The sequence below is a fragment of the Schistocerca gregaria genome, chromosome X (genome assembly GCF_023897955.1).
Source record: "Schistocerca gregaria isolate iqSchGreg1 chromosome X, iqSchGreg1.2, whole genome shotgun sequence".
NCBI classification, from domain to species: Eukaryota; Metazoa; Arthropoda; class Insecta; order Orthoptera; family Acrididae; genus Schistocerca; species Schistocerca gregaria.
The window spans coordinates 735,719,952-735,859,732 of NC_064931.1; the positions used below are offsets into that span (position 1 = coordinate 735,719,952).

A 139,781-nucleotide genomic window follows, 5' to 3' on the forward strand; every position below is an offset into this window, starting at 1 on the left:
TCAATACAGGATGGTAAAAACCAACTGCGTTCAACAAAAATGTGAACGAATATTCCCTGGGTGGGTTTCCAAGTTCTACAATGGATCGAAGGATGACATATGCCATATCACATGTATAATCTAGGTTTAAATTAAGTTTCACAAAAGAGAAAACTATCAAAATGGTCTACAGTGACCCTCAATTATCTTTAATTACTTACCTAACTTATCGTAAATTACAGTGGCTGATGTGGCTTCTCAATAATTATATAACAGAGAAATCATCGCGTTTCAGATATTTACTTCCAGTGGCAAATGTGAACACCATGAGCTTTAATTTACGATCGACACTAGTATTACGGAAAAATAAAGGGGGGGGGGGGGTAACAGATGAGACTTCTGCAGTTCTGAGTGAAGCTTTATGCGCTGTTATGCCGCATCGCGTGCGTTCATTACCTTGTCGTTGGTTAGGCAGCTTCAGGGAGGCAGCGGCCGGCGCAGCAGGCATCCAGCTCGCCGTCTCTGAACTAACTACTCCTCCTAACTTCTCCTTACTACCATTTACCGAAGTTGGTTTAAAAAAACTATCTGGCTGTGTTTTCATCTGACCAATAAGGGTCTCCGCCTACAAAATTTCTGTCTATCCAATGAGAAACGTTATACTTTTCGTGGTGGGGCAATGTTTTTAAAGTTTTCAAGGTAACAGAGAAGCTAAAAAGTATCACCTAAAACTTGCAGCTGGTGTGGTCCTTTTAGCGTTACCGTAAGATCTATACTGTTCTTCTGGAAGGCTCTATTTTTTAACGTGGGCTAGGGGGTGGTCCTAATGTAACAGAGACGCGTAAAAGTCTCATGCTAAAACTTGTGGGTGATGTGGCCCTTTTTGTGTTATAGTAAGATCTATACTGTTTTTCTGGAGGGCTCTAGCTTTTAACATGGTCTGGGGGTTGGTTCTTGACGTAACAGACACGCCAGAAAGTCTCACGCTAAAACATTCAGCTGGCGTTGTCCTACTGACTAGCTGGTGACGTGGTTGTCCAGTCCGTCCCTTATCGTAGGGCCTTCTAGCTTAACACGGTTCTGCTCTCGGCTTCTGTTCTCGTTTCTCCCCTCGGAACTGCGTCTGTCTCACGGTGGGAAGGTATGACATGCATTTAGGCATTCTTGTGTTAGTCTGTGGTATTCCATTTGCTCACTCGTTACTCGTATTACTTTGGTTAATTTAATGCCACGATTTATTCGGAGCTATGTGACATAGTACTGGATTTGCTTATCATGACAGATTTTTCATGGAAGGTGTTGGATTTGCCTGACACCTTACATGCTTTCATGGTGTATTTACGTCTTCAAGAGTCTGCCGTTTCAGTTTATTCAGCATCTCTTGACAAGCTACCACGGGTCAACCAAACCAGTGACCAATCGTGCTGCCCTTCTCTGTATACATTCCATGTCCCCTACGAGCCCTATTTGATACGGGTCTCACACACTTGAGCAGTATTCTAAGATGTGTCACACGAGTGATACGTTAGCAATTTCCTTTGTAGATTGATTTCATTTCCCCAGTATTCTACCAATAAAGTGAAGTGTGCCACCTGCTTTAGCAACTACTGAACCTATGGACCATTCCAATTCATATCCCTAAGTAGTGTCACATCCAGGTATTTGTACGAGTTGACGAATTCCATCTGTGACTCATCGATATTATAGTCATAGCATACTGCATTTCTGAACATTTAAAGCAAGTTAGCAAACTTTACACTACACTGAAATTTTGAAATTTTATCTATATCTGAATGAAGATTTAGGAAGCTTGCTTCACAAAGAACTTCATTGTTCATAACAGCATCATCTTCGAAAAGTCTGAGGTTACTATTAATACATTACATACTTTGCTATTACCTTCATGTCATCGATCTTTATGCTTTATTTACTGCGTGCAGTGATTCCATTTTTAAAGTTCAGTATGTTGGAAACTGACTGCATTGGTGATTTCACATAATATCCTGCTTTCAAGTAAGTTTGTATCTCACATTTGAAATACGGAACATTGATCTGTTTTCAGTAATCAAAATAGTCTCCATCAAAATAACAGACACTGTAGGCTCACACAAAATACGAACACAAAAGTCTAAACTCTTAATAACAGCCAAGGTTTTGGATCCGTCAGGGGTATTTAACTTCTGTTTCGAAGCAATATATATTGCTCTTAAGCGGTTGAAATTAAAAAGGAAAGGGACATGAAAATTAAAAACCTTTCCATACTTCCCACTAAGTTCTAAATATAAGCAGATGTTGCCTATTTATTATTGATTATTTGAGCCATAACCATAAACTCGTTCCCAGTATTAATTGAAAATCTGCTGTTTACGACACAGCGGCGTAGATTTACTACAGTCCGACTTTGTATTCACCGCTGGAAATACTGCGCATTGTACAAGTTTTAATTTGGTTGGTAATATTCGCTTAGACTAGTGTACTGCAGTTTACTTGCTGCGCCAATAACGGATCACTAACGATCTGCAATAAAATGTTCTTATTAAAGGGACATCCGTTTTACATAAAACAAATTTGCACCATAAATCCCTCCGACAACTGTAATCATTTATTTCCTGAGTTCCGAAAACAGCTGTTTCGTTAATGTTATTCCTGGAAACTCTCTCACATTCCTATAAATGCTTTTATTTATCATGATATTTTGACTTATTCGAAGTGACCCACACAATCCATTCAAAGAATTATAAAGCGTTGCGACAGGGATAGCGTCACAATGCCCTTCCCGAGTGCAATTTTCGTAACAAATATGACGTGAAATAACATTTCTTCTGATACCATAAATTCAAAGATTGTCTCTCGCTAATGGATTGTCCTAATCTGCGCTATAAACTGAAAATAGAGTATCACACTTTGATTGTGACTATTATTGATGACTGATTATCCAGTTACTAGTACTGAAAGTTTTCCATCCTTTCGTTGTGTATTCGTAGCTGTCTGTCTATTGCATCAAAGTCGAAAATAGAGTTGAAGACGAGGTAAAAAGTGTCCTTAATTGAGCCCTATTTGAATATCCACAATAGTGGCAGAGGTTTCTTTCACTGGTACCTACTTCACTCCATTATCGGTAACGAAAGGTCATTACCTACACATGACAATAAAATGTCTGTTAGTGACGTATTTTTTTCCTTCTTTTACACAAAAGTGGGGATCGAGAACGTCATGATGAGCAGCACTCGTGCATGCCTGATGGAATAGTTGGTTCCGAAGTTACGAAATGAATAATGAAAATACACAATTCGAAACGAAAGTTTGTGTGTTACTGCAACATACTTTTTTTTTTTGAGCTGGCTGTCGACACGACGTCTGTTTGAGGCTCGGAACAGGGGAGCTGAAATATTTATTGCTCGCTGATGCCCTGCAGGGAGAAATGAGATTAACGGGTAGTGAGGGTTGCACATTCGATATCAATACATTCAAATATTCCACCAACAGTCAAATAAAAATAAGAACAATTACGTAGTACTGGTATGACATGTGTAAAATTTATGTGTGTTTAAATGAATTTGCGCTTCGCATGTCAAGTAAAATGTATTGTAACAGACAAGATTTGTTCTGTACCAACTAGCGTGTGGAACGAATCCATTTTTTTTTCAGTAAGTAAGCTGTATTATCAGTTAACTCAGAGACATTATTTACAAAGTACTAGCATGAAGGCTATGTAAACATATACCTAGATAATTCAGACAAAAATCTAGTATTGATGAGTATAACCACTTGGAAATACATGAAACATTTCTTGGGCTAATATGCAGTTGTAGGCGCTCAAATAGGTCTCTTATACATTCTGAATCAATATGTTCACATCAAATATTTGCGGAGTCTTTTTAGAAATCCTAATTCTGTTTCCGCACAGATTAATTATAAGAAACTCCTCACTGAAAGTCAAAATTCATACGCATAGCTATTTAACTGTATGCAGCTGCGACGAAGTGCGAGATATCGCGTTATGATGTGGATTTGTGTTCAGTAATCGAGACTGTCCAGCCTGACACAGAGGAGAGAGTCTAATTAAAAATTTGGAATAGTCGCACAGACACACCATCTGTATGGCAAAGTACGAGCCACCTTAGTCATCCACCAATTACCAACCGTTACTGTCCTATTCTTGTATTTGCCAGAGCCTTGAAGTAAATATCAATTTTGAGGCACAAAGTTGCACTTAAAACTGCAATAGTAATCTAAATATTACAAAATAAGATGCTTCCTCAAAATTGCATTCGTCGGAACAAATGTTCGAACCATCTACTGCAGTACTCATTTACAGTTACTGGTCAAGGACGTATGGACAGATTGAAGAGATAGTCAGACATAGTGCCTGAACTGTATCGTTGACCTCATCCCAGAGGGAAATGTCAAATGGCGTCGACTTGCAGTACAACAGATAATGCCACTGCTTCGTATCCACTGTGGAGAAGCCGGTGACACTTGGGTAGGATATTGTGAATGGATGTTCCCCGTTACCATTTCCACAGTGAAAAAAGGATTAATTACGTATTTTACAATAATCCTAAGCAAACTGTTCACACTCATTGCCTCTAATTTTCGACCTATCAGATTCTGAGAACCCCAACAGTGCATTTTGTTGCACGACTTGCTTAAATTGTTACTGTGGTAAAGAGAGTTCCTTCAAGAACAAACTTATTATTTAGAAATCTCAGCAGATCTGAGTAACAATTCCTAGTGTCTTCTAGAATGAGATTTTCAGTCTGCAGCGGAGTGTGCGCTGATATGAAACTTCCATGGTACAGCACTTGCCCGCGAAACGCAAGTGGTAGAGCACTTTCCCGCGAAAGGAAAAGGTCCCGAGTTCGAGTCTCGGTCGGGCACACAGTTTTAATCTGCCAGGAAGTTTCATATCAGCGCAAACTCCGCTGCAGAGTGAAAATTTCATTCTGGAAACATCCCCTAGGCTGTGGCTAAGCCATGTCTCCGCTATATCCTTTCTTTCAGGAGTGAAAGTTCTGCAAGGTTCGCAGGAGAGCTTCTGTAGAGTTTGGAAGGTAGGAGACGAGATACTGGCAGAAGTAAAGCTGTGAGTACCGGGCGTGAGTCGTGCTTCGGTAGCTCAGATGGTAGAGCACTTGCCAGCGAAAGGCAAAGGTCCCGACTTCGAGTCTCGGTCGGGCACACAGTTTTAATCTACCAGGAAGTTTTCTAGTGTCTTCTGCGCCTCGACGTTTCATATGTTGGCCTAATGAGAGCCAGCCACGGCAAAACTCTTCCGTCTGATGTGCAAGATGTACGAGATGGGTAAAATACACTCAGACTTCAAGAAGAATGTAGTAATTCTAATTCTGAAGAAAGCAGTTGACAGGTGTGAAAACTACCCAACAGTTTAATAAGTCACGGTTGCAAAATATTAACACGAATTCCTTAAAGAAGAATGGAAAAACTGTCAGAAGCCGACCTCGGGAAGAGCAGTTTGGATTTCTGGGAAAAGAAGGAACACGTGATACAATACCAACGGCACGACTTTTCTTAGAAGATAGGTTAAGAAAAGGCAAACCTCCATGTATTGCATTTGTGGACTCAAAGAAAGCTTTTGATAATGTTGACTGGAACACTGTTTGAAATTCTGAAGGTAGCAGAGGTAAAATACAAGGACCGCAATGCTATTTACGACTAGTACAGAATCCAGACGGCAGTCATAAAAGTCGAGGGGCATAAAAGGGAAACAGTGGTTGAGATGAATGTGAGACACGGTTACAGCGTATCCCGATGTATGTACACTGAACAACTAGTAAAGGAAACCAAAGAAAAATATGCAGAAGGAATTAAATTTCAGGGTGAAGAAATAAAAACTGTGGTTATCCGACGATGTTGTAATTCTGTCAGAGACAACGAAGGACTTGCAAGAGCAGTTGAACGGAACATATACTATCTTGAAACGAGGATATAAGATGAACACCAAAAGCTAAACAACAATAACGGAGTCTAGTCTAATTAAATCAGGTGATGCTAAGGAAACCAGATTAGGAAACAAGACACTTAAAGTAGTAAATGAGTTTTGCTGTTAGGGCAGCAAAATAACTGATGTTAAAATATGTGTGAATTTCTAAGAGGTCCGCAGCTCGTGGTCGTGCTGTAGCGTTCTCGCTTCCCACGTCCGGGTTCCCGGGTTCGATTCCCGGCGGGGTCAGGGATTTTCTCTGCCTCGTGATGACTGGGTGTTGTGTGACGTCCTTAGGTTAGTTGGGTTTAAGTAGTTCTACGTTCTAGGGGACTGATGACCATAGATGTTAAGTCCCATACTGCTCAGAGCCATTTGAACTATTTCTAAGGGAACAAATTGCTTAGGTCATCGGTCCCTAGGCTTACACACTACTTTAACTCAAACTAACTTAAGCTAAGAACAACACACACACACCAATGACTGAGAGAGGACTCGAACCTCCGGCGGCAGGGGTTGCTCAGTCCGTGACATGACGCCTCAAACCACGCGGCCACTCCGCTCGGCAAAAAAATACCTGATGATAGCTGAATTAGAGAGGATATAAAATGTAGACTGGCAGTGGCAAGAAAGAATTTTCTGATAAAGAGAAATTTGTTTACATCGAGTAGAGATTTAAGTTTCAGGAAGACTTAAAGTATTTGTATGGAGCGTAGCAATATACTGTAGTGAAACATGGATAATAAACAGTTTGGTAAAACAGAGTAGTATCTTTCGAAGTGTGGTACCACCGAAGAATGCTGATGATTAGATGGGTCGATCACATAAGTAACGAGGCGGTGCTGAACAGACTTGGGGAGAGAACGAATTTCTGGCAGAACTTGACCAAAAAAGGTTTCGGTTGATTAGACACATTCTGAGACAGCAAGGGATAAGTAACGAGGCGGTGCTGAACAGACTTGGGGAGAGAACGAATTTCTGGCAGAACTTGACCAAAAAAGGTTTCGGTTGATTAGACACATTCTGAGACAGCAAGGGATCGTCCATTTATTACTGGAGGGAAGTTTGGGTGGTAATAATCCTAGGGGAAAACCAAGAGATGAATACAGTAAGCAGATTTAGAAAGATATAGGTTGCAGTAATTATTCGGAGATGAAAAGGCTCCCACAAGATAGAGTAGCATTGAGAGCTGCATTAAACCAGTCTTCGGACTGAAGACTAGAACAACGAATAGAAGCTGGTTGAGGGTGAATTGTGAACAACTCTGGAATTGAAACTTCCTGGCAGATTAAAACTGTGTGCCGGACCGAGACTCGAACTCGGCACCTGTTGGAAGGTAGGAGACGAGGTACTGGCAGAAGTAAAGCTGTGAGGACGGGGCGTGAGTCGTTCTTGGGTAGCTCAGTTGGTAGAGCACTTGCCCGCAAAAGACACAGGTCCCGAGTTCGGGCTCTCGGTCCGGCACTCAGTTTTAATCTGCCAGGAAGTTTCATATCAGCGTACACTCCGCTGCAGGGTGAAAATCTCATTCTGGGACTCTGGACTTACATATTTCAGAGGAACCACTATTTGTTGTGTAGCTGCCACAAGGATGATGAGTAACAGCTACAGGCTTGCTCTTTACTTTTTACGTGTCAATTCAGCTCCCTTTCAGTAAAAAAAAATTTAGCCCTTTCTCTTAACCGTCATTTTTTTGAAGTATCGGTTCTCAGGATATGTTTGTGCTTACATCTCAAATATTCTCTTTGCGTTTCTTGTGCATTTTTGAAATGGAAGTACTTTAATTTTAGAAATACACTTCTTTTACAGTAATTATAAATTGGATACACGAGAACTAGACTGCCTTTGTGTTGGTACCGTACTCCATTTCGTCCTTATTCGATTTAACGTATTCTCGTATTTCTGTACGATATCACGAACTCCGTCATACGATCGCTTTTGATTCGATGTTCAAAACGGATTAATCCTACGTTAGAAATATTGCAATTTCTCCTAAACAACGTACTGGAATTCGAGGACAAACGTGGTAGAACTTCCGATTTTGACCTCTAAGATACTATGCGTAAAATTTACTATACCGCCATGCAGAAAACGAAATTCTGCCCGACATCTCTGTAACTAATGTAGCTTCAACAAGACACTAATCCTCATTTAGTGGGGACTATCTTTGAATACATCTGAACGAAGGCCGGCCGGAGGGGCCGAGCGGTCCTATGCGCTTCAGTCTGGAACCGCGAGGACGCTACGGCCGCAGGTTCGAATTCTGCCTCGGGCATGGATGTGTGTAACGTCCTTAGGTTAGTCAGGTTTAAGTAGTTCTAAGTTCTAGGGGACTGACGACCTCAGCTGTTGAGTCCCATAGTGCTCAGAGCCAACCATCTGAACGAAGACTAAATTAACGATTCCTGGAAGATCTCCTGAAATATGTATTTGAGGTGAACAGCTAGACCTAATCAACATACATAGTCATCAAACCACCGCACAATATTGACGAAGAGTACGTAGTATTAATTTTATCATATTTATGTTTCACTGCATTCACAGACTGAGTTGTTCAAATGTGTGTGAAATATTATGGGAATTAACTTCTAAGGTCATCAGTTCCTAAGCTTACACACTACTTAACCTAAATCCTAAATTATCCTAAGGACAAACATACACACACCACACACACACACACACACACACACACACACACACACACACACACACACACACACACATGCCCGAAGGAGGACTCGAACCTCCGCCGGGACCAGCCGCACAGTCCATGACTGAGTTGTTTAATTGCAAATATATATATATATATATATATATATATATATATATATATATATATATATATATATATAGGGTGAGTCACCTAACATTACCGCTGGATATATTTCGTAAACTCGTAAACCACATCAAATACTGACGAATCGATTCCACAGACCGAACATGAGGAGAGGGGCTAGTGTAACTGTTTAATACAAACCATACAAAAATGCACGGAAGTATGTTTTTTGACACACACCTACGTTTTTTTAAATGGAACCCCGTTAGTCTTGTTAGCACATCTGAACATATAAACAAATACGTAATCTGTGCCGTTTGGTGCATTGTAAAATGTTATTTACATTCGGTGATATTTTAACCTAAAGTTGACGCTTGAGTACCACTCCTCCGATGTTCGATCGTGTGTATCGGAGAGCACCGAATTACGTAGGGATCCAAAGGGAACGGTGATAGACCTTAGGTACAGAAGAGACTGGAACAGCACATTACGTCCACATGCTAAAACCTTTTTGTTGGCGTTTTTCACTGACGCACATGTACATTACCATGAGGGGTGAGGTACACGTACACACATGGTTTCCGTTTACAATTACGGAGTGGAATAGAGTATGTCCCGACATGGCAGGCCAATAGGTGTTCAATGTGGTGGCCATCATTTGCTGCACACAATTGCAATCTCTGGCGTAATGAATGTCGTACACACCGCAGTATATCTGGCGTAATGTCGCCGCAGGCTGCCACAATACGTTGTTTCATATCCTCTGGGGTTGTAGGCACATTCCGGTACACATTCTCCTTTAACGCACCCGCTTCTCCTGTGACGGGCCCGTTACGGACCCGTTTACGCGCTACGACCATACCTTTTGCATACAGTTGGCGGTAGATGTTTTGCAATGTGCGGCCCGTTGGATGCTCTCTGTCCGGGTAGCTTTCTGCATACACCCTGCAGGCTTCAGCTGCATTTCGTCGACACTCGCCATAGATGAGTATCATCTCCGCTTTTTCAGAGTTCGAATACACCATGCTCACAGTTCCTACAACACTACACTATCACAGACGTCTGGTAACACGGTGTACTACGGTTGGTCTGCGTGCGGAGACGAACGCAGAATAACAATAGCAGCAAGCACTACATGGGGACACTGTGACAGCTAAGCCAAACCACAACAGTGTACTACAGCTACACTCGTAAACACGGTCGTCATCGTAAACATGTCCCTGCAGATGCTGCTCGCCGACCGTGGACCGTGTTTGTTACAACACGCAACTGAACGTCGGAGGTTTCAAGCGTCAACTTTAGGTTACAGTATCTCCGGATGTAATTAACGTTTTACAATGCACCAAACGGCACTGATTACGTATTTGTTTATATGTTCAGATGTGCTAACAAAACTAACGGGGTTCCGTTTAAAAAAACGTAGGTTTGTGTTAAAAAACATACTTCCGTTCATTTTTGTATGGTTTGTATTAAACAATTACACTAGCCCCTCTCCTCATGTTAGGTCTGTGGAATCGATTCGTCAGTATTTCATGTGGTTTACGACATATATTCAGCGGTAACGTTAGGTGACTCATGCAAATTTTTGCATATGAGAATCAAACAGTTATGTAAATAAAACAACAACCTAATTATAAGTAAACCACGACATATATATGTCATCAGAAACAGCTTTGGAAATAAACTAACAAAAGAACAAATTCTTAATAAAAAGCAAATAATACCACTAACTAACTGTATTAAAAATATTAATTCTAAATAATTAATTAATTTTCATGTCCCTGTTATTATTTCCAAATCTTTTCGCTATAGATATGTTGTTAATAATAATTCGTCTGTATCAAGCCTCAACGTCTCTCCAAGATGCACAGACCTTGAATGAAGAAGTCCACACAATTGAACTAGTTATAAACGATGAGGTGCGGTGCGCTGACCACATGTCCGTCCGTATCTGCATTTGGTGACGCCTAAGTTGAGGATTACTTGGCGGCCGGTCGGTACCGTTGGGCCTTCAACGCCCTCTTGGACGGTGTCTGTTTTTTATAAAGGACGAGGAGGGGGAGGGGGCGCTTGGATCCTACTGGTCCAGGAGGTGGGAAGTGGTGTCCTACCAGTTTATTGTGCTCCTATTGGCTGACAAAAGGGAAGGGGTTTCCGCCATTTTTATATGACACAAGACCACATGACCGGTATTGAGTTGTTTCATTACCTTTAACATAAAAAGTACAGTTGCGTAAGGTAAACAAGTAGGAGGGGAAGTGGAGGGTATGGAGATTCCTGTGGATGACCACGAATGTACCACATAGTCATGGGAGAGAGACGGGAGGGGATGGAGGTTCCCATAGATGACCGTCGATGAACCACATTAATGTGCTAGTAACTCCCAAAGGGGAGGGGATGATGGGAAGTGCAGGAATGACCTCGAATGTAACTAGCCCAAGTGCGTAACATCAAAACGGAAGTGTAGCCTGATACCCCGTTATCTTATCATACAAGCTCGTTATCTTGGATGAACGTGCATTGGATAACTACTACTTCTCAGTTTCAGCCTTATCTTATCACTGACCCTCTTGAGTACTGTTGGAGTGTTTTGTGATGCAGAACCCCTCCTTGACAACTACTTCAGTAAGGAGATGAAAGCCCATGTATACTGAAATTTTTAATCCTGACTGAACTGCAACTGCTGTGAGCATGGATGTGTGGCCTAATACAGAATGTACCTCATGTGTTACTTCAAGTTTAAAGACCGATTATCAAACCGACGTCCGAAGGGGCTTCAAAATGTAAGTTATACATGTTAGGACAAGTAAATTTTATTGAAAGTTGCAGAACACGTAAAAGTGACGCATGTACAAGACACTATTTTTCACCATGATCGTCAATTCTCTGTAAAGAAAATTCTACCAGTCATTAAATTCCTCCACGATAAAAACCAGCTTCTTGCCGATGGAGCCATTCGAAAGCTGCTGTGTTCGTTTTGTTGGAAAACCTATTTCCCCCAGACGTTCTTTTAGCTTTCCGAAAAGATGGAAGACGCATGGTGCAGGATCTGGACTTCACGATCACCATCATCCACGTCTGAGAGATCTTGGTCATTTTTTGCCCCATTTCACTACTGCTGGACGTGATGCTGCATTTGGTCAATATAGAGCCAGAACTTGGCGGTGAGACGGTGTGAAATTTAGAAGTTTAAGCAACACTTTTCTGTGTGCCTCAACTCTGGAGCCCGTTCCAGTAGTTGAGCTATTTTAATTTCAGACTGTTATGCACCTGTTACCCTTACCACGGTGTAACTGCGTCTGCAGGAAGCAGATAACATTTACTCAATTGTGACTTTATACCACTCTTGCTGCGCAATGGTCTGAGCGTGGGACGAAACGTAGGACTTTCTTTCTGCAGTCTTTACGAATACGAGCTGTACAAGAAACACTTTATTATTTCCACACATGAAACATAAGTCTAAAGACGGAAAGACTGGAAGCGAGACAAGACAATAGAAAAATAACTCGTATAGACACTGTAATTCCCGAAAACTGTGTGAACACGCGCTCGCTTTATCCGATACATCACAAATATCTCGGGCGCTGTTTACTGGAAACATTTCAGTGTGTGTATTTTTAGTGGAAACAGAGCATTGCTTCCATGACTCAGAGAATTAAGTCGTTAGTGAAAATATTTTGGGCGTTAGCAAGTGTCCGCAGCTCGTAGTCGTGCGGTAGCGTTCTCGCTTCCCGTGCCCGGGTTCCCGGGTTCTGTTCCCTCGGGGTCAGGGATTTTCTCTGCCTCGTGATGACTGGGTGTTGTGTGATGTCCTTAGGTTATTTAGGTTTAAGTAGTTCTAAGTTCTAGGGGACTGATGCCCATAGATGTTAAGTCCCATAGTGCTCAGAGCGATTTTGTTAGCAAGTAAGACAAGTGACAGTCTCTGTTTTGTTGGTGACATCTCTGGCTGTATTTTATGATATGGAAGCCATGGTAAATAAAGGAACCAAAGAATCAGGAAACGTTTCCGAAAAATGTAATCTATGGAATGGAGAATGTAGAGATGACATATATTCCATTCCATTCTTACGCTAATGAGTCATTGAAATATGAACACCAAATTAATAATGTAATGGTCATTCTTTTTCATGCAGACAGAACTCAAACGACACATGTAACGCTTTGAAACCACTTTAATCTATGACCACTCAATTGTGAATCAGAACTCCTAGAAATTAGTCGTAGCTCATTCCAAACCACAAACATCTCGGTCGATGGCACCCCAGATGTACTCAGGAGACATGGGATCATGTGACATGTAACCTGTGGTGTGAATTAGTGTGAATGTGAAGTGCTCCTCAATCCCTTCTCACACGATCTGCGAGCGATATGGTGTTGCGTTTGCTTACACTTTGTACAGGTAGCCAGCGGGATATTGTGGGCAAACAAGTGGAAGCACATGCAGATATTAGGTTGCTGTATGAATGATGAGATTCACTGATGACATTGCTTACTTCAGTGAAAGTGAAAAAGAATTACAGGATCTGCTGGATGAACTGAGCAGTCTAATGAGTAAGACAGATATCTAAATACACTCAACAAATAATTGAGGACGTAGGGTGCAAATTCTGCTGTGAGATGAAGATGTTAGCACAGTAGAGGAATTCGTTGCGGGTGGCATCAAACCAGTCAGAAGAGTGATGACAAAAAGACGGATGTTTCGCTGGTGCGAGAAGAAGATAGAGCCGGCCGCGGTGGCCGTGCGGTTCTAGGCGCTTCAGTCCGGAACCGGGTGACTGCTACGGTCGCAGGTTCGAATCCTGCCTCGGGCGTGGATGTGTGTGATGTCCTTAGGTTGGTTAGGTTTAAGTAGTTCTAAGTTCTAGGGGACTGATGACCGCAGATGTTGAGTCCCATCCTGCTCAGAGCCATTTTTGAAGAAGGTAGACGTGTTAAGAGTCCTTATTTCATCTCATGTAATTACTCCCAACACGAGAATACCTCTACATCCTACTGGAAAGGTACCCTATAGCCAAACGGTATGCATACCAACGGGGCACCCACATTTACCACGACCCATCAGCCATGAGACCTTCTCCCAACCTTCGAGTGTCCCTACGTCAAGGTTAATACCTGCGCTCCGTAACATGTGATGGAGGTGAGAAGCGGTAACTTTCATACTCCTAAGCGAGAAGGTGATTCTGGATTCCGAGGCTGCTCAGCGGTTGCTGTAGTTCAAGATGCAATTTGGTGTGCGATTTGTTGCACTGTGGTTTGGGTAATCGCTGTTACAGTCAACCATTGTCGACGATGTGTCCCATCGTTAACAAGTTGGTGACCACAGAATATGAGTAGCGGCGCTGCTTTTCTCCCTTAGAAGTTCTCAAGGTACATCCTCGCCACGCGCCCAGTACAACGCGTTACGATCAGTTCCTTGTGTTGAATACTGAAGTCTGCACGAAATCTAATACGCTGTTACCTCCCGTCTTCCCCATCCCACTTTTTGTTACTGTACAGATCTGTCTCCCTTCTTTGTGGTACTAAACTGGACACTATTAAACCTAGTCGGTCATATGAGATCACAATAGCCCACGGATGGCAGCCCTCCTTCAAATGTTGGGCCTCCGAATCTCTTTTGGCTATGGGGGCTCCGTTACTGACGTCCGAACCGGATAGCACCGTAAATTAAACGTAGCATGTTTAGCGTACTGCAGAGCGCTGCAGGTGGAGTGGAGCACGTCCATCATTAAGACTGCCCCCCACTGCGGAGCTCACGAGCTCTTCTGCAGACTGGCTCCGCTGGTGCGTCTGCTACAAGAGCTCGCCTCCTGGGTACTTAAACAAACACGTGTCGCGTTAAGCTGTAATGCTGCGCGGAAGGGCCCGCACTCACTCCCACGCTTCCTGCGCTGCCAGGGCATTTTTAGAAGACAGCAGACATTCACCTTCTGTAATGCCCAGGAAGGGTCCGCCATCGCGTTAGGACTTTATGCCAGTACAATCGTGGTACGGCTAGGCTGTTGTCTGTGTTTGAGTAAAACTGTTGATTAGTGTCTATAAGTTACGAATACCTGGTTATATACCGGGTGATCAAAAAGTGAGTATAAATTTGAAAACTGAATAAATCACGGAATAATGTAGATAGAGAGGTACAAATTGACACACATGGTTGGAGTGACATGGGGTTTTATCAGAACCCAAAAAATACAAATATTCAAAAAATGTCTGACAGATGGTGCTTTATCTGATCAGAATAGCTATAATTAGCATAACAAAGTAAGACAAAGCAAAAATGGTGTTCTTTACAGGAAATGCTCAATATGTCCACCATCATTCCTCAACAATAACTGTAGTCGAGGAATAATGCTGTGGACAGCACTGTAAAGCATGTCCAGAGTTATGGGGAGGCACTGGCGTCAGAAGTTGTCTTTCAGCATCCGTAGAGATGTCGGTCGATCACGATACACTTGCTACTTCAAGTAACCCCAAAGCCAATAATCGCACGGACTGAAGTCTGGGGACCTGGGAGGCCAAGCATGACGAAAGTGGCGGCTGAGCCCACGAGCACCACCAAACGGAGGAGCTCAAGAGATCTTTCACGCGTCTAGCTATATGGGGTGGAGCGCCATCCTGGGTAAACATCGTACGTTCCATCAGGTGTTTATCAGCCACACTGGGGATGATGCGATTCTGTAACATATCAGCGTACCTCTCACCCGTCAAGGTAGCAGTTTTGATGTCCAACGCCATCCGTCGGACATTTTGTGAACTTTGTTTTTTTTTTTTGTTCTAATAAAACCCCATGTCATTCCAAGCATGTGTGTCAATTTTTACCTCTCTATCTATATTATTCCGCGGTTTATTAAGTTTTCAAATTTATATTGACTTTTTGATCACCCTGTATATTAAATCAGTCGGTGATACTGGAGCTCTTTCGCCAATGTGAAGGCGATTAGCTAGACATAAAAGCTGGAAACCATAAAATAGGAACCATATAGATGTTGTTGTACTACCTAACATTGTACTACCTTACTTTCAAGTGATTGTTTTTCATTCATTGAACCCGTAGAAATAGTCACTAACTTGCCAACATGACGAATTTACCCGCAAGTTGTTTGTATGTACTGCAAAAATGAGAAAAGATACCAAAAGTAGTTCACGGCTGAAACACGGAATGAGATGACAAAATCATTAGGAAAACCGGAAGTAAAGTTAGCGGTTGACGTCTCTGTGTATGATCAAGAGCTGGTCATCTATAAAAAATTACAAAGAATGTCGGATTGTGAGGCTCTAATGATAGTGAATGGTTTCAGAGTAGACAGAATTCGTCGGTAGTGGTGACAGATGCCCACCTATTTCTGTACTGTGGAAAACTCTAGTGACCAATACACAAAACACGGCCCTGACAATAGTGGAATATTTCACCAAGGTCACTTACACAACAAGACAGGATTTGGCTTACCGGGCTCGTAGAATTATAGCTGAGAGTAGTTGTTCAGACTTTTGTTCCACCAGCAACAATGCATACAACTGTTCTTTTGCCACTTGGAAGACACTGCGTGCGCCATCTGAAACATCATGTGATCACGACAAGGTCTATGGGAGTACGTCCGGTACCGATCGGCAAGAAGTAAAGAAATCCTATTTGCCCTTTATAGCTTTACTTTTTGAGAGACTAGTTCCAGACTTACGGGCGGAAGTTACACAAAAACTGCGTTTAAAACCTAGGAAGAACTGTACCTGCATTAGTAGCTGTTGGTCTGGTTCCCATAGCAGCTTCATGAGAATGACAGCGAAATATACTGTATAACATTTGAGGGAGCATAACAGTCATTTTAATAAGGAATCCAATCTGGTATCAAACAATGCATTACTTGTTACTGTCAATGGGGTAGTTTATTAACATTTTCAGCGCTCAGTTGGCACCATGTAAAATTCATAATTGTTATAACGAACCCTAGAACACTTTTGTTGATATCTAGAATTGTATGATATTATAATATTCGACTGATATTCTCACCGATAGCGAAGAAAAGAATGGTTTTACCAAGCCGCAATCACGACCATGCCTGCAGTACAAAAATTTTCAAAAGTTGTGGATTGAAAAGCAATTTAAAAATAAATAGTTGAAATATGGTTCAAATGGCTGTAAGCACTATGGGACTTAACATCTGAGGTCATCATTCACCTAGACTTAGAACTGCTTAAACCTAACTAACCTAAGGGCGTCACACGAATCCATGCCCGAGGTAGGATTCGAACCTGCGACCGTAGCAGCAGCGCGGTTCCGGACTGAAGCGCCTAGAACCGCTCTGCCATAGCGGCTGGTATATGAATAGCACTCAATATATTTTGATAATGACCACAAATGAGACCACTAAAGTCAACTTAGTCATTACAGGACATTAAAGAAACGTGGTTCAACGAAAAACATAACTTGATAATTTGCTAATTTGTTGAAAGTAACTACCTGTTTAAAATTTATATTTCATCAGAAAGTTTAGGTGACATAATACCCGGAATGTATTTTGTTTCTTGTCAAAGTTTCTGGATTCAGTTGCTGTTGAAACATGAAATATTAAAATTTTGTCGCAATTCTGAATTGCAAGTTTCAGGTCAATCCTCTGTATATTGATAACACCAATGTTGTATTAGGATTTTTACACTGCTATTTTTGGAGCAGGTTTCAAAGCAGCTTCTGTGTCATATTACCTGTACTTCTTCTTTCTTTCGTTGTGGCCTTTGTCCCGCAGTTTTTGCAGTGTCTGCAAGGCTACAATAGGATTCGCCATGGTTAATTTGATGGAGTGGCTTGATGCCCTTCCTGCCGCCACCCCATACCCGTCGGGATGGAATCAGTGTACCCCAGCTGTCTGCATCAAGTGTAAATCATGAATTACTGCTGACGTGTTACAAATGTCTGTGAGTCGAATAACTGAGGCGTGACGTCGGGACCACCCCAGTATTCACTTTGTGGGATGCCATCCAGCACATAGGCCCTCGTCGCCAATCCGCCGTGCAGACTTCATCAGCGGCCGTAGCGCCTACCCGAGTCCAGGAAGAAGCGCATTAGCTCTCTCGACTTATCTGTAGGGTCTCGTATTACCTGTACTACTAAATACAAAAACTGAAATGTTGTATTTCCATAAATAAATATCATTACCTCAATATACAATTAGTACAGGAAAATCATCGAGATCTGTTCTGCTTTTGTCATAAATATTGGTTTCTATTAATTGCCTGTGTAAGTAGTATGAAACTAAATAATTTATTTCATATTGGGAGCTGGGAGTACGTTTTCCACAAGAAACGGAAGTGGCAACATCGGCGCGCTCCGACTATATGAACAGTCGTTACTTGGATAGTGTTCGCACAGTGCAAACAGTACTAATTCGATCCGGTATTACACAAACTTACATAGCCTCTGCCAAATCGGTAAAACCTTTGCTACGCTGCGATCACCGCCATAGACGGTGGCGACTGCAGCTCTACCGCAGCACAAACTTCGCAGAACCAGACGCTGAGTCCCAGAATGGATGCTGATGTACTTCTCGCTCCCATTGTTCAACTGATTAGGGACACATTCATCCCGTCCAACAACGCATACACACACTAACACGCCCCATCTGTCGATGCGCTTACACTATGTCACCAAAAGTATCCGGACACCCCCAAAAACATACGATTTTTTATATTACGTGCATTGTGTGGCCACCTACTGCCAGGTACTCCATACCAGCGGCCTCAATAGTCATTAGACATCGTGAGTGAGAAGAATGCGGCACTCCACGAAACTCACGGATTTCGAACGTGGTCAGGTGACGGGTGCACATGTGTCGTAAGTCTGTACGTGAGATTTACACATTCCTGAACATCCCTAGGTCCACTGTTGCCGATGTGATAGTGAAGTGGAAGCGTGAAGGGACACGTACCGCACAAAAACGTACAGGCCGACCTCGTCTGTTGACTGACAGAGACCAACGACAGTTGAAGAGGGTCGTAACGTGTAATAGGCAGACATCTATCCAGACTATCACACTGGAATTCCAAACAGCATCAGGATCCACTGCAAGTACTATGACAGTTAGACAAGAGATGAGAAAACTTGGATTTCATGGTCGAGCGGCTGCTCGTAAGCCACACATCATCCCGGTAAATGCCAAACGACGCCTCGCTTGGTGTAAGTAGCGTAGACATTGGACGGTTAAGCAGTGGAAAAACGTTGTGTGGCGTGACGAATCACGGTACGCAATGTGGTAGGATGTGGGTATGGCGAATGCCCGGTGAACATCATATGCCAGTGTGTGTAGCCACAACAGAAGAATTCGGAGGCGGTGGTATTATGATGTGGTCGTGTTTTTCATGGAGAGAGCCTACACCCCATGTTGTTTTGCGTGGCACTATCACAGCACAGGCCTACATTGATGTTGTAAGCACGTTGCTTCCCACTGTTGAAGAGCGATTCGGGGATGGTGACTGCATCTTTCAACAAGATCGAGCACTTGTTCGTAATTCACGGCCTGTAGCGGAGTGGTTACACGACAATACATCCCTGTAATTGACAGGCCTGCTCAGAGTACTGATCTGAATCCTATAGAACACCTTTGGGATGTTTTTGAATGCCTACTTCGTGCCAGACCTCCCCGACCGACATCGATACCTCTCCTCAGTGTAGCTCTCTGTGAAGAATGGGCTGCCATTACCCAAGAAACCTTCCAGCACCTGATTGATCGCATGCATGTTAGAGTGGAAGCTGTCATCAAGGCTAAGGGTAGGGTAACAACATATTGAATTGCAGCATACCGATGGAGGGCGCCACGAACTTGTAATTCATCTTCAGCCAGGTGTCCGGATACTTTTGATGACATTGTGTACAACGACGGACCTGCGGTCCTCGTAGAAGCGTCAATGGGACCGCACAGAGAAGGAAGGATACGACGACCAGCGGGGCAAAATGGAGAACTTGTTAAGTGTCAATGCCACCCAAGAAGCAACCATCACCCAAAAACATGTCTCTCACACTGCTAACTTATACCCGACTCCCAGCAAAGGATCTCGTATCTTGTCTGTTGAATGTAAGGACAGGCACCACCCTATAGCATTACGCAGACTTATTAGAAAGGAATGTGAGTCTTATTTCGCGCACGTTATCCATTTTTCGGTGGCAGCGAAAAACCACGTGAAAATTGAGTCTGTGTCAGGAGTGACTTCTAGTGCACTTACGTAGAAAAATAAATTTGGAGGTCTATACTACGAAGCTCTTCACTACTAACGAAGGCACAGTAATGTTGGAAGCTCCCTTACGGAGGATGATTTGCTAACTGCATCTACGTGCTGCTACTAATTTATTGTCATCAGGTGATATACTAAAATTGCGAACATGAGTTTGGAAAGGGTAACAGAGAAGTCACCAGTCTGCGTTATGAAATTTAGATCACACCAGCTCCTACTATTTGTTTATATTAGTGGAGTCCGCTGTCCAGAGGATTTTTACGTGCCCTCCCTCTTACAGTAGTACAATTGTTTGCGATTTGGACATGGCAGAAAACAGCAAAGAAGTAACACAAGATGTTCATACTATGCAGGCCCATGCAGAAGTCACGCCTGATGGAGGACTAATCAACCAACAATTATTCATTGTACCGATGATCACAATTCCCTACCTCGAAATGCCTAATGTACCTCACATTTAAAGAAATTAACAAAATTATCTATTTCATTAAAATTACCTTGCGAGAAGCAACAGCTGTGTTCTAGAACAGGCCTTATGCCAAAGCAATTACGTCTCCCCAGAACATTATGAGACAGGCTAGGGAATTCCCGCCTGTCTCAAAAAGTCAGCTGCTAAATTCAAAATTCAGCACCGCCTCCTACGAGTTGGAACAACAAACCGATGCCATGACGACAATGCCTCAGAAGTCAGGAACGGTGGCTCCAGTGGATTCACCGCCGATAGCGCTGCTCGCTCCTCTCACGAGGGTTGTCCAGAAAGTAAGTTCCGATCGGTCGCCAAATGAAAACCACAGCAAAAATCAGAAACATTTCATTTGCAAGAGTTAGCTACACTTTCCAGATTCTTCTTTACATTGTCGCCGCTCAGACTTAGACATTTGTCGGAGCGTTATACCAAATTTCCAACACCATCGTCAAAGAATGTTGTGCTTTCCGATAATTCTCTATGCTGGTCTATAGCGCGTAGCCTGCTACCAGGTGTTGTCTTCGTATGCAGCGTTTCATGTGAACAGAAATGATACTCAGGACCAGCCAATTATGACTGTATTGTGGGTGATCGAACACTTCTCATCGAAAAGGCTGCAGGAGCATCTTCACTGCCCCTGCAGAGTGCGGCTGAGAACTGCAATGAATAACTAAGTGTGGGGCAGTTGTGTTAGGTGGGCTGCATTCATTAAGGCGAAGCCTCTCAGCGGCGGGAGACATCGTTGTTCTAGGCAACTTTACTGGTTCACAGCGCGCTCACAACTGAAAAGAGCGTCTTGATGCGATCGACGGTCATACTAGAGACACTACCCAACACATCTGGGCAAAGCCTCATCGGGTTTTCACTGTGGTGTTCATTTCATGACCGATTGGAACTTACTGTCTGGACAGCCCTCGTATATCACGTCCAACTACACCATCAGCAACGCGTAAATGCTATGGGTGATAGAGGCACCCACCAAACCATGGTTTCCTGCGACCGATTGTACCAACCTGAAATCTGCTTCCCTCTTGCTTCAGTGGGTCCCAAATCCTACCTACCAGAATATCACAGACTCAAGCATCTGTGTGACGTTGGGGACTACATCATTAACAAAATTTTAAGCGTAATTATGGCTGTAATGAATCACACCAGCAGGCTTCAATTGGGCCTGCAATAGTATTTCAAACAGATTCGATTCGAATGTCAACTTAAAATATGTTTTTCTCACTCTTTATACACCATAATAGCCAATAAAATCATCCAGTGGAACGCTACATCGTTCTAGGCAAACAAAGACAGCCTTCGATATTTTCTGCTCGAACATAACGTAGACGTTTGCGTCATCACTGAAACAAGGTTCAAACCAAACTAACCGTTCGTGCTCCGGTTTTATTCCGTCATTAGAGAAAATAGAGATGATCGCTACGGAGGTGGAGCGTTGTTGGTGAAACACGATATCCTCTTTTCTGTTCTTAATTCTAGTAATCAGCATGATACACGGCAGATGATATCCACCTGCTTGTTCAAGGATCTCCTTCTGAATTTGGTCTCAGCGTGCAAAGCATCTAACGACAAACTTCCCGAACAGTTAACAACAATAATCGACTCCATCGGGGAACACCATGTGCTACTAGATGACTTTAACGGCCACCCAATATCGTGGGGCTACATCAATGTTAACGCGATAGGAGAAATATTAGTGGATTCACTAGATTGGGAAAACCTTATAGCACTAGAGAAAACACTAATGGTTGCACTAGATTCTTGAAACTTTATAGTACTAAATGATGGGTCAACCACAAGGATAGTCAGACTAAATGAAGTTCCGGCTACAGACTCCCATCAGCTCTATAATACAATGCCGACCATGAAAATTTGTGCCGGAAAAGGACTCGAACACGGATGTCAATCGTTAAGAGAGTGATCGCCGTAGCCGGTTTGGCTATCCGTGCACGAATGACGGGCAGACTCCAACTTCCATTTGCATCACACCCAGCACTCATACACATCATGTAATTCTCGGAATCGCTGCCCAGTATCGGCGGATAAAAACGATATTGCAGTGCCTTTGTTATTAAGAACATGCAAGTATGTCCAAAGGAACACTGCACCGTGCTTCTTAAAAACACAGGTACTGCAGTATCGTATGACACCGGGTACATGAGGTTCGGATCACTTGCCAATTCAAATCGCCATATCTATTTATTTACACCTCAAGTTCCATAGGACCAAACTGAGGAGCGAATCAACAAGGTCATAGAACGTGTCAGTACATGACATTACAACATAAAAGTAATAAAAGATAAAAATAAAATGTTTATGAACACGAAAAAGCCAGCCCATAAGTTTAAGTAAACGCAGTCAACTGTACAACAAGGATCAGCTTACATTTTGAAGGAACTCTTCGTCAGAATTTAAGGAGTGGCCCGTAAGGAAATTCTTCAGTTTCGATTTGAAAGTTCGTGGATTACTGCTAAGCTTTTTGGATTTGGGTGGTAGCTTATTGAAAATGAATGCAGCAGTATACTACACACCTTTCTGCATAATAGTTAAGGGAGTCCTATCCAAATGCTAGTTGGATTTCTGCCGAGTATTAACTGAGTGAAAGCGGCTTATTCTTGGGAATAAGCTAATATTATTAACAAGAAATGAAACATCCTGAATGTGGGCTTTCCACGACAATTCACTATCGATCTGAACACCTAGAAATCTGAACTGTTCAGCTTCACTAATCATATGCCCGTTCTGTGAAATTAAAACACCCGGCTTTGTTGAAATCTGTGTTAGAAACTGTAAGAACTGAGTCATATTCTGATTTAGTGTTGATTTATTTTTTACAAGCTATGAACTTAGGTCATGAACTGCACTATTTGAAGCCGAGCCAATGTTGCACATAACATCCTATACCACCAAGCTACTATCACCAGCAAACACAAATATTTTAGAGTTATGCATAATACTAGACGGAATATCATTTATATAAAAAAGGAACAGCAGTGGCCCAAACACTGATCCCTAGGGCACCCCCCACTTCACCGAACTGCACTCAGACCCCACGTCACAGCGATTCCCAACATTGTGAACAATAACGTTTTGCTGCATCTTGTTAAAGTAAGAGGTGAACCAGTTGTGAGCTACTCCCCGTATTCCGTAGTGGTCCAACTTCCGGAGCAATATTTTGTGATCAACACAATCAAACGCCTTAGTTAAACCCAAAAATATGCCTAGCGGTCGAAACCGTTTGTTTAACCCATCCAGTGCCTCATAGAGAAAAGAGAATATAGCGTTTACAGTTGTCAAACGACTTCTAAAGCCGAACTGTACATTTGATAGCAAATCGTGTGATATAAAATGATCAATTATCCTTAGATACACAGCCTTTTCAATAACATTAGCAAACACTGGTGGCATACAAATAGGTATAACATTGTATACATTATCCATTTCTCCATTTTTATAAAGCGGCTTTATTGCTGAGTAGTTTAATCGTTCAGGAAACTGACCATTCCTAAAGAAAAAAATACAAATATGGCTAAATACAGGGCTAATACGTGAACCACAGCGCTTTAATATTCTACTAGGCACTCCATCACAACCATGAGAGTCCTTAGTCTTCATTGATTTAATTATTGCATCAATCTCCCCCTTGTTTGTATTACAGATGACTATTTCAGACATCAATCTCGAAAAGGCATTTGCCAAGAAAGTTGTATGATTCCCTGTAGAAACTAAATTTTTATTTAATTCACCAGCAATGCTAAAAAAATGATTGTTAAATGCTGTATATATATCTGATTTATCAGTAACAGAAATATTTTTACTAAGAATTGACTTTATATCGTCGACCTTGTGCTGCTGACCAGACACTTCCTTTGCAACTGACCATATGGTTTTAATTTTATCCTGTGAATTTGCTATTCTATTTGCATACCACATACTCTTTCCCTTCCTAGTAACATTTATTGGCACCTTACAATACTGTTAGTAATGCAGCTTGACTGTGAGTACTTCTAACATTCTGATATAATTCCCGGTATGTTCTACATGATATCCTTATCCCACTAGTTAGCCACCCGGGCTATTACCCAGTTTAGAACGCTCTCAACTCTCAAACAACATGAGAAATGTCTCTAGGAATGGATTATATTTATCATCGAGGTTATCGGCACTATAAACATACTGCTACTCTTGTTCCTTGACAAGGTTTATAAAACTCTCTATTGCTGTTGGATTCACTTTCCTACATAGCTTGTAAATACATGTGACATTTGTTTGAGTACAAAAGCGTTTTAGTGTTAAAATTTGTGCATCATGGTCTGAAAGGCTAACAAATACCTATCTAGTAATGAAGAATGAATAAAAGTATTGTCTGTGACTGTCCTATTGTTCCCCTGCACCCTAGTTGGAAAAAACACAATCTGCATCTGATCATACGAATTTAGGATATCTTACAACATCCTTTTTCTTGCACCATGGTACACAAAATTTATATTAACTTCGTCACATATCACTAATTTCTGGTACTTCCTACTGAGTGAATAAAGAGCCCTCTCTAACTTGAGCAGAAATGCTCCGAAGTTAGAGTTAGGGGACCTATAAACAACAACAACTAGAAGATCAGTGTCACTAAATTCAACTGCCCCTGCACAACATTCAAGTCTATGTTCAGTGCAGTGCCATGATACGTCTATGTACTCAAATGGAATACAGTTTTTTACGTACATAGCCACTCCCCCAGCCCGCAAGGAACTCTTCAAAAACAGCCAGATAATCTGTATCCCGATAAAGGAAGCCTCTGAATTGTTAAATTATTTAGGTGGTGCTCAGACATACCAAAAATTTCGGGAGTCAATTTCTATGAGCATTTCACTAACTTTATCTCTAATAATCTCGTAATAAACGCACAACCTAGAGAGACTGTCAAACGCACAATCAGCCGGAAACACAAAATCAACTTGCGGCTATACGAAACAATAATGGAAGAAAATCTGGTACTGATCATCGAAACAGATATCCTGAAAGAGGCTATGGGTTCTTTGCATCTCTTGCAGTGAAGCCGTGAAGTCTCAATACTTCACAGATAACTTCCATACGATTTACATCAGGCGAATTTGATGGCCGTGACATCAACATGAGTTCTCTATAATGCTTTTCAAACAGCTGTAGCCGTGTTCTGGCTCCGAGACACGGACAGCTACATTTCTGAAAAGTGACATCGTCGTCGTGGAAGACATGAAGCATGAAGGGATGCAGGTGGTTCGCAGCTTTCAGTGTGTCCTCGATTACTACCATAGGTCCCATGCAAGCGCAGGAGAATGTCTCCCATAGCATAATATTGCTCCTACCAGCCTGCGTCTGTGGTGCGATGCACGTATTGAGACGCCATTCACCTCGGTGACGGCGTTAGAGTAATTAAACATCGACCGAGAATAGCAATAGTGTGATTTTACCCAGAGAGCCGACACGTTTCCACTGATGATGGTCGAATCCCAATGGTCGCGAGCACAGTGCAATCGTAATTGACGATGTCGTTGGGTCAGCATGGGAGTGGTCTGCTGCGGAGGTCCTGTTCAACGTTGTACGATGAACGGTGCTCTCCTAAACACTTCTGAGTGCAGCAGCATTGTGCTCTGTCGGCATAGATACTATGGATCACCATCTATCCAGCTTTACAGAGTAGTTAAGCCTCCGAACCCATGTTCTGTGAGGAGTTGCTCACGTTCAATTATTTTGATCCCTAGCAGTAGTTTTACTGTCCTTCTATTGCTCACAACAGTAGCCCTCAGCTTCGCCGTTTTCTAGATATTCGCTCACAGGCTCTGCATGATAATAATCTACCCTTTTCCGTAGTCGCTTATGTCAGCTGATTTCCCCATTTTCGGCCTATATCTTCTCTTGGGTGACCCCCGTCAGTCTCTGCTTCGCTTACATACATTTGTTACTATGTAACTTGCCCGCAGCGTCACCAGGCAGCATCCAACGTAACGGTTTTGGCTGATGAGTCTAAATGAAAACTGCGTTCATAGACTTGATTAAACCCAACAACGTCCCCTTGTCAGTCTCCGAAAAAAAAGCAAGAAAAAAAAGCTGGAGAAACTTCAGATATCAAAATCACTTGCGCGTAACATTGTAAACGTCGTGAGCAACAGGAAAAGAATCATTTTGCGTCACGGAACTATAATGGGACCCTGAGGAATTAGCAGAGGACTCCCACAGGTATCAGTCTTGGCCCCTTATTACTTAGTCTCTGTACTGGAGACCTTCATGATCTCTTTGCCAGTAACGTCCAATATTACAATACGCGGACCACGTATTCATGTGTTCCGAAGACTGTAGTCTTCAGTCCTGTTATTTGAAAATGCACACTCGTCCACATAACTGGTGTACAGAAAGTGGCTTCGAAATCTCTGACAGGAAGTCCACTCACATGATCATTACTCATCATAGGATTTCACTTCACCAATCAATGTAAGTGTGATAACATTCTTTTTCAGTTTTTGAAACAACGCTATATCTTGGGATGATTATCAATGACAAAGTAAGATGGGCTCCTGATGGCCGACACATGATCACCAGACCTGAAAAGCCTGCAATCTCATCAGAGCACTGATCAGCGGACAGCGGTGACTTTATACCGGTCCCTGCTAAGGACACGCTTTGATTACGGGCACATGTGGTACGGATCAGCATCATGCAACACTCTCAAAGACTCGACACTAATCACCACTATGCCTTACTTATAGTTATTCTGGCTTTCATGTCAACCCCAGCCAACACATTACTGTTTGAAGGGAATGAACCATAGTTAAACTTGCGACGTATATTACTCTGCAACAGATTGGGCCTGCGGCTCTATTCCGTCGAATAAGTGCCCCTTAACGATTCGATCGGGGAATTAACATGCTACTGTGAGTGCGAAAGATTTTGTATAAATAAAGTATTTCCACCCGTCGCGCCTGAATATGTTACTATGCAGGAATTAAGGTACCAGGTATGGAAAAGTCCTCTTCTGCCGCACTGTAACTGGCCATACAAAACATCGACTCTGCCGATTATTGTCAGGACCAGTTTAACGTTTCAAAAGTTTAAACTAACACAACTGTAATGAAACTCCTGTCCTACTATCACAATGCGTGCGTGGTGTGTGCAGATGTGTCCAAGTCTATGGACGTCGTTTGGTAATGCCTGCCGGGTATCCCGAAGCAAACGACAAGGCCTCCATACAAGCTGGATCTTCACGCCACTTTTACGACAGCAGAACTGTTGGCGATTTTGGGAGCACTGCTCTTCTCACGGACGACCACAGCAGACAAAATAATGGCATCGCATTGACACAGCGAACTGTTATAAATCGGTTACCTCAAGGACAGCTTCGTGCCAGATGCCCTATAGCGTGTATTCCACTGACCCCAAACCACCGCCATTTGCGACATCAGTGGTGTCAAGAGAGGGCTCATTGGTGGACAGGGTGGAGGTCTGTTGTGTTTTCTGATAAATGGTGGTTCTGCCTCGGTGCCAGTGATGGTCGTGTGTTGTTTAGAAGGAGGCCAGTTGCTGGCCTGCAACCAACCTGTCTGCATGGTAGACACAATGGTCTCGGAATATGGTTTCGTTTGACAGTAGGAGCCCTCTCGTGGTTGTAAGACAATTTGGTAATTCGACGTGCTGTGCTGCCATTCATGAACAGTGTTCCAGAGGTGTTTTGCAACAGAATAGCGCTCGCCCACATACCGCTGTAGTAACTGCTCTACAGAGCGTCGACATGTTACCTTGGCTCCTCGATCACAAGATCTGCCTCCGTTCGAGCACATATGGGACGTCATCAGACAACAACTCCTGCGTCATCTACAAACAGCATTAAAGGGCCCAGTACTGACCAACCAAGTGCATCAGACGTGGAAATCCATCCCACAAACTGACATCCGGCACCTGTGCAACACAATGCATGCGCGTTTTCATGCGTGTTTTCAACCTTCCGCGTTTAAAACGCATCTTAATGTAGCAACATTTCACATTTATAATGACTTATCTCGCACTTACGCTAACCTGTGATCTTCAACAATGTTAATCACTTAAATATTTTACCTACACAATATCCTCGAAATTTCATTACTCTACATGAATTATTTTTGGTGTTGCAAATTTTTTTCCATCAATGTTCTGACGATTAGTCTTCGGGCTCTTCGTTATCTGTTCCCAATTAATGTCCAAATCCTGTTAGGATCCACCGATGTAGCAACGTATAAAATCCTGCTCGAGTTCGTCAACAGTGCCAGCATCCCGACGTAGCTCCCTACGTTGCTAATCTAACGTTCTTGGTAATTAGAATGCAGTGGGAACCCAAAACACAATTAACTGACTGTGTCCCCACGTGCTGCTCAGGAAGATGTGGAACACTCAGCCTGTAAATTATGTCACTATGTACCTCCTATGTGTACGTGTCTGAATACTGGTATGACACGTGGGCTCGGGGTGAAGAGGAAGGATGACACCAGCGAGTGGGAGAATCGAGTCGGCGGGCAATATACTGGGTGCGAATGTGTTCAAGGAGAAGGAGAAGTTGAGGGAAGGGGATGAGGTTGTATAGGATGTGCGTAGGGGACGGAAGGCGGATGCGGAACGTGACGCGGAGTGCATGGTGCTCGAAGATTTAGAGTGCGTTATAGAACCCGGGAGGGGCAGAAATCCAACCAATGCTGTCATAACAAAGGATGGAGCGGATCAAGGATTTCTACACCTACTTCTACATGGATACTCTGCAAATCACATTTAACTGTCTAGCAGAGGGTTCATCGAACTACCTTCACAATTCTCTATTATTCCGATCTCGTATAGAATGGACACCTATATCTTTCCGTACGAGCTCTGATTTCACTTATTTTATCGCGGTGATCGTTCCTCCCTATGTAGGTCGGTGTCAACAAAATATTTTCGCATTCGGAGCAGAAAGTTGGTGATTGGAAATATGTGAGAAGATTCCGTCGCAACGAATGGTGGGTAGGATGAGGTAGGTGTGAAGGATGGTGGAAGGATGCAGTCCGCATGTCCGGCCGGACAGGGGTTACAGGAGGCGGAGTCTGTTATGGGCTTTGTGTTGGTTGGTCGGTAGATGGGGAGTCCAAGGCAGGTGGCGATCGACGGTGAGGTCAAGGTATTTGAGGGTAGAAGTGAGGTGGATAGGATGGCCATAAATGGTTAGGTAGAAATCATGGAGACGGAAGGAGCGGGTGGTGTGGCCTGGGTACAAAACAAGTTGTCAAGCGCGGTCTTATATGCTCCACTGCGGAAGTGCTGCGCATGCGGGTGACAGATGCTAGCCAGCGGCAAAGAAATACGCTTACACACGCGCCGCCTGTGGCGAAGGCGTACAGACATTCGATTCGCTTGTTGATGTATGTTCGCGGCGGTGATACCATGACGACTTCTCTGCAGTTTAATTACCCCAAGAGCCGGACTCCACGCCTTGTCCAAATTAAAACCATTATCTATATTTATTAAACTATTTATTAAATTGTTAGCTAATCTAATCTCTATCGCTTCCTTGAAGACAGATTCCCAAAAGGAAGAGGTGGATGCTGAAATCTTCACATCACTGTAATTCGTGGAATGCCCTGTATAAATACAGTCTTCGGCCACAGCTGACTTGTCTGGCTGTGAAAAGTGCGTGTATCTTCGATGCTCCACACATCTCTCATGAATGGTGCGTGTTGTTTGATATATGTATCACTTCTCACAATTTCCACAAGGAATCTGATACACACCTGCTTTACAAGCATTAAATCGTCCTTTACAGAGCCGAGTAAAGCTGCAATCTTCGTGGGTGGCCGGAAGATCACCTTAACACAGTGTTTCTCAAGAATCTACATCTACATCCATACTCCGCGGCCCATCTTCAAGGATAGAGCACCCACATAGGGCCAAAACACACTTGATCTGAAGGAATTACTATCTTCTTCCCCATCACACACCTGCATTCTAGATTTTGCATTGAATACTCTGAGAATTTGTTGCGGAGAAAATCCATTCGCTTTAAAAATGCTCTTTAGGTATGTGATCTCTTCTTGCAAATTATCTTCATTGGATATGCAGTGCGCCCTACGCACTAATATTTTAAGGACACCTATGGTCTGTGAAGGGTGATGACAGCTATTGGCATGTTTACATAGATTTGTGTGTGTTGGTTTCCTGCTTTCTGTAGTGAACTTCCCCATTCTCTATTCATTTTTTTCCAAGAGTAGTTACACAGTAAAGGAGAGAATCTATTCCCTTGTTGAGCTCCTGTTCTAATTTCAATTGAATCCGAAATTTCGTTGTGGAATTTAACTTTTGATTTAGTTGTGTGACGTTGTTAAGTCAAACTAAGCGATGTATTTAGTAGACACTGGAGTAATTTCCTGTAGTGGAGACAACAGATTTGGTCTGCCGATTGAATCGTAATTTTTTTTCTTAATGCAGTAAGGTAATGACATCCAGCAGTGACTTGTTATTCAATTTTAACTGAATATTTATTCCACACACGATCTTCTGTAGCCGGTACTTTCTTAACGTACTCCTTTATGTTCATCACGTTGCTTTTTCCAGCCTCTTTAGTATTTCACCAGAAACTGTTTCGTAAGTTATCTGAAGAAATGAGATGCATATTAAATTATAGGCCTCTGTTTTACCTCCTTCTTGTAGTGCGGTGCATTTCCAATTTTCCGTTATTTCTTCCCTATCTCGAATCTTTAGAATTACGCTGCGTACGATCTTCCCTAGTTTTCAACCTGATATTTTCCACGTTTCTGCTACTATGACGTCTACACCTTGAGCTTTAAGCTCTTTTATTATTTCTTGTTTTTTTCCGATTGTAGGAAACTCAATAGGTGTTCAGTATTGCGCTGTTTCTCAAAGCATTCGGTTGGCAGTTCATAATTAACTGTGTTATTCAGTGCTAGTACTCCATCTCCTTTTGTGGAGGGTAAACTTGGAGACCGACATTTCTCTAACGTTTGTTTAGTGATTTGTAGAAGTCTACTGCTCTTCTGAAAGGATTCATCAGTAGATTTTAATTATTTCAGGTCGAATGTTATTCTGACATTTCTTAATATTTTGGCTGCTTGTTTCCGTTTGTTCTTCTTTTTGTGAAGTTTTAATAATGTTTCTGGGTTTCATTACTGTATCATTTTTCAGTGCCAGTATACGTTTGACAGGGCTTCATCGCAATCTGCGCTGCACTATCTGTGATTCCGAGCTCTTCTTAGAAGTACCTTACCAACTTGTGCTATTTTCCTGGAAATTTCGGTGCAGACTTTACTACTTTACTGTCAGTTTCATCTAGTTTCTTGAAAATAAGGGAGTCGTTTTGAAGTTTTGTGCTATCTATTTTCTCCACTTTTTGAATTTTGATGCGTGTGCCTACTCAGTGGACAATCCGGAGTTTTATTTTCGATACCTCATTACCTTTTTCTTATTAATTCCCTTTTTGACTGAAACATTAATACTTTCTTTCCGGTTTCGTTTCAATATTGCACACAGCCTGTTTGAGATGGTGCTGCATTTGGCGAGCTGCATGTATTTGGTTTTTTAGGAAGTTAGGAAGTTTGTACAGAAACCAGATGGCAGTTATAAGAGTTGAGGCGCATGAAAGGGAAGGAGCGGTTTGGAAGGGACTGAGACAGAGTTGTAGCCTGTGGAGGGTAAAAATCGTAGATGGATACCAAGAGATGAATACACTAAGCAGATTCAGAAGTATGTAGGGTGCAGTAAGTACTGGGAGATGAAGAAGCTTGCACAGGATAGAGTGGCATGGAGAGCTGCATCAAACCAGTCTCAGGACTGAAGACGACAACAACAACAACAGGAAGTTCTCTGTAGTGGGTCTACTTTACTTTAAGTCGACGGCCTTATGTAATTCTGTCAGTGTCAAATCGTTTGGTTTCGTCCTTCTGTGCGCAGGATAGTTACTTAAAATGTTATTCGTTACGTATCCAGAAAACTTCAAAAGAAATAAATCACGGTAATAAAATGTTAATCTAAATTTCGGCTATTTTCCATTTCTTTCCTCCGGCTATGGTGGGCTGTCACGAGCCGACGAACCGCCAGTGGTGTCATTCAGGTGCAGCGTGGAGTGGCATGCGGCACATCGCATTTCCGACCGTTATCCGCTTACCACATCCCGGAGCCGTTACTTCTCACTCAGCTAACACCTCAGTTGGCGTTACGAGGCTGAGTGCAAGCCGTACCACTCCTACCGCCAAGGAAATATCACGGGCAGCACCTTCTCTTCAAAATCACGGTATGAAGGTGACAATGATAGCAATAGTACTAATTAAGGCTAACAAATTGAGATAAGTCATTTCCGTGCCCTCTACAAGTGTACTAGGGCGTAAATTATCGTCATCGAAGCCTTTTAGTCACATGACAACAGTAAGGGTTGACGAAAGCCAAAATGACTGGTATCTGTAAAGATATGAGAAGACAGGTCATTTGAGACGATACAAAATGAATACCCACCCTGTACGAGTACTTCCGTGAATTAGCTCGAAGACGAGAACTCTAGAACAGAAGTAGTAAGTAGAAGTCTGACCAGAATCAAAGATATTTTCAGCATGTGAACCTACATCTACCCCTATGTCTACACTCCATAAGCAACTTTAGGATAGCTGAGACAGACGGAAGAATGATTGGCGCTAAGACTCTTTACGAGCTATATTTGCTGTGTTTTCCGCTTTGCGGCCATTTCAAAAGATATGTGTGGGAGAAATTAATATGCTGCCCAACTTATGTCGTAACGTGCGCTCTCGGAATTTTAACAGTAAAACTTTTCGCGACGTATAAAGCATAAGCATTTACCTTTTAGGTAGCAGCTGTGCACAGCAGAATGAAGATAATGAGAAATCTTGTCCATAAAGTCATTTTTCTCAGGATATTAATTTGATAATTTAGAGACTGTCGTTGTAAATAGTGGCATTCAGTTGTCGGATGCTCAGACGGCTGCTTTATATCTTCGAAAGTTTAATGTTCTGTCTGAAACATCATGTAAGAAAAGTCTCGTGAAATAAGACGGAAAATATCTCGTGCCTTAATGGCCATTAAGGATCTTTTTTAGTTATCATGTTTACCTGCTCCCATTTTGGACTGGACCAGAAACGTGTATTTCAACAGGGAAAAGATTGCCTGAGGTGAATGAACACACAGATAAGGCAAGTCTGTACTTTACGAGCCACGCTGCTTTCGGTATACTCTCGTCTAGGTTTCCTTCTGCACTCGTTCTTAGCAGTAAAACGAGTTCTACTACTACTGAAACATGTTCTTTGAACGGAAAGTTCAGGAGGAAGTGTTATGGAACGCATTAAGATAGGAGTTTCGAAATCTACAATTCGACGACGCAGTTTTGCCTGTAGAATGACGCTCTACTCCGAAGGAGCAGCTATTAAGGCAGGCCCCTCTTACGGTATCTGGCGAAAACAAAGTCGTTATGCTGCAAGGAAATGAGCTATGAGGTCGTTGTAGCAGCGAGAGGACAGTCCATACTAGCGTCAGGAGCAATGCAGCACGTACTCACACTTCTTGTCTTAGCAATCTCAGCGGCAACTGGCTCACCTTTGAGAACCACTGAAGGTAACTCTGAGTGACATTCATTATGCATTTCATAGTCAATTCGTGAGTAAGATCAGGTGTACTTGTGTAGCAAAGTGCTATCTTGAAAGGTATAGTAAAATATTTCCATAAAATATCTGGCCGCCTGCTACGTTTTTTATACTGTATTTTTGTATCTGGTCTCGTCACCGGAAATGATCTTTGATCAATATCGAGGTGTAAGGTACTCCTGCCCTTGCTGTCCTATTGCAATTTGGTATCCTTGTAAGTTATGGGGAAATATTAGACGGAAATGCAGCAACCACTTTATCACTATTTAATACGCTACCTGTTCTGATAAGAAAACTTGTCCATTAAGTCTACGATGACTTACCCAAATCGTGGACAATGTGTTATCAATATACACAAACCAAAGAGGAAGGTATCAGTTATATTGTGACGGAAATGTATACAGCAGTTATAATCATTTAAAAAGTCCTTTACCGCATGTCAAATACAACTCCTTATAGGTGTCTCAAATGTTTTAAGTGCAATTCTAAAACGAAAGAATGTGATAAGAGGCTACCAGTGTAATCCAAGGTAAAAACAACATCTTCTTCACAAAGTGTCTTGACAATGGATTAACGGTCGATTTATTTTATATTCTTACAAAAAAAGTACTTTTGGCAATTTTTATTTTCTGCTTATAATAAGAACGGTTTCATGGCGCAAAGCTGTAGAAACTCTCTCTTCGTCTACGTTGATGACAACATTCCGCAATTCTTCTGTTTCTGCAGGAGGATACATAATTTCCCGACTTCCCTGTTCCATCCGGAAATAGCGGTCAAGCTACACCACTGTCGAATTTTCCTGATTTTTACATAAAAGTTTTTTGGATGTTATGACGCATCATGTTGCAAAAACTGTCACTGAGCAAAACGGACGTTTCGGCCAGTAGGTCCAGAGGAAGGCTACTGAATACGTCTCCAAAACGTTGGTTTTACTAAGTGGTAATTATTTTACGTGACGCTGCATGATACGTAGAAAAATTTTATGTAAACCAGCTTTGGTCACATAAACTTTTGCACTTCTGTGGTAATTCTGTCGTAGATGTAACTTGTAGCTTCACCCTTCATGAATTATATATTAACGAAATTTTAACAGTTAGCCTTTTCGTGTAGCACAACAATGACTTTGTGACATTGGCCACAGGATAAGCGGATACGGCTAAGTCTCTCGGTTAAGTCTTTGCCGTTAGTAAATAAACTCTACACTCTTCCTTGGGTTTTTTCTCACTATTAACTCTTAACTCATGCTGTCTTGCGGTATTCTAAGTAAATAACGTTCTAATACTGCACATGTATACTGTTTGATACGTGTTAGCTATCGTCAAAGAGAGAAAAGATAGTCGTATCGCTTACGCTGTAGCACATCATAGAGCTACTGTGATATCACTTACATAAATATCTTCAACATTTCGCGGCCCTGTCAGCAACAGTATAAATATTAATTTTAATAATCAACAGCCTCAGTAGCACCGTGTTGTACTGGACTTCCAGTACAACACTTGTGGCTTACTCAGCGCGGTGGCGAAGTGGGGCCGTGGCACTTTCAGATACGTTTTTACAGTCTGACTATAATTTATGGATTTGTAGTTTTAGCTTGACGATGTCCACTGTCGACAAACGATAGTTACTGTTATTCCGAAGAAGGTTCGGTTACCCCGACTGGTATCTAGGTAAATTCTAGGCAAAGGGTGCAACTGAGGCTGTTGATTATTAAAATTAAAATTAATATCACTTACACGTTTAATGGACTAAAATCATGGATTCATATCCCTGTTAAGACAAGTAAGATAGACGTCTTAAGCAGTTTCCTCTTTCACACCGAACCTCACCTCAAAAAATTGTATATTACTTCACGTTTAGTGTGATTGAAAACAGTTTCTTTGCCATTGCACCGTCAGTGAAGAGCGTACATAGCCTGGAGCGCTACAGGGTCGGTGTGCTTGGATATTTGGTGGTTTAATGTCTGTCTCAGAGGTAACTGATTAACCAGACATTATTAATTAGTGTAGATTATCATAACAGTTACTTCAAAATTGACATCCGCAGTTGCCATATGTAGTGAGAAATATTTCAGAACTCGCACTATCTTCTTAGGTGGCTGCTGCGTCGGCGTTTAAGTTTACAAATACAGGAGAACCTATAGAAAATGCGTTTGTTGGAGAAAGGAGGTCTGAATCCATCCCAATGGCACCAGATACGTCACACAACCGCCTAATTATTTCCCTTTCTGATCTGTAATAAACTCAAGAGACACGATCACGTGCCTTACACCAACAAATAAGTCAGCACAGTTAATGTCATACAGATTTCTGTTATATGCATTCCAGTTTGGTATAGTGCTTCCTTCAGGGAGAGCATAAGGGAACAATTATTAGGAATGGGGAAATAAATACAGTAGAAGAAGAATGGGTAGTTTTGAGGGATGAAGTAGTGAAGGCAGCAGAGGATCAAGTAGGTAAATAGACGAGGGCAAGTAGAAATCCTTGGGTAACAGAAGAAATATTGAATTTAATTATGAAAGGAGAAAATGCAGTAAATGAAGCAGGCAAAAAGGAATACAAACGTCTCAAAAATGAGATCGACAGGAATTGCAAAATGCCTAAGCAGGGACGGCTAGAGGACAAATGTAAGGATGTAGAGGCTTATCTCACTAGGAGTACGATAGATACTGCCTACAGGAAAATTAAAGAGACCTTTGGAGATAAGAGAACCACTTGTAGGAACATCAAGAGCTCAGATGGAAACCCAGTTCTAAGTAAAGAAGGGAAAGCAGAAAGGTGGAAGGAGTATATATAGGGTCTATACAAGGGCGATGTACTTGAGGACAGTATTATGGACATGGAAGAGGATGTAGATGAAATGGGAGATACGATACTGCGTAAAGAGTTTGACAGAGCACTGAAAGACCTGAGTCGCAACAAAGCTCCGGGTGTAGACAATATTCCATTAGAACTACTGACAGCCTTGGGAGAACCAGTCCTGACAAAACTCTACCATCTGGTGAGCAAGATGCATGAGACAGGCGAAATACCCTCAGACTTCAAGAAGAATACAATAATTCCCTCCCAAAGAAAGCAGGTGCAGACAGATGTGAAAATTACCGAACTATCAGTTTAATAAGCCATAGCTGCAAAATACTAACACGAATTCTTCACAGACGAATGGAAAAACTAGTAGAAGCCGACCTCGGGGAAGATCAGTTTGGATTCCGTAGAAATACTGGAATACGTGAGGCAATACTGACCCTACGACTTACCTTAGAAGATAGGTTCATGCATTTGTAGACTTTTAGAACGCTTTTGGCAATGTTGACTGGAATACTCTGTTTCAAATTCTAAAGGTGGCAGGTGTCAAATACAGGGAGCGAAAGGCTATTTACAATTTGTACAAGAAACAGATGGCAGTTATAAGAATCGAGGGCATGGAAGGGAAGCAGCGGTTGGGAAGGGAGTGAGACAGGGTTGTAGCCTCTTCCCGATGTTATTCAATATGTATATTGAGCCAGCAGTAAAGGAAACAAAAGAAAAATTTGGAGTAAGAATTGAAATCCATGGAGAAGAGAGAAAAACTTTCAGGTTTGACGATGACATTGTAATTGTGTCAGAGACAGAAAAGGACTTGGAAGAGCAGTTGAACGGAATGGACAGTGTCTTGAAAGGCGGATATAACATGAACATCAACAAAACCAAAACGAGGATAATGGAATGTAGTCGAATTAAGTCGAGTGATACTGAGGGAATTATATTAGGAAATGAGACACTTCAAGTAGTAAAGGAGTTTTGCTATTTGGGGAGCAAAATAACTGATGATGGTCGAAGTAGAGAAGATATAAAATGTAGACTGGCAATGGAAAGGAAAGCGTTTCTGATGAAGAGAAATTTGTTAACATCAAGTATAGATTTAAGTGTCAGGAAGTCGTTTCTGAAAGTTTTTGTACGGAGTGTAGTCATGTATGGAAGTGAAACATGGACGATAAATAATATGGACCAGAAGAGAATATAAGCTTTCGAAATGTGGTGCTACAGGAGAATGCTGAAGATTAGATGGGTAGATCACATAACTAATGAGGAAGTATTGAATAGGATTGGGGAGAAGTTTGTGGCACAACTTGACAAGAAGAAGGGATCGGTTGGTAGGACATGTTCTGAGGCATCAAGGGATCACCAATTTAATATTGGAGGGCAGCGTGGAGGGTAAAAATCGTAGAGGGAGACCAAGAGATGAATACACTAAGCAGATTCAGAAGGATGTAGGTTGCAGTAGGTACTGGGAGATGAAGATGCTTGCACAGGATAGAGTAGCATGGAGAGCTGCATCAAACCAGTATCAGGACTGACGACCACAGCAGCAGCAGCAGCAGCAGCAGCAATAGTGCTTCCATTCGCAGCTGGTCAGCCAGCTCTCTGTAGTGCAAAGATATTCTCCATTTCTACTGCGTTTGATATCGATGAGATATTTGCATGAAGTTTGCACCTTAGATTGTTTTAAGTTATGTTTAATTAAAATTTTATGTATCGTAAGCACTTAACTAAAAACAGAAAAACGAATTTAAAATACGGACTGAAGCGGATCCAAAATCATATTACAGGGAATTGGTTCAAATGGCTCTGAGCACTGAGGGACTTAACTTCTGAGGTCATCAGTCCACTAGAACTTAAAACTACTTAAATCTAACTAACCTAATGACATCACACACATCCATGCCCGAGGCAGGATTCGAACCTGCGACCGAAGCGGTCGCGTGGTTCCAGACTGTAGCGCCTAGAACCGCTCGGCCACTTCGGCCGGCTACAGGGAATTAACTAAGGACACTTACGGAGAAGCAAATAGTTGGAATCATGCAGGTTAATCAAACGGCGAAGCAAATTGTCTGAATTATTATGTATTTTATTAAATTCGCTGCACCAGTTACGGCCTGATCTCTCATTCATTACCTTTTTACTGTGATCTTCAAGCTTAAACTTCAACTTACATTATTTCCTTCTTCGTCTGCCAATTCCACATTCAAATGGTTATTATTATTATTTATTATTATTATTATTACTATAATGTTTATGTAGAAATCTACAGATTACAAAAATGTTAAATTATCCATCAACAGAAGTGCTAGAGACTACCCACCTGTATTTTTGTTTTAGCTGAAAAAGTACCTAACTGGTTTTTAAATTATAATCAAAGTCACTTACCCCATGTGACATAACGCTGTCCTTCTCTGAAAATGGCAAAAATATTATATTTGCAACTTATGTAAAGAAGGAGTTCCGGAGATATAACTGTCCGCTGTAAAAGGCTAGTACCGATGCCAGCATACAAGCTGGTCTTTGTAGTCTTACGTCTTGCAGTACTCCCACATTTTCAGAGGGCCTCCCACACATGCATCCCCACTACTTAAGGACTGTTATCGTCGCTCCATCTCGATGTGATTACTGATGGAACAATAGAACAACTGGAAGAGGTTAAGACAAGAATTATGTTGTGCACATGTTGAAAGGACCAGTGTGCTGAATGTTTAAAGAGGTTAACGAAACAACAGGAGAACTGAGTCTCTTCGGTTGAGTGGCTATCAATCCGCAGCTCGTGCTCGTGCGGTAGCGTTCTCGCTTCCCGCGCCCGGGTTCCCGGGTTCGATTCCCGGTGGGGTCAGGGATTTTCTCTGCCTCGTGATGACTGGGTGTTGTGTGATGTGCTTAGGTTAGTTAGGTTTAAGTAGTTCTAAGTTCTAGGGGACTGATGACCATAGATGTTAAGTCCCATAGTGCTCAGAGCCATTTGAACCATTTGAGTGGCTATCTGAACCTTGTGCCTCCTGAAAACCGAAAACTAGTCCACTGTCTCCTTTTCTTTTCAAAAAGATTCAGAATGTAATGTGTGCCGCCATATCATTACTGGCTGTTTTTGATTCCACTTCTGAAAAAAAGTTAAATGTCAGTTTGCTCCTGGAATTATCCTCTCATTTTGCAATTAAAGCGTAAGTCTTGACCTATTTATTAATTTCCTTACGACGGATTATATCCAACACTCTCTGACAAGATACTGTAGCACATTTGTACACCGTGCATCGTTCATCAAGCGTGGTTCATAGGTAGTCTACATAAAACCGGAGAAGGCTGTTGACTCTCCACGTTTTACTCATAATGTATTTTAGTACTAGGCACCAGAAGGAAGTCATTTAACATGTACTAAAGTGTGGCAGCAACATACGTTTCTGATAAAAACGAGAGGAAAATATCGCTTCTGTTGTTTAAAATGGAAAATGGAAATTGTGTCCTTTCATGTTAACTTTAAGAGGACTTACTAAACGATAAGAATCGTTAAAATAACAACAAACCTGTTAGTCTTCCGAAATCCTAAAACCAGCTAAAAGTGCACAATCCACCAGCAATGTAAGAGCCTTCTGCAGATTATTTGTGCATTCAGAAAGTCTACAAGGTTAATTAATAACTGAAAAGTCATCCACGAAAAGAGAGCATGTGACATAGACTCTTATCGTTGATCTAATTCTGTGAACAGCCATATTTAATAAGAAAAGAAACGGAATCACGTCTTGAAATTGCCATGAGGACGCTATTCCCTTCAGCAGGGTAACGATTCGATGAGGCCTCGCTAACTCGGTATCTAAAAAAGCATCGAAGAGGAGGAACGATTCTTTGTACTTGGTACTTTCTGCAGACAGTACTAGTGTTATAATAAATCACACTGGAAAGAAACAAAAGGAATAATTGTTAATGATAATTTCCTGAGAATTATAAAGTGGTTTTCTGAAAATGGACTCTCACTCAATTTTGAAGAAACACACTTCTTTCAGTTCTGTAAAACAGACATAGTCATATCAACAATTGATGTACCACATGTGCATGAGTCAGAAAGAAGGGTAGAACGTTGCAAATTTTTAGGTGTACATGTTGATGACACCTGAATTGGAATCAATACATATATCTGAGCCTATCGAAAAATTAATTGTTCTTCCTATACTTGATGATCTTGTAAACAAACGTAACTACCTGCTGACTTGAAATTTCCTCGTAGATTGAAACTGTATGCCGGCCCGAGACTCGAATTCGAAACCTTCACCTTTCGCGCGCAAGTGCTCTACCAAATGAGCCACCCAAGCACGACTCCCGAGCCCTCATGACAGCTTAAATTTTGCCAGTACCTCGTCTACTACCTTCCGCACGTCACAGTAACTCTTCTGCCAACGTTGCAGAACTATCACTCTTGGAAGAAACGATACTACAGAGACATGGCTCAGCCACAGCCTGGGGGATGTTTCCAGAATGAAATTTTCACTCTGCAGCGGAGTGTGTGCTGATTCAAAACTTTCTGGCAGATTAAAACTGTGTGCCGGACCGAGACTCGCCAGGATGTTTCACATAAGCGCACACTCCTCTGCAGAGTGAAATTTTCATTCTGGGAAAATCCCCCAGTCTGTGGCGAAGCCATGTCTCCGCAATATCATTTCTTCCAGTAGTGCTAGTCCTGCAAGGGTACTGGCGGAAGTAAAAGTCTGTGGAAGTGTCGTGAATCGTGCTTGGGTAGGTGAGTTGTAAGAGTTCTTGCCCGCGGAAGGCAAAGGTCCCGAGTTCGAGTCACGGTCCGACACACAGTTTTATTGCGGTATATTGGTAATTTTTACTTTATGGACCGTCTTACAGCAGCTGAATGAAACACGATTGCCATACGCGTTTCGCCTTTATTTTCTGCAAAGCATCTTCAGTGGCCCGGAATATATACTTATGTTTGCTATTTAATGTACATTTTGGTCACTGTACCTATAGGTTATAAACAGTTCTGACAGTTCTGGTGGTTGGTATTTCCTATTAAGAAGTAACAGTTTGCGTGGACAGTTCAAAATATTACTACTTAATAGGAATATACCGTATTATTACAAGCAACTGAGGAAGACAGGACTACAAAAGGCCAGCCCGTGTGGCCGTGCGGTTCTAGGCGCTTCAGTCTGGAAACGCATGACCGCTACGGTCGCAGGTTCGAGTCCTGCCCCGGGCATGGATGTGTGTGATGTCCTTAGAATAGTTATGTTTAAGTAGTTCTAAGTTCTAGGGGACTGATGACCACAGATGTTAAGTCCAATAGTGGTCAGAGACATTTGAACCATTTTTTTTACTACAGTAGTCGAAGATGTCAACAAAGTTTTAGTCTACCTGGAAGTTTCGAACCAGCGCCCACTCCGCTGCAGACTGATACTTTCATTCTGGAAATATGAGGATATATTTTGCATATTTGAACTCACTATTCATTATGTCTTACGGAATAATTGTCTGGGTAACTCATCACTTAAAACGAAAGTATTCATTGCACAAAAGTGAGCAGTAAGAATAATATGTGGTGTTCTCTCACCGACTTCATATAGATACCTCTTCTAAGAGCTAACAAGTTTATTGCGCCGTCACAATAAACATAGTCGCTAACGAAATTCATCATAAATAATCCATCACAATATGAGAAGAACAGTGATGCCCATACCCACAACAACAGAGGGGAATATTATCTTTACTACCCATTGTTAAAGATTTCAGTGGCACAGAAAGAAGTACAATATGCAGTAACAGAAATTTTTGGTCATTTGTCTAATAACATAAAGTGTCTGGTAGGTGGCGAAGCAAGTTTTAAATCATATTTAAGACCATTTCTCCTGAACAACTCCTCCTATTCCACTGACGAATTTCGACTTAAAAACCGGTAGTCAGATAAAAGAAATAATAGTGTAGTTGATGAGTAGGATTAAAAATATTCTATTAATTAATGTTAACATTAACAATGTATACATATCCTGTAAACTGTTTCGTTCTAGATCATTTGGATAAAAGAATTGTTCAAATGGTCTATGGAACATGTAACTAACTAAATAAATAAATATCTATGGTCGCTGCAGGAATATTTATTACATTTCTTAATTACAACGCCCCACTTAGCCGGGGTAGTTTGACGAAATGCTCTCAAAATTAATAACCTGCGATTGTCTACCATTCCTGTTGGCCAATTAGTTTGGTTTTTATTTGAAAGCTGAACTGTACTAATTACTGCTTGGAATTAATTCAAGTTCTAGATAAATTATTCAGCCTACTGTTATCTCAAACACATATTCAACGAGCAAGCTTTTCGCTACTAAGTCCAAACTTTTCATACGATTAACCTTAGGTTTCTTTATTTAAAAGATCTCAAAATAACCCATCATAAATTGTTGAGAAAAGCATTTAAGTTGATAAAGTCTTCTTCTCATCTTCGGAGTGAAACCATTGTGAAGAATTACGTTTACTGGTCGTAGAATAGTGTGTTCAAAAATTATTTATTTGACAAGTGAATATCTAAGGGGAGGCTCAAAATAACGGTGAGAGCGTCAAATGTTCTGAGAGGCGACTATAACTTCCTAGAAGTCCAATCATACCTTTATCACGTGAAGTATTAGATCCGAAAGTTATGAACACATGTGGAGAAAGACCAACAAATACATGCTAAAGTGCAGTGATAATACAACGTCCATTGAGGCCGGATGTTCGAGTGGTACAGCTTCCAGATATCTCGAGATTATTGGCTTGCGTCTTGCTTCTGGAATCTGTATAGCCTCACGTAATGATAATAATTTCGAGCTCCGAAATTTGAGAGACGATGCAGTTCCACCCAGTTGAATGGCCTATGTGCTCCAAACTAGGCGACTTGGAACTCTTGTGCCGCACCAGTAATGAACAAAAGGTAGATCACATAAAATCACCTAATAAGTAAGCACAGTTTGATATATAGCAAGTTTTCCTGAATGCTTATTCATAGTAAATTTGGAGAGAACGTATCATTATGGCTACAGACTGTATCCGAAATATTTTTAGAAAACGTTTTTTACGCCAGGGTTGCTTTGACAAATTCCTTAAAAATAATATAGGCCCAAAATATTTACTTTATTTGTGTCCTAAGGAACACGATTCTGTTAAATTATTTTATCGACACTGTCTTACATTTTCATACAGTACAACGTTAGCAAGAGAAATACATGGAAAATGGTAAAATTTCCCAACAACATCCGAAATAAGAATGGTAGATACATTACGTTTTTAGAACGGAATTTCTATTTCATTAAGAGATACTTGAAAAGATCACCTTCCATTAAACTGAGCGCGTCTAGAAAGATCAACATTTTTCAGTTTTCATCAAACTATTCCACCACAAGAAAACCTGTATTTCTAACTTTTATTGCATTCTTTATCAAGCGCTGTAAGAGAACGAAATTATCTGCGTCATTGATTTTATTTGAGGTGATAGTTCTGCATGATGGTAGGCCACACACAGGGAGTGACGTGTTCGTATAGAAATGTACGGCGTGGGAACATCCCAATGCAAAGAGTAGGAAAGCTACACTTAATTGTGAGCTTACTTGCAGCTATTTTTGTAGTATGTGCCTTCATTTGTATGCTCACCTGTTATGGAAACACACACTGAAATTCGACATATATTTTTGTTGGACTCCAATCCTCAGAAACATACGTCGTGTGTCTGTGGGTGCTTCTACAACAGATCAGTGTATCTGTAAGAACAGGAACTACGAAAACAACTTTCAGTAATCGGAAAATTAGGCAGCGAACTATTGTCACTCACAAAAACGTCGATTAATTGCAGATAGCAAGCTAACGGTACACAATAATGAAAAGATGTTCCTCCAGAACCCATCATTATAGCAAATAAGATAACACTCACAATAGGAAAGTTGTTTTTAGGCCCACTTTCGTTAGAATAATTATTACTTCAAATATATTTGCATTTTACAGCCCGAATAAAAGTACTCACTGATGATGGTAGGAAGATGCTGAAAGTATCTGAGTATTTAAAAAGTACCGTTGGTAACATAAAAGATAGACTTGAATTGCCACAATGAAGGTAAGAATACTAATGTGAATTTCCTTTACTTCGCTGCAGCAATATTTTGATGTGCTTTAAACTATGATGAATCCAGTTCAAAAATGGCTCTGTGCACTATGGGACTTAATTTCTGTGGTCATCAGTCCCCTAGAACTTAGAACTACGTAAAACTAACTAACCTAAGGACATCACACACATCCATGCCCGAAGCAGGATTCGAACCTGCGACCGTAGTGGTCACGCGCCGGCCAGCGATGAATTGAGTAACCATTAGGAGAAGGAGTAGTAATAACCACCATTATTGATTGAAAATAGACTACAGCTCTCAGCAAAGGTTTGGAAGAAACAAAAAGTCAAATTCTGGCTAGCTCTTGGAGTGATTTGAGCAAAATACTCCACCATGGATAAGACAATCTTTCCACAGATCTTCTAAAGATTCATGTCAGTAACAGCATTAACATGATATCTCTCATCTCCTCTTTAAGTTCTCCCGCTGGCCTCTTATACACGCACTGGTGTAGTGAAACGAGTGATGAAACTGAGCAGTTCCTTCCGTGACGATAACTTGCTCTCGTTAATTAACGATACTATTCGCTCCCCCACCAGAAGGATTTGAACTTGAATCTATCCCTTCTACAAATCGGCAGTCTTCACTTAACTCAAATACCGGATCTTTTCAGTTGTCCAGAAAAGTTTGAAGTAGACGACCAGCAGAGTCGTGGATTGCGCTGGTTATGTGTTCTCTAATTTCTGGAGAGATTTAAATTAGGTAGCTCGTCCCCCTCACCTTCATATACAACCATGTGGGCAGCTGACATTTTGCCACTACTCAGTGTGCTAGGCGTATTCACAGCAGTTCATAGGAGAGCATATTATCTATAATTTTCGACTGAACGATATAAATGAGGACTGGAAAGCATATGGGAACACTGATAGGATAGACTGATCCAGTAGCAGTAATGGACTGAGTGCTCTATCCCATGCTCAAAAGCTATAGATCTTCTGATAACAAGAGGTTCTCCACATCTACACTCTCGAGAAATTGTCACAGAGTACGATCGGGCGGGGGAGCTGTGTTATATAATTTCGGATAGCCCCATAGTTTAAGACGTAAGTAGGCAACGTACTGCCATCTTTTTCAGTACTATAGTTGCAACAGCTTGCCCGTTGGTATTGAGGAACACAACGCTACTTATGGTCCCTCTCCACTGAAGTTGAATCTTTGTGTAAACAGTAAAGTTTCGGAAGATGCTAAAATCAGTAGTGTGTTCACTGTCCTAGCGACCTCACTTTCTTCACAATGCCCTGAACTCAATTTTTTGCTTTGCCGGGGTAACATTTTAGAGGCAGTGTTCTCTTTTGTCTTTCATCTTTCGCCGGCTTGGCGATCCATAGTTGACTGAACGTTTAGAGGAACTTTATTACACTAAGCTAACTGCAACATCTGACATATCAGACTCTAGTCATTAAGGCGCTAGGCAAATTCTGTGCGTGGTGTATGGATTTAGCAAGTAGACATCTTTGGAAAAATTTCTTGATTCCTCCACATCTGCCTTTGTGGAATACGTGAAGGTCTTCGTCTTATCGGTATCTTGAACGTTAGGTAGTGACCAGGTACGTGCCACTAACTTTAACACACGTTTTAGTTCGCATGTCCATTAAAATGTACAGGTGTAATTCACGCTCTCGATGATCAGCTGCACATTGGAATTTGTTCATCATAGTTGTCAGTGTTGCAAAATACATGACTGCTCGTATCGGTATGGTTCCGCTCTGTAATAACGACGTCACTAATTGTATTTTCCTATGAATTTTGTGAGCTCATGTAGGTTGGCTAAATCTTGCATGTTATAGAGGGGTATTCATTCCACTTGCGTTTAAATCACCTCATTAGATTATACCCTTAGGATCCAAGTTTCTCCTTTACTTTTTTCCAGTACTTCTCCACTTCTTATTCCTGCTTTACGTCACTCTTAGCCTTCTCCCTCTTCTTCAGCTTAGGAACAGTTTTATTGAGAAACTATAAACGTTTGCAGTTGCGATAACACGATCTCTCCATAATGCAAATCCGTACGGTAAGGTATACGTGCAGTTTTTAAAAATTTTTGTTTGTTTATTTCTTTTTTATTCAGACACCAAGTCTTATCGGGAAATCTAGTTTTTCGTTTCTGAGTAGGTTTTTGTTGGGGAATGTCTTGATCATACTGCATTCAAATAATGACGATGATAATTTTACTTCATTCTCTCAAATTTGTCAATCTGAGTACAGGAAAACGTTTTTAAATGACGCATTGACCAGTTGCTTCCCACAGCCATGATAGCTCATACGCTTCCCAACCTGAAATAAAAACATTAGTACCTACATAAGAAAAAACTGTATCGCTCTGTTTCCTGTAATTTATAAATGATTGTATGATTACATTAAATATCTCACAAACACCTAATTGGAAGCAGTTTTGTTTATAGAATCGCACTCTACAAACAACTGTGACTGCGCCCTCTAACAGCCTAAATATTTTCTGTCAATTTCTTCCTGCTAGTGATAAGAATTCTTCATTTTCTTTTATTCCTAGCGTTCTGAAGGTTGGTATAACGAATTTTATGTGTAGACGAATATCATCTCCATTAGCAACGGGGAAGTACTCTAGCTGACAGTTAACCAATTTCGAGACTACTACTATCAATAGTTACTTATTACAAAGTCAAAGAGCGAAATTTATTCACGAAATGAGGACATATTTTCAGATCACTTTGGTGGTATAACTACGGAACAAGATAAATCTTCATCACAAGACATTTGATGTTCCTAAAACATATATGTGGAGGTCTCTCCTCCATATCCCGTAATTATTATTTAGGACTCAGACTTTGAGACCTAAATGAACAGTTCATGACACACTCAGCGCTGCCGACCTGCTCCAGGGGGTCCTAGGACTGAGCCCTTCACAATTTGGGTCAATGGGGAATTTGTTGTAGTATGTCATGATACTCACCGGGAGAGAGCATTGAAATCACACGAACAGTGCTACCAAGACTTAGAGTTTGTGAGTGTAGTGGACAGATTTTCGTTATATTTGACTTGCAATATCTGTTCGTGATGGCATCTGTTCTTAACGAAACTTGGACAATCATTTACTGTGATTACACAACGCCTCTCCTTTCAATACACAGGGTGTTTCTCAAAAGAGTTGTAAAACACATTTTCTCTGATATTTCGGCAGATATTTGCAAATTCTTTTTTGCAACGTGTAGCTGGAGTGAGCACAAACATATACAGCTCAAGTCATTCATACGACGGTGAGCGCAATGGGAAACGTCAGTTTGTTTTCCATTACAAATAAAACTATTTATGAGGTGGAATTTCACGTGGCCAGTCGACAGTGGTTCCAGATTAGTCTAGTGCGATATTTCTTTCACTGATGTGTTTTCAAACGAACAGTGAAATACGAAGAATAACTGGTACTTTAGCAGCAACACACCGACGTGGCCTGCGCTGTGCTACCGCCATATATAAGCGCTGCTCAGTTGCTGCTGGAGTGTTGACTATTCTTCATGTTTCTTCATTACATATCGATAGAACGAGTAACGCACTAGACTAATTTGGGACCGGTATATCGAATGGGCACGTAAAATTCCACATTAAAACATTTTGTTTGTAATGCGAAATAAATCAACGTTTTCCGTTGACAAAGGGCGTCGTATGAAGACGTGATGAGCAGGCGTTGTTAAGGCTGGCTCCCGTAACACGTATATAAAAAGAAACTGCTAAGATCTGCCGACACACCAGAGAAAATTCTCCTTACAGCCCATGGGACAGACACCCTGTATATCTTTTCACGGTTACATCATTTCGGCAATAGTGCACGTAACCTTCATTGAGGAAATCATACACTGCTGTCCGCTAAAACTGCAATGCATAATGGTATAGCGGATAAAAGAGTTTTATTCTTTTCCATATACAGCACAGTGGGAGGAACAAGTGTTAAAATTTGTAGACGATTTGTATGCATATGGGGAGAAAAATTTGATACACGGTGCTGCCACCCCTGACTGCAACAATGGGACTAGCACAGGTGACATAGAGTCGAACCGAACTTGAATAATTGATACGGATACGAAGTACCGTGCTACTTCAACTCTATACCAGAATTCATCAACCGCAGTGGCTTGCATGTGGTAGTGTGACAGTCTCTCGGCAATCCATGACCAGATTTTATAACAAGAACTCCGCGAATACTGTATTTTGAACCTCCTGGTTTCGTAGCTTATAGCAACATTATCAGGTGCATATCGAAACAGCTGGAAATAAGCAATCATAGTGACTGAACATCTATACACCAAAATGTTATCAGAGCCGTAAGCACCTAATTATGAAAAGAGATATACCACATCTGTACTTACAAACATTAAAACATGGAAAACAAGATGGAGAACACAGAAGGCCCAACATTCATAGTGAAAACCATAATCTCCGTGGATCGTATAGTCAATACATAAAAAGTAGGAGCGCTTACGCCGACTACAGAGTAGTTTTCCATGTCCAGATGTTTAAACCGGCGAGAGATGTGGGGAAGTTGCGGATTAGGACAGTTGTCGAACACGCTCAGCTACGGTCGAAGGTTCGAATCCTGTTTCGGCCATGGATGTGTGTGATGTTCTTAGGTTAGTTACGTTTAAGTAGTTCTAAGTTCTAGGGGACTGATGTCCTTAGAAGTTAAGTCCCATAGTGCTCAGAGCCATTTGAACCATTTGAACACGCTCAGTATCGAGGTGGGTCATGACTGCACAGGCAAAATTCAGTCTTGTGCTTCCTTCTTGGCCGATAATGTCACGCTACGTCAAGGTCTTATCAAGCCAGAAATTTAACGGCTGCTGTCAAAATTACCGGTTACGCGAACGGAAGTGTGGCGTAACGAATGGAAGCCCCTGTCATCATATTATCTAAATTGATGGTGAAGTGTAGGGGGGGGGGGGGGGGGGGGAGGAAAAGGAAGGAATTCGTGATATTAGCTGCATCGGGACCTTATGCGGAATCAAAATATGTGCCGATAGTATGTCGAACCCGGTATCTCCTGCTTAATTTTTGTTATATTCTGCCACTTTTTTTCCTCATCTGGGCAGGAAAGGGAAACTACAAAGAAAATCTACTTGCCATCGCCACTTATGCCCTAACAAAAAAAAAAAATTCACCTCTTCAGGCGTTGGCTCCTATCTACGCCTGTCCCAAAACAACTAACCTATTACTACAAGGGTGTAGGAAAGGAAGAAAGTAGGGGGGAAGAACATAGTAGCTCTGGAAAATAAAGTAGTAGTGGACGGGCTTTTGTTTTTTAGTTGAGTTTATTGCATTTTTTTTTTGCTTTTTTCGTTTTTGTATGTATATTTTTATTTTCTTTTATTAATTAATTAATTAATATTCATTTTTTACATTTTTAATTAAATTAGTCTATGTACGAGAATTCCAGGAATCGCTAGCGCCTTCCGATTGGCGTAACATCCAAACGCGTCTTCTCGAAATCTTAATGGAGGTTCCGTTTCCAGTGCGTTCAGAACATCGTTGTCGGTAAAAGATCACCAGCATCTCATGGCTTTGACGTTCCAGCTGGAAGGTGGATCATGAAAGGCGCTCCTTAGATAATTGGAAAAGAATTGCTTGTATCTGGGGTTGCAAAGAAGTACTTCCGATAACTTAGCTCTGATTTCCAGTCTGGGCCAAAAAGGTAGCGCACCGTATAACAGCGTATCCAATTCACAGCGTTAGTTTTTGTTGCGGGGTGATGAAACACATCCGGGAATAAAAACGTCGTCTTAATAGGCAATTGTGTTAGCCACAGCGCCACTCGGACACAGTGTTTATCAGAAAGGCGCGGACTGTCTCCGCACTCTCCCGGGCCTACTCACTCTCCCACCAAGCACCACCTATCCTTGTCCATGTCCTCCATGCTCCCAAAATTTAGATTCCCGCTGGAGGTGGAATGTAAATGAGCATTCACACTGAAGGCTATGGAATGATTGCTCGTATATACGAATCAGTAATATGAATGCGTGGTGTCTGTTATTTCGGAACTGTATGGAAGAAAGGACACCACGCATTCATGCCATATTATCAAGCCACGTACTGGGCCCACATACCGATGACGAATGTAGCCTCACAGCTTTAAATGAAGCATTCTCTGACAGAGTGAACCAGTTACAAATTTGGGCATTTCGAGTTTGCAATGGCAAATTATATAGGAAATCTTAAATATTCAGATATGGTAACAACTCAAGAGGGATAGTTTTCATAATGTTATTTCTGATGTAAATATGTAGACGAAAGTTCAGATGCGTCAAATGACAGTGATGTGGATCTTGAGTGTAGTTACAGTGACCAATACGTGCCATTCTGAAGCCAGTCCAGTAGCGAAGATACGTTATATATTTAAAACTACATGAATTTGAGCGGAAAATGTGTAAAATGGTCTCTTGTGGTGTACAGTTAAGCGAGTCTACGGACGTATGCGAAAGTGTACTAACTATATGAAGGTGTTCTGTGTCGCCATCTACGGAAGAAAAGTGTGAAATACGTACAACCACCGATAGGTACACGTTTATTATCTCAATCTTTGACTTCTATGCCTGTGTTCGGTGGAGATACCAATGGTGAATTCGTATGACGTAGGTTTACATGAAGAAAAAAATATATCTTTTGAGGAATCCAAAAAATGTATAAGAGCGAAGCACAAGAAAAACAATCAAAACATACAGAGTCAAGAAACGAAAGTTCGATCCCATAGAAATGAAAAGTGACGGTTCTGACAGCTTAACGTAAGTTTTAAACAACTGGAAAAAATGTGACGCCGGCCGGTGTGGCCGAGTGGTTCTAGGCGCTTCATTCTGGAACCGCGTGACCGCTACGGTCGCAGGTTCGAATCCTGCCTCGGGCATGGATGTGTGTGATGTCCTTACGTTAGTTAGGTTTAAGTAGTTCTAAGTTCTAGGGGACTGATGACTTCAGATGCTAAGTCAAATAGTGGTCTGAGCCATTTGAACCATCTGAACTAACTGTGTCGTAAATGAACATAAGATGTATCAGAATACCAAAGAGAAGTCCAGTGTGATACATTTGAAGTTCACTCACAACGACGGTTTGGAATACAATAAAACAAGGTTCTCTAAACTAATTAAGATCGGCCTGTTGAACTTCACAACATTGCACTGAACCTCAAGCATCCCAAAGGACGAGCATTGAAGAGCCCAAAGAGAAGGATCTTGAGTCATTTCTGAGCTTCATGCCTCGACCCATCACGATTTTTACAAGGAACTAGGCCGCGCGGGGTAGCCGCACGATCTTTGGCGACTTCTAACGGTCCGCGCGGCTTCCCCCGTAGGAGGTTAGTGTCCTCCCTCGGATATGGGTGTGTTTGTTGTCCTTTGCGTAAGTTAGTGTAAATTAGATTAAGTAGTGTGTAAGATAGGGGCCGATGACCTCAGTAGTTTGATCCCATACGACCTTACCACAAATTTCAAATTTACAAGAACTTATAAGACACTGCACACATACGTAGCTGGAAATTCCAGTGAAGACGTGTTGTCAGAAGTTGAATGAGATTCGCCAAAATTCTATTTAAATTGGACAAGGCATTACCTCATAATAACACATAACGTTTCGTTCAGACCTGTTGTACACGTAAAATCTACGTTAACAGAGTTCAGTTGCTCAATTTTTATTGCACTTCCTTGTGATGGCCATAATTTTTTTCCAGCCTAAAATGTGTGTGTATTATATGAAAAGTCAGTAAACAGCACAAAATCTCTGTTAAGAGTCTGTTGAACGTCATTTACTACCCTCAATCAATAGATTTGTTTGCTGTGGTTGAAATGTAGAACTGATTATCTTGGAACATGCAATTCGTTGTTGTTTCCTCTGGTACAGAAATCTCCAGATCTCTTCAGAGCCTGCATGCTCGGATACTACCTTGGTGATGCTGTGCACATAACCGGAACTTGCCTGAAGAGACGATGTGGTACCCTCTCCTGCGTGCAGTGTTATCTTCGGGGGCATCACTGTAGGCGCGCCTATCTGTGTCTGCAGCCACCTGAAGGGAAGCTGCTAAGTGTGGTCGGCGTGATGAGAGCCCCTCACGATGCTCAGTATGATAATGATGATGAGGTCCCATACTTCGAGGAGCGTAGGGGACGATGCGAGAGAGCCGCACCACCTACTAGGAAAGGTCCTAGCGGAGGCGGTTTGCCATTGCCTTCCTCCTGAGTATATTCTCCTGAATTCAGTGATTCGATATTCAGGCGACCATATGTCGGAACGGTAAACCGCAGTACCGACAGGCCAGGATCATGCAATTATCGTTTTGCAACAGTCGCTGGTAGACGTGTCTCTTCCTTACGCGATACATAAATCGATTTTCTCACATTCATGTGAGATTTGTCAATAATGTCGCGTGGCTATGGCCTCTCGTCGGGTAGACCGTTCGCCGGGTGCAAGTCTTTCGATCTGACGCCCCTTCGACGTCTTGCGCGTCGATGGGAATGAAATGATGATGATTAGGACAACACAACAGCCAGTCCCTTAGTGGAGAAAATCTCCAACCTAGCCGTGAATCGAAGTCTGGCCCTAAGGTTTGACATTCTGACGCGCTGACCACTCGGCTACCGGGGGCGGACTAGATTTCTCAGTGATAAATGTGCTGTGTCATGTGTACTCATACGCAGAATGTAGATGACGTTACTACTACTTATGATTTGCGACTGCACTGGAATGCTAATCATTTGTGTAATCAAAGAATGTAGTAACTACCGTCTTAATTTGACGCTTGTTACACGCAGCTTTCACGGGGTTGCATTTTTAGTGGCCGTCAGTTTATATACATGCAGCGAACTGAAAAGTGGAAGCACAGTCTTTGAATATGTCTGCCTGTGCTACCTGCGGTAACAGCAGCAAGTGACACATTAGATGTATTGCAATCAGGTATGAGATAAATTTTGGATCAGTTAGTCCATTACACAAGAGAATATTGTTGTTGTCTCCAGTATGAAGACTGATTTATTGCATGTCTTTACGCTAATGTATTCTGTGCAAGCCTATGCATCCCTGCGTAACTACGGCACTACATCCATTTTAGACAAAATAGGTATTTTACTATTTTATGGATATCATCTGAAATGGTTAATTATGTCGTTTAATGTTCATAATATGCCTTATTTACTCATGAATTTCAGCATTTTTTTAAATGGAAATAAAATACAAATAATCTGAATGCCCGCTGAAACGTTCCATTTAAGTCACGCGATACATGTGGCGTCACTGGCTAGCGCACTGCTCCTACAATCGTACAGCTAGTTTACTGTGCTGTTTTTTTCTGGAATGTACGTTTCGGTAAGTGGTTTGTACAAATACATCTATAGAAACTCTTGAAAATTGTTTTGGATACTTCCAAAGAATGAAAAGATGTGGAAAGTATGGTCTTATCGCGCTCGTTGAGATTCAAATGAGACAGTACTAGCTATGACTGCTTATTTCTGTGAGGGTTATTCCGACGTAAATAAAAACTTCTTATAATATCTTTGTCGCTTATAGAGTATTAGGTATCGTGCTGGATTCGAAATACAGTGTTCACAACATTTATTCTCAGTCGGAGAATGTTTTTTTTTTCGTTTTTCTCCTGTTCCGCTTATTACTATTGACTTCTTCTGATCACTTTATTCGTGTTACAGTTACGTAAGAGCTTCAAATTCTATATAATATTACATTTTAACATATATTTTCATTCACAACCTTCATTGTACATCTGATCAATTTGAGATCAATCAGAAGGATGGCGTTCAGAAACTGTATTTGATGCTTGATGTGGCTCATATTCTTAAGAATCTAAGAAACCATTTAACATTTTCCATCAACGTTATCCTTCCCAAACATGTCTCTGAAGACAATAACTTTCTAGTTCCAACCGTCACTAGTTATCCTGTTGTAAAACTGTGCGATTTTACAAAGGGAAAAACTGAACATTGCTTGGAATCTACGAAGAAATTTAATAAGACTTGGGACCTACGATAAAATGCAGGTTGATCTTTTTTAAATATTTTTAAATCATAGTGTTCCAGCAACAGTTAAGTACGCAGTAGAACAACAGATACTTTAAAGTTTTACTGTGTCAACAGCGTATTTTACAGACGCAACGTCCCTATGGTTTAAATTAATGACCTGGAGAAACAGATATAAAAGCTGCTGAAGGCAGTCACCATGAGACCTTGCAATTTCCCAAGAGTGTTACCACGTTGTCAGAAAATTCCAGCTGAGTGTTTTGATACGTGTAGTCTTCTTTTGGCGAACGATGCTATGTTTCGTTGTATTAGTCTGTTTCTCACGTCATGCATGTTTCTTTCGGCACGCGTCATTTTACTTCAAAAACAGCAGAACCCATTCACAACGTCCAATGAATGGTTCCTAATTTTGATGTTAAGTTTCTCACTGATGTCATTTTAATCGCTTCTAAATACTTTCGTCTTTCTCTGGGTCGATACTCTGCATTCAATTGACTATTCATCCCATTCGACATATTTTCTAATTCTTCATCAATTAGACAGAGAATAGTAATGCCATCAGGAAATTTTTACCCTTTCACCATGAGTTGGAATCCCACTTCTCTTATTTCCTTCGTGATACTATAGGCAGGTTGAATCGTAGAGGAAAAAGACTGCATCCCAACCTTAAGCTTTTCGATTTGATCACTTCTCTCTTGGGCTTTCATTCATTTTTACCTCTTGGTTCCTACAATTGTTACCTATTATCTGGCCTCCACTGCAGCTTAAATATATTTTGCTCAGAATTTAAAAGCCATCTAGTACAAATTTATAGTGTGACAATCTTTACCTAGGTTAACAGATATTGTGCTCTATCTTAAGTACTACTTCTACTGTCAAACATAACGTCTCTCTCGAGCATTTACTTTTCCTAAAGCCAAACTAGCCTTCATGCAACGTACTGTGTCCTTTACTTCGTATAGATACACGAGCTGTCAAACTGAGTGTACAACATGTCACACAGGAGATAACTCAGTACCGTCTATACGTGCAGTGCTGTGCTTAAATTTCAGGCTCATAAAAGTTTGAAATGCGTTCTAATTTCTTCGTTTTAATATTATGGATCCATTGAGTAAAAAATGTTTGTTCGCCATCACCGCACGCGTGTTAAACGTAATTGTTAATGAAGGCCGACAGACTCATTACCGAACGATAATTTTATTAAATCACGGAACTTTCGAATAAATGTTTTTCGGTAAAGCAAGCACTGTTTTATTTTAAAAAAAGGCTGAAGCGTAAAAGCTTTTTAAAAATGAGATAATTTCAGCGGTCATCGGTAATGAAGCGATAAACTTTGCACCTCACTGTGTTTTAATGGAATATATTTTATTTCCCATCAAGATGACATCTGACAATCAGTGTTTTACAATTGCCACGTTTTAGGGGATAAAAATGTTTTCAACGGATTGTAAGATTTGTGCACGATGTTAATCTTGAGCTTGTGCATTCTCTTTTTTTTTTAATTATGAAACGGGAGGAAACACAAATTGTCGGCAGATTATGACTTTCTTGCTTTGATCTTCTTCCGCTTTTTCATCTCCATCTGATTGTGTATGTACGCGCGTGCGTGCGTGTGTTTGTGAGGAGAGTAGAGGAAAGAATAGGAGAAATGAAGTAGACTAACGAGATGTACGCAGTTTGTGTCCGGAGGAGCGTATATAGAGCCACTAAAGGATACTCGAAACACATGACCGGATTGGTATTTAATTCAGACCCGTTTATTCCATAACATCACGCTACTCGGTAACAGAAATGTGTAGCTACTTTCAGCTTATGCACCGGTTGACACAAAACTGCAGAAAATTACCGTGCACATACAGAAAAAAGGGATATAAATAATTTCTTCGTCAGGCAACGTATGTTTTCTGCATGAATGTAAACAATGAGGTACACAAAAGCAACCAAAAATTCATGTACTTAGTCTTTGATCTTGTCCTGCCGTGGAAGATTTGGATTGTAAATATAAATTATGACGGTGTTTCATTGTTTGAAATAATCGGTGACATCAGCCGTCGGCGGAATCGCCCTTTGTCGGGATGCACTGTGAATGTGTCCTCAATCATAGATCGCAGTGCAAGCGTTGACTAGTGTATTGTGAAGCCTTCTTATGGGCTTTCACACTTCGTGAGAAAGACTTGATTGCAGTATGAAGCGGTTCCTGGTTAGTGGTAGATATGAACACACCAGTGGTCCATCAAGTAGCACAGGGGAGAGAGTTACTCAAAACGGAAAAACGAGAAGGTGTGACGTGAACTGTTTGTTGCTAGGCTTCACGAGAACTACAATCATTGATACAGAACGGGCGTAGTGTGTAATTTGTGTAATCATTTTATCCACTGACGTCATGAAACCTAGTAAGCTAAAGAGATATCTTGAAACCTAACATCCGGGATCAACGTTAAATAATGTTTTCTGAGGGCCGGCCGGGGTGTCCGAGGGGCTCTAGGCGCTACAGTCTGGAACCGCGCGACCGCTACGGTCGCAGGTTCGAATCCTGCCTCGGGCATGGATTTGTGTGATGTCCTTAGGTTAGTTAGGTTTTAGTAGTTCTAAGTTCTAGGAGACTGATGACCTCAGAAGTTAAGTTCCATAGTGCTCAGAGCCATTTTTTGTTCTCTGAGGAATCAAAACGTTTTATTATTTACTCAGAAGAACTTTACTAAAAGGACGATGTGACTTCTAAGGCCCTTTGAGCGTGTTATCAGATTTCGCATAGGATTGCAAAATTCAAGAAACTACTCGTGGTAGCAGAAACCCTGGTTTTACCAGCAGCGAGTAATATAGTATCAACAATGCTTGGTGAGTCATTTGTTCAACAGGTGAAATGTATTCCTATCCCTAATGACAGAGTGCATAAAGGAATTTCAATCATTTATGACGATGTACTCTAGCAGTTAATTGCGTAACAACTGTTCTGCACTTCAGGTGGACGAATCGAGTGATATTCGTAAAGGTGCTCATTTGATAGCGTATGTTCGTTATGAGTTTAAAATTCGAGAGGAACTGCTTTCCTGTAAGTCGATACTAAAAACAACTACCACTCAAAGCCGTTTTGAAATAATCAATACTTTTTTTATCATAAAGGGACATCATGGAATTGGTAAGCGTGTCCGGACACATGTCCACATAACATATTATCTATCTTTGTGTGTGAGGAATGTTTCCTGAAAGTTTGGCCGTACCTTTTTGTAACACCCTATATATATTCACTTATGAAATTTGTTGTTAATAATCCAACCCAGTTCAAAAGTAATAGCAGGGTGCATAACTATAACACCAGGAGAAAGGATGATCTTCACTATGTAGGGTTAAATCTGACTTTGGCACAGAAAGGGGTAAATTATGCTGCCACAAAAGTCTTTGGTCACCTAGTAAACAGCATCAAAAGCCTGACAGATAGCCAACTAACATTTAAAAATAAATTTAAAGAATTTCTAGATGACAACTCCTTCTACTCATTGGCTGAATTTTAGATATAAATTAAGGAAAAAAAACTTAATCATTAGTGTCATGCAATATTTTGTGTAATGTAATATTTTGTACAGACATCTATTATTAACCTGACACTTTCCACATCATTACGAAGTGTCGTATTCATGACCTATGGAACAAGTACTTATCTTATCTAATCTAATCTCATGTTATTATCAATCAGTAGCCATTAAAAATGAAAACAGAAAACTAATTTAACGTAAGCATCTGAGTCTTCAGTTACCTTTCCCCAAAGTGACAGTGATGTAACGATGTTCAACAATGAACAACATTCTGGACTTAAAGAGGTCAACTAAAATGATGAAGCTACTGATAAACACATGGCGCTAATAGTACGGATAACGAATATATGATTCAGTATCTGCGCGTCGGATACTCTTGATCCGCTCCGCTCCTGTTAAAGGTTAAATCTGTGGTGAAAGGTTTGCGTGCAGCACAGTTTTATATTTTTTCAAGAGTTCCTCGCAGTAGTTCTGAGTCTTATCCTGCCACATATTACGTATTTTGTATAACACTGCAAATTTTTTTTTGTTTTTAAAGTTTCTATAATCACCATTTTCGGCTTTTATATTTTCTTATTTTCCTTCCGGAAACTATGGAATGTAACAGTTCTGGTACTAATTGTAGCACTTCTGCTACTAAATATAACTGGGTTTTCTCTTTTGATGCTAGTCAGTTGTCAGGATGAACATTACTGCAATGGGCATTTAATTCTAAAGCATTACGTCAGGGTGAAAATCCTAAATTAATTAATTTTTCTTTCGTAACACATGTAGGCAGGGTAGGTTCATCTTTGGCTCGGGTATGAGGTAGAATGAAACAGCATTTTTACATAAGATAACTTTTATTGCAAGTTTCGCACTACTGTTTTCTTACTCGATGTTCTGGCTCGGAGAACGGCAGCTGTGTCGTTTGCGTAGCCTTCTGCTGCGGCGGCGGCGTCTGATTACTCGTGGCAGTGTGTATCTCGTGTCGCCGTCTCGCCCAGATGACTGGAGACGCGCAGCGCGAGGTGGCCCGTTTAATTATTGCGAGCGAAGTCGCGCATCGGATGGTGGTACCTTGGATGTGGCGTCCCAGTGTTTCTCTTCTCTCAGCGGCCGCGTGTGTTGTGCGTCGGCCAGCGGGGCGGCGCGGCGGGGGAAGGCCAGTGTCCCGGACTCGAACAACGGACTCTCGCTTGCCAGTCTTCGGCTGTCAGGTCTTCATCCCAGCTAAAAGGTGACTGCTGATGTGAGGCCGTCTCCTTCCCGTCCTCACGAGTCACCCGGGTTCGTAAAAATCAAATACCTTTTAACTTTTGTCTTCTGGCACCGAGGCTGCTGCTTGCTATTCCATTACAGCGGCGGACTTGGTGCGTCTGTGTATGATGTAGTCTCTTCTTGCATGGCGGTCTTCAGCACCGAAACTGACTGAATACTACTGCTATTCTTCTCTTCTTCCTTCATCTCTCGTCTCTTCGTCTGTCAGGCCCACTGCATCTCGCGTATTTATTCACTTCAGTTTACTGGAGGTGAACGTCTTCAAGGTCATTGCCTCATCTGTCACGTTGAAAAGCTTCTCGAAGAATCTTCTTAACGTCGGTCATTGGCTCTTGGAATTTAGGCGAGGGCCTTTGCTCACATGCGACAACTGAGAAACACGTGAGCCGGTCGGTCGATGCCCTGACGGCTGAATCGACAGCTTCCGTTTATGTGGAACTTGCTGACTTCACGGTAATTGTCTCTTCTGCTCTGCTGTTCTGCCCACTGTTTGCCAGTATGTAACTCTCTAAACTAAACCAAGTTTTTCATTTATATTCTAATGTCTACTTCACTTTGATTTCACTAATTTATTTACTTAAGTACCACTCAACAGGAGTAACACGTTTCACCAGCAAGGACCTTGGCCACACATTGTTCCAAGAAAGAAGACAGATAAATATTTAAAAGAAGTATGCTATCTCATACTTCTCTTTTTCTTTCTGTTACAAAAATCACTGGAATTGCTATTCGGGAAATGAGACTGGCGCTTATGGTGAGAGGATTGCAGTATTTAACCAGACTGTATCTCCATTACGAACCAAATATTCAGGCGAGTGGTGTTAGCAGCGTTTTTAAACAAACAGCTCCAATTACGGCAGAACTGGGTCGCCCGCAAGGGAAGCTGAAGACATTCAGTGAAGCTTTCTTCGATAGCAGGACTGTGGCCCACGAGGGGAGCGCGGGCGGCAGCTCGTTTTCCGTTGGAACTTCCACTTCTGCGAGGGAACAGATAGTGGCTATTTGATACTATGGCGTCGTCAAAGGCGAACGCTGTTTCCGAACTAAGTTCGACTGCGCCATACGCCGGCCTGAGGTGGCACACCACGTGATATGGCCACAGAGAACGCTGGCTCCCAGCCAGCGGGCGTCAATAGAGAGGTGACGCCGCTCTGTGTTTACTCTGCGCCACTTCTTACAGACAATTTGACTCTAGTCCCTCCACTGTATACGCTAGACGACTGCTAAGTGCCCATTAGGCTTCGTGAAACGTGTTACTGCTCCTGGTACGATAAGGTCTCCGACAAGTTCGCTTGTATTTCCATCATCTGCAGCAAGCTTAGAAATACTCGTTATGAAAATATAACGCCTTTTTCTGATGCAACACATTTTATTTGTTCCAGACGTGTTTTGCCTTTTAATGTTGGGCATATTCAGCGGAATACAGTGTGAGTCACTAAAAGGTTCCACCTAGAATAACTCCTAAAGTATGATAGGAGCTGAAAAATCTGTGGGACAAAATTTGCATCAGACAACAAAGACCATAATATGACGTTGGTTTTTTGTTGCTAGGTGGGGTCACTTTAGAGATATGAAGGTCAACTTTGTTTTTTTTTAATTTTTTTATGGGGTACTGTAGTTCGGTACTTACTTTCTGATAGCGGCTATCGAGACGAATCCAATGATGTGTAACAGTGAGGTCTTTGAAGGTCAACGAAGGTCACAAAGGTGACATGAACATCCATTTACAGAAGGTGATCGAAGAGATGACCCTTGGTATCAATGCAGTGCTGCAATCTTCTTATCGTTCATGCCACCTTTTTGATCTTCGTTGACCTTCAAAGACGTTACTGTTACATATCATACGATTCGTCTCCATAGCCGCTATCAGAAAATAAGTACCGAATTGTAGCACCCCATTAAAAAAAAAAACAAAGTTGAACCTCATATCTCTGCCGCGACCCCACCTACCAACAAAAAACAAACATAATTTTATGGAACCGTTATAACATGCAACATTTCTCCCACAAACTTTTCAGCTCATGTCATACTTTCGGAGTTATTTTAGGTGGCAATAGAGATTCACCGTTGGTAAGCGAAATTATAGTGTGATCTCCATCATCTGACTAAATGAAAGGAAACGCAGATGTCAGCCAAACACTCGAATAACTTTAAGTAAATACTTATTTGTACAGAAAATAAGACGTGAACTGTTTTATAATCTACAAACATTGCCTATCAAACCAAAACTGTATCATTCTAAATTCCACCGGAAATTTGGCAAGTTACGAAGCATGTAAAGTTTTAAATCCATAAAGTGACTTTTGAAAGGAAATCACTGAGAGAGGACGCAAAAGCGCAACTAAAATTCCTTAAAGACATGAAATCATTGGGTGTGTCCTCCTCTGCAGCGTAGCGGTAGCGTTACCGCCTACCACCCAAGGAGCCAGGGTTCGCTTCCCGGCAGGGGACTGGATGTTGTATTTCCATCATAATTTTCATCATCATTGCCTCGCAAGTCACTGAAGAGGCGTCAACTGAAAAGGACCTCCAAACCGGCGGCCGAACTGCCCCGAATGGGGCCTCCTGGCCAACAAAGCCATACGATCATTTCATTTCAATGGGTGTATGTAGTCAAAGTTCCATTCCAGCTTTCTACCGTGAACGAAAGAAGAAGCAGTTGTCTTCATAACGTATACAAAGTAGAATAAAACACTGAAAGTAATTTCTGAAACACGACATTACTGAGAAAAACTGTGTTCAGGCCTACAACACGTAATAGGTCGTGAAATACTGCATATTCGCAGTTTCAGCATTATAACTGTGGATGATACTTTGACAAAGAAAACAGGCTTTTGGTGAAACAGTTTTTCAACTATAGTATGCTTAAGGCAGCAACAATATCTAGTAACAATTGTCGCCCAGGGTGACCACGCGAACTGAGGACCTGCTCTGAATTTTTTACGTACGTCAGCGTTAGCGAACCGGAAAATTCATCTTACGTATACATTAGAACATGACTAATTAGAAAACTAGGAATAAAATTCAATCGAATAGTCAGTTGGCTTATCTACGTTATTCAGATTTCAGACGCATTGTTTATCTGTAGCTTGACTACTGAACTGTCTCTAGCTGTATGAGATATCCAGATGTGAACAAAATGGTGGTCAACTGCGGAAATATCTAACCTTCATGCCACTACAATAGTATAAACTTCTCATAATGACACGAAACTTTTCGTAACCCTACCATCATCCATTTCATTTCGGCAGTGGTTTACAATTTCCTAGCTGATTTCGACTGAAGATTACTACGTTACCTCAATGAAACATTCTGAATAATTCTTCGGTCTTAGCCACTATTATGGTACTAAGGGAGTAAAAGACACGAGTATATCGTGATCTTAGTGGTGGTGTACAAGTCTTTTGAAGTGTTAGCTGCTATATTTTTGTATTTCAATCTAATTGCTTGGCCAGTGTACCTTCTTAGTGGTTTAAATAGTAAATTACGACACCAGTTACGTACATGACTCGTTTCATATACATCTGCATGACATTATGTACACGCCTGCACCGCAGTTCACATTTAGGTGCTTCGCAGAGAGTTTTCAGAACCACATTAAGACTATATCAGGAATTTATTCCCATCAGCAAGTGCTGTAGGGGTTTGCATCTGTATTGAATCTGCTATCTTCGTATTCGTTATACTCTCTTTCACCACAGTCTATTTTTTCACACATAATTATACATAAACGCAAAAAATGATTCACAAATTAAATCATATCACATAAAAAAAATTATAGTAATAATCTGCAGTCGAAAAACGTATTAGACTGGAGAATTACATTTTTGTTCATATTTTCATTTTTGTTTCTCCATCAGATGCAGTCATATAAAATTGTTTGTGTGAGTACAACAGTTTGATTTATTCGTGTGAGATATCAAATACACTACCTACCACAATAGTGGAACACTCAGGAGAAGATCAGGAAACGAAATGAAACTACACGGCTGAGAAGGTGTGTGATGTTATTTCACTGATTACAAAATCATATGTAAGAGGAACTTGGCACTATTACTCCACTCACCAGTACGACGTTGCATCCCTTTTGGCCTTGATGTATGCGCTGATTCGGTTGTGAATCTTGTCATAACGTCATTGTACCTTCTTCCGAGGAAATCTGGCCAGCAACTACTGTAACTTTTCCTAGGGATCCTGGAAACTGACAATGGGAAGGAGGTGATGTCCGAGCTTGTCCTGTATATGTTCTATTGAGACATATCTGGGGATCTTACTGGCCACACAAGTACCTCAACAGGACGAAGAAAGTGACATGGTCGAGGAACATTGTCCTGTTGAAGACTGACACTACTATAACCTCGCATCAGAAGTAATACATGACGAAGCAGCGAGTTCATCATTTACCGTTGTACCGACAAAGTTCCCTCAATCTCTAGCTGCCGTGACATGATATCATACCGAGTCGCTTGTGTGACTTTCCAAATCATTGGAAGAACCTCCAGCTCGCCGCCATACTCGTCACCGATGGTTATCCGGGGCAGTACAGAACAGCAATTCGTTGCTGAAGAGAATAAGACACCATTCGCCAGAATGACTCTAACCGCTGAGGTCATTAATCCCCTAGACTTAGAAATACGTAAACATAACTAACATTCCTACGCAGTGGACGGTGATATCCTAATCCGTTACCGCCGCTCTCCGACCAACGGCGCATGGTAGCACAGAATGTTGTGGCGAGGCCATTACTTCTTCTCTGGTGGCAGCAGCAAATGTAAAGTGGAAACGGTGTGTTTGGTACGCAATACAGCTGTCGTCCTTTGTGGTGGTCAGTCGTGGTCGATTAACAGTTGAATAACGAGTATACCTCCCCTCATTTCCCATGCCGTCCCACATCGGACCACTGCCACATCCTAAAGCTCCACAAATGTGGAAATAGCACTGACCAACCAGCCATCCAAATGGAGACACCCAAAGAGACCTCCTTCAAAGACAGTCCGGTGCCGGCCGCTGTGGCCCAGCGGTCCTAGGCGCTTCATTCCGTGATCGCGCTGATGCTACTGATGCAGGTTCGAATCCTGTGATGCCCTTATGTTAGCTATGTTTACGTATTTCTAAGTCTAGGAGATTAATGACCTCAGCGCTTAGAGTCATTTTAATGATTTTCTTTTTGGACTGTCAGGTGTTGCTAAAACTGTCTTAAACAACTTCGTGGTAATGCTCCTAGTATACCCTAACACGACTAGTAACCACACTAAACACGAACAACACCAACGTACCCTGATAGCCATGCTACTTGCTGCTACAACAGCAACTCTAATTACTTACAACCTCGTTGTGGGTGTGTACGTGCACTAAGTTATGCTGACATCTGGCCAATGCATCTACTCCAACCACATCTTCTTCAAATTTTCATACCAATTATTGGTTTAAAGACGATGGCACGGGAGCACACAGTTTGTTTCGAACTCAGCAGTCTGTAACAACATAGAAAATTACTTTGCTTCGCTTGGGCATGAAATTCGCTCCATTATACACAAGGGTGTGCAGAACCTAAGGACGAAACTAACTTTCGCATCATGTGTCGCTGTCAAGAAACATCACTCGAGGGAACTTTGACCATACATAGAAAGAACTGCTGCAGTATATTACAAAAGTTAATCCAAAGAAATATGCAATGAGACGAACATAAATGACAATTTTATTCAAAAGCAATAATTACGCTGTAGTCACCGAAATTCATGATGGTCTCCTGGAAATTACAAAAGGCAGGACATAGTACTTAATAGGGTATGTGATCAGCGCAAGTGGCAATACATACTACGCAAAATAATGCCATGATGGCCACAAAGTTGGCAGAAAGTTCTTGTGATAAGGCATTACGTTCCTGCAGCAGCGTGGTTGGCAAAGGCTGAATGGTTGTTGGGGCATGTGGTCGTGCTGCATTACGTGTCTCAAACGTACCCCAAAAGTGCTCGATTTTATTTAGGGTGGGAAACTGGCAGGCCAATCGATTCACCGAATATCCTCTCGTCCCAAGAGATCCTCCATGTGTGCAGATCGATACGGCCGCGCAGTGGCATCCATAAAAATGAAGTCAGGGCCAATTCTGTCCCTGGATAAATGCACTCAGGTAAGGAGTACAGTACCACAATAACCATGACCGGTCGATGTATCGCTTTCAGTGTTTTGATCAGTACGCCCAGGCACATGATGTCTCTCCACCTCCCCTGCCCCCCCCCCTCCTGGAACGTAACCAGTGGAACACAATTACGATCATTTTCTACAATTTTCTACGGTATCTTACGTATATGTATCCTCATACGGGGAGAGGTTGGAGCGCGTAATACACCAGAAACATTGTCGAACCTGATTGTGTTTGTATTCCATGTGTTATGGCGAGCATAATGTTGTATGGCCGCACTGACTTGCATGTTTTTGGGTTTTGAACAAGGTACTCTCACTGGTCAGCACCATCGTGACACTGCACCTGTTCCCCATGTGCGTATTTTCAGGAGAGCATTTGTTCCTGTCTTCGTTTTTATCGCTGACAATGAGAGACCACATCTAACAGCGCAGATTGAAGAGCTTTTGGAGTGAGAAGATATTCCCGTTTCCCCGACTTGAATTCCATTAGGCACCTGTGGAAGTTGTTGGGAGACATGTTTTGCAGCAGGTACACATGCACCAACAACCACCCAGCAATTTCTACGCGCGCTGGTGCAGGAATGGGACGCCCTGCCACAGCAACTCCTTGCTAAAGCTGTTACGAGAATGGGAGCCCATTGTAGAACCCTCGTCACCAGAGGGATTCCGCAACTCGGTTCGCATCAGCGATGCTCCAACCACTAAAATCTCACCTAACATAACTTGTCTGTGCTCTAACTGGTGGCACAAACACAATTTTTGAATTAAATATTTGTATTGGAAACAGTTTGTTTTGAAAGCAAGGATGTACTCGATGGGTCTGTTAAAGAGAGTCCTCCAGTTAGGTTGATGTACGTTAGTAACAGTTGCAATTCAGAGATAGATGTCCATCACACCAGAATTCACAAAGTCTTCACGGAAGCCATCAGTTCAAATTGATCGTCTTTTCAGCTTAATTTTGACGAAATAGCGATACCATTGCCACGTGGAACTTTATAAGAGAAACACCAAGATAGTTATGATACAACTTGGGCCCTGGACCCACAAGATTCTCCTCTGCTATTAAGTTCAAACACGAAATTGCGACCAGAAAACCATCTGCAAATATCTATCCTAAAACTGAGAACATGAGATAATAACTGTAGCCCTACTGACCAGTACCAGAGACATCACGCGCTAAAATAGCATAATCTTCGTTCATCTGCTCTGTGCACTTCTAAATCTGTAGTTACTGTCAAAGTAAAAATATAACTTTTGATCCCCACTCAAAGTCACTTTCTGTACGAACGTACATAGCTATAATTCGCAAATATGAGATGATCTAACAATAAAACTTACTGCATGGATGAGGTTGAGCTGTCACCAACTAGATGGTTTGATCTCAGTCGTCACCCATTGTGTTCTGCAGTGAACAGTGGGACACTACTCCTATTTGTAACTTTTATAAGATAGTGATTTTAGAAATGTGAATTTTTCTGACATTCGTTATTTAGCTACTTTGACGAACCACGCTTGGAACTCGCGCGTAAACTTACTCTGAGCCTTCTTCTAACAATCTGGCGATCTCGCCCTTAAGAGCCAGTGGCAATTCCATCCGGCTGCTGGTAAGGGGTGTCTTTCCTTTAAAACTCCATCTTACTATTTAATTTTAATGGAATTATTCCCACGTCAAGTTTCTAGAACATTCGAGGCGCCTCACTTTCACCGCTCCCTGATACCTCGCTTCCACCCACCTAGAGGACACGAGTCTCTCACTGGCGTTTTCATCATCTTGCTTGACAATATTCGAACGTGGCTGCCACTCGCCTCCCCGAAATCTGATGGGCTAGTCAATTAAATTCACACTGCTCTAGAATCCATTGTCTCATTTAGATATAGGTTGCATTAATAGATTGAAAAATCCACATAGCATATTTTATGGTTTGTTGAAACACAAGTGAAGCATTTCCTCAGGTCAAGAGATTATGTAATGTTAGGTTCGGAAATGAGTGGATGGGAAATTAGTCTGACACTGCCATATCTCAAAACGACAAACCGCAAAATAGAATCACTTAGTTCAGTGTATGGATTTAAAAAGTCTATATATTAAAACTGTGCAGCGAAATACATTCAGTAAATTAAAAGCAGAATTACGTTACGGAATAGTTAGAATCAAAACTGAGTCGGAAACTGTAACCTTACGAGCAGTTTGGTAGTTCACACCATACCGTATGGTCATGAGAAAATGCAGTACAGGAAAATATTTAAGTTTTAGAACTATATCAGATCTTAATATAATTCCATACTGTCCAGTATTAAATTCATATTGTACGACTCAACGTGATTTCCAATGAGATGTAGATCAAGCATTAGCTCTGCAGAGGTTGGCACCATTCATCACATTCAAACTAGACCATGTTCCTGAACTCTCTGTGAACTAGAATTAAACAGTTTTCATCGAATTTATAGGCTGTTAAGTAGCCTTCAAAGAGATTCTATAAGGAATTCGACGATCTGGTTGTAATTCAAAATATAGAAGATATAAACTAACATTAGTCACACAGCAAGGAGTCGAGAACAAAGCCGCTACGGTACACAGGTTGGCATTAGGAGCAAAGTACGTGAAAACAGGGTTCGAGGTTAGGCATTATTTCCAAAGTACGTTAGTGACTTTAACTCTACTATTTAGTCTTATTTATACAGTTTTATAGTGAATTACACATTTTTAAATTTCAAAAAAAAAAATATACAACCAAAAGACGTGCATCCAGTTCAAAAATGTAAACAATGAGTCTAAAAGTATAATGAATGCCTACTAGCTTGGCAATGTGTTACTTTAGAGATCAGATTAAACAGGATTACACATTGGAGCTAGTCTACATTATTTATCAAAAAAACCTCAAACCGTCAAGGATAAGGAAATGCTGTAATACAAAAATATGAGAAATTCGCGTTAGATACAATTCTCAAAGCAGAAAGGTTGAAGGAGTATATAAAGGGTATATAAAAGGACGATGTAGTTGAAGGCAACGTTATGGGTCTGGCTCTGAGCGCTATGGGACTTAACATCTATGGTCAGTAGTCCCCTAGAACTTAGAACTACTTAAACCTAACTAAGCTAACGCAATCACACAACACCCAGTCATCACGAGGCAGAGAAAATTCCTGACCCCGCCGGGAATCGAACCCGGACACCCGGGCGGGGGAAGCGAGAACGCTATCGAACGACCACAAGCTGCGGACCAACGTTATGGAAATGGAAAAGGACGTAAGTGAAGATGGAATGGGAGATTTGATACTTCGTGAAGAATTTGACAGCACTGAAAGACCTAAGTCGAAACAAGGCCCCGGGAGTAGACAACATTCCATTACAACTAGTGATAGCCTTGGGAGAGCCAGCTATGACAAAAGTCTACCATATGGTGAGAAAGGTGTATCAGACAGGCGAGATATCCTCCGACTGCAAGAAGAGTATAATAATTCCAATCCCAAAGAAAGCAGGTGTTGACAGGTGTGAAAATTACCGAACTATCAGTTTAATAAGTCACGGCTGCAAAATATGTACACGAATTCTTTACAGACGAATGGAAAAACTGTTAGAAGCCGACCTTGGGGAAGATCAGTTCGAATTCCGTAGAAATGATGGAACACGTGAGGCAATACTGACCCTACGACTTACCTTAGAAGATAGGTTCATGCATTGGTAGACTTTTAGAACGCTTTTGACAATGTTGACTGTGATACTCTCTTTCAAATTCTGAAGGTGGAAGGTGTCAAATACAGGGAGCGAAAGGCTATTTACAATTTGTACAAGAAACAGATGGCAGTTATAAGAATCGAGGGCATGGAAGGGAAGCAGCGGTTGGGAAGGGAGTGAGACAGGGTTGTAGCCTGTTCCGGATGTTATTCAATATGTATATTGAGCCAGCAGTAGAGGAAACAAAAGAAAAATTTGGAGTAAGAATTGAAATCCACAGAGAAGAGATAAAAACTTTGAGGTTTCCCGATGACATTGTAATTCCGTCAGAGACAGAAAAGGACTTGTAAGAGCAGTTGAACGGAATGGACAGTGTCTTGAAAGACGGATATAACATGAACATCAACAAAAGCAAAACGAGGATAATGGAATGTAGTCTAATTAAAACAGGTGATGCTAAGGGAATTAGATCAGGAAGTGAGACACTTAAAGTATTAGATGAGGTTTGCTATTTGGGTAGCAAAATAACTGATTTTTGTCGAAGTAGAGTGGATATAAAATGTAGACTAGCAATGGCAAAAAAAGCGTTTCTGAAGAAGAGAAATTTGTTAACGTATAGATTTAAGTGTCAGGAAGTCTTTTCTGAAAGTATTTGTATTGAGTGTAGCCATGTATGGAAGTGAAACATGGACAATAAATAGTTTAGACAAAAAGAGAATAGAAGCTTTCGAAATGTGTTGCTACAGAAGAATGCTGAAGAATGGATGGGTAGATCACGTAACTAATGAGAAGGTACTTAATAGAATCGGGGAGAAGAGGAGTTTGTGGCACAATTTGACTAGAAGAAGGGATCAGTTAGTAGGACACGTTCTGAGGCATCAAGTGATGGAAGGAAGCGTGGAGCGTAGAAATCGTAGAGGGAGAACAAGAGATGAATACACTAAGTAGATTCAGAAGGATGTAGGTTGCAGTATTTACTCGGAGATGAAGAACCTAGCACAGGATAGAGTAGCACGGAGACCTGCATCAAACCATTCTCTAGACTGAAGACCACAACAACAACAACCATTTTCAATAAGTGCAACATGATAATGGAAATTTCTATACAGACTTTCTCATACAAAGTAAGCTGTGTTAAACACAACTACGCCCAAAATGCTGAAGCCAATAGAGAAGTTCTACTCGTATCTTGTGAGTGTTATAAGTGAGCTACATTTCTTGTGACTTCTATTAGGACATTGGTTATAATTTTTATAAACGTAATATGCCGAAAACAAATTCGTGACCAAATGGGTATAATTTTGCAGAACATTAGGAAGTGTTTACTATTTTATTACCAACTCCTTTGCTGCCACTGTTACAGATAATTTCTGAGAAATTAATGTACAAAAATCTAGTTGCACATCTCAATACACCTAACTTCTTGTAAAACACACAGTTTGCCTTCCGAAAATAAATGTACACAGAAAATGCAATTTATTCTTTCTTGTGTAAGGCACTAAAAGGGCTAAACGAGAGCATGAGGACATTAGGTCTTATATTCAGGTGAAAAATTACCTATTTTGGTTACGCATTACTTTTGCACAAGATTGAAAATTATGATACTAGGGAAAACACATAATAATGGTTAACTTCGTATGTGGAAACCAGGAAGCAAGTCGTTGTCTCTGGCGTCAACAGGCAGGGATGAGATCAGAATACGACTTGGGTCATGTGAAGTGGACCCCGCTTGTGGTCCGTTGCTTTCCTAAATCGTCGTCATGGGCTGATACTTCTCAGTATTGCATCGCAATTCAGGTGTGGCGATGCATTTCATGGCTAAGCAAACCAATCCTGCCATGGAAAATGTGGCCACATACATTACACGTAATAGAGGGTGTAGGGTGCCTGGCGAAGTATGCACCTGTACCGTTTTCTTTCTATTTTTTTTTATTTTCATGTCTGCGACGTTGCTACTCAAAGTGAAGACAGCAGCTAAAGTGGTTGTGCGCCAGCGATTACATTATTCTGCTGCGGTGCACCAGTTACTCAGGTCATTGATTACACTCTTTTCATTCTTCTTGAATTGGTCCTTATAGTTTTCCTAGATACAGTGATAAGGCAAAAGATTATGACCACTGCCTGCCGCGACGTTGCCTGCCTCCTGGTAGCGTTGCGGGCACATGAAGCAACGCCAAATGTATGTAAGCGGATCAGACACGGACGGGGATCAACCTATCGAAGATATGGGCTGCAAATGAGAAAATCCGTTGAGATAAGCGACTTTGACAAAGGACAGGTTATTATTACACAGAGCCTGTGAACAAGTATCACGAAAATGGAGAAGCTGGTCGAATTTCATGTCGTGAAAATCTACAGAAAGAGGCAGGACAGTGAAACTACCGCTAGGCGCTAAATGGATGGACGTCCAGGACTCTTCACAGAATGTGGAGTTCGAAGGCTTGTCTGTTCTGTAAAGTAGCATATATGGTGATCTGTGGCAGCTCTCCTGAAAGAGCTCGATGTTGCTGTTTCGGAGCACACCGTTCATCGTATGTTGCTAAACATGGAGCTCCGCGGCAGATCACCCCTACGTGTTGACATACAGACCCAACGACATCGTCAATTACACTGACAATTGCTGTGGGCATTATGATTAGACTGTCGTTCAGAGGGAACGTTTCGGCTCTTCGTGTGAATCACAGTTTTGCTGCACTAGGTCGATGGTCGTCTCCGCAAACGCCGACATCGAGATGATCGGCGGCTCGAAACGTGCAGCGCTCCACGAACGCAGGTTGATGGGAGCAGTATTATGTTATAGGAGATACTCCCCTACGCTTGCATGGGACCTGTGGTAGTAATAGCACACACGCTGACAGCTACGAACCACCGGCATCCCTTCATGCTTGATGTCTTCCCCGACGGCGATGTCACCTTTGAGCAGTGTAATTGTTCGTGTCTCGGAGCCAGATCCACGCAACAGCGGTTTGAGAAGCATTATAGTGCACTCACGTTGATGTCTCGGAGACCAAATTCGCCTGATGTAAAACCTATCGGGTGCCATCAGCGAGTACGCAAATCAGCGGCCCGTTACTTACCAGAATTACATGACCTGTGCGTAGACATCCAATGTCGCGTACCTCCACAAACCTACCAACAAACTGTCGGCCCACTGATATGCAGAATCAGTGATGTATTTTGTTCCAAAAACAGACAAACAAGCTATTAATCAGATTGTCATAATGTTCTATTTCATCAGTGTATATATCAACGGACTTTACTAAAAATTATAGATGATTTGGAGATTTTCTCAGTGCAGAAAGACGTGGAATGTAATGTATGGTGTATCATTTTCTGCATTTTGTGTTTAATTTTGGACGGTTTTTCTTACTTTGTTACTAGAAAAACATATTTAATGTATTGCAGTATAAACTAATAAACTCTAAGTGATTACATTTGCCTTTGTCCAGTTTCCTTGATTGTTACATGAGATGGAAATAATATTACATAAAAATGCATTCTTATATGAAGAGACGCAGAGAAAAGCAGTGCAGAGTGGGTGTTTGGTGTTTGTGCAGATGAGCAACCTGGGCCGTCACAGCTGCCGCTGGTGACTCTGGACGTCCTGAAGCACCTTGAACAACTGCCTCCTTCTCAACGCATCGCGAAGCTCGAAAACCTGCAAAACGAACTGCACTTTGTTCCTCAGGCTGAGCCCGAGCACAGACCTCAGGTACATCTCAGCCAGATATCACTTCTCAGCTTACACAGATAACAATGGCGCATACTGCGAGTGAAATTAAGGTCATTCATTTTTACTGAATGGAGAGATTTCTGCTGTTCACACGGCTTAACAGAAAAGGCTATATTGGCAAGCTTAAATATTTTCCACGTCTCCTTCATCAAGCGTTAACGCCGTTTCTTTAGTTCAGCTATTCTCTCTCATTTGTTTTCATTTTCTATTTCTTCCCTGTTTTCACGTTCTGCTACTACTAGTTCCTTTCCATTAGTATTATCTAATTCTCTTTCGAAGATTAGACGGGTGGTCGTTAAATAGGTTAAATAAATATTAGTTACATTATATTATATAGTGTTCGTACCAAGAAACAAGAGCAGCAGACTACCGAAACTGTAGTCCGCAACCTTAGTAGCTTTCAATACATAAAAATATAAATGTATATGAATTCAGCACAATTTTGTATCATAAATTTTATGTCAAATAAGAGGGTCCATGTTATCAACTTTGACTTTTTAAAAGGATAAAATCTGAATGAAAAATGAGTGCATATAGATGCTGTAATTGTGTTTCCTTGTAGATGAAAGTAAAAGAAGCGATGCGGCGACAACCAGTGCTAGGATATATCTTGCTCCTGTTAAAAGATGTAGCATGAAATGCAGTAAATACTCAGTGTGCGCTGTTCAAAGAAAATTAGGCGACAGTTATCGACAGCAAAACATTGAATAGGCTTTTCGTTGAAAGAAATCATAACGAGTAAATACTTTCAATACAGACGGTAATGATTCCTATGTTCCTAGCATACAGTACGCTATCGCTTCCCATGGGTCATGTAAAGAAAGAGGGCGAACCAAGGAATTCAGTGTCTATGTTAGGCACTGGTGTGGTGAAACAGAGATACTAGATTTCCATATGCTTAGACAGATGAGTGCCACCAGTCCTCTGTTTAAATTACATTATATTAGATGAGACTTCATTTGTTGAATACATGCATAGTGACGAGATCCTCGAGGATACAGAACATGTCACAAAATCAGTATACGTAATATACACTTTTTTTTTTTTAAAAAAAAAGAGAGATATTAATTTCATTTTCACAGACCCTAAGTGAAATGATCGTCATGGTTGTGGAATAAGTCAAATAATTTAAAAATAATATCATTTAGGAGAAATAGCAAACTTGTCAAAAACATGTAAATTTACAATACAATGAACTAGATATGTTAATCAGTAGCTTAATGTAGCACGCATCGTCAAAGAGAAAATCAGTTCATAGCTCATATAACTGTACCAAAGGTGAACAGAAGACAAATTTTACGAACACTCATATTATTTTATGTTATTAACAATATATACATATCACTCGGTTGTAGTAAGAGATTGCTCAGTAGAGTAGAAGGAGTTGGCCTCCAATGAAGTCTCCTGTAGACTGAAGTTTATATCTGGTTAAATCTTTCATGACTGCTGACAGTTCCACAGGAAGGCACCCATTTATTTAAAAAAGTAAATGACTTTAAATATTTGTGAATATTATTATTACTTTCAGTATCGATACTAAGAACTGGACAGTATGTTCGGAAAAGATACGTGTTATTTATGGGGGATTTTGTTAAGAAATGAATATATTACAAATGTTTTGACTGGCTCTGAGCACTATGGGACTTAACTTCTGAGGTCACCAGTCCCCTAGAACTTAGAACTACTTAAACCTAACTAACCTAAGGTCATTACACACACCCATGCCCGAGGCAGGATTCGAACCTGCGTCCATAGCGGTCCCGCGGTTCCAGACTGTAGCGCCTATAAACGCTCGGCCACCTCGGCCGGCAATTTTTTTACTCGGAAAACTTTAGTTTCACTTGATAAGTTAGTAAAAAAAATAACGTATTAGAAGACTGGAATGAAAGTAAATGAATTATGCTGACATTTTTACTTTGGTATGACCTTTATATGGCAACATCAACACTGCAAATAAAGATATGTTTGGGCGTTTCGGCAGTTCTGTGGTATTTCTCCCAGCTGAATTTACTATCAAGCTCTTCTCTCTCGCTGTTCTCATATTTTTCAATATGTACTGGAGAAACTCTTACAGGTTGTGAACTGCATATGGTGTGTCTTTTCAAAGGTTGGCGACAAAAAAATTATTTTCTAGGAACCATTGATTAATATGTATGAAAATTTTGTAAATCGGTATTTCTAAATGTTTCATTGTACTACATGGCGATATTTCAGTGATGAACTTTAGCAAGGGCTTTGTAAGGTTTAATGACAAAGGAAACCGGTATCTTTGCTTAATTATCCAGATCACGGAGATAGGATCAAGATGTGCAAAATAAATTCTGCGACACTGTAAGCTTTGAAGCGTTCAGACGTTTGGTCTTTATGGTAAATCAACTTTAACAAGCAACATCAGAGGAACCTCGCAGAACTGATATTGTCCAGATAACGCTGAGCTCCATGTGGATACACATTTATTACCGTAACTACTCCTGGGAGGAAATTATTCGTTAAAAGCATTCTCAAGAGGACTCCCGTGCCATTTCGTAGTAACAAATCCCAGTTAACAAAAAGGACACCAGAAAGCTAGCGAGTGACGAATGCATTGCAACATAGAGGTTAATGCTTCAGATAATGTGTTTTATGGTGTACAAAAGGGAAGATGGCTATTTTGTAAAAGAATCCCCTATTTGTATACAAAAAAGGTTGGAGTACATGTCAGGGAATCTTAGGCCAGTAAAATGACTTAGAAATTCGGAAATGCTAGCAAAGATATCGACATCTCAGCAAGGCACACAACTAAAACTCACCAAATAATCTGGAGGAGATCCAGCTGCTAACGAACTTGATAACACTGTCAACTGCGGCGAGACAGTTGTCTGGCCTGGTGGTCTAATACCCAAGGTAGACTTAATATTCAGCTGGTGAGTTCGTGCAATGCGGTGATCTGTGATGTACTTGACTAGTTTCGTCAACAAGTGTTACTGTAACTTGAAAGTAGTTAAACCTTCTTGTTCATCTTCTTTTGTGTATCGTCCGTGAAGCAGAGGTTCCTCGTCGTACCCGTTAATCGTATCCATGGATTCGATCAGGAAAAATACTTTGACGTTCGACTGTGACAAGGATACAAGACATGCACAACCTACAGAGTTGGAAATTCGTGACTGCCAGCAAGGAGATTCCTGTATTTATGATGATAATGCTGGGTTTATTGAAATGGATAATGAAAAATACTGTGTGTTTCCTAAATTGTATAGACCTGTTATGTCAGAGAGATTATTACAGAAAACCTATGGTGAATTTAAATTCCTTTACTGTCATGACTCTGTCAGTACCGCTGACATAAGTAACACTTACAGCGAACTTAAAATAGTCACGCTGTAAAGCTTCCCCCAGCTCTAGACAACAAGATGTGATAAACGTACTTTCAGGATATGGACATGTAAAAATCATTGATTATAAAAGTGGTGTAATAGGCACAATATTCAACGATTCAACGAAATTAGATTGTACGAATGTTTGTTAGTCCGATGTCCCGTCCACATTCTTATAGACGGTTGAAGACATACGTAACGTGTGTCGGGCCAACTCCCATATGTCACTTTTGGAATGAGCGTGAACATTGACAAAACGGTCGCCGGGGGGTGTTGATTCTAAGAGACTGCCTGCAACAGCGGGACAGATTAGAGGCACAAAATCTGGTCACCTCAAATACTGCTGTGGGAAACATCCTAATTATTTCATGGAATCTACAGAGCAACCTTGTACTTTAGTTGAAGAGAAGAGCCTATTATTGAATGAGATACCAGCAAAAAATGTATTCCATGAGAAATCAGACAACGCTGAAAAGGACGAAATCGATAAAGACCAGTATGCAACTACTTTCCAGGAGAAAAGCTACAGAGTCCACTAAATCTTGGCTCAACAGCAAGATAACAAATTGGCATGAAAAATGCAAGTCCTTCCAGTTAGAAGAAGACACAAAAGAAAAATCGGCACAGACACCGAGGAAATAGAAGTCCGAAAGCGTTTAAGCATTACAGGGTGCGTCCTAGCTGGCAACAGGAACTCAAGCGGAGCGAAATGTTTTCCCGTCAGCCCGACGTTGCGAGCCTCTTCTGCCATCCACAACGGGAAAGAAAACACTAACCGACGCAGGAAGCAATACGCCAGGCAACAACATTGTGGCTTACACAACACCTGTTACTGGAACTTGTAAACAGGGAAATAAAGTGAAAGGTTGTGTAACAACAACTTTCGCCATCACCACAGAGTCAGCGAAGCCGTGTGGGCAGGCGAGGATATCAGTAGCAACCGAAGGACTACAAAAACTCATAGTGTTGCTAAGGCACCAAGAGACAAACTCAATTCCAAACGAAATGCGGCGCGTCAAAGAAAACAAAAACAGAAAGAAAGAAAGAGGCGGAGAGGGAATACAAAGAATAAAGGAAGGAGGAAGCAGAAAGTGAACGTATTGGGAACGACTTCGGTCAAGAAAATTAGATTGGGATATAAAACTGAAAAACAGCTGGCAATGGACATCATGACAGTCCGTCGCAATGGATGTAGATGAATGACAATGACAACCGATGGCTACCAATCAATCGTAAAACGTAGAAAGCCACTTCGTCTGAATAATGGACGTGAGCGTGCATTCGTATAAAATAGCGACTGTTGACATCCACAAAATTCGGATGTAAAATAAAATGCTTAACCGACTATTTATATTCCGCTTATGTAGACGTAGCTCTTATCCAGGTACTGACAATACCGAAGATTTAAGATATATTTCGATGCGATAAGATACTTAACACTAGTGAAGAATCTGGATTGCAGCTATGCACAGGAAGAGATACAGTATGAAGTTCAATCGTGTTTTGAGCTAGGCAGAAACATTGCTGTCCTGGTTCAGGATGTAGTGCTCCTTAACACGTACGCCCTATCGGGTAAAAATGGTAGAACAACGAGAAATGAATTATATCGAGACGGAATGGCAGTTCTTCTTACTAACAAACGTCGAAATTTAATACTGGAGGAGACTTCAATTGTGTGTTAAAAAAAAGTAGATCAGCTCGTGAACCATAACTTTTGACCACAGTTAAAACCTTCAACAAATCGCTTGGACCTAGAGGACGCCTGAATTCACTTCCATCCTAATCTAACACACTGTTCGCCAGAAGATTACATTTAATCTACATCTCCAATGACATGTTAAAAACCCCATAAAATTATGGAATATGCCGCTGAACTACACTGATCATTGCGCTTGCCATATAACCATTAGCTACACCAGATAGAAAATTTCTCTTGGATGTGGCGTGTGGCAGTTGAAAGTGTCGCTATTAGACAGTAATATGTTAAGGCAGGAAATTAAAGAGGTTTGGAGGAAATATTTAAATAGATGGGACAGGTATCGAGAACGACTGCTGATAAGGACGGACTGGGCAAAGCCGCAAACAATAGTTTACAATTTTACGGGAATTCTGCTATTAACGAACACCTCTAACGCAAAACTTAGTTAAAATTAAAAGAATTAAACCACATCTGCACGAGTTCGCTAAAAATTACCTGATACTGAAGTACAGGCTGGAGATACCACTGACGTCAGCGACGAAAGTGCATCCACCTCCCTTCTAATAAGTGAAACAAAAAGTGGCAAACAAAAAATGGTTTCTTAGCTTATCGGTGATGGTGGAAATGAATACCCTCAACGATGAACTATCAAATAACACACTGTAAGGTATTATAAAGACATTTGCTCAACATTGAATGTAGAAGAAATATCGGTCAGATTACGAAGAACTAATCGCTTGGGTAACAAACGAGGATGTCAGACGTATCATCATCGACTCAACGAAAAGGAAAACTGCTGGATTTGATGTATTACCCATAGAATTTTACGAACAGTTTGGGACTTTCATAGGAGAGGAACTCACCAAAATTAACTTTTGGGACACAACGTTTTCTCCTCATAATTTAAGGAGGGAATGATATCTCTGATAGCAAAGACTGCCCAGAGTGATAAGCTAGAAAATGTCCGCCCTCTTACGTTGTTCAACACCGACTTCAGAATTCAAATGCGCGTTATGAACAATAGAACAAATCAAATACTCCGTGAACAAACTGGACTCCACCATGTCAGTGCCTCTACAGGGCGACCAATAATAGATGTTTTAGCAGAGTACAGTCACGTTGTACATGTAACATAGATATGCAAGATGAGATTAATCAATAGTTTTTCTAAGTTTTAATACAGTCTTCTACAGTGTTAATCACCAGTTTTTATTTAAACTGTGGGAAACGTGTTTTGTGAGCCAATCAAGAATCAGATAAAGAAATGGGTAACTAATGAAGGGTCGAGGTTGAAGATTTATGGGCAACTGACAACTCTGTTGTCTATTAAACAAATGGCCGACCCTTCTCGATATCGCTGATCGCCACTGCAATAGAAGCGTTATATAACAAACCTTACAGTTCCTACAAATCCTTCAGACACACATTATGCCAAGCTTTAGCAGATGACTTGAACGCCATCTTCATTTAAGGAGAAATGACAATACAGTTGGACGATTAATAACGAAACTCAGATATAACCGGAGCAAAACTCAGGTCCAATAAATGTACAATCCTGGAAATGGAAAAAAGAACACATTGAAACCGGTGTGTCAGACCCACCATACTTGCTCCGGACACTGCGAGAGGGCTGTACAAGCAATGATCACACGCACGGCACAGCGGACACACCAGGAACCGCGGTGTTGGCCGTCGAAAGGCGCTAGCTGCGCAGCATTTGTGCACCGCCGCCGTCAGTGTCAGCCAGTTTGCCGTGGCATACGGAGCTCCATCGCAGTCTTTAACACTGGTAGCATGCCGCGACAGCGTGGACGTGAACCGCATGTGCAGTTGACGGACTTTGAGCGAGGGCGTATAGTGGGCACGCGGGAGGCCGGGTGGACGTACCGCCGAATTGCTCAACACGTGGGGCGTGAGGTCTCCACAGTACATCGATGTTGTCGCCAGTGGTCGGCGGAAGGTGCACGTGCCCGTCGACCTGGGACCGGACCGCAGCGACGCACGGATGCACGCCAAAACCGTAGGATCCTACGCAGTGCCGTAGGGGACCGCACCGCCACTTCCCAGCAAATTAGGGACACTGTTGCTCCTGGGGTATCGGCGAGGACCATTCGCAACCGTCTCCATGAAGCTGGGCTACGGTCCCGCACACCGTTAGGCCGTCTTCCGCTCACGCCCCAACATCGTGCAGCCCGCCTCCAGTGGTGTCGCGACAGGCGTGAATGGAGGGACGAATGGAGATGTGTCGTCTTCAGCGATGAGAGTCGCTTCTGCCTTGGTGCCAATGATGGTCGCATGCGTGTTTGGCGCCGTGCAGGTGAGCGCCACAATCAGGACTGCATACGACCGAGGCACACAGGGCCAACACCCGGCATCATGGTGTGGGGAGCGATCTCCTACACTGTCCGTACACCTTTGGTGATCGTCGAGGGGACACTGAATAGTGCACGGTACATCCAAACCGTCATCGAACCCATCGTTCTACCATTCCTAGACCGGCAAGGGAACTTGCTGTTCCAACAGGACAATGCACGTCCGCATGTATCCCGTGACACCCAACGTGCTCTAGAAGGTGTAAGTCAACTACCCTGGCCAGCAAGATCACCGGATCTGTCCCCCATTGAGCATGTTTGGGACTGGATGAAGCGTCGTCTCACGCGGTCTGCACGTCCAGCACGAACGGTGGTCCAACTGAGGGGCCAGGTGGAAATGGCATGGCAAGCCGTTCCACAGGACTACATCCAGCATCTCTACGATCGTCTCCATGGGAGAATAGCAGCCTGCATTGCTGCGAAAGGTGGATATGCACTGTACTAGTGCCGACATTGTGCATGCTCTGTTGCCTGTGTCTATGTGCCTGTGGTTTTGTCAGTGTGATCATGTGAGGTATCTGACCCCAGGAATGTGTCAATAAAGTTTCCCCTTCCTGGGACAATGAATTCACGGTGCTCCTATTTCAATTTCCAGGAGTGTAGCTTCTCAAACCAAATACGTAGATCAAACGTGGATACAGAATACTACAGAGATTAAACGTCTGTGAATCACATTGTCCCAGCGACTAAAAGATATGATTAAACTGAAATGGGAAATGAATCTTACCGCTCTGTGGCATACGGTTAAGGAGCACACTGAGGAATTTTAAGCGAATACAGAAGCTCATCTTTCTCATAAGAACATATCTAGCTGAATATACGTCATGGCTGCAATATTTCCCATTGCAAAGAATACAGAAAATAAAATATTAGGCCTCGCTTATTGGTATGCGTGGAAAGCGAATATCTGTAAAGTCAGCTACAAGACCACAACGGCAGTCAGTTTGTTACATGTTTCATAGATCACTTGAGCGATTCTTTTATCAAAATGATGGGGATCGAGTCAGTTTATAGGATATATTTAAATGATTAGTGTTGGCATTAGTGAGCACACTATTTATTAGTCCTACTGAACACACTGTAATTAAAATACAAGTTTTTTCATTATCTTCATTAAGAGTACAGCTAGAATAGTGCAAGACAACTGAAAAAAGATTACAAAACTGTATGCTATTTTAGATCCCAACGACAGGAATCTAGCGACAAACACGTCAACACGGGATTGGAAAACATTCGTCGATATTTCACAGAACTCACTCATAAGCAAAAGAGTCCACAAAAGAATAATAGCATGCAGATTTAGAGTCTTATCACAAATTCGAAGACGGTTAACCACATCGAAGATAAGTACTCTCATTGAACTGGAAATTCATTTGGGACAAAATTAACAATCTCACTTTAACTTCTAGTGTGACTGCACTGTTGTACAACGTAGTAAACGAGGTAGTTCGCACAGGTGAAAAACTAACTTGAGCCTCAAGCCGAAATATTACTGCGAAAAGCGTCACCTCGTCGTTATGTTATCGAACACCTGGATTATTAATCGGACATCGGCGACATAAGTAATGGTCGAATAAATAAATATAAAATCAGACTATAATTTATACATCACTAGAAAAAATAAATTATGTGATGACAAAAGTGGCGCCACAATTAGTAACGAATCTGTCAGCAACCGCAGTGCTTATATTTGGCGACTAGTTTCATACCTTACTAGTTCATTTTCAAGCCTGGTATTCTGAGTGTGCTCTGGAAATGCATGATACTAAATATTGAAGCTCAACTCGTCTTTTACGAAAAGGATGAATATCATAATCCACACGTACCTCTTAGCAAGTCAAATTCAAGTTTGATTCTGACTTGTTGGAGACATGTGTGGATTGTGACATTTGTTCTGCAAACATCTTATAAAGGATGTGTTGCCATCCTGATATTGACTGTTAAGATCAGGTATTTTCAGAGCAGCCTCAGTAGACCATACATGTACAATGAACCTGTAAGATTTTAAACTAGTCGCCAAATAAATGTACTACAACTGTTGACAGATTCGACAATAAACGCTTTATGAAATTTAATGAAGTTGCTAGTACCTTGTCGACAAAATGTTGAAACTGAAAAAAAATATAGCTTACATTTTGAACAGTGGCCACCGTATTGCCCAACATTCCAAATACCACGAAAGATATCTAGTTGTGGTGTTATCACAAGAAAGAGAATTGATCGTAGTGTACCTAGCTGAAGATGACTGGGTGCATTCCCTTCTGTGTGAACTGAGTGACCGACTGTACAGAATCGCAAATATTGTTTCTATATTAGTTTCTAGCTTGTTTCTTCATTAAAACGGCAAGAAGTGGAATTTATATTATCTGTGCCTAATTACGTCAAGTCTCAAATATTTTTTTCTAAGAAATTGATGACAGGGGGATCGTCATTATTTAATTTATTATCCATTTACCATCAAAGAAGACTTTAAATTCGTAAATAAATGTGGTAAAGGGCATGCTAAGAAACTCAGTGATCAAGGGATCGTATCCCGGTAGGACCACAGAAATTTTTAGTCTGCCTTCAATCTATACTTAATTTTTCAACGACGTGAGAAGTTGTCAGGAACGATACGTGGTTTACTTTCCGATTAAGCTGTAGATACCCTTTCGACAGTGGTCTAACTGGAGTAGATTAGGGCAGCATTGGTGTCCAGTCGAAAGACTTTCATTCGGCCACTGAGGCACATGAAATTATTATTATTCTTATTATTGATAAGTTAGTTGTGTGGTGCATCGATTTAATTACTTATTGGAGCTTTAAAAATAATCTGAAGTAGGAGAAATCAACGATGCGCACAATATTACTAAGAGAGTGTATGGAAAACTAGAAAGAACTTAAGTTGAGCTCTCCACTCCTGGTACATGAAGAACCAAAGAAATTGGTACGACTGCCTAATATCGTGTGGTGTCCCCGCGGTTACACAGAAGTGCCGCAGCACGACGTAGCATTTACTCGACTAATGTCTGAAATGGTGCCGGAGGGAACTGACACCATGAATCTTGCAGAGCTGTCCATTAATGTGTAAGAGTACGAGAGGGTGGACATTTCTTGTGAGCAGCACGTTGCAAGAAAACCCAGATATGCTCGATAATGTTCATGTCTCGGGAGTTTGGTGGCAAGAGGAAGTGTTGAAACTCAGAAGGGTGCTCCTGGAGCCACTCTGCAGCGATTCTGGGCGTGTGGGGTGTCGCATTGGCCTTCCAGAATTGCCCAAGTCCGTCGGAATGCACAATGGACACGAATCGATGCAGGTAATCAGACAGGTCGCTTGCGTAAGTGTCACCTATCAGAGTAATATCTAAACGTATCAGGAGTCCCGTATCACTCCAGCTGCACACGCCCCACACTACTGCAGAGCCTAAACCAGCTTAAAAAGTCCCCTGCTGATATGCAGGATCCATGAACTCATGATGTTGTTTCCATACCCGTATACGTCGATCCGCTCTACAAAATTTTAAACGAGACTTGTCCGACCAGGCACCATGTTTCCAGTCATCAACAGTCCAGTGACGGTGCTGACGGGCCCAGGCAAGGCATAAACCTTTGTGCCGCCCAGTCATTAAGGGTACACGAGTGGGTCTTCGGCTCCGAAAGCCCATATCGATGATGTTTCGTTGAATGGTTAGCACACTGGCTCTTGTTAATGGCCCAGCATTGAAATCTGAAAAATTTGCTAAATGGTTACACTTCTGTCACGTTGAAATATTCTCTTCAGTTGTTGTTGGTACCGTTCTTGCAGGATCTTTTTGCGAGTCCCAGCGACGTCGGAGATCTGATGTTTATCGGACTCCTGATATTCACGGCACATTCGTGAAATGGTCGTACGGGAAAATTCGCACTTAATCGCTACCTGTGAGATGGTAGGTCCCATCGCTCGTGCGCCGGCTATAACACCATGTTCAAACTCACTTAAATCTTGATAACCTGCCATTGTAGCAGCAGTAACCGATGTAACAACTGCGCCAGATACTTTTTGACTTATATAGGCGTTACCAATCACAGCGCAGTATTCTGCCTGTTTAAATTCTCTGTATTTCAATGTCCATGTCTATATCAATTTCTTTGGCGCTTCAGTGTATATTACGTAACAGCGTGATTCCCCCTTCGTAAAGTTAGCCCTTTTTTCTATTATCATTAATGTGTCAGTGTATCAGCATTAACTTCACATAACCACGTCAATGAATACAGATCTTGTGTTAGATGTGGCGAAGCTGCAAATGAAACAGGAACGCTTAATGATAGCAACCGATATGATTAAGCTATCGTCAAGAACATTCCCAGGAGAATTGTTGGTCAAAACTATCAAAAGATCAAAAGACGACCGTAAGTACTTATTGATTAGGTATGGGCCATTATGCTCTATGGTAGCGATCAGTCAGTTGACACTGCAGGAGGAGCTCAGTGTCGTTATCACTCATTCTGAAACATCCTTTAGGCATCCTTCTCAGTCTGGAACCGCGCGACCGCTACTGTCGCAGGTTCCAATCCTGCCTCGGGCATGGTAGTTCTAAGTTCTAGGGGACTGATGACCTCAGAAGTTAAGTCCCATAGTGCTCAGAGCCATTTGAACCATCCTGCTCAGGGAATCACTAGCCCTTGTGAACGCACGTAAATGACATTGGGTTTGCTCACATAAATAAAATTCACGCTTCTATAAAGTGCGCACAATATCGTGGGCGTGGAATGTATCAACACCTTCAAATAATTTCAGAGCCAGAAGACTTAGGGATTGAAGTCAAACACACAGCGAGGTCACGCCATTGAGCTTCCTGGACCAACCCATTAGTCATTAAATGTGTGATTTGCGTACTGTCGTACGAGACATAGAAAATGGGTTGTTTACCAATCGTGAGTAAAAAACGTCACTTATGAAAATCCCTGGCAGATTAAAACTGTGTGCCGGACCGAGACTCGAGCTAGGGACCTTTGCCAATTGGAGGTCTTCTGTGAAGTTTGTAAGGTAGGAGACGAGGTACAGGCGGAATTGAAGCTGTGAGGAAAGGTCGTGAGTCGTGTTTGGATACCTGAGATGGTAGAGCACTTGCCTGCGAAAGACAAAGGTTCCGATCTCGAGATTCGCTCCGTCACACACTTTTAATTTGCCAGGAACTTTCATATCAGCACACATTGCACTGCAAAGTGAAAAATTCATCCCATATGTTTCTCCACGTGCGACGGTCTCCCGTAGCACGTGTAATTTACCACATAGATGTTGAAATGTGTGTGAAATCTTATGGGACTTAACTGCTAAGGCAATCAGTCCCTAAACCTACACACTATTTAACCTAAATTATCCTAAGGACAAAAACACACATTCATGCCCGAACCTCCGCCGGGATCAGCCGCACAGTCGATGACTGCAGCCCCACTGACCGCTCGGCTAATCCCGCGCGGCGTACCACTCAGAAATCAGTGCCAAGCGTCATATGTTAACCTGTGATGTAAATTATATGACCCCGGAAAATGAAACGTTCGGCTCTCATATTTATGCCATAAAAACTGATACCACGCTTCTACAGGATGACAGCTATTAAACTATACCAAAAAACGTAAATTGTTTATGAACTACGGCGTGGACACACTTTATTCAGTATGTAACAGTCACTAAAGATATTCGGATTTAGGTTATGACATGTTCGATATGCCTACCATCATTGGCGATTATGTGGTGCAGACGAGTAGCGAAATTATGCATGCCCCTCTGAAGTGTCGGAACATCGATGCTGTCGATGACTTCCTGAATGGCTGTTTTCAGCTCAGCAATTAATGTACACCTTGTCTTTAATATACCCCACTAAAATGAGTCGCATATGCATGGATGCGGAGAATGTGGCGGTCAATCGAGGCCCACTTCAGTTGCCTCTGGGTACCCCAGAGCCACAATGAGGTCCCCAAAGTGCTCCTCCAGGACATCAAACACTCTGCTGCTTCGATGAGGTCGAGCTCCGTCTTGCATGAACCACATCTCGTCGAAATCAGGGTCACTTTGGTAATGGGGATGTAATCATCTTCCAAAATCTTCAGGTACCGTTCGGTAGTCACCGTGCCATCAAGGAATACCGTAGCGAATATTCCGTGACTGGACGTTGCACACTAAATAGTCAAACGTTGAGGGTGAAGAGACTTTTCAGTCGCGAAATGTGGATTGCCCCCCAAATCCGCAAATTTTGCTTAGTGACGAACAACAAGGCCGTCAACAAGAAGCTGAGTGCGTATGAGAATACTAATTCCCATCATGCTTCGCAGCCAACTGTGCAGTTTGTACGTCCTGACGCAAACCGTTCGGAAGTTATGGGAATTTTATTTCATATAGTGCAGTAGTAGCCATCCTGTATGATCACTCGGGGATTTTAATGTGCCCACTACTGAATATTGTGGCAATATATTATGTATGGTAAGAAAATGCAAGCTGTGCATTGCGGATCTTCATTTCACCAACTGAAAAATTTGAGTACGGATTTGACGAGACGGGAGGCAGCTGTAAGCGGTGTGCATGATAAAAACTCCATAATCAGAGAATGAAGAACTGAGAAATGAGCAATGAACATCTGCAGGACGACAACCTACAACACCAAGTATGTAACGTTCTTGACATGAGTAAAATGGCCCATATCTCGAAAAGTATTCATTTTTGCACATACTCTAACGGAAATCGGACGCAGTTACGAAACTTCGCGCGGAGGTTCGTAATTCAATTGATTAAACTTTACTTCCATTTGAAACTTATGTCCACTATGAAAATCAAGTGATTCGCATGTTACTATCAGTATCACCAAGCGAAATCGGGTAGTTGCCATCATATTGCACTTGTACTTGCGATAAGTGACATTCAAAGTCCCATGTGACAATGTAGATGTGGGTTTCCCATTAATATTCTGAAACGATTAAGTCCTATTTCGGGTTGGTTCCTGAATGCCGCTTTTGTTTTTCAGCATTCTGGTATTTCGAGGTTTGGCTCTGACCTTATTGATCTCGTCGTCTACGAGATTCTAAACCCTCCTTATCCTTCATCCGTTTCTAGCAACACAGATTACACTGGCGTGAAATACCGTCATCGTTCAAGTTCATAGACCGATAACACAGAAATCAAGTTGAACGAACAGGCTCCAGTCTTTGATACTCACATTGCTCATACGGCTGCTCATCATTAGGTTCATCTTATCCAAATACCAGTGACTACTTTAATAAAACAGAGATTAAAAGATTTAGACTGCTCAGGTACTGAGAGAATGAACTAAATTCTTGGGTGAAACAATGTGAGCACAAGCGTCACTGTGCATTTTTCTCTGAATTCATTTTTTATACGAATTTCCATTATTCTTTATTTCTTTAATCAATTTCTTACTGATAAATAAGTTGTGTTGTTACAATACTTATGTACTTATAAACCTGTTGTATCACCACATCTATCCTGCATTCGGAAATAACACTCAGTGAATTCACAGCTCCTAATAATTTGTGAAGAAATCAATGAACTCTTTTGAACATGCATGAGATCTATCAACTTCAGATTTCTGTGCTTTGATTTGATAATTTATTTCCGAAATTATTAATGTATCTGAATATTTTTGTGTCACACCATTTTAAAATAAGTTTGGTTCATCCACGTGGTTATAACAGCGTTTGTGGTTTCAGGAGAAGTGGTGGACCACCAGCTGGACATTCTTTCTGCCACACACTGTTATCAGCTTCACCCAGCTTCTACCTAGTACCTTGGAGCGGCCATTATCAGCAAGAGAATTGTGGAACTATGGGTACTAGTCTTCTAGGAGACTCTGAAAACGATTTTTCAAATACTTGAGACATCTTCCGTGTCTTCTAACAGTTGTCTCTGAAGAGTGTTTTATAACTTTATAATAAAACTATGACGTTTATAATAAATCTGATGTACGGTAGATGCTCTGTAACTAAACACTAAAGATACACATAACTAATTAAACTCCTTCCATACCTTGTTTCCATTACGTTACAAAATTAATATTGTTTATGTAGTTATACAGGGGGTCCCAGGAGAAATGATCAACATACAGGGATATGGGAGGAATGATCGTTTGAAGTACAACACATCATTTGTACATATACACTATTCCGAATGGTTTACGAAATAGAACCCATTTTATGTACATTGCTATTTATTTTCTGTACTATTCAATACGTTTTACACATCTACAACAGTTCGTAAACATTAAAATATGTGTTTTACGAAGTATCAATTGAGAATTTCGTGTTTTTTACACATTCATTTATAAGCGTTGTCGTACGCTTCACATTACTGTAAGTTATACAATAAATATTCGAACATCACACCGTCAGCTTCAATGTGTTTGTCCAATTTTGGAAGAACATGTTATGTTGCCTGTCTGTGTGCCACAGCCCATTGCCTAAAATGAGGGCAGCGCGTCTATGATGCAACCAAGTAGATCATCTTGCGTTATCACCTTTTGTATATACACCTGGGACACCATCCTTTCCCCATAAATAAAAATGTAATAGCTTATGGTTTGGTGATCTTGGTCGCCAATTAATTGCAGGGTAAGTGTGAGTGAGGTGTTTCCTCACACGTCTGCCGGAATGTGGAGGGGCTCAGTCATGCTGTAGGTACATTGCTGTTCGTGTGTACAAAATAACGTCCTCACGGTGTTTAACAAACTAATTTTCCCAAAAATTATGTCCCATCATTCGCTCGTCTAAAATGACTGAACCTATCAACTTGTTACAGATGATTCCACACCAAACACTGATCTCAAAACGAACTTGAAAATTGGTTTCCATTGTAGGGTGCGGATTTTCCTGTGACTGTTGATGGTTATTACGTATGTTACTGATTCCGTTCCATGTAAACGTGGCTCCATAAGTGAATACAACTAATGGAAGCAGATGACTATTGTCATTTAACCATTTGTCAATTGTGTGTCATTGGCACGAATGGGAAAACTTCGGACTACCTTTGTGTGAAATAGATACAAGTTTTTCTCATATAATGTTCCCCACACACGTGTTCGTGGGACACTGATACGTACGTGCTGAAAGTTGCCGTGTGTTGGTGTTACGGCTATGCTGCACCATTTCAACAATGTGTTGCTGTTCCTGAACGGGTTGTTGAACTACACGTTCAGAAGAAATATGGGAACCTGTAAGACTACATGTTCCGCACAATATATTGCATACTCAGGTAAACACTCTGCGAACAGGAATTCGACGTTTAGAAAAGCAACGACAGCAGTATTCGACACCAGCAGGAGCACTACCATCGCAGAAGCCGTAAACATAGACGATATATACATATTATTTTTTAGTGTGAATGTGTGGCATTTAATTTAGCGCGTGTACAAACACAGTTATCCGTTGCTTCTCTCTGATGCACTGTCAGTCCGTCTTCACTCATAACACTCCATGGACAACTGCCCATGGTAAGGGCTAGTTTTTCGTTTTTTTTTATTTTTTTTTTTTTACTGTGCGACTTAACTACTGTGGTTATAAGTCCCCTAGAACTTAGAACTACTTAAACCTAACTAACCTAAGGACATCACACACATCCATGCCCGAGGCAGGATTCGAACTTGCGACCGCAGCAGTCGTGCGGTTCCGGACTGCGCGCCTAGAACCACGAGACCACTGCGGCCGGCAAGGGCTAGTTTAATGGCAGAAAGACATCCCTAGCCAAGAGGCTGAAAACAACGAACTAGCTTGGGCTAGAATACAGTGTCAAAGAGGCTGGGTGGGTTAAACGCATTCGTGCGCGACGCTACCCCAAAACCAAATGTGCATTAAATGTGTTCAATTTTGGAAACCTTTTGGAGTAGGACATATATCCATATGAAGTTTTTTACTTCAAATGAGCGTTCCTGTCGTATCACTGAATATTCCCTGGGATACACTGTGTACATGACGTGCTCTGAACCTTTAAAATCAAATGTGATAATCCTCACTAGCTTAACAGCACAACCACTTCGTTGCTACTGGTTATTTTGTGAGAAACAGAACATTGGCATGTGGACGTTCACCCGAGTGCCTTAAAAATGGTTCAAATGGCTCAGGCGCTATGGGAGTTAACATCACAGGTCATCAGTTTCATAGACTTAGAACTACTTAAACCTAAGGATATCACACACATCCGTGCCCGAGGCAGGATTCGAAATTGCGACCATAGCAGCTGCGTGGTTCCGAACTGAAGCGCCTAGAACCGCTCGGCCACCGTAACCAGCTTGAGTGCTTTAGTGCTGGGCTTTACCATGCGATGTCATTCTGGCAGCGACGGTGTGCATGGGACAAGCATGACCTGTTTATGAGTAGGAGTCTAAAGAATATGGTAATGATAATCATTACGATCAGGACCAAAGTACGGAGTAACCTCCATGCTTTAGTTCAAGTTTCTTTCATATGACGTAGCAGCGGCTCAGTACAAGGTAGCGTTCTGCTAAATTTTTTGTGTGCAGGTCAGTAAACCTGATTGGTTAGAGCGATTCCTTCATCCTACCAGTGTAATTTCATTGCTGTTACGTACAAAACATATGAGGGTATACTGGTCCTATGACTCAGAACATAAACTGAAAAAGGCAAATCTGCGAGTGTGAAATTTGTAGATTCAGAGTAAGTTTATGACAACGTTGACCGGAAAATACTCTTTGATGTTCTGAAGGTAACAGAGATAAAACGAGGTTAGCGAAAGGTTATTTACAACCTACACATTGATAAGATGTATCGAACCTTCAACCAAGGTAACATCACTGACAACTGCCAAAATTCGACAGGTGAATACCTCGTAGTTATCAAAGCAAGAATGCATGGCATCTTAAGTCTTCTGTTGGCCGGGTTACGCACACCAGGAATAGAACGATGGCGCATGCAGAAAGATAACACATAGTGTAAAACAACTAGAACAACTACACCAAAGATATGTTGCTTGCATTCTGCTTCGAAACCTTCTGTCTTCCTGGTGAAGCTACAGACGGACAGAGTTATCTGAGCTAGATCACTTGCTGTTAATTAATATTTTTCTGTTGATAACGTGAGACGCTGATCATTTTTTGTTATATTATGCCGCGAATTACCTATAGTGAGTGTTAACTTCCTATTCAAGCTGTCCAGTATGTGGTTGCCATTTTTCTGAATTTTTTCTGAAGGAGTGGAATTGATAACAACTAATGTAAACCTATAGTTGGTATGACACGTGCTGGGGCATCAAAAATTAGTTAATTTACTAATGAAGCATAATGTCGGTTGGACAATTTCTAGAGGAAGACCAAAGCTTGAGTGCTGTAAGTCAAGAGGATGAAAGTTGTAATAGCTAAGCAGAGGTGATGAGCCTAGCACAGGACAGACTAACGTGGGGATCTGCAGCAAACCAGTCTTCGGACTGAAGACCATAAAAGCAACAACGGCAACAACAACAACAGAGTTATCTTTCCTCACGATGAAACAAACACATACTCGTCAAGAACGGTTCTCTCTGTAAGATTTCCTGTATAAAAATAAGTAGCTGAGTCGTTAGTACGTCAGATACCTTACATTATCTCCTTTGTCTAGTAGCTTCCTCTACCCACGAAAACTCGTTCTCGGTGCCATCGCAGTGCGTTTCGACACTACTGCAGCTGGCAAAAGATGAAGTGAATGCCAGCCTGTGGTTCCATTGCTTGGCGACCTTCTCTTACTGTGTAGTGGATCTCTCACATACAAGCAACACAATATATAGCATGTAACGAGTCTAAGTACAGATATTCATGAATGAGATACCTTATGTACACACATAATTGTGTTCGCTGTTTTTCTCTGCATCGAACAGTCTTCCCACGAACATTTTACATAATTTTCTACCTGATATTTTCTGCGTGGTTATAACTGCACCACTAACAGGACTGTGTCTATCACTACAGACTAACCGATTTGCGTCCACCCGACCACACATGAACACCTGACCTGCTACCCAAGGGAAAATAAACGTTAATGGTTTGCTCTTGCCACATGTACTTGGAGGTACTACACAACCTAAAAACGTACGACTTGTAGTATCTATAATTGTTAGTCTCCAAATGGAATAAATGCTGCTGAGATGTTGTTCAGTGCACCGTCCTCAGCCACAAATTGAAACATCAGCACTCTACTCGTTACAACCTGTATAGCAACCCCTTTGAAGAAACCTATACACCCTTTGCCCACATATGCTGAAGTTTCAACATTTAGTGTTATGGAAATTCGAAAATGCATCATCACCAGTTTATTGGGAGTGCAGTTTATTGCTGTCATCATCGAGAAACCTGAGTTCTTTTCGTATTAAATGTTAAAATAACTTACAGGGAATGCAGACAAACACCGGTATTTCGACAGGTGGGCGCACCCTGTAATTTTCAACGCACAAATGCAGCAAGGTAGCGCTCGGTTTGCAGAGCATCTCAGGAAGAATAAAACACACACACACTCACACCCTGTGAATACTAGAGCCACCACACAGCCAGAAGTGATGGACGTCAGAAGTCATCGACACCCGCATTACGCAAACCAAGATCTTAGCTGATGGTCGAGAAACATATTTCCGCAACATACAACCAATCCATGTTGAAAATGCTTCCTGTGAGAGGCAAAAAGTTCGTGGAATTTGGTGCCATCTCGGTATTATCGCCTGTCACCCAGTGCGTGGTTGAAGCCTGAGTGATTTTTTCGGTATGTAGACAATTGGCCTCTTGGTAGCGAAAATTTAAACAGATTTTTGTAACATTTTAATTCAGTTTACCTGAATATTCGTCTCACGATGCAGGAGGGGAAAGATAGCTGCCTCCCCTTCCTTGATGTGTTGGTCAGGAGGAAGATTGATGGTACATTCAGACATTCCGTTTATAGGCAGCCAACTGACATCGACCTCTGTCTGTTGTTTGGTAGCTGTAACCTCACGGCTCGGGGCCGAGGTTCAAGGGGCGCACATCATCTCATACCCTAAAAGTCTAGCAACCGAGTTAGCACATCTCGAAGTCATCATTCGTCAGAAGGGTTATAGTGAAAGATAGATCAGAGCCCAGTTGCTCTTTCGTCCAACCTTGCACCAGGTAGTTGATAATAACGCTGATGTGACAGTCGAGCAAATCTGCTATCGCAGAACGTTGTCTAGGAACCGGTAATCCTATCAAATATGTTACACTGAGCTTCTGGTATGTACTTCCAGCTATTGAAATAGTGTTATTAAGTAAGCAGCTGAAGCTGAATTTACAAGTGTCCTTGTACATAAAGATCGAGGTTTCTGCTTAAATTCTGTTCAGGTAAGCAGCTGTTAACATCTCACTTAAGAATGAATTCACATCACTTAGTTCCAGAAAGATGGAGGTAGAGGAAATATTGGCCAAATTTACCCAGATTGTTAATTGTGGTCTGGAGAACTATGTGCCGAGTAAGTGGAATAAGGACAGAAAAGACCTGCCATGGTTTAACGACGAAATTCAGAAAATGCTAAGGAATCAAAGGCGGTTGCACTCTTGGTTCAAAAGAGAACGAGCAAAAAACACTGGTCCTACGTAAAATCACTAATAGGGTCTAAGGCTTCCATCCAGTTACTCGTTGACCAGTCTGGTGTGGCAGTCGAACACACCAAAATGAAAGCAGAAGTTTTAAATTCTGCGATTAAGCAATCGTTCTCGCAGGAGACTGGCCTTAACATACCGTCGTTCGATCATCGAACAGACTCCCATATGGGCGGCATAGTATTAAGCGTGCCTTGTGTAGAGAAACAACTGAAAGGGTTGAAAACATATTAATCACCAGGACTGGAGGGAGTCTCATTTGGTTTCTCAAACTGTATTTTAAGGCACTGGCCTCTTACTTAGTTTGTATTTATAGCGAATATCTCCCCAAGCGCAAAGTTCCAAATGAGTGGATAAAAGTACAGGTGACTCCCATACATAAGAATGGCAAAAGAAAGGACCTACAAAATTACAGACCAATATCCGTAACATCGTTTTGCTAGTTCGATTATAATAAATTTCATATTAACAGAATCTTCCGTCGGTTCTTGGTAGAACAACAATATAATAACAAATGAAAAGCACCAGTCTGCTTTTGTTCTACAATATTACTTTTATTGCTAACCGGTTTTCGGCTTACAAGGCCATCTTCAGACATTTACTGAGTATTATCACCAAAGAAGTTAAATGTTAGCAGACAACATTGGAAGAGAAGTAACACATCTAGAGTGCAAAGATGTTACTTGCTGTATGTTCTACTTCACTCTAGATGTGTTATTTCTCTTCCAGTGTTGTCTGCTAACATTTAACTTCTTTGGTGACAATACTCAGTAAATATCTGCCTATGGCCTTGTAGGCCGAACACCGGTTAGCAATAAAAGTAATATTGTAGAACAAAAGCGAACTGGTGCTTTTCATTTATTATTATAATAAATTTCCTTTAGAGCCGGCCGAGGTGGCCGAGCGGTTCTAGACGCTACTGTCTGGAACCGTCTTACCGCTACGGTCGCAGGTTCGGATCCTCCCTCGGGCATGGATGTGTGTGATGTCCTTATGTTAGTTAGGTTTAAGTAGTTCTAAGTTCTAGGGGACTGATGACCACAGATGTTAAGTCCCATAGTGCTCAGAGCCATTTGAACTATTTTTTCTTTTAGACCGAGAAGCTTATATCCATATCGCTCGTGAGAAACTCTGCTTGCCCTTTTCTCACACGATATACCGCTAACTACGGATGAACGGCAACAGGCTGATTTCATATTTCTAGCTTTTCGAAAAGAATTTTGCATGGTGCCCGACCGCATACTATTAACGAAGGTATGTTTATGTTCCCAGATAAGTGAGTGGTTCGAAGACCTCTAAAGTAATAGAACCGAGTATGCTGTCGTCGACAGGCAGTGTTTATCAGAGACAAGGATAGCGTCAGGAGTACCCCAGGGAAGTGTGATACGATCGTTATTATTTTATATACACATAATTTATTTGGCGGACAAGGTGGACAGAAATCTGCGTTTGTTTGCTGATGATGCTATGGTGTGCGGGAAGGTGTCGATGTTGAGTGCCGGCAGGAGGATACGAGATGACTTAGACAAAATTTCTAGTGGATGTGATGAATGACAGCTGGCTCTAAATGTAGAGAAACGTACCCTAATGCAGGTAAGTTGGAAAAACAAACCCGCAGTGTTCGGATACAGCATTAGTAACGTTATGCTTGGAACAGTCAAGCAGTTTAAATATCTGGGCGTAACGTCACAAAGCGATGTGAAATGAATTGAGCATGTGAGGATTGTGGTACGGAAGGCGAATGGTCGCCTCTGGTTTATTGGAAGAATTTTGGGAAAGTTTGGTTCTTCTATAAACCTGGCCGCATATAGAAGTCCAGTACGACCCAATCTTCAGTACGGCTCTAGTGTTTGTGATCCACACCATGTCGGATTAAAGGGAGGCAATTCAGAGGTAGGTTGCTAGATATGTTACTATTAGGTTCGACTAACATGCTCGTGTTACAGAGATGGTTCGGGAACTAAATTGGAATCCTTTGGGGAAGGCGACGTTCCTTTCGAGGAGCACTCTTGAGAAAATTTAAGGAACCGACGTTTAACGTTAACTACAAAACGATTCTATTACCTCAACATACATTTCGAGTAATGACCACGAACACAAGAAACGAGAAATTTGGAGTCATGCGGAGCCATATAGACAATCGTTTTTCCCTTGGTATATGTGCGAGTCAAACAGGACTGGAAATGAATACTAGTGGTACAGGGTACCCTCCGCCACGCACCATACGGTGGCTAACGGTGTGTGTCTGTCGATGTAGAAGTGTGTGTGTGTGTGTGTGTGTGTGTGTGTGTGTGTGTGTGTGTGTGTGTGTGTGTTTGTGTGTGTGTGTATGTGTGAGTGTTACCTTTCAGGATATATTCTGCAAACCGAGATTTTAAGTACCCGTGCACAGAGCTTCCTACTACATTTGCGTCTTGAAAATAGCAGTATGCACCCATTGAAACACAGACCGTTGTCGAAGACGTCACCCGCCTGCATTGCAGTAAGCTGTTTGAACGCTACGATTACCAGTCTCATCTAATGTCACTAATCTCCAGTAGATTTCTGTCACTTCCTGTGATGGCTTTCCCATAGGCTTCTCATTTCCTCAGTGTAAGCATAGGCTATACTTTAAATGTTTCTAAATTGGATCTTGGATCCCATTCTGTTCATAAAAGCGACCATAAAAGGATGGCTTATTCGTTGTATGGTTTTATAATGCGACAGGAAAAGTGGTAGACACTAGCTGTAATTCGGCTGTGTGCTTAGGACACGAGGAACGGCGTGTGGGATCTTGATCAAGTATTCATTAGAATATGCTCCAACGTGGGTACTTCACACATGAGCTAGGAATGGTTCGTGTAAACAGGTACATCACAAAGACGTCCTACATCGTTACATCATAGTGGTTGGCAGCTACACCTATAAGAGAGTGTATAGAGCCATAAGTCTCATACTTGGGATAGATAGTGCTCCATGAACCTTTTGAAACACGTATATGTGGTGTCTAAAAGGTATGTGAAAATGATGTTTGAAGAATCTAATGTCTATGAGACTGGAGTATCGTTAATAAACGTCGAATGCTGTATACATTTGTCTTCGTTTACTCTCACTTAAGACGATCATGAAGTTAACTTGAAAAAAATTACATGTTTACTCAACAAAATCTGTCAGAAACAAACTAGTAGTTAGCACATTAAATAAAAATAATAAACCAATGATGAGGACAGAGATGTGTTACATCATTTTGGGCATAGAATTTAAGAAGACTGTGTGTTTCGAAAAAAAAAACAGGAGAACGCAGTCTTATTTTACATCAGTAAAATGTGAGCAGCCGGAAACAGGTTGGCGATTTTGCGTCAATACCAAGCTGGAAATCAGCTGATAACTCCAGAAATTTCACCAGGGAATTATTTTTGATCCATTAATATAATTACACATACTCCAGACACTGATACTATTTTAATGTATATGTTGCCCTGTTTGGTTTAATTTTTCTGCTTACTGTCTAATGGTTTCCATCGACCAATTTTGACCACTTCTCGACTATCTTTCCTGTATTACCTGGCAGGACAGCATCACACGGAAGTGGTCGGAAACGACAGCGGCGTGGGTGCTGGCACACGAACCACTGGAGGTACCGTAAACGGCACCGTAAACAGGAAAGTTCGGAGAGGTGTGGCTACCAGCAAGCAAGCGACCGGCAGAGACGGTTGGGAGGATGATTCACTAACTGCCGAAGATAACAAAACGCGAGTCAGAAAGCAGTGCGATGCACAAATTGTCATCACCCAAACCCAGAATATCCGAAGACCAGTCCCAAACCAAGACATCGAGACGAAGCCCGCTCGGTTCCAAGATACTAAATGGAGGCAGTGACGTATACTACTTCATCAATAATATCCGAACACTATATTGGTTGAGGAGAGAGATATGTGCATCAGTTATCGGGTAGCCGCACCAAAAATTGTATTTCCAGAAACGCACGCACGTAGAGATGCGTGAGTGTTAACAACGTTTTGGCAATTCTGAAACACTAGTTGAATTTTAGTTCATATAATTTTTTGGTGTGCTGATTTGTATTTACCTTTTCTCGCAAACGACGTACAACAATACCGGCGTGGCTGCAGCATCAATCCTTTCTTCGAGCCGACTTCCTCTCCGAAGAGCTGAATTTTAAAATGCTACTCCTCGTCGCATCGGGAGAAGGAAATTAGAACGTAGCTCGGTAGTAGAATGAAAAACTCACGACTCCCACATATTATATCTTTTACTTAACACAATACTGAGACAACTCGATTACATACGCCTCTCTTGCACTAGCGCAGAAGACCGACACCGAGATTAGTGAAAAAAGACAAATGAGTTACATAAAATAATTAATATTTCAGTTCATCAGCTTGCTGTCGACGCAGATATAATCACACATCCCTATGATAACTTTGCCTTACGGGGAGCCGTGCGAGGTAGCCGTGCTCTCTCAGGCGGTTCGCGCGGCTCCCCCCGTCGGAGGTTCGAGTGTGTGCAGTCATTAGCGTAAGTTAGTTTAAGTTAGTTAATTAGTGTGTAAGCCTAGTTACTGATGACCGCAGCAGTTTGGTCCCATAGAACCTTACAACAAATTTCCATACGGGGACGGCGTGAATATTTGTTTATATCTGTAGGCCATTTAAAGAACGTACCCAACTGCCCACCACCCCCAGTGATCCATATTACTGAACGTCAGTATACAATGGTGAAGCATTACTGTGTTTGCGACTTTAAATCTCTTAGTGTGTCAGGGTAGTGAGACCTATATTTGTGGCCAAGTTTACCTCATTTACTCCCGGAACGTGTCATTACGTAACACAAATATGTGATTTTAATTAATTTACACTTCACGAATTATTACTACTAATACTTACAAAAGTTTCTTAAAGGTTGCGTCAACAGGCGCATTTGAATTCAGAGTCTAATTTGGTTACTGGAATTTAACCACTGCTACTGCGGTATTGTCTAGCACGCACATCTCACGTGACGCATGCTGCGCGCGCACTTGAGTTTGTCAATGCGGTTGAGTTCAGTAGGGCTAAACATGCGTGTGCTACAATTTCACTTGTTTACCCAAAGTCATTAAAAGTGCTCATCCCATTGCTGCAACGTGGTATTCTGGGACTTATGCATAGTGATGCATAGTGGGACCACAGATGATTTGGCGAGGGGCTTCATCATTTATGGCTCAGGCATTTGTTCCAGTCGTAACTCAGATGTTTCAGTGGTTGAACCAGGCTCACGCTATTCAGCATCCCGAAGACCCTTCAATGAGTTAAAGGTAAATCTCCAATGCCTTTACTTCATTCCATATCTACATCTACATCTACATCTTCATCCATACTCCGCAAGCCACCTGACGGTGTGTGGCGGAGGGTACCCTGAGTTCTCCCTTCTATTCCAGTCTCGTATTGTACGTGGAAAGAAGGATTGTCGGTATGCTTCTGTGTGGGCTCTAATCTCTCTGATTTTATTCTAATGGTCTCTTCGCGAGATATACGTAGGAGGGAGCAATATACTGCTTGACTCATCGGTGAAGGTATGTTCTCGGAGCTTTAACAAAAGCCCGTACCGAGCTACTGAGCGTCTCTCAAGCAGAGTCTTCCACTGGAGTTTATCTATCATCTCCGTAACGCTTTCGCGATTACTAAATGATCCTTTAACGAAGCGCGCTGCTCTCCGTTGGATCTTCTCCATCTCTTCTATCAACCCTATCTGGTGCGGATCCCACACTGCTGAGCAGTATTCAAGCAGTGGACGAACAAGCGTACTGTAACCTATTTCCTTTGTTGTCGGATTGCATTTCCTTAGGATTCTTCCAATGAATCTCAGTCTGGCATCTGCTTTACCGACGATCAACTTTATATGATCATTACATTTTAAATCACTCCTAATGCATACTCCCAGAAAATTTATGGAATTAACTGCTTCCAATTGCTGACCTGCTATTTTGTAGCTAAATGATAAGGGACCTATCTTTCTATGTATTCGCATCACATTACACTTGTCTACATTGAGATTCAATTGCCATTCCCTGCACCATGCGTCAATTCGCTGCAGATCCTCCTGCATTTCAGTACAATTTTCCATTGTTGCAACCTCTCGATATACCACTGCATCATCTGCAAAAAGCCTCAGTGAACTTCCGATGTCATCCACCAGGTCATTTATGTATATTGTGAATAGCAACGGTCCTATGACACACCCTGGGGCACACCTGAAATCACTCTTACTTCGGAAGACTTCTCTCCATTGAGAATAACATGCTGCGTTCTGTTATCTAGGATCTCCTCAATCCAATCACACAATTGATCTGATAGTCCATATGCTCTTACTTTGTTCATTAAACGACTGTGGGGAACTGTGTCAAACGCCTTGCGGAAGTCAAGAAACACGGCATTTACCTGTGAACCCGTGTCTAAGGCCCTCTGAGTCTCGTGGACGAATAGCGCCAGCTGGGTTTCACACGACCGTCTTTTTCGAAACCCATGCTGATTCCTACAGAGGAGACTTCTAGTCTCCGGAAAAGACATTCTACTCAAACATAATACGTGTTCCAAAATTCTACAAGTGATCGACGTTAGAGATATAGGTCTATAGTTCTGCACATCTGTTCGACGTCCCTTCTTGAAAACGGGGATGATCTGTGCCCTTTTCCAATCCTTTGGAACGCTTCGCTCTTCTAGAGACCTACGGTACACCGCTGCAAGAAGGGGGGCAAGTTCCTTGGCGCACTCTGTGTAAAATCGAACTGGAATCCCATCAGGAGCAGCTGCCTTTCATCTTTTGAGCGATTTTAATTGTTTCTCTATCCCTCTGTCGTCTATTTCGATATCTACCACTTGGTCAACTGTGCGACAATCTAGAGAAGGAAGCACAGTGCAGTCTTCCTCTGTGAAACAGCTTTGGAAGAAGACATTTAGTATTTCGGCCTTTAGTCTGTCATCCTCTGTTTCAGTGCCATTTTGGCCACAGAGTGTCTGGACATTTTGTTTTGATCCACCTACCGCTTTGACATAGGACCAAAATTTCTTAGGATTTTCTGCCAAGTCAGTACATAGAACTTTACTTTCGAATTCATTGAAAGCCTCTCGCATAGCCCTCCTCACACTACATTTCGCTTCGCGTAATTTTTGTTTGTGTGCAAGGCTTTGGCTATGTTTATGTTTGCTGTGAAGTTCCCTTTGTTTCCGCAGCAGTTTTCTAACTCGGTTGTTGTACCACGGTGACTCTTTTCCATCTCTTACGATCTTGCTTGGCACATACTCATCTAACGCATATTGTACGATGGTTTTGAACTTTGTCCACTGATCCTCAACACTATCTGTACTTGAAACAAAACTTTTGTGTTGAACCGTCAGGTACTCTGAAATCTGCTTTTTGTCACTTTTGCTAAACAGAAAAATCTTCCCACCTTTTTTAATATTTCTATTTACGGCTGAAATCATCGATGCAATAACCGCTTTATGATCGCTGATTCCCTGTTCTGCATTAACTGATTCAAATAGTTCGGGTCTGTTTGTCACCAGAAGGTCTAATATGTTATCGCCACGAGTCGGTTCGCTGTTTAACTGCTCAAGGTAGTTTTCAGATAAAGCACTTAAAAATATTTCACTGGATTCTTTGTCCCTGCCACCCGTTATGAACGTTTGAGTCTCCCAGTCTATATCCGGCAAATTAAAATCTCCACCCAGAACTATAACATGGTGGGAAAATCTACTCGAAATATTTTCCAAATTATTCTTCAGGTGTTCAAGGTACTTACGGGCATTCAGCCAGGTTGAAAATGGCGGAGTGTGCATCCGCCGAAATATCGGCAGGTGTCGAAAATTCAACCAGGCTGAATGCCCGTAAGTACTTTGAACATAGTTTACGCCAGGAGAAGCTCAGGTCTCATATTCTTCAGGTGCTGAGCCACAACAGCTGCTGAGCCCGGGGGCCTATAGAGACATCCAATTACCATGTCTGAGCCTGCTTTAACCGTAACTTTCACCCAAATCATTTCACAATTCGAATCTCCGTCAATTTCCTTCGATACTATTGCACTTCTTATCGCTATAAACACGCCACCCCCTTCACTGTCCATCCTGTCTCTGCGGTATACATTCCAATCTGAGTTTAGGATTTCATTACTGTTTACATATCCTCTCTGTGGTAGAATGTGTTGTCGATACCAGAGTCCACCGAGGATATAAACGTTCGTTACTGCTCAGCATTCGCTCACGTTCTTTCACAGGAACCCTCGGAATTACGGGTTTCAAACCTTCTAAAATGGTTCGTAGCAGATGTACTGTTATCAGTTCACATATGCCGTCCCGGAAAACATATTCAGCTTTATATAGTCATTACATTTCATCATTGTTACGATAACATAAGTATTTACATTTTAAAATGTATTGACATGGAGGGCTTGTGGGTTTATTACCCCTTATATATACATTTTCATATTGTGTTTACATTTCTTTACATAAATATTATCATCATCATCATCAAATCGGCGATCGAGGACCCCGTAGATCATGCGCCGACCTCTCAATGCTCCTCCATAGAAGGCGATCTTGTGCTCTTCGCATCTAGTTGTAAATAAACACTGTACAGAAATTGTGCAGGCAAGACATTCAATATTACGTACATGTCTTATGTTTTATGCCACGTAACATCTTTGAGTTTACAGTATCATTTTTGTCACATTTTGCTCTCGGGCATTACCCTCGTATATGAGCAGTCTGTATTCATAATGTCATCTTACTTTAACATTACACAGGTTGTGGTTTTTTCAGTCTCATTTTCCAGTCCTGACAAAATGTATTTGCATATCACGTCATCACACGATGTGCACAAGTTTTCTGTCCATACATTGCACTTGACGCGATTATCCGTAGTTACGGATGCGGGGGAAAGAAAGGTTCACAACATGAAATTCCGATAAGCCTACATAACTACTCTCAGCTACTTCACTGACAAGTTTACGAGGATATGTCTACTGGCGTACAGGAAATGTTATGGACAGCGAGAAGCATTCATTTTTTACTCTACTACAGCAATCCTTCGTTCATCAGGAGAGAACTATTGAGTGCATCACTTCATGGCCATCTACTCATTTTAGTTCACTTGACTTGTGTTTAGTAGCTACTGATACATTCTGACAGTACGGTTTTGTCTTATCCAAGTGTTACAATCGAGTATAAACATTGTACTTCAATGTCGGTGACTTACACTTCATTTTATAATGTATATAACTCTTGTGTATTCTGTTGTGTATGAATACGTATCTACGAGAATTTTGCTAATGAACAAGTGTAAAACCATGTTGAGAGAGCTTGTGTTCGCGTGCAAATGTATTGTATTAACTCTTGCATGTCGCTCTTCTCAGTCACATGGACGTAGAATGCGTAGTCTGACCGCTTTGAATTCGGTAGAACAAGACTTAAGTTCAACCTTTTTATACATCTGGTGTAATGTAGCTTTTTCATACACGCATTTACACCATCACACTCACATATTTTTATACGTATAATTATTTATTTTAGGTGCGACCCTTGTGCTTTGGTACGAAACTCCTAACTATTGTGTTCTATTTTACCTAGGACTTGACTCTGCATTGTCTGCTAGTAGGACACTTAAATACTAACTTCAAAACAAGTTTCTCGCTGGATGTCTACGTATCACGTTTCCAATATTCATACTTTCAGTTTCTATGAACAGGAAGTTCGTTCTTTATCAGTTTTAGAACCACGGTTGTCGCTTTGACTCACCTTTTTGCACCTAGAAAGAAAAGTACTGTCTTAGGCTTACCACAATCCTATCTCTCGTAGTATATTCAAGATCTAATTTATATTCCTTCACTTCTCATTAGATATCCCCTTTCGTGTGGCGTGTAAAAAGCCACTTGTATAAAGATAAATAACTTTTACATATCATCAAAGTGTGTAGATAGTGTTTACTTCGTCCTCTCTCTCTCTCTCTCTCTCTCTCTCTCTCTATATATATATATATATATATATATATATATATATATATAGCTTAGTTCTCCCTAATTTCTTAAACTTAGCTTAGTTCTGCAGTGGAGTTGTTTTATTTCCTTACTAGTCAACTCATATTATTAAGTTTCACTACATGTCGATTGTTTGACGTTTCTTTGCTAAGCTATCGACGTCTGGCGACGATACGCCGGCTTACGCTGTGCTGTACGCATACGCGGAGGTTGTCAACCTTACAGCTAGGTACTGCGCGTGCGCAGTTCTGTCCTCACCCCATTTCGCTACTTCCAGGCGCTACGTCTCAATCGAATGCCAACAGTGTGTAACAGTATAGTGTCAAATTAAAGAATTTCTCGCACTCGGCGATGGTAATATTTTCTGAGTTACTCTGGCTCGTAAACATAAAATAAAAATCTTACATTACTAAAACGTACAGCCTAATAAGGCAACACACTTGACATAGGCAAAAATGAAATCTTTCCTTAATCATAATCATCAATCGTCATAAGTATATTGAAGTGGACAGTTGGTTTGCTCTTATATACACTTATATATATTCCTCCAAGCCGTGCTTGACCAGCGTCAGATTCTGTTTAGCGCACAAGTTCACGTAAATCTTTGTGTGGGTAGAGCTCTTTCTCCTTACCATTGTTAAAGTATAGTAGCTTACAGACTCCTGGGTGAGGGATAGTTAGCATAACAAATGACCCTGGGTACAACAGTTGCCACGTGGGATTCGACTTACCATACTTTGTCGGTTTTGTATGGGTTCTAAGGAGTATTTGTTGTCCCACATGCCGCGCGGGAGTAGCCGAGCGGTCTCAGGCGCTGCAGTCATGGACGGCGGAGCTTCGAGTCCTCCATCGGGCATTGGTGTGTGTGTTTGTCTTTAGGATAATTTAGGTTAAGTAGTGTGTCAGCTTAGGGACTGATGACCTTAGCAGTTAAGTCCCATAAGCTTTCACACACATGTGTGTGTGTCCCACATGGTACTTGACAGTGAGTCCTAATTTCAAATCATACAATTGTTTTCTGTGCCCAGCTTTCTCTTCAGTGGTGACCAGTGTCCAAGGTATTTTCTCCTCATGCGATATTTCCTTGCCGGCCGCGGTGATCGAGCGGTTCTAGGCGCTTCAGTCAGGAACCGCGCGACTGCTACGCTCGCAGGTTCGAATCCTGCCTCTGGCATGGATGTGTGTGATGTCCTTAGGTTAGTTAAGTTTAAGTAGTTCTAGGGGACTGATGACCTCAGATGTTAAGTCCCATAATGCTCAGAGCCATTTAATATTTCCTTCCCAGGTGCCTTGGGTAGAGGTTTATCCCAGTCGTCTACTTGTCTTGTGTCAAACAGTAATTACGCAGGAGTAGGACTCGAACCTCCGGCGGGAAGGGCCGCGCGGGCCCAACAGGTCGCGGTCCAGTTGAATAGTAGCTTCAAGATTACGCACTTGTACAGCAGTGACTTAGGATTCTTTCTACTGAAGAACATTGCTTATTTTGCATGTCTCTCTTTGCTTGCGACACTTCTGTGCTATAGTCAAAGTTAAGTATTGTAATCGAGAAATGAAAGGAAATTCTCTGTACTGTGTTCAGAAGTGGTGATAAATTTCACCCGTATATTAGCCAGTAGCTGGCTTTTCAACATTTTTAATATATCGACATGTAATATCGGGTTTGTCCAGTAACAGAATTTATCTAGTGTTTCTCGAAGTTTCTTCTGAGTGCTCCGTGTTTACAGCTGGATGGTGCCCGGTTAAACATTTTGAGGCTACATCTCTTTTGTACTACGATGGACCAGAACTTGTCTAAGAATGCCCTTTCAAACTGTGCGTAGGTGTTACATTTTTCCGCGATGTCAGTGGCTCACAGCAAGACATCGCCCTGTTTATAGCCTACCACAAAGCGTATCTTCTGTGCTTTAGTCCAGTTCCTTTGGAAAACATGGCGGAAGGGTCTTATGAACACGACTAGGTTTATTTGCTTACCTTCAGAAGAAGAAATCGGAGACTGCGTGTGTGGTAGTAAACCTTCGTCGGCGAGCAAAGTAGAAAGGCATACAGCACTGTCCACTGCCGGCGTGTCATTGTTATGATGTATCGGATCGTATTCCGAATACCTCTGCGTGACAGGGGCAAAAGTAGACAGCACGAGCTGCATGTTATAACTGCGATCTATGTCATCTGATAGGTTAGGGTTCAAGTGCGGATGGATATTCCGATTATCTATACTGTCAGTTGTCATAGACTGTGCGGCTGATCCCGGTGGAGGTTCGAGTCCTCCCTCGGGCATGGGTGTGTGTGTTTGTCCTTAGGATAATTTGGGTTAAATAGTGTGTACGCTTAGGGACTGACGACCTTAGTAGTTAAGTCCCATAAGGTTCCACACACATTTGAACATTTTATACTGTCAGTTGACGCCTGATAGCTTGAAGTTGAACATTCCCTTTCCTTTTCAATGTTACTAACGATTTTTCCTCAACTGCTTTCAACCTCTGATCTATTTCAGGTCTTAGTTCTGCCTTCTGTGCCTTCATTGCCTCCTCGGTTACATCTGCATAACCCTTACGTTCCCGGACTCCTTCTGCATCAGGGTACTGCCCCGGTCTAGGATAAAAGTCTCTGCTCTATCTTTTATTTCCTTAATGTCTTTATCTATCATTTCTTGCTCGTTTCTCATCAAATGAGTATTAAACTTTTGCTACTTAGTTACAATGACAGGTCTTGCACCTGTTGAGAGAGGCCTTTGTACGCTGTTTGCAGCCCGTCATTGGTACCTAAGAGTGTGTTTACAGGTATACTCGTATTCTGGCAAAATTTTGGCTATTCCTGTTGCATTTTTCTCTGACCCTGAGATACTTCCTTCGCCTTTTCCGCGAACTGTTCTGGTGTCTTGCCTATTGATGACACTTTTCAGCTTAAATTATCTATATCTTGTGACAAATCAGTGAGCAATTGTGTTTTTAGGTGTTTCCCCATACCTAAAAGTTTACCCGATGATTCATTTGAAATACACTCCTGGAAATTGAAATTAGAACACCGTGAATTCATTGTCCCAGGAAGGGGAAACTTTATTGACACATTCCTGGGGTCAGATACGTCACATGATCACACTGACAGAACCACAGGCACATAGACACAGGCAACAGAGCATGCACAATGTCGGCACTACTACAGTGTATATCAATCTTTCGCAGCAATGCAGACTGCTATTCTCCCATGGAGACGATCGTAGAGATGCTGGATGTAGTCCTGTGGAACGGCTTGCCATGCCATTTCCACCTGGCGCCACAGTTGGACCAGCGTTCGTGCTGGACGTGCAGACCGCGTGAGACGACGCTTCATCCAGTCCCAAACATGCTCAATGGGGGACAGATCCGGAGATCTTGCTGGCCAGGGTAGTTGACTTACACCTTCTAGAGCACGTTGCGTGGCACAATATACATGGGGACGTGCATTGTCCTGTTGGAACAGCAAGTTCCCTTGCCGGTCTAGGAATGGTAGAACGATGGGTTCGATGACGGTTTGGATGTACCGTGCACTATTCAGTGTCCCCTCGACGATCACCAGAGGTGTACGGCCAGTGTAGGAGATCGCTCCCCACACCATGATGCCGGGTGTTGGGCCTGTGTGCCTCGGTCGTATGCAGTCCTGATTGTGGCGTTCACCTGCACGGCGCCAAACACGCATACGACCATCACTGGCACCAAGGCAGAAGCGACTCTCATCGCTGAAGACGACACGTCTCCATTCGTCCCTCCATTCACGCCTGTCGCGACACCACTGAAGGCGGGCTGCACGATGTTGGGGCGTGAGTGGAAGACAGCCTAACGGTGTGCGGGACCGTAGCAAAGCTTCATGGAGACGGTTGCGAATGGTCCTCGCCGATACCCCAGGAGGAGCAGTGTCCCTAATTTGCTGGGAAGTGGCGGTGCGGTCCCCTACGGCACTGCGTAGGATCCTACGGTCTTGGCGTGCATCCGTGCGTCACTGCGGTCCGGTCCCAGGTCGACGGGCACGTGCACCTTCCGCCGACCACTGGCGACAACATCGATGTACTGTGGAGACCTCACGCCCCACGTGTTGAGCAATTCGGCGGTACGTCCACCCGGCCTCCCGCATGCCAACTATACGCCCTCGCTCAAAGTCCGTCAACTGCACATACGGTTCACGTCCACGCTGTCGCGGCATGCTACCAGTGTTAAAGACTGCGATGGAGCTCCGCATGCCACGGCAAACTGGCTGACACTGACGGCGGCGGTGCACAAATGCTGCGCAGCTAGCGCCATTCGACGGCCAACACCGCGGTTCCTGGTGTGTCCGCTGTGCCGTGCATGTAATCATTGCTTGTACAGCCCTCTCGCAGTGTCCGGAGCAAGTATGGTGGGTCTGACACACCGGTGTCAATGTGTTCTTTTTTCCATTTCCAGTAGTGTATAAGCACGCAAATCTTTATCCAAGTCATTTAACTGTTGTGTTATGCCGGTTTTGAAAGCATGAAGAGTTTGCTGTGGTTCTTCAAGTAATTCCCTTTCTGTCTCTGTCTGTTGTTTTAAAAACTCATTAAATTTTTCATTAATAATTTGCTAAGTGTTTGATTTTGCTCGTTAAACTTATAAACTTTTTCGTGTTGTTTTTTGAAAAATCATTAAAACTTTGTTCAAATAACTGTTGAAACATTTGCATCGTGATCGGGATTTCCGGTGTGAACAATGCACCCTGTCCAATCACGTTTCCATTATGCGTAATTGTGGCAGGCAACGAATGATTTAATAAGTTTGCGCTGTCACGCGTTACGTTTTCACCAAGGAAAAAAATACTCCCTGGAGAAAATTGTGATCCTGTCTCAACTACTGTCATCATTTTGTCATTTAGAATGATAATGTCACTATGATCTGTGTCCATGTTACCTGAAAAATCTAATTTGTTGTCGTCACTGCGACCGATATTTTCAGTTTCGATTTAATTTGCTGCCACGTCCATTTCGGCGACGTCTTGACTATCCAGCAAATGCGTAATAATTTTTTGGTACTTTTACAAAATGAGAAATTAAATGAATATCTTTGAGATTGAAATATTCCATTTGTAATGGTGAGGATACCACTACGAAATCCATTCAGTGGTGCCTCGCTAATCATTTACTCAAAATACATTGTCGGCGTAACTGAATTGTATGCACAGATTTCTCTCCCTCAATTTATTTTCTGTCAAATTGCCTATGTATTTCACGAGAATACTTCAATTTGGAAACTGGATTAGGAAAGGTACTACGATCACTATTCGCAGAAACGCTACTAAGCACGGTCATGCACACAATAGATCGTGAATTTTCCTACCTTTTAGTTGGCTTTCTCGGTCCTTTCGGAATCAGTTCTTCCACTGATTATGCTGTTTTTTCGAAAACTAACTTTCTGATCTCGTTGTTGTGTACAAAATATTGTTCGATTCTTACAGCAGCCAGCCCCTTTTAGAATGCTATTTATTTATTTAAATAGCGGCGTTACCGGTTTCTAACCGAAAGGTTCATCTTCAGAGAAATTTCTCGGCGTGATTCAGATTATGTGTGTAGGTATACTTGGAAAAAGTGCATCATACAGTCTTCCTGCTGCATCATCACAGGCGCTCAGCACTGGAACGTAATGGCTTGGTTTTGACGACATCCCAAGGAAATTTCATCATCTCGGAAAACAAAGAGTGAAAGCTAATGCAAAATGTAATTTAACGTGAGCCAGCCTTCTGAAGATAAATCTTTCGGTTGGAAACCGGTAACGGCGTCATTTAAATAAATAAATAAATAACATTGTAAAATGTGGCTGGTTTCTGTAAGGGTCAACCATTTGGTTATGTTTAGTCTTTTGCATACTGTGTGATTTCCATTTATTTATTTATTTTATTTTATTTTTTTTGCTCATTGCAGTAATAGAGTATCCCATTCATGAATCAGAGAGATACCACAATTATTACAATAGAAAATTTACAAAATTATGTAATTACTTTAAATTATTGCAAACGTGCTAACTGTCGCTCGATGTCGAGGTCCTTCTGTAGGTCTCGAGACATATTGGTTGGGGAGAAAGATATATGCATGAATTATCGGGAAACCGCACCAAAAACTGTCTTCACAGAAAGGCACGCAGGTGTGTGTAATTACGTTGATGACAGTGACACTAGAGTTTATTCTGTACATAATCATTATTATCAGTGGCCACATTCAGGTCATCAGTATCGACAGCACAGCACGTGTTCCCCTGTGTATTACAATATTACAGTTCTTAATTTTGAATCCACACAATTAGATGTGCTGCTCTCAAAAATACTGGTGAACTGTCAATAAACTGTCAATACGAGACCTTCATCCATCGGTGATATGGTGAAAGGATGTCATCACATGACCATACGATGCTATTTACTTTCTACACGGTTTTCGGCGTCCACTTCACTATCAGAATGAAACTCTGTCAAGCCTGTTACTCCTTCACACTCACGCCTGTGGATGCTGGATTATGGGCTGCATCTTTTTGTATGCACACACTGTTCGGGACGTGGCGCTGTGTATAAATCGATAGGAAATCGTAGCGATGAAGACTGACCCGTTCGATTATAAAAGTGGATCCGACTCAACTTATCGCTGAATCTAGTATCAAAAGTGTCATATTTCGATATTCTCACTGTCAGCTTCTTTCAATCGGCTATAAACTGATAGAAAAGTTCTTCAGCGAAGAAAAAAAACTCATTTTTCTGTTTTCATCTAAAATCCATAAGAAATGTTTCTGAGAATTAAAAATACAATCAAGAATAAGACAGATATGAATTGTTTTAGGCTTGGTGTTTGATTTAAAAAGATAACGACCAAAATCCAATAGATATTAAAACTGGGATAGGTACTGACAATGTGCTAGATGGAAGTTAAACACAATGAAATCAGATACTACAATCTGGAACTGTGAAGCAAGAATAACAACAACTTTTGATGCTGGTAGCGGGCATGGAGATGACTGTCGGCTGGGGATAAAATATTGCTCTACACGATGCATCTACTCTCTAACACATACAGAGACAAACCATACACGTCTAAGGATTTATTCGAATGAGTTTGAAGCGAGACACGTGTTTGGCCTGGAATCTCATTGACTGGAGTAGAACTGTCCTCTGTGGTAAGTTCCGCTTCGAATGAGCCTCGATGACCATCGAAGAGATGCCTTAGACAAAGGTGGGATACCAACCTCACTGTCACCAGCCACACGGCGGGACATCTAGGGGTGACGTTCAGAGGTGCCATTTCTTTTCACAGCAGGACACCTTCGGCTGTCATCTGCAGAACCCTTGCACCCCAGCGCTAAGTTGACAATATCGTGCACCCAGTTTTATTTCCCTTCGTGGAAAGTCAATCTGGACTTACATTTCAGCAAGATAATACTCGCCCGCACACGGCGAAAGTTTCTACTTCTTGTCTTTGTGATTCCCAAAACCTACCTTGCCCAGATAGGTCGCCGTATCTCTCCCTAGCTGAGAGCGTTCGGAGCATTATGGGCAGGGCCCTCCAATCCGATTTTGACGTTCTAAAGCGCCAACTGGACGGAATCTGGCACGATATCCCTCGGAAGTACATCCAACAACTCTGTCAATCAACGCCAAGCCAAATAACTGCTTTCATTATGGCCAGAGGTGGACGAACGCATTACTGATTTGCTCAAATTTTAAAGCTGTTCTCCTTGAATAAATCACCCAATTTTTCTGAAATTGTAATCATTTGTTTGTCGGCACATATCTAACACATCTAGTGGTGTTCGTCCTATTACGGTAATTCCTTCGTGGTGCGTTCCTTATTCCTTCTTCTTTTGTTTTTTTAAAGTGTAGAACTCCTGCTGCCGAGCAACACCCTACGGACATACTTTTTATTGTAATGTAATTAAAATCCCCATGTAAACCACGAATCATCCAAATAGCTTTACGTAAAATAAGCTGTTCAACGGGATACAACAAAATTATTTAAAATTGACCTTAAACGAGTTACGCTGTAAGAAGTTATTTCCTTTACATTCGACCCTAAAGGCGTTTATATGTCTCTGTCTCTGCTGCAGAGTTCCTTGCTTTTGTGAGTCCAATAGATGTAATTTTCTTGTGTTCGAAAGTCAGCTATGAGTTTGTAAACTGGGAGGATTTAGAGGAGATAGGCACCAAATAGAAGTATATAAGTGAATGATTTTTGCAGCGTCTATTCAGAAAGTGCAATTGTTCTGAGAGATTTATTAAAATTTAGAAAATTAGACATAATATTGCTGTGCTTATGAGGATAGGTATGAATTGTTGAATAGATATACGCAGGCTAATATGGAGGTAGGATTAGACAAAGGATACCTAGGTAAAAAGATAAGTTGGTTTTGGCAGTATGTGTCAGTATTAATTAAATGACATTGGAAATAAGCTGCCTGTATGACTTTTTAAGGATATGCGTACATAGTGAAAAGTGGTAGAAAAGAAGCACGTAATGTATTCAGTTGTGGGACTAAAAGATGAGGACTAGTTTACATAGAGTGGTGTCACCATGAGACAGTTTACTCTGCTTTGATGGTAACAATATTTGTATTACTCGTATAGGACATGGTTAGGGGAACATGTGGTAAGGAATCGGAAAAATTAGAGTAAGGAGACTGAAACTTCGTAATATGTTGTAACCTGGAGATATTCCTGAGACGTAAAAGACACTCGGAGAAGTCTCAGCACGGTCAGGTCCAGTCCTCTTACAATGAAAGGCAGCTGAATTACATAAAATCTCATTTACGATTGCGGATCCGTATTTCTGAAGTAATCATGAATTTTGTGACATAGTCACGGGTCAATAAATCAATTAATTAAACAGTCAATGAAATGAATCAATCAATTTATGCATTAAATCAGTCTGCTCTCGCAAACTGGATTTTTTGATGTTTGGTTTATTCTGTTCGTAGGACGCTCAACTGCGTCGTCATCAGCACCCGGAAAAAATACTCATTTTGACACAATCCAGTCTAGCCACTGTCACGAATGAAGATCACGATGATGATGAAGACAACACAAACACCCAGTACCCGGGTAGAGAAAATCCCCAACCCTTCCGGGAATCGAACCTGGGACCCCGCGAGCCAGAGGCAGTAACGCTAGCCACTAGACCATGAGCTGCGGATAAGGGTTACCGATGGCTCACTGTAGCAGAAGACCAGCGATTAGTGGGGCAAAGCAACTTTTATGCCCAACAATCAGTTCAGGAAATTCACAAGGTGTTGAAAACCTGTAGAAGGTCTTGGCCGTTACTTTCAAATACAAGCTGCAGCGACGCCGGCCTCTAAGGACACCAGCCTCTCCTGTGTTCAGGGAACTGACGTCAGCACAGGGTCCCCAACCCGAGAGTCATGAGGCCGAACTGCCCTTACGTCTGAAAGCACCTGGAACCGTTTACATTTCCACCTCCAGTCAAGTTGCATATAGGGAACATTTAGTGTCGGAGGAAACACACAGCTGTGTTACATCCGAGATCAAGAAACTACGGAAAGGCGCTCTCCATTGCAGTTCTTGGTCAGCTTCACTTCGTTATTAGTGCCAGTACGGAAGATGCCACCATTTTAGTGTACACGTGACGGCTTCCATCACTTTCGAAGCAACCATTTACAGATTCAAATCACCTTTAGTCAAGATGATTCGCGATAGAGCGCTACTGGCAATTTCGGCCCTGATTAATACGCAAATACGCTGTTTGCAACATGAGTAACTAGGATTACGATTCCATCGATGATAAAGGCGTACTCTTTGTGGCGTTGCCTCTCTCTATGTATTCGTATTGCGTGACATCTCATGACTAACTACTTTCTTTAATCATTTCCAGTTCCCAAAATTCATATAATTTTTTTTTTCAGTTAACCACTCTCTCTAGCCACTGGACGAGTTATCACTGTTTCTGGTTTCTTTATTGTTGCTTTTCAGGTATATTTGTCATGTTATACAGTAAGTTGGTAGCTCGACATATAGTCCAGAATTGTGGGTTGTTTAAATCTATTCTTTGTGACCTCCCGTTTACGTTTCTTTATCGTGAATATATTTGATATAATTTCAGTGTCACTGTCTGTTACTAGTCTGTGCTTTTCCCCTGTCCACTTCATTAACTGAATCATTTATCCAGGCAAGAGAAATCTCTGCTGCATATGATGAAGGTTGATGTATCCAGGGTCGAAGGAACAGAACATTAGCATCTGCTGAGAGGGGATCAGCAACATGCAGAATATCTCATTTCCACCCACTAAACCTACAGTCCCAAACCAAACGAAAAGCCAGCATCTACAATGTGATGATTATACTTGCAATATGGACAAGGGGGAGAAAGGTCCAGTACTTTATGAGGGCACAGTCAATACCATCACACTTTGCAGAAGACACAGCAGGTCAGACGCGCCACTTCTGTGTGAATCATGGCCTGGTTATGAAGTAGATATAGCTACTCTCTAATTCAATAACTTCATAGCGTAATTGTGGCACACAGTAACAGTCAAAATTAATGTACTTTTATTTATGTGATAAAGAAAGTTGCGTTCTTAGTTGATGAATAGTGTTTGAGTAAAAATCGTGTTTCATAAACTTCACAAAGTCGTTTTCTGATACCAAACTGCAGCACCAAGCGGATGAATACAGAAAATCAGTTATTGTCACCGCAGGAGGTATTTGTGTCAAAGGTGTGTTGCCCTTTCATTGTATTTTACTGTATGGAAGTGGGGACCTAGAAACGACGGAGAGGTTTCGTCCCCGCCGCAGCCCTCAGTGATCCACAACCTCACAACAGGCTATAGCAGTCCACTCACCCGACCGCCGCCCCACACCGAACCCAGGGGTATTGTGCGGTTCGGCCCCAGTGGACCCCCCGGGAACGTCTCACACCTCAATGTTTGCATGGTAGAGTAATCATGGTGTACGCGTACGTGGAGAAAGTGTCTGCGCAGCAATCATCGCCATAGTGTAACTGAGGCGGAATAAGGGAAACCAACCCGCATTTGCCGAGGCAAATTGAAAACCGCCTTAAAAACCGTCCACAGACTGGCCAGCACACCGGACCTAGACACTAATTCTCTGAGTGGATTCGTGCCGTGAACCGGCACACCTTCCTTCTCGGAAAGCAGTTCGTTAGACCTCATGGCTAACCGGGCGGGCTACGCTTTCATACTATTATACTGTGTGGTTATAATTAAAGTGCAGCTACTCACAGAGGTCCAGCGTAGGCTGTAAGTATCGTACGGCAGTAAAACATGGTAGAAAGTCAAATTCACTGATGCGTAACAGATTTAGCAAGAAAAAAGTTAGTTCCGATTTTGGCCACCAGGGGCAAATATGGCGCTTTGAATACAAGAGAGTCTACATAAATGTTTCCACATGTAATAGATTAGGAACAGAACGTGGGCAGGAAAGGTCAAAGAAGTGACAAAGACACAATGTAGGTTTTATTATTAATCACCGCTTAAACAGTTAGCTCAACATTAGCACCGCTAACGTCGACGAGATGCTCTACAGCTCCAGAATTGCACCTGGTAGCCAAAGTTGGAGATAATGGTTTTCCAGCGTTTATCATTTCCGCATTAATATATCTACCAAACCTCCTTCCATATCAAAATTACAGCCTATACAGGACCTCCGTGAGTACCTGAACTTCACTTATAATCACACATTACATCAGGCATTTCATGTGAGGGGGTGGTGTGATACGGAGTGGAAGCGTTCAGTGTTGATAAAAAAAATTAGGACTCCATGGGTGATAACGTGATCAGTGGACCATAACGATTCAGGCACATGAAGTTAAGGAATCTGAGACCACAGCTGTTTCAGATGTGGAATATGTTTAGTATCTGAGTGTCAGCGTTGCAACACGATTCCTACTCCACTGCATCCCCTGCTGTCTCAGGGTCAACCTCTTACTCAAAGAATGAGTTTCATTGGGTAGTGGGGAGCTAAGTTAGTTTGGGATACGCTGGACAGATGGAGAGCGATATGTGTGCCACCTAAGATTACGCTTGGTAGTTTTACATCGTAGGAGCGTGTAGTAATCAGAGCAAGAGGATTGTGTGTGAGCTATGCTTAGGCTACGGAGAAACTATTTTACATCACACTAGGATGAATGAATGGAAGGTGGGTGTGATATCAATTGTTTCAATAATGTCATGTTTGTGCTGGACCTTTTGGACTTCTGTAGTGGATTAGAGTGTCTTTTATTGAGATTTATTAGAGGTTCTGCGAGGGTAATGAATGGTAGCGTCAGTCTGTGAACATGAAATACACGCAAGTGAAACCGTTCGTGACACTTCTACTGCTGATAAAGTAACTACTGCAGTTGAAACTGCTGCGGATACGACTCTTCAGGATGGAAGTGTTGATGCTGTTGGTAGATCCTGTTCTACGGGAACTGAAAGAGAAAATAGAACTATAGAAAGCATTGGATCTACAATTGCAGCAAAAGGAAGTGCAAGTGTGACTGTTAATTCCGAAGGCGTAGAATGAAAGAAAGGAGGGTCCAAACGAGTAGTGGGTTTGTGAGAACGGGGTAATGAAGGTCAGGGGTAATTAAGTTGAAGCAAAGGTAATATGCATGCCGAGGTGGTGGAGGTATTCGTGTGGGTGACTGTTTATGTGGTTGCGGAATGAACCGTAGGTAACTTAATAAATAATCAGATAAGTTGAAGTCAGAAGTGAAGGTGAAGTAAGTGGTGTTTTCAGTTTGAAAGACACAGGTCTAAGACGGCGACCTTAAGGACGGAGAAGACTTCACTGCGGACGGTATGGTCGCTGTCGATAGCACCGAAAAATAGGGACGGTGGCATGTGGTGACGACGGCTGGTGACGGTGGTGGCAGTTCGTCGCAGCGACAAACTTGATCAAATTCAGAACCGGCGGCCGTGGGGCGTGCCACGAAAACATGACACACGTTAACTCCGTAAGTTGCCCAGGCTGGTTCCTACATGACAGTGCCTCTAGGCAGGCGAACGGAGGCACATATCCTTACTGAGGATGAACAACTATCGGAAATTCGGAGCAACAAGGCATGCTCAAACTCTTAGCGTGGCAATCACTCGACATCCACAAGATGTAAGAGTGATGGACATGCCCTAGCTAGTGATCCAGGTTGGTGACCAAAACTGACGTCACGTTGCACGCACTGAAACGAGCTACATTGGCTACCCAAAGTGCGTAAGTGTCCAAACTTAAGGATGAAAGTAACTTCCGCATGATGTGTCACAGCCAAGTAAAAGCTCGAATAAATTTGGACCGTGCATAGGAAGAACTGCTACTGTAGAGTAGAGCAGGTAACGGGGAGAAATACGCATCGAGACGAACCTTAGTGAGTAGTGTCACAATAACGATGGCCAGTGGTTGTACAGTGTTCAAAGATCTGGAGGTCAGTACTCCCAGGCAACGTAAGCGTCCCTACACTGTAATACATGGACCATCAAAACGATCATTTTCGACAATGCTGGACGTGCCGCCATATGGCGAGAGGTCGGATCGTGTAATACACCCAGGAAACTTGATCGTTATGGCGGACTACATGTTATGGTTAGGGGAGACATCATGATGCATGGGCGTACTGATTATCAAATCTTTGAACACGGTGCACTCACCGATCAGCGTATTGTGTCCCTGTACTCGTATCCCATGTGCACCTTTTCAGCGGTGCGTTTGGCCCTGACCTCATTTTTATGCGCGGTCCCATTGTACAGCGGAAATGGAGGAGCACTTGTAAGGAGAGGATACTCGGGGAATGTACCAGCCTGTCCGAGCCCCCGACTTAAAACCCGTCGAGTACGTAAGGGACAAGTTTGGGGGACTTCTTCCAGCACGTGCGTATTCACCAACGACCGTCCAATAGTTGCCAGCTGCGCTGCTGAAGGAATGGAATCTTTGTCACAAGAATTCCTTATCAACCCCGTGGTTGTCTTTAACTAAAAGTGCTATTTTTTTGCGTATTTTTTAATTACTTTCAGTACTGTAGTGTAATAGTTCTTTCTATGTATGGTCCAAGTTTTCCCCGAGCTATGTTACATGTTAATGACTCATCATGAAGAAGTCACTTTCGTCTTTAAGTTTTGCATATTGTGTATTATGACCGCTGAGCACAACGAGATTGAAAGGCACGGTAGGTTTGCGGGCACGTGGCGCTGAAGGTAAAGCGCATATGCGGAGGAGATGAGAATGATGAATCATCCTAGCTAAGGTTCAGGCTGCAAATGAGGAAATCCATTTACACAAGCAAGCGAGACAAAGGACAGAATTCATGTATTATGGGCCAGCGCCTGGGAACGAGCATCACGGAAACGACGAAGCTGGTCAACTGCCTACGAGTTAGTATTGTGGGCGTCTATGGTAAGTGCTTGAAGGTGAGTCGAAGCACTAGTAGGCGACAAATAATGGATGTACACGCCTAACATTGTGTTCGGAGGCTTATCCGCTTTATAAATCAGGAAAGGAAGTGATCAGTAGCTGACCGGACGACGGAATACGATGCTGATGCCGGCGTAGGTCTTTTGGAACTCAAGTTTCAGCACACAAAGCTGCACTTGTGTTTTCGCAGCAGAGGTTCGCTACTTGTTCCCATGTTGAATCAGTGACGTTGTCAGGGACGATTGCAGTTGACACAAGCAGATCGAGACGGGACCATGGATAAATAGAAAAGTGCCGCCTGGACGGAAAAATCAAGTTCCTTCTGACACCAAGACGATAATTGCGTCCTGATACGTCGCCAGCCCGGCTGCTCGAAACGTGCTCCGCTCCATAGTCACAGGCCTGTGGAGGCAGCATTACACTGTATGATACATTCACCAAGGCTTACATGGGAATTGTGGTAAACATTGAAGGCAGCATTACAGGTGCAGACTACGTGAACATTGTTGCATCTCTTCCTGCTTGATGTCTTCCCCGACGAGGATGGCATCTTCCAACAGGATAACTGTACTTGTCAGAAGGCCAGAATCGTGCAACAGTGGTTTAAGACGCGTGATAGTGAACGTGCGTGGCTGTCTTGACCAACAAACTCGCCGATATGAGCCCTGTGGAATCGATCTGGAGCGCTATCCGACGACAGCTCCACGTCCACAAACGACCAGTCAGTAATATATGGTAATTCCGTAAGCTATGCGTAGACACGTGTTTCTGCATGCTGCGCGCTACATTCCAAGGACTTCTCTAACCCGTGAAATGATAATCGTTGATGTATTCCTTTGCAAAGGTGAACTCACATGCTGTGAAGCACATGCGCACTATATTTTGACTTATCACTGTATGTCGAGCAAGTTGTGTACGAAATATATGCAATGGGTATTTACGTTCGCTGCGTCCAAGGTCTTTATATTTCATTATAACGTTTGTCCATCACTACAGCCATTACTCACCCTTACACTACTGGCAATTAAAATTGCTACACCAAGAAGAAATGCAGATGATAAACGGGTATTCACTGGACAAATATATTATACTAGAACTGACATGTGATTACATTTTCATGCAATTTTGGTGCATAGATTTTGAGAAATCAGTACCCAGAACAATCACCTCTGGTCATAATAATGGCCTTGATACGCCTCGGCATTGAGTCAAATAGAGCTTGGATGACGTGTGCAGGTACAGCTGCCCAAGCAGCTACAACACGATACCACAGTTCATCAAGAGTAGTGACTGGCGTATTGTGATGAGCCAGTTGCTCGGCCACCATTGACCAGACGTTTTCAGTTGGTGAGAGATCTGGAGAATATACTGGCCAGGGAAGCAGTCGAACATTTTCTGTGTCCAGAAAGGCCCGTACAGGATATGCAACATGCGGTCGTGCACTATCCTGCTGAAATGTAGGGTTCCACATGGATCGAATGAAGGGTAGAGCCACGGGACGTAACACATCTGAAATGTAACGTCCGCTGCTCAAAGTGCCGTCAATGCGAACAAGAGGTGACCGAGACGTGTAACCAATGGCACCACATACCATCACGCCGGGTGATACGCCAGAATGGCGATGACGAATGCACGCTGCCAATGTGCGTTCACCGCGACCACCCCAAACACGGATGCGACCATCATGATGCTTTAAACCGAACCTGGATTCATCCGAAAAAATGACGTTTTGCCATTCGTTGCCCAGGTTCGTCGTTGAGTACACCATCGCAGGCGCTCCTGTCTGTGATGCAGCATCAAGGGTAACCGCAGCCATGGTCTCCGAGCTGATAGCCCGTGCTCCTGAAAAGGTCGTCGAACTGTTCGTGCAGGTGGTTGTTGTCTTGCAAACCTCCCCATGGGTTGACTGAGGGATCGAGACGTGGCTGCACGATCCCTTACAGCCATGCGGATAAGATGCCTGTCAACTCGACTGCTAGTGTTTCGAGGCCGTTGGGATCCAGCACGGCGTTCTGTATTACACTCCTGAACCCCATATTCTGTTAACAGTTATTGGATTTCAACCAGCGCTAGCAACAATGTGGGGATGCGATAAACCGCAATAGCGATAGGCTAACATCCGCCCTCTATCAAAGACGGAAACGTGATGGTACGTATTGCTGCTCCTTACACGAGGCGTCACAACAACGTTTCACCAGGCAACTCCGATCAACTGCTGTTTGTGTATGGGAAATCGGTTGGAAACTTTCCTTATGTCAGCACGTTGTAGATGTAGCCACCAGTGCCAATCTTGTGTGAATGCTCCGAAAAGCCAATCATTTCCATATCACAGCATATTCTTCCTGTCGGTTAAATTTCGTATCTGTAGCATGTCATCTTCGTGGTGTAGCAATTTTAATGGGCAGTAGTGTATATAGTATCATTAATGATAATTTGTTACTATATTTCGGTATTTATGTCAGCTCCTTTCAAAAACGAAGGGGTATGAAATGTTCCTGATCCATTCCAAGAAACTGTCATATTATTCACCTCATTGTAAACAGGAAACGATGGGTATTGAAACTTGTTGTCTTTCCGGACATTTGTATTCGAGTCACCCCAATATTATTATAGTTCCTTAACCATTACACTGTTGCGATGGCAAGTGTAATTTCTGTCCTTGGCCTCTATTAATTATGGTGATAAAATAGATGCTTACTGGAACTCTCACTCATTTAAATGATAACGTGAAGTTGTAATGATTGATGTAATTTTCTGGTAAAATTTCTAATATTTACGACTTCTCCTGTGAATGTTTCGTTTCTAATGACACTATACTGTAGTCCTACTGATGTGAGTCAAATGAATTATAGATTTGCAATGAGCTCAATACTTTCAACAGAACTCCGGCGTGTCAAGCTGATTATTTTTTTTTTTTCGTAAGTGAACTGAACTTGTATTTAATGAAGAAAAACACTTCACATTTGTTTCATCTTAGCTCTTCTCCCATGTACTACTAAGCAATTTAGCCTCTATATTTTCTCCGTCTAAGTACGTCTATGTGTGTGGTTAACGGCTGTAGCTTGGTCAATACATGTGCCTAATATTACTCTCGTAGAACCGAAATGGTTATTACAATACCCTGCGCATAGGGCTTGGTGTGGATCGACTGTTAGACGCAAAATATTTCTACTTCTGTCATCCTACTTTAATGCTGGGTCAAAACCAGCTTATGCGTATCGTTTGTCTTCAACTTGCCTCCGTTTTTTAACAGTTAAACTGAAAACTAGAAAATACTGTACCCGACTCTTGAGAATTTCAGTTATCAGCTCTTGTGCCACTGATTGCTGATTGTGGAGCTTCAACTCACAAGAGAATATCAGTCGAATTCAGCAAAGGGTAGATTGTTTTGTTGTAGAATTCACGATGTGTCTCATTCCTTGTTACCAGTCACCGTTTTATTTATTTCCACGACGCGTTTCGAAGGTTTAAACCTCCATCATCGGGTGGATGGAGGTTTAAACCTTCGAAACGCGACGTTGAAATAAATATAACGGTGACTGGTAACAGTGCACTTTTTGTTTCATCTAATATCAGTAACAGTCACGGTAAAGCCTAACCAAAAAATGTTCACATTTAAAGTGTCTCATTGCATTATTTTGATACATCTTACCAGAAAGCAATTTGTGAACCTATAAGTGATACATAATTCTACGTGTATTTTCTCTTTCGACAGGAATGTTTGTTGTGGAATTCTTTGCTTTACTGTCAGGCCATAGCGCTTTTGATGCAGAAGCGGTCTCGGTCGTGCATTGGATTCTTAGAAGACACGCGATAACTGTACTGGTGTAAGGTTTTGTAGAGCGATACGGTAATTATTTGTTACGAAACGGTGTTTACTGATAGACTTTCGAAGGTTCTGAGGGTGACTGTCATTTCATGTTTACATAATATTGCTTACATTCATTATTATAATCAGCAATTTACCATCGAGTGTTGGATATGGGCTCCTTACGGTCTTCTCCATACACTGCGATCTTCAGATTACCACATCTAAGTTTGTCCTCCGTATTTCTATATGTCGTCAGTATACACTCCTGGAAATTGAAATAAGAACACCGTGAATTCATTGTCCCAGGAAGGGGAAACTTTATTGACACATTCCTGGGGTCAGATACATCACATGATCACACTGACAGAACCACAGGCACATAGACACAGGCAACAGAGCATGCACAATGTCGGCACTAGTACAGTGTATATCCACCTTTCGCAGCAATGCAGACTGCTATTCTCCCATGGACACGATCGTAGAGATGCTGGATGTAGTCCTGCGGAACGGCTTGCCATGCCATTTCCACCTGGCGCTTCAGTTGGACCAGCGTTCGTGCTGGACGTGCAGACCGCGTGAGACGACGTTTCATCCAGTCCCAAACATGCTCAATGGGGGACAGATCCGGAGATCTTGCTGGCCAGGGTAGTTGACTTACACCTTCTAGAGCAGGTTGGGTGGCACGGGATACATGCGGACGTGCATTGTCCTGTTGGAACAGCAAGTTCCCTTGCCGGTCTAGGAATGGTAGAACGATGGGTTCGATGACGATTCGGATGTACCGTGCACTATTCAGTGTCCCCTCGACGATCACCAGAGGTGTACGGCCAGTGTAGGAGATCGCTCCCCACACCATGATGCCGGGTGTTGGCCCTGTGTGCCTCGGTATACGACCATCATTGGCACCAAGGCAGAAGCGACTCTCATCGCTGAAGACGACACGTCTCCATTCGTCCCTCCATTCACGCCTGTCGCGACACCACTGGAGACGGGCTGCACGATGTTGGGGCGTGAGGGGAAGACGGCATAACGGTGTGTGGGACCGTAGCCCAGCTTCATGGAGACGGTTGCGAATGGTCCTCGCCGATACCCCAGGAGCAACAGTGTCCCTAATTTGCTGGGAAGTGGCGGTGCGGTCCCCTACGGCACTGCGTAGGATCCTACGGTCTTGGCGTCCATCCGTGCGTCGCTGCGGTCCGGTCCCAGGTCGACGGGCACGTGCACCTTCCGCCGACCACTGGTGACAACATCGATGTACTGTGGAGACCTCAAGCCCCACGTGTTGAGCAATTCGGCGGTACGTCCACCCAGCCTCCCGCATCCCCACTATACGCCCTCGCTCAAAGTCCGTCAACTACACATACGGTTCACGTCCACGCTGTCGCGGCATGCTACCAGTGTTAAAGACTGCGATGGAGTTCCGTATGCCACGGCAAACTGGCTGACACTGACGGCGGCGATGCACAAATGCTGCGCAGCTAGCGCCATTCGACGGCCAACACCGCGGTTCCTGGTGTGTCCGCTGTGCCGTGCGTGTGATCATTGCTTGTACAGCCCTCTCGCAGTGTCCGGAGCAAGTATGGTGGGTCTGACACACTGGTGTCAATGTGTTCTTTTTTCCATTTCCAGGAGTGTATCTTCGGTTACGTCATATCCTGGGTTCTTCTTTATCACGAGGATTCCAGCACAGGATCTCCTTCAACAGTCTATATTATTGTTCGTCTCCATTCCAGTTTCGTGAGAGTCATCTCCTAAATTCCTATCTTAGCTCTTACCTATACGTTTCTTTTTCCGCTTCTTCACCTTACTCCCAACAAACATCATAATTGGAACTTCTTCTGACAGTTGATCATCGAGAGGCACATCAACACCTCATTTCTAGTGAAGATTTCCAAACAATCGGATGTCACAACCATCCAGTCTCTGTTCACCTAAGATATGCAGCAGTTTTTCATGCCAAGCAGTGTCAAAGATTTTTCATAATCGATGAAACAAGCATTAACATTGCTATAAGCCTAACTAAATGATTTGAACAGTACCAGAAGATTGGGTCCTGAAACCGCTCATGAATTCGAACTGAGAATTTTCAATGCTCCCCTAGTATTTACAGTATATTCTCAAATGCAGTTTTTAGAGACAACGTAGAGGATCTGACTTTTTAAAGAGATCATTTTGCAGTCATTGCAACACTTTGCATTGGGCTTTTTTTGAAGTTGTACAAAAGTTGATTTGAGCCAACCATGTGGTGTGAGTCCGCTTCGATAGAAACTGTTGAACAAAAAAACCAGGTAAGAAAGAGGCCGTTTGTCCTTGACCAGCTTTAGTACTCCAATGTGCATTTCGTAAGGACCTGGAGCTTTCCCACTCTTTGACATTTTTATGGCCTGCTCTACTTCTGCTCTTGTGATATCCCTAGTATCGCACTCCCAGACACACTGATCAACAGCTCTGTGGCCCCTCATTTGTTTTTAAACGTCTTCCTTCCACTACTCTAATTTCTTACCAGTACTGCTATTATGACTGCTCTGTTCTTTTCTCTGCTGTTTGCTAAAGGCATTCTGAATGCAGTGCAGACAACATCCTCTCATTACTGAACATTGTTGAGGTAAGTTCCATTTATTCATATTCCTTTTTCATCCTAGTTGAATAATTAGAAGCCGTTTACCAAATATGATGAATGTAATTTTGGTGAAATGGAGTCACATTGCCTAGCCTCGTTCTTAATTCTGAACAATTTCACCCCCTGGATGTAATCGAATGGAAGTTGTAATTTTATTGTATAAAGTCTTCAACAAAAAGATGCAGGTAGAGACTATCCTTTGATTCTCTAGTGCATCCTGCATTCTTTCATTGTCAGAGTCGAACGTGTCTTCATATTCTGTAAATACCATAAAAACTGTAACTGATATTCGTTGCTTCTTTCTATGAATTCGATAAAATGTAAATTCTCCATTATCGTATGTTCGTTTTTAAAATCAAGTTGCTCATCTCCTTGGTTAAAGTCTAACGTTATTTAAAGGCTAGTGGTAAGGATGATTGCAAGAAACTTCTTCACCACTGACAAATCTTCCCTTCTCCATTCCTTGTGAGTAGTATAGCTACAGGTCTTCCTGCTCCCCTTCAGCCCTGGGTCGGATCTAGAGGTGCCGAGCTCAGGACCCAATGAGAAGAGCTTTGACAAAATCAATTCAGTGCCTACATGCAAGGGCAGAGCATCAAAATCCTAGACAGCCGAGTCCAAGATGACGCTGCATGGAAATTTAAAACTACAATATAGTGTTGTCAGGAAGTTGCAAATGCAATATGGCGCTGGAAGGAAATTTAAAAGTGCCGCATTGCAACGTCAGGAATTCAGTAGCGTGGCGAAACTAGCCCGCTGGTGTCAGTAGGCCTTCTGGCATCATGTTCAAAAGCACCAGAATGATCTGAATGATTTATCAAAAATTCGTATGCACACACACACACACACACACACACACACACACGTTTAGATCTTTCTATAACAGCCCAGCATTTCTCCAGCCGGTAACACGAATCTGCCAACCACTGTGCTGTTTTATCGGCCACTAAAACAAAAGTGCTGCGGAGTACGTGCCGGCCATCTTGCAAATGTTTAATTGTTCCAGCACGTTAAAAAGTACACTAACGATCTGATTTTTGTGCAGTTCGAAGCCATGTTCAAATGTATTCCAACTAGCTGAATCTTCCGCAAGGTAACAGCACATTCAAGAAAATCCGGACGACCTGAATTTTGCGTATTTTTGCGAGATGTTAAAAAGTATCCTCACTACCGGTGTTTTACGTGCATTAGTGCTTTATCTTACCGTATCCGAAATACTTGAATTTTGCGTAAACTGGCGCCAACTTGGAGACACTCAAAAGATCTTAATTTTGCATAACTGATACCATATTAACAAATATTCAAACGATATGAATATTTCATAAATCTGCGTCATGTTCAATAGAATCCGAACATTTCAACTTTAGGTAAATTAATTCCATGTTCATAAGAATCCAAAAGGTCTGATTGTTGCGAAAGGTGGCGCCACGTTCAAAAGTATCCAAATGACTTAAATTGTATGTATGAAAAACCCTGTTAATATACAGCCAGGAATCGCCATGATGGCTATACTAAAATATATCTGAACTACGCGAATTGCATAATCGAAACTACCACCGCACATCCTCCATCTTTGGATCAAGCTCAAAAGCATTCGAATGAGCTGAGTGGTGTAAACTGAACTGCCTGCGAGAGACTTCTGCACATGTCTGGTGAAGGCTGACTGTGGCAGATGGGAGCAAGAAGAGCAAATGTGGTGGGTTTGGCAGCTGCATTATCAAGCCTGAGCTTGTGTGACTTCGCAGAAAGCCCCCTCTCCAAAAAATACACACAAACACAGAATAACATATGCACGTGGTTGTCGGCATCCAGCTCAATCCTTATTATGGAGACTCATGTGATGTAATCTAGGCAATGGAAGAAGATGGAGTACTTTGTTATGAAACTACAAACAAGACAGGATAGGTAAAGATCGTAAGAAAAACACTGACATATGTATCTCAATATAATATGAAACATTAGATTGTCATAATACATATACAACCAGTAAGCTACAGTTCTATTTTTATAACACGTATACAACATCGATATCACAATTTCAGTTTCATAATACATTTACAACATATTGACTACATTCTCAGTGTAAAATATTTCCTTTGTCTCCAACAATTACCTTACATTTGCCTTTATAACCTTTACTGTATAAACACCTAACAGTTAATAGTCACAACTTCATAATAAACCTGTAATATACAGATTACAATTTCAACCTTCTACTTTTCTATTACACTATTAGATACAAATATTGTTACTACAATAAATACGAAAATGCACATTACTTAAATCATCATCTTCGCGTACAGCTAGCAAAATGTATGGATTCTTGCTTCGTGCTCGTTTACACGTTTTGAAAAACGCATTAGAAAACTTTTTGGTGTTAACGTGATACCTAAATACAAGGACAATATTGTGTTCACCTTATTTACAAAGAATAATTGTATTAAAATTGTCTCTAATTAACCAGTTCAGAATTTTGATAATGTTTGATGTAAATAAAAGCTGTCTATGCCAAAATAGTGATGCATAGGAAAGTATCCCTTCTTATAAGCTTGCTTACAACGCCAAATGTCACAAAAAATAAAAAACGGAAATTGTAGCATTTTATGAGGCTCTGTGATATCCTCCTTGCTTGAAAACGTGAAATACTCAATATTATTAGAATATTCATATACTTGTCCTGTAAATTAAACTTGAGACAAAGTTTATGAAATAGAAGTTTATTAATCACTTTCGTTTCTCCACAGCTAGGGGGACCAGATAAAATGCATGCAGTTATATCGAAAAAGGATTGACATGTTTGCAATTTTGTGTTCATAATCGACTTTCATCAAAAAGGAAACTGGTCATAAGTTAAAGTGCATGCTTCTTGAATCTCATCTTCCAATACACTGTGCTCATTTTCTCCTCTGGCAAAACCTAACAACATTTATTTTACCCACCATTAGGCACAGCTGGATTAGGGTCTGAACTTTAGAATAATATTATATCCCATATATTTGTCCATTAACCCTCACAATAATATGCGTCGATGGGGGCGGGGGCGATACTTTATACCAATCTTTTGAGTGCTGTAATTTAGCCAGTTCCTTTGTATTTAAAAAGTTTGAATATTATTATTTATTGTATTTAATGTACTTTTCTACCTGACTCCATAAATGTTTCAGTTTCTCACTTACACTTAAACGAAAAATTTAAGTCTTATTAGTAGAAGTCATTTTCCACTAAAAATGTCATATTCAGTATTTTATGGTTGAGGAACCTACTTAATCATCTGTATATCTTTAAAATGGGTGTTGTGAGTAGGAGACAACAAAAGTTAAAGAAATTTACACTGTAACATTTTTTAGGTAGTACACATTACTGAAAATTCATTGATATTGCTAAGAGAGTGCTAAAAGATATTCTCAGCTTCTGGACCCTGTTCATACATCAGTACCACTTTAAAAGATAAATTGTTAGTATAAGGCAACAACAATTAATGACTTGTGTTATTTTATCTTTTTTATGATAGGCATAAAATATCCCCCTGAATCCCCTTGATAATGTCCATTACGGAAAATATGTTGGTATTGTTGGGATTAAGTGATGGTATGAAACTGTATAAATATTGTCTTTAACCATCTTTTACATGTTGATTCATTTTGTTTCTTGTGGATGATAGCGATAATTTTGTAATTTAATTCATGTTAAGATATTCATTCAATTACTTTACTTTTTTCTAGCTAATTAAACAGTAGAATCACATGTAACTGTAAATATTATTACCAGCAAAACAGTTTTCGTTTTTTGACATAATTGTTACAGGGTCATGAAATTTATTCCGTATTTATTAATGGTCTTCCTCACTGAAGAACCACCTCCTTCTGCAATTCGCTGTATCTTTCTTTTGGCGTTGTGTCTTTGTTCGTCTTCTTTCTGAAATTTATCATTTTGACTTCACAAGTAAAACACCTAATAAGAATTTGCACATGACAATGTGTGGTAGTTATGCTGCTCTCCTTGTCTCCACCTGCAACAGTTTGTTTTCACCAATAATGTGTAAATGTTACTGAATTTCTGTTTAGTTCATACAATTATGTTATTCAGATACCTTCGAGAAGGAAGTAAATATGGAGGCTCTGGGTACTTTTCAACTACACAGTTCATGTGGTTCAAATACTTTTGAAGATGACGAACTACTGGGCTACATATTGATGTGGTGTTTCATCTACTTATCTATTTCATCTACAGAATTCAGATCATTTGGATAATACTGAACATGGCGCCAATACATGCAAAATTCAGATCGTAGAAATGGTATATACACTCCTGGAAATGGAAAAAAGAACACATTGACACCGGTGTGTCAGACCCACCATACTTGCTCCGGACACTGCGAGAGGGCTGTACAAGCAATGATCACACGCACAGCACAGAGGACACACCAGGAACCGCGGTGTTGGCCGTCGAATGGCGCTAGCTGCGCAGCATTTGTGTACTGCCGCCGTCAGTGTCAGCCAGTTTGCCATGGCATACGGAGCTCCATCGCAGTCTTTAACACTGGTAGCATGCCGCGACAGCGTGGACGTGAACCGTATGTGCAGTTGACGGACTTTGAGCGAGGGCGTATAGTGGGCATGCGGGAGGCCGGGTGGACGTACCGCCGAATTGCTCAACACGTGGGGCTTGAGGTCTCCACAGTACATCGATGTTGTCACCAGTGGTCGGCGGAAGGTGCACGTGCCCGTCGACCTGGGACCGGACCGCAGCGACGCACAGATGCACGCCAAGACCGTAGGATCCTACGCAGTGCGGTAGGGGACCGCACCGCCACTTCCCAGCAAATTAGGGACACTGTTGCTCCTGGGGTATCGGCGAGGACCATTCGCAACCGTCTCCATGAAGCTGGGCTACGGTCCCACACACCGTTAGGCCGTCTTCCACTCACGCCCCAACATCGTGCAGCCCGCCTTCAGTGGTGTCGCGACAGGCGTGAATGGAGGGACGAATGGAGACGTGTCGTCTTCAGCGATGAGAGTCGCTTCTGCCTTGGTGTCAATGATGGTCGTATGCGTGTTTGGCGCCGTGCAGGTGAGCGCCACAATCGGGACTGCATACGACCAAGGCACACAAGGCCAACACCCGGCATCATGGTGTGGGGAGCGATCTCCTACACTGTCCGTACACCTCTGGTGATCGTCGAGGGGACACTGAATAGTGCACGGTACATCCAAACCGCCATCGAACCCATCGTTCTACCATTCCTAGACCGGCAAGGGAACTTGCTGTTCCAACAGGACAATGCACGTCCGCATGTATCCCGTGCCACCTAACGTGCTCTAGAAGGTGTAAGTCAACTACCCTGGCCAGCAAGATCTCCGAATCTGTCCCCCATTGAGCATGTTTGGGACTGGATGAAGCGTCGTCTCACGCGGTCTGCACGTCCAGCACGACCGCTGGTCCAACTGAGGCGCCAGGTGGAAATGGCATGGCAAGCCGTTCCACAGGACTACATCCAGCATCTCTACGATCGTCTCCATGGGAGAATAGCAGTGTGCATTGCTGCGAAATGTGGATATACACTGTACTAGTGCCGACATTGTGCATGCTCTGTTGCCTGTGTCTATGTGCCTGTGGTTCTGTCAGTGTGATCATGTGATGTATCTGACCCCAGGAATGTGTCAATAAAGTTTCCCCTTCCTGGGACAATGAATTCACGGTGTTCTTATTTCAATTTCACGGTATATATATATATATATATATATATATATATATATATATATATATATATATATATATGTGTGTGTGTGTGTGTGTGTGTGTGTGTGTGTGTTTGTATGTGTGTGTGTGTTTATATACTTCCGATAAATAATTCAGATGGTTCAGATGCTTTTGAACATGAAGCCGTAACTCGCACTAGCAAAAGTGGGCTAATTCCGCCATATTGGATTTTTTTTTAATTTCCCACTATCACAACTGGTTTCGTTCGACCTTCTTGCATTTTTCAATCTTCCACCAGGCCTATCTAGTATTTGTAAATTTCTCGCGAGCACCATTATAAGTTTTTGAATTTCCCACAACTACCGCCTTGAATTCAACCATCTTGGATTGTATTGCCCTACCCCTGCGTCTAGGCAACCTATGGTTATTGGCAAAACTGCCCTCACTTGGTCCTGATGCTGGGACTTTTAGATATGAGCCTACAGCTGAGGGGTGTGCTGGAATTCTTATTTATATACTGCTCTTGTGGGTCCGTGTCAATTACAGCATTGTTCGGACGCTCTAGTTTCCTCCTCTTTTGGACTCATTACGTAAATAACCGTGCAAGTTTTGATATCAACACCTCTTCCTGTATTTCATAATTTCTGCAGTTTTCGTATCATTACCGTGGTTTCGCCCCTTCCAAGACCGAATAGCTTTCTTTGCACTCCTGACGGTACTTCCAGAATGCACTCATTCTCGCAATCTATTATGTGAGTGTTTTATTACTTGTACTGAATATACGAGGGTTGGAACGTAAATAGTGGCAACTATTTATTCACAACCGATACAAAAGAGTTACATGTTTGCACCTGTTACTGTCCTTCAAAGTAGTCACCAACGTTGTGTAGAACCCGTTGCCAGCGATGTTGAAGGCGTAGTATACCGTTAACGGGCCTGTTCTGTTGATGGTGCGTAAGGAGCGGTCTACTGCCTGTCGAATCTCTGGAACAGTTCTAAAGCGAATGCCACGAAGTGGTTCCTTCATCTTCGGAATCAAATCGAAGTCACAAGGACTTACGTCCAGGGCGTATGGTGGATGATACAGTACTTCCCAGTCCCATCGACCGAACAGAGCAGCCACAGCTTGCGCTGTATGCGCCCGCGCATTGTCGCGCAAAATGATGGGTGGGTTGCGTAGAAAGTGCCACCGCTTCTTTCGCAACGTTGGTCGCAGGTGATGCTCCAAAAACGAACAGTAATACTGTGCATTGACGGTCCGTCGTGGAGGAACGTAATGCGTTAGGATAACACCATCATAGTCGTACACGAGAGCCACAGTATCTTTAGACCGCTTCATTCGCACCATCAACACAACAGACTCTGCTAACGGTATACTACGCCTTCCACATTGCTGGTTACGGGTTCTACACAACGCCGATGCCTACTTTGAAGGACAGTAACAAGTACAAACATGTAACTCTTTTGTATTGGTTGTGAAAAAATAGTTGCCACTATGTAAATTCCAAACCTCCTATTTTAAGAGTACCTTGGAAGAGTCGAGTATGGTCTCCCAGTTCGTCATCACAGTGTCATCGGGCACCCTGATTAATGTGGTATGATTTCTGTTCTGCGATAAGTGGGTGTTTCTTTTTCTTCATACTTCAGTTGTTTTCGATTACGTTCCTCATAATCGTCTCATTATACTTTTAGACGCACTCTAATAAACGTTTCTCAATAGTTTTATTTAAATCACTAACTAATCAAACAGTCTCCTGCTCTCATTTAGCTTTAAGTCCTATCTGTTTCGTCAGTGTCTTCTGTCATCTGACATTTTGTATTCTTTATAGTTTTTCGCTTCTGAACCATCTTTACCTGTTACCAGGATAATATAATTTAATTACAGTTAGAGGACATAGTAAAAAGTAGTATATCCAAACATAAAATGGCAAAAATATTTATTGAACGACACATAAACATATGTTACCAACTTCAAGCACTATGAAGTTTATCTTTATCAGAAATTACCTGAGTATTGAGAAATTGTCAGCTGATTGTTGGCGGCTCCTTCGATGACAGTGGAAGAAAAAATTTTCGCTGATTCGTTTCTCTTCTTCTTCCAGTGGTCTTAATAACTATATGTTGACGTATTTTAATCCTAATCCTCTCTCCATCATCATTCTCATCTTTCACTAAAATACTACCCTATCTTCTTGTAGTACTCTCACAAGCTTGAATTCACATTCAAGTTTATTTTCATTGTAGTCTTCTTCATTTTCTACTGCTCCTCCTCTCACAAATGATAATGTCTTTGATATTCTACTTTTTCTAATATAATTTAAGGTGATTTTAGTACACGTACAGCACCTACTTGCATCTATAGGCTTTTAGGACAGGTGGTGCTTTGTAGAAGCGTTGGTAACCTTGTGAATTTTGAGACAGCAGGTACTATCACGCATTGTGCATGTCTTGTTATAACGTTTTGCTTGGAATAGCACATTACGGAACTTCTTATGGTGCCAGAATGGTCATCTGGCCACTGAAACTGTAAAATGCCAGTGGTAAGCAAAGCGTTGGGTGAGAATGATCTGTTCCTCGGCGGTCGTGGAGTCTGAAATTCATGGATGTGCACAACACACTTTGTTTAGTAAAAAATTCGTACAGTAGCAGCAGGGGGGGGGGGGGGGGGGTATCGTTGATCGTTGGCGCGCGATGATCCTAGATGCAAGACTCCGGTTGTATAAAACACAAGGCGACATGCTCTATGACGGTCGGCGTCAGAACGCCTGTAAGGAAGACGTCAGGAGAGTTGAAGCGTCAGCGGCCTTGCAGTATATGTGGCTGCGTCAGGCGTTCTTCGGCAGTAAGAGGCGTATCACCAGGTCAGCTAGCAGCTCTGGCGGAATATGAGTTGTGAGATCTTCCCAGACACAGAATGCAAATCGAGAACACCTTGTAGCTGCCCAGGAGCTGGTTATTGACGGCCTGGACGAGACCTCAGCTGGATGACACGCGTTCATACACTGGCAGTATCAAGTACAGGACCCGCCTAGAGCCTAGCAGACAGAGCAGACAGTGGTCAGTTGTGAACTAGGCTGAGTGACCCATATCGGGCCACCGGCTGGTATGGAGTAGATCTGTAGGTAGGCAGCATACCAAGTTAGTTCTGGGTGGTGATTATTTATAGAAAATTTGCCCAACGTTGCTATGACCGAGCCATGCCACTGTTCACTTAGGGGGCAAGGCGGCGCAGCATCAAGGCTCTGATTGACGTAACTGTGCTGGCCTCTGCGACCGGTCTGTCTCTTGCGCCAGTCCACTGCAGCGTTATTCCGGCCCTGACAGAGGAATTTCATAGGCAGCGTGCAGGAACGCTTGGCTGTGAGTTGTGAAATCTGCTAGCAAGTGTTTTCCAGAATATTCTACATTGCCATTGGTTAAATCGTCGTCATCAACATTTAGTAACGAATTTACAAGTAACAAGTAACAAAGCATCACGAGTTTCTTTCAGTGGTTTGTGGTAATTCAAAGACATCATATTGCCAGTGGTCTGTTGTAGCTAACTTTTCCGTGTCTTCATCTTCTTGTTCTTTTTACCTCTTCTTTTGGAAATTCAGTTTTTTCATTGACGTTACATTTGTTAATGAGGTCGGAGACAATATTATATTTTTGTACGTCATCTTTATGATTCTTTCCCAAAACTGCTTTCTTTCACGCATCAGTCTTGTTAGTCACTGCGAAACAGGTTAGTGTCTTTTACAATTTACACTCAAACAAGATTTTTCTTTTTGCAGGGTTAGCATCTGTTTTCATCCTTTCATGATCTCAATGTTCTCTGCAAAAGAATGTCGAAGCTTGCTGTGGGAACTACTGTTCAAACAACATCTGATCTGAAACTTCCTGGCAGATCAAAACTGTGTGCCGGATGGAGACTCGAACTCGAGAACTTCCAGGAGTGCTAGTTCTGCAAGGCCCGCAGGAGAGCTTCTGTGACGTTTGAAAAGTAGGAGACGAGGTACTGGAGGAAGTAAAGCTGTGAGGAGGGGCCGTGAGTCGTGCTTGCGTAGCTCAGATGGTAGAGCACTTGCCCGCGGAAGGCAAAGGTCCCGAGCTCGAGTCTCAGTCCGACACACCGTTCTTATCTGCCAGGAAGTTTCAGATCAGCGCACACTCCACTGCAGAGTGAAAATCTCATTCTCGAAACATCTGATCTGCTTTTAAAGAGTCACGACAATTTATAACGTTTAATAGTGAAATGTTTAATAATACTTGAACGATGAAGATGGTTATTATATGCTCATTATTTCAGACTTCTTGTGTGCCGCATATGCATGGGAAGGACAAAAATAAAGAGCTGTGCATAATGCGGTGCTGGAAACCCGTTGGCATTAACAGCTGTCAGTCGTCTCGGAATGAAAAAATACAGGGCCTGTGCGGTTTATACTTGAATCTTACAACAGCCTTCCATTCAAAATTGCGTCAGTTTCAGGTAACGATAGTAGTGGTGGGCAGCGATCATGTACCAGTCTCTCCAAACTAGACCACGAACGCCCAATAATACTGAGATCTTGTGACTATGGTGGCCAGGCGAGATACGACAGTTCAACCTCGTCCTCACAAAACCAGTCCAGGGCGAAGCGAGATGTTTGAATAGGGTCCCTGTCGTTTTGGAATATAGCATCACCACTTAGGAGCAAAAATGGTACCATGGTATGGACCTGATCAGCCACAATAGTCCCATAATATTTGGCAATAGTAAGATCTTGCAGAGTAACCATCGAGCCCATGAAATACCACGCTAATATGGCTGCTCAAATCATCACCGGTCCACTGCCATGCTTCACTCTTGGGACGTATACTTGACCAGAAGCTGGAAACGATGTTAAACGAGACTCATCCGACCAAATGGCTTTCTTCCTTTTCTCCATAGTTCACCACGTTTTACGGCTTCGGCACCATGCCTTTCTATGATGGGGAATTCAATCATGGCTTTGGAAGACCAGTTTACCCTGAAATTCTCAACTGACGGGTCTCTCTTCATGTCGTTTTCGGGGTGACGTTTGCAGCTGACGTCAGTTTATTTTTCGCCAACAATACTCTTCAATTACCGTCTGCCACTATGACTCAACATACACTTTCGTCCGTGTTGTTACTTATCTGATGAAGTTTTCCGCGTTCCCTGTACGTGGCATAAGCCTTCAGTTCCTACTGCAGCTTGAAACACCAAACACTTCGGTTCCCTTGCTTACGGAAACACTCACCATGAAAGCACCAATTGTTTCCCAAATTCGAATTCACTTAGCTCCCACATAAAGCATTCACCATTATACACAACACTGTTCTGACTACGTGTGACACTTGCAAAGTATTGAGGGCGTTTCACAGGGTGGCTTTCACGGTCAGACACAACAACACAACCTGCATTCATGTTCAAGCATTCATTCCTAGCGGTGTTTCTATGTTTTGGTCCAAACCCTATATATGTAGTTAGTCAATTTACTATGATAACGGCCTTTTAGTTTGTTTATTGGGTAATGGTAGTGTACTTGTAATCACTCATACTCCATAACTGTTTACTCATTTCAAAGTATACGCTAAACTTCTTATCAGAATTAATTTTATCACTGAATACAGAGTCCTCTCTATTTACTTGAAGAAGGCAAGTACTAAAGAAAAATATGATTTCATAATACGATAATGCTAATCACAAGCGAAATAATCGAAAGTAAAACTGGAAACAATAAAAGTTCACTGGCATGATCACATCTCCCTTATTAGAAAATATAAAAGAATCAAATACGATTGAAATTATTTCGAACGTTGTTCGCAAGTGTATCATAGGTAAGTATGAATATCGTTCTGTACTTCTGCCCGTGGCATTTAAGTGATGAATAATCATTTTACTTCTTCCATTATAATTATATACATTTTATAACGCATCTAATCGCATAAGGAACGAGATCTCCTTGTATGCATGCTTGTGGTGCAAGTACAGCATCAATAAAGGGACGAATAGGAGTTTGCAAAACATGGTTCATTAAATGAATCTTTGAACAAAGTAAGGAATGTTCCTCGTTACAACGACTAACACATGGACGAGACGTTGCTTTCGAAATCCCATTTGTTCGTTAGATGCTGAGCAACGAACAATAAGAGCAAAAAAATAACACGAGGTGGATCGCCACTGAATCACGCAGCTGACAATTTTCGTATTGAACTTTAGCTACCTGATTATTCATATTGTGCATATAAGCGATAGCAAAAAGATTGCTAAGAGCGTATTTTGGTACAAATAATTTACATGTTGCCTGCCTGTAACATGACTGAGCTTACACAACACATCCACAAAGCAGTCTGACTAATATCAAGCTGATATAATTTTTTTTCTGCTGTAGCGTGGAAGAGATGGAAAGCGAAAGACGCCAAACTACCTGAGAAATCAGCTGCCCAGCTAGTCAGTGCCTTCATTTATGGTACACATAAACTGCATTTGGTATGAAGAAGAATAACAGAAGTGTACTGAAAAATGTAACTGTGAAAGTTGTATACGGTCGAATGTACGCGAAGTCAAAAAGCATTGTCATAGCAGTTGGGTAGGTAGCTTGAGAAATAGCATACGCTCTGCTCCAAAGAGCCCAATATAAAAATGGTTCAACAAACTATATGTGATGCCAGCCCCTAAAACCAGTGGAATATTCCTTCTAATTACAGTATTTGCTGCCTTCCTTTCTGCGCTTGGTGGTTAGCAGGACTTGCGGCCAGGCTGGCTATAACTGTAGACGAAGTCAAATTCGAACGTAATCAGTTGCCTAAATGCAACGACACTGTAAATTAACAGAAGAAATGTCTCTCCGGGAAGGTAAATATTGGTGTTTATGACTGTACAGGAAGTTGGTCTTGATTTGTACCTAATATAATCAGAACACTGAGAGGAAAACTCTACTGTTCTATCCTTCCAATTAAAACTTTATGTTAAAACAGGATGAACATCTTATTTTTGGGGTGTTTTATCATTCTATGGCCATATTTAATGATTGGATAACGCGTTTCTGAATCTTATAACAGATGAGGAGTTTGGTTTGCTGAGGGTATGCTATAAAAAGATAAATAGCGTTCTTTATTTCTTCAATATTTTTGATAATTTAATAGCAGGTGTAGAAATAGTTATCTTAAAACTGCCACATCAAGTATGATAATAGTATGTCTGAATCACTTAAAAATTAGAAGTGTCACCTGTGTTTCAAGTCACTGACCTCTAGAAAATTTAGCAGGTTTTTGAACACAACGTTTCAGTACTGCAATGGATGTCCCTGATCACTGTGTTAAGTTTCGCCTAACGGGGAAGTATCTTCTATAAAGTGTTGCCCATATCTCTACAAATATTTTTTTCTCATTTGACTTTGAAAATTGCTGAATTCAATCACTTTTCTCGTAATTCCATTCCTAATGTGGTTTTGAAAATTAACTGTCTATTCCTATAATCGCATAAGCAATTTAAAAATTATAATTTATGATCTACATGAGAATTTTGCACTTGTTCAGTGAGGCAAAATTATACAACATGAAGAATTTTTACGAAAATGCTCTGGATAATTAAACAATATGTTAAAACTGAAATTTAGTTGCGATAAAATTCTCAAACCCTTTGAGATTCGGAGTAACGTGTTAATAGACATTAAATTGGATAATTTTGAGGGTTTGAAGACGAGTAACTGATAATGAATCCTAAAAGACAGCGAAAAATCATATCATATGCTAACGCCCTGTGCATAACTTGCAGCAGTTCATTGTATAATCGGTTATATTTAAGGTAACGTATAGACAATAGGCTGACATTTGCAAATGATACAACAGTAGACAGATAGGCGACATTTGCTAATGATATGACAGTACACAGACATTTATTTGTGCTGCAAAAAGTACGAAACGACTAATAGTAGTAATAATAACAATGGCAGGAGTTGTAGTAGTAGTAACAGTAGTGGTACCAGGAGTAATCGCAAAATACTATAATCGCTGGGATACAATGCATCAGACACTCCACCGACAATCTTCGGGAATTCGAAAGTCATTAACAACGTACTCAATGTATTTTAGAAAATCTCTTATAAATCTCTTATCGATGCCTCTCTCACTCTGCTCAAAATGGCACAAATACTAACAGTTTGGCCAGCTAGAGTTTACTCACAATGATTCTGTTACCGAATGCCATACAAAATTAATACGCTTACCTGCTGTCCTGCGGGAGTTGACGATTTATTAAAGGAAGACTTATCGATGAGCCACTAACAGCGGAAGTTGTTGTAGTTGTTTTAATCATAGTTTGTGAATTTTACCTGTAGTGACAAATTCACTATCGCCTCGACAGCCAAATTATTAACCACACTCACAGTTCAGGAATTACGATACAGATGAAGGTCATGAATTCGTGTGAAGAGAATGCTATAAAATTCTTGTTTGGGAACTGGTGATAAACAAAAGGAACGAAATAGATTCAATCTCTTCCCTTATCTTTTTCTCCGTAACAACACATTTATTCTGATTTTCACGTGTATTTAGTCACTCTTCTTCTTGTTGCTTTCGATAAGCGAAATATGACCCATTCGATCTTATTTAACGCCTCTTCCAGCACCACTACCTATCTCCGTATCCTTAATTTCTGTGATTTATTGTGCTTAAATAGAAGTAAGTAAAAATAATAGAGTTTCTAAAGCCAATGTTACTGTCTGTTTAGACAAACGTCGCGTAGCTTGGTCCGGAAACTGAAGTGGCTTGGCGAGCCCCGCTGTTGAAGGCACTGGATGAGGTCAACCAGTCATTTTGTCCCGACAGACTTTCACCCTGGCTGCAATATCGACGTCTTAGGAACTTGCACGCCGTCGTAGGACTTCCAATAACGCTACACATAGTACACCAGTCTGCCAGCGATCGAAGAAGATTCGTGCCACAAGTGAAGGTTTCCAACCGATGGCGGAGCTATTTTCACAGCTGTCTCAGGATAATCATGAGTAGTTCCAAACATCAGTGCCTGGGATCAAAAAGACCTGTTCGAGAACTAAAACAAGTCAGC

The 139,781-nt window shown here is 41.9% G+C and overlaps 1 protein-coding gene across 1 annotated transcript; it reads left to right on the forward strand.

The window, feature by feature from the left end:
- The first annotated feature begins 33,867 nt into the window (after window positions 1–33,867).
- Window positions 33,868–88,669, forward strand: LOC126299397 (uncharacterized). Its single transcript, XM_049991270.1, has 3 exons — window positions 33,868–33,981; window positions 73,079–73,233; window positions 88,359–88,669. The coding sequence occupies exons 1-3, from the start codon at window positions 33,909–33,911 to the stop codon at window positions 88,482–88,484; spliced, it is 354 nt and encodes a 117-aa protein (XP_049847227.1). The 5' UTR covers window positions 33,868–33,908; the 3' UTR covers window positions 88,485–88,669.
- The last annotated feature ends 51,112 nt before the right edge of the window (window positions 88,670–139,781 follow it).

Excerpts from the sequence above, each read along its gene's own strand:
- LOC126299397 (XM_049991270.1), top strand. The coding sequence starts at position 33,909 with ATGCAGCACGTACTCACACTTCTTGTCTTAGCAATCTCAGCGGCAACT. Across the intron at positions 33,982-73,078 it reads ACCTTTGAGAACCACTGAAG|ATGAGCAACCTGGGCCGTCA; the intron begins GTAACTCTGAGT and ends GTGTTTGTGCAG. Across the intron at positions 73,234-88,358 it reads AGCCCGAGCACAGACCTCAG|GAGAAGTGGTGGACCACCAG; the intron begins GTACATCTCAGC and ends TTGTGGTTTCAG.